The sequence below is a fragment of the Dunckerocampus dactyliophorus genome, chromosome 16, assembly GCF_027744805.1.
Source record: "Dunckerocampus dactyliophorus isolate RoL2022-P2 chromosome 16, RoL_Ddac_1.1, whole genome shotgun sequence".
NCBI lineage: Eukaryota > Metazoa > Chordata > Actinopteri > Syngnathiformes > Syngnathidae > Dunckerocampus > Dunckerocampus dactyliophorus.
Genome location: NC_072834.1, coordinates 19,874,100 through 20,018,278, shown reverse-complemented (window position 1 = coordinate 20,018,278; position 144,179 = coordinate 19,874,100). Strand labels below are relative to the sequence as shown.

The following is a 144,179-nucleotide window of genomic DNA, read 5'->3' as shown; positions in this document are numbered from 1 at the left end:
TAAAATGTTGATACTAATAACTAATAAAAACACAAAGATTTTTCTTTAAATAAATGTGGGGTTTTTTTTATTATAAATTGTTTTTTTTCTAATAACTATCAAAGGACAGTTGGACAGCCCTGACATAAATAGACAAAGACAAGACAAGACAATAAAAAACAGGTGAGCTGTATTATTATGATTATTTATTAGATTAATCACCGTTATTATATTAATTAATCACGATTAATAACCATTAGCAACTATGTCTGAAATATGCCCATTTTTACTGTATTTAATGAAGAGAAGGACAGGATTATATATATTTGTATGTATTAACAGCTCCAAATGAACGGAATATGTCAGTCAAGTTAAACGATACCACACCAGTCTAAAACTCTATTTGTCTAACACGAGTCTCCTTAATAGTAGCAGAACATTTGAATCACACTTTAAACCAGGGGTCACCAACGTTTTTCCTTGTGAGAGCTACTTTTACAAAATGAAAATGGCCAAGAGCTACTCATTTTTGTAACATTTATTTTCAGAGCTTATTTTAAACCCAAACAAAGCGAATATGCTTGTTTTACCAGAACATGAACAAAATGCTGGTGTCCACAACTCACATTTTGTACTTCAGAATGCATTTCTTTCTACTGTTCTTTCATTATTAACTGAAAACCTGAATGAAAAGCAGGCTTGCGGGCACCTCATGTGGTCGTGGGGGGCTACCTGGTGCCCGTGGGCACCACGTTGTTGGTGACCCCTGCTTTAAACCTTGGTATGAGCAATGAGGGGTTACGGTCAAAGACATCATGTAATTTAAGGTCAATTTACTTGTTTTCAGTGTATTTTCCAGCATACATAAATGTAGCAAATTGCACATCCGAATTAAGAGCTAAGAAATGAGTGATAAGAATATCCACTTCATGTTCTTCTTTATCTTCCTGTTTATTTACACACACACACACGCACACACGCATTATAAAGCCCTTTTTTGTGATGTCCAGAGTGTCCCTGAATGCATCTCGTGTTCTTGTAATGGATGTGTCATTCCCAGGTTGACCAGACAAGAGACGTGTGTGTTGGAATTGTACTGCTGTTGATGTGTTCAGGTCAGAATGAAGTTAGAAAAGCGCATCAGATTCTGTGTGACTGTGTTTCCGTCTGCTGTCGTGTCGAGGTGTGCTTGCTCTGGTGCGCATGCGTTAATTACACAAAAAAATGTAAGTAATTCATGAAATAAATTAGTGACTGCCGTTAACGGGTTATTTTTGACAGCCCTATTATTTATTATTAAATGTTGACAAAAAATGTTGACAAAAATCTCTTTATCGCCAATTTGTGGGACAAAAAACATTTCAAACCGCACCTGCATTGTTTTTTGACTGGGTTAAATAAAAAAGTTTGTTTGTCCAGTCCTATTTGTTCATTGTACTTTTCTTAAAATTCATGACATGGACCCAATGTCATGAATCATCTCGTCTGGTGACTTAGCTGTCTTGACACCCCTAGTAAGTGCTTATTTTATTGGCCCCCCTGGCAGTCAGGGGACCTTGGAATTCACCTGACTCCACCTCCCCCCGAGTCTGATATATGTTTTATACCTATATGTCTTATTTTCTCTTATTATGTCTACTAATAGGAGTAATAGGAGTTGTAAAGGTGACTCAAGGGGTGTTATTTCATGTCTACAGGGCTCAAATAATTTATTACAAAGCACATTTAGAAGGTCATAAACTGTTTTTCTATGCTCTAACTACCAAAATATTACATTTATAAGTAAGGAATCCGACTTGGCGGAAATTCACTGAACACAGTCGGGTCTGGAGCCAATTAGCTGTGAAAAACGAGGGATTATTGCGGGCTTCTAGAGCTGATTTCCATATTGAAACACAGCCGTGAAGCAGAAGCAGGCACGCGGCTGCAGCAGGATGTCGGTGGAATCGTGGAGTTTCTTGCGCGCTGTTTTGTTTGTTTTGCTTTTTTTTAATCGAACATTCGGCTTTTTCTCAGTGGTGGTCAGAAGCTAAAATGGGTCAGCTGAGTTCTGGATTTCGTGGCGGATCCCCCCACCTGCCAAGAGTAACAACATGCCGTCATCACGTCGGTCCCCGCCGGATGTGAGCTTTCTCAAATTTGGGTCAACTCCCGTCAAGTTTGCTTTATTTCCAAACCGCTTTTTGACCGGCTAGTTTCATCAGCAGGCCCGTTTATTGTTCGAAATGTAAAGCAATCAAAATCCCCACGCAGACTTAACAATCGGACCACTGTGCACTTACTTATATGTTCACCACGTTTCCACTGAGGGGCCATCACGTAATTGAATCTCTGCTACCCTGAAACCAATTCAATTATATGTGCCCCAGTGTTTGCCAACTGGGAGGGGGGGCTATTTTTGTAGCTACCTGAAACTGTGACATCATGTCTAGTCTGGAGATGTTTTGCTTTTAAAAACCTCTTTAAAATGACTTATAGCGAAGGTATGTAGAATTTATTGAAGGCATATCTGATTGGCACAGTCCCTGCTGTTGTAATTCTCCCAGGAAGCAAAATTTTTGGCCTAAAGCCGTCAAGACGGATTTTATTGTGATCCGGGCAGGCGTCCTGGGGGCCTGCACTTTCTCTTTCTCCATAAGCTCTCCCTTGAAAGGCTGCCATCCTCCTTGGGTCCTTGATTACATCAGCACATGTCAGAGTGTGTTTTGCTGCAAAGTGCTCTGGATGTCGATATAAATTTGTCAGGAAGCTTGTTATTGTGCAGGAAGTATGTTTTTGTGCGTTTGGTGGGCTCAGAATTTATAATTCTGACTGCCAAGTTGTGAGTTGGCTATGGTTTCTGTGTGTACTGTAAATCAGGGATGTTCAAAGGTTTTTCCAGCCGGGGCCACATAGTGAAAAATGAAAAGATGCAACTTTGCCACTTTGATGTTTTGTAAAGCAACACATGCAGATACGCTAAGAACTTATATATATTTCAAGAGAAAAAAACAGCATCTCAGCTTTGTGATATACCAGTAGGTGAAAAAGCCTATTATTAATATCAACTTCAGTCTTTTCTCTTTTTCCCCCATTTTTGCTGTTGTTTTTTTTTATTTCCCAAAAACTTCCCAAAATCTGTGTAAATTGTATTCTCCTAATATTATGACTCTATTCCCATAATATTGTAACTTTTTTCCCCAACCTAATGTTCCAAAAATTGCAACTTTGCTATGTTTTGTTTGTTTCTTATAACATTACAACTTTTAAAAACGTATTTAATGTATATTACAATGACATATCATATTATAATATTATAATGGCTCTTTTCCTCGTAATATTACATGTTTATTCTCGTAAAAATGTGGCTTTTTTCATGTTAAAATACAACTTTTTTCTTTTCATATTTTTTATAATATTTTCTCATAAAATTACAGCTATTTTTGTAATTTCTGCTATTGTTTTTTTTATTTCCTATTTCAGCTTTTGCAACAATTTCAACTCTTTTCTTGTAAATTTCTTCTTCTAATTGCAAATGTATTCCCATAATATTTTTACTTTATTATGACTTTTTCCCAACCTCATTTTCCAAAAATGATGACTTCTTTGTTTTGTTTGTTATTTTTTTCATTAATACTTAACTCTATGTTATTAAAATATGAATAAATAAAATAAAATGTAACTTATTATATTATAATGGCACATGTTTTTCTCATAATAGTTTGTGACTTTATTTTGAAAATAAAATACGACTTTTTCTCTTAAGATTTTGACTTTAGGCTTGTAAAATTACAGCAGTTTTTTTTCTATTTCTGCTGTTCTTACCAACTATTTCAACTTTCTTCTTGTAAATGCTCTTCTTGTAATTATGACTTTATTCGTTTAACATTATAACTTTTTCCCCAAACTAGTTTTCCAAAAATTACAATTTGATTTGTTGTTTTGTTTGTTTCTCATACTATTACAGCTCTAATATTTCAACTTTATGCTACCAAAATGTTAATTTTTTTCATAATATTACACCATTATTCTTGTAAAATTACAGCTTTTTTTTCTTAATATTTTGACTTCATTCTTGTAAAATTACTGCGGATTTTTCCATGTTTTCTGTTTTTGCTTTCTTGTTAAATGATATTTCTAGTATGTTGCATGGGCCTCGCTTTGGACCCGCCCCCCGCCCCCCGCTGTAAAAGGATTTGAGAATTGCGAATTGCTCTTGAGCAAGAAACAAGGCTTTACTTAACAGGGACAGAAATGTTTGCAATAAACTGTCACACGTTTCCTACAATGACGGGTGAGTAAAACTAGACTCTTTTTTCATTCTAAGCCAAGTCGACTCGTGCCAGCAAGGCTGAGGGGAAGCATCCTCCAGTGGCTTCCAGGCAAAGAAAGTGCGTAAAGTATTTGATCCCCTGCCAGCATCCTGAAATCTGCCTTTCTCATCTGCATCTTTTACTGCTGTGGGAACTTTTTTTAAGAGCACAGGGAGGTTCCACTTCCGTTTGTGGCCATCAAAGCCACTGCAGTCCTCTTGTAGACAAGGAAGCACGCTTTGGAGAGACAAAGGTTCTGTGCGGCCGAGCATTAGGTGGCGTGACGCTTCAGTGACAGCAGCCTTTAGTCAAGGAGGTCACATTCTGCATTAACAAGCTGAAATGTGGACACACTGATTAGCCACATTGTATGAATTATTATGGATCTACAAAACAGACCTCCCCCAAGGCTTAAACATTCCCACATTAGTGTGTCTGATTGGGATCAAAGTACATGGAGTTCCAACCAGATCTAGTTCTGGAGGGTTCTACAGGGTTCAAAGGAACCAAATACCCTCGGTAACAGAGCACCATCTGTTCAAAGAGGCTGTTCCACCTTAGATTTGTTCGATCAGTGTGCAGCAAGTTGCCATTCCGGACGACATATATCGATCTAACACCGTTTAAAAGGTACTCAATTGAATGCATCGTCTATTACAGATAATGCATTTGTGCTGAGTACGAGCATGAAATGGGTCCAGCTCATTATCTTTAATCCACAATGTAGGAAAATCCTCATTGGGTTTGTATACTGTTCTGTATACTTGTTATGAGTAAAGTTTATTTTTTTTAAATCCTCATTAGGTAACTACCATAGACATAGATAGACGCCGCATCAAGCACTGAGTCGCACGTCAACATCGCCGCCATATTGGATGTGTCAAGCCTGCGCTGTAAATGAATACAAGTAAACGTACTTACTTTCATAAAGCACCTTTCTACAAAGAAATTTAAGTTAATTCCTCTCGTTTGTACATTCCCACACACACCAATATACTCGGGAAACTGTTTCCCAACTGTTGCGTGAGCTCGATTAGGAGAGTCCGTGGGGACGTCCGTGAAAATGCAGCTTTTTCATGTGATATCGGTTGTATTTTCATTCGTATACAATTTTGTTAGGTAGATTACTTCTTCCTCTTCAGTTTCGTATCCGCTTTGTACTGACTGTTGGACCACATCGAGTTATACGAGTGCTTTGAAAGTTAAGTCCAACTTTAAGCCTTTCAGCCTCATGAATTGGAGCTTCAGGACAAGTTATAAGGTATGTAGGATATAAATTCACTTTAAATCCATCCGATGATGAAATTTCATTAAAATCTGATGGTGTGTTAAATTTGCCCTGGAATTACTGTGTACTTTGCAATTTGTAGTGTGGCGTGGAAACAAATACAGCGTTTTGTGGCCGACATGAAAATGATGACACTTTGATTTTCTTCCCTGAAATTTTGATGATGCAAAAAAATGTACATGGCTACTCTGTTGACTTTAAAACAAATGCCACGGCCTAAGTTATGATATATTTTGTAGTATGGTGGTACTTGCCAAGGTCCGTGGGTCGAACACAGCTTTTGTCTTGACTCAATGGGAGCCAAAGGCACTATTTCCGTGTATGAAATCTGCTCTAACTTCTTTAATACTTGGGGTAGAGAAGTGAATGAGGTATCAAGTTAAAGTTCAAGTCATGTTTTATCAGATAAAATTAGTCACAGACTTGATTTAATTCAATCTGTTCATTCATTGTTAATTCAGCCTGAAGCGTTGGTTGCCTTTATTCAAATAAAATGTGAATGCATTTGTCATTAATTGTTGTTTGTTTGTTTATATCCATAATTAATTTATACCCGATTCCATTTAAAAAAACAGCGTGAATCTAGGTAACTTCACCTGCAACTGTTTCCAGGTATTTATTTCACAGTCACACTGGTTGAATTTTTGGCTAAAAATTGACTGAATCGATTTAAAGTTACTGGATCGTTTCGGATCATACCGTTCTAAATGAACCAATGTCGTCCTTCAATCGTATCAGCAACCACGATTCGTGATACAAATGGAATCGTTATTAAAACGAATCGTTACACCCCTACTATAAAGTCATTTGCGGCCAGTGGCTGTTTTTTTATTGGCCCACGGCACATTCTAGAAATACAATTAAAAAAAGAAAACAACAACAAAAATGCAAAAAACAGCAGTGATATTATGAGAAGTCAAAATGTTAGGACAATAAATTCATAATATTACAAGAAAAAAATTGCCATCTTACGGGAAAGAAAGAATATTTTCATTGTTGGAACCTGTTTACAATGTTTTTTACCATTATTACAGCCCTGTAGACATGACATAACACCCCTATGATCACCTTTACACTGCTATGACCCAATATAGTAGACATAATAAGATAAAATAAGGCATATTACACATAAATAAGACATTACATAGATGCACACGTTAGCATTGGGAGAGTTCCTTGTTGTTTCAGCATACTTCCTGAGTTCAATCAATGTAATATTACTGACACCGAGTGACCAGTGTAGAATAATACTTATCATCACAATATCTTTGAATGCATCTTCTGAATGCCGTATACTGTATTTGTGTCATTTGTTCATTTAGCCATTTTTATTCTCGAAAATGCTTAATTTAGGCTTAATTTGCTTAAGATGCAGCCGTGCAAAATGTCAATTCTTGCAATTTTTCAACTGGTCTTAAAATTGTGACATTGTGACAGGTTTTTTTCTTTAATATTTCAACTTTATGTTCTTAAAATGACGTTATTGTTCTTCGTTGTATTATGGAGGGGGGAGATTGAGCAACCACCCGGTCCGACGGGACAGTGGTTGTGCCCAGGTCGGGTTGTCACTCCCTAGTTCATTCATTGAAAACAATGTCTCACCCACAAATGACATTGTTCTTGTCAAATTGTGACTTTTTCTCATTAGATTTTTTTCTCTTATTATTTTGACTTTATTCCAGATTTTTCCATTTGTGCTGTTGCTGATTTGTTTTTTAGTATTTTAGAATGTGCCACGGGCGGCAAATGGCCTCCGGGCCACACTATGGACACCCCCGTTTCGGGATCAAGCCATGTGCTTTTGCCCCAGGAGTTGTGTTTGTTTTTTCATCAGTCACTCTTTGGTGTTAACATGTTTCTACATTCTCCATGATTAATGTCAACACTCAGTGGAGGCCAGCTGCATCCACACCATCAATCTCTGCATCTCAGGAGAGAGCTCAGTGGGGGTCTTTTCGCCCTTTCAGCCCTGCACTGTTGTCTTAAAACCAGTAGGAGAATCTTCCATGTCTGTATTCCCCCCTTTCAAAATCTCTGCCACCTTTTATGAGGTCATGTTAAACGACTTTAATTGCGTGGGAACTTAAAAGAAACCTGAACCGCCAAGCCAAACTAAAAATAGAGCTTGTTGCAAAATGTGACGACAGATTTATGTCTGCAGTCTCACACAAGTTTTGAAAGGCCCACCGGGGTTGGAAAGAAGTGCCTCAGCAGCTGGAGTCACCGTCCAGGCCTCCAAGTTCAGCACAATGACGTAAGGGTCGAAACCCAAAACTGGTGAGGCGTGTGTTCACATTCAATCATGCCAGCAGAAGGTCAGACCTTTCCTGCGTACAAGCAGGACCCAGCAGCCAAGACCACCTGGAAACATCTGGAAATCCTTCACTTCAGGGCTGAACGTCGTCTGGGAGACCATGTAGACCAGGGGTGTCCACAGTGCGTCCCGTGGCACATTCTAAAAATATAATTGAACAAGAAAACTGAAAAAAACAACAGCAAAAATTTAGAAATCAGCAGCGATTTTACAAGAATAAAGTCAAAATATTAAATGAAAAAATATTACGAGAAAAGTCATAAATAAAACAACGTAATATCATGAGGGAAAAGCGGGACATTTTATAGCATAAATATTAACAAAAAAGATGTTGTTTTAAAAGTTGTAATATTATAAGAAACAAACAAAACAACAAATAAAGTTGTAATTTTTGGAGAATTCAGTTGGGGAAAGTTATAATCTTATGTTAATGAGAATAAAGTCAAAATATTACCGGAATAAAGTCATAATTACAAGAAAATTTACAAGAAGATAGTTGGACAGGTTGGAAAATGACAAAAAAACAGCAGAAATGGGAAAAAAAACAGCTGAAATTTTAGAAGAAGAAAGTCTAAATATTCAGAAAAAAGTTTTATTCTAATCTAAAAAATGTCGCAATTCTATGACAATAATCTCGTACTATGTTGAAATATTTAAGAAAAAAAGTCTTTTGGAAATGTAGTAATATTATGAGAAACAATCAAAACTAAAGAAGTTATATTATGAGAATAAAGTCAAAATATGACTTGAATAAAGTCGTAATACTCCAAAAAAAAAATATTTGAGAAGAAAGTTGAAATATTTGGAATATTAAAAAAACAGCGGAACAGGGTGGCAGGGAAGCAGTGAAGTTGATAGTAATAATGGGCTTTTTCTTGATGAGGCGGAGCTGGAGTCACACGCACCTGTTACCTATCACCGCTGATTACCTACGTGCTCTTAAGCTGTGGGAAGGCAGGACGTCAGTGCCAGATTGTTTTCTGCAACCTGCCTTCCTGTTTCTCTGCTTACGCCTTGTGCGGTCTCTCTACTCGTTGGTAGTGAGTAGTTTTGATTTTCTGATTCAGCATTATCTTCCGCTGTTAGTTCCGTAGGCTGCTATCCTTTCTCCTGCCTGTTTGTTTTGGTTCTTTTTCAGTTCTTTAGTGTAGGTTTTTTCCCCCTGCTGCACATTTTTGCTGGCAGTGATTTTTGGTTTGTATTTTTGTGGCTTTGCCCATGTTTTCTGTTTTTGGACTTTACTATTTTTGTTGTACTGTTACTTACCTTCATTGGACACCTTTTTGTTAAAGTGTTTTTTGTTACTTCCCAACAGTGTTGGTGTCACCTCTGTGCATAGTGGGCCCTAATTGCTAACCACGCTAACTCGTGACACCGTCACTGGAAAAACGTTTGGACACCCCTGGTGTAGACTGTGAAAGGACATCTGCTCTGAGGTGGGCGTCACATTCCGCAAACATAACACCCAACACTTTGACTACATTTTTTGACTACTAAATAACCTGCCATGGGGCCAAAGAAAGTTGGGAGTGCCAGCAATTTGACGGTGAGACACTAATGTACGCCACCTTGGTAGGATGGACAGGAAGTCCACGTCAATAATAACCTTCATTAATTCCTCATTTATAATTATTTTGCATTGATTTCTGCATGTAAAACTGTTTATTCTCTAAGAAAGTGTATTTTTGTTAACATTGTGGGTGTCTGAAACTGATTAATTGGATTTACATCATTTCCTAGAGGAAAAATCGGCTCAGTGAACAAAGCAAAGAACAAAAACCAAGGTTCCACTGTATTACATTTATTTTGAATTTAATTATTAAAATTTTTTAAATACACTGCTCAAAAAAATTAAAGGAACACTTTGAAAACACATCAGATCTAAACTGGGGGAAAAATGATCTTGAATATCTTTCCTGATAATAAGTGGGTGATGTATTAGTAACAGAATGATGCCACATAATTTGATAGAAATGAAGACAACCCAAAAATGAAAGTGAAAAAATGATGCAGCAGCCTGGTCCATTTAGCTAAAATGTCATTGTAGCAACTCAAAATGATTCTCAGTAGTTTGTGTGGCCCCCACGTGCTTGTACGCATGCCTGACAACGTCGGGGCATGCTCCTAATGAGACTACGGATGGTGTCTGGGGGTTCGACTTGAGATGTTGTGGACCGGTGGAGGGAATACTTCGAAGACCTCCTGAATCCCAGACATGTATTCCAATGAAGGAGCAGTGCCTGGGGACCCCATGGTGGACACTCCTATCTCCGGAGCTGAGGTGGTCAAGAAGCTCCTGTTCAGCACACCATCCCCACCATACACGGTGTTGACAGTGTACTTCAAAGTGCAGGGAAGTCCTTTTTTTAAGTATTTAATGCTGCTATGCAGCGGCAGGAATCCACAACACAGGAGTATCAACAGATAATCAATGTTCCAACATCCGACAGACGCCAAAGGCTCACTTAAAAAAATAAACACTTTTGTACGCACTATTTGCTCATAAATGCTCATGGCTATATTTCCAGTGTTAAATGTGCGCTTTTATGATTTACTTGTCTAAGATTTGTTGTTAAAGGCTGTTGTGTTCCACTGAGTGCCTACTGAAGTGAATTGAAATGTTGTTAGAGCGACACCTGCTGGTGTGACACTTACAGTGTTTTTTTTAAAAGAAAATAGACATACTGCATTAGTAAATGTGCAGTATTTATTTACCAAGAGGCTGTGGCGGTTCTGGCTTGAATTACGCCCTGGCCGGACCGAAGCTGTGGCCCCCCAGCCCGTTTGACTTAAATCCACATTTACACAAAACTCTCGGTCAAGAAAACAAACGAACAGCAGTTAGCCTATAGCCACCAGCTATAGCTCCATACGTTTCTTTGACCCGTTTCTCCTCCTCCTCTTTCCTCTTCTTTCCAAACTGTGCACCTGATGGCTTTGACGTTGTCGTTTCCATGTTTTGTTGACAAATTAACAAGACTTTTATCATCTCCCGCCGTCATTCAACTAGCAGTCAAGGCTAAACCAACTCATATCGACTCATAATTCCGTCCGTTTTATTTCACATTTTCGTAGTGAAATAACATGTTTGAGACTCTTGGTCTCCGATATAATTAATCTAATATATTAGCAATTAGTTGTAATTTACATTTTTACCTTGTAATTAACCTGAGGACTGAGGCCCAGCGGCACCCGCCCCCTCCATGCTCCTTTGGTTTGATCCACATCGCGTGGTGGGTGTTTGAGCACCTTGATATGCTAGCAGCGAGTTGATATGACATGCGGGTTGCTACTAGTTGGGGGCGCGAGTATCACGCCTGTAGAGGGCGCCCATCTACTACATGTATACGCTGACTTGAGGGTATGATGAGCGCTGAGCATTAGTAAATAGGATTTTTTTGTTCTTTCCCCCCTCGCGGCGCCTCTAGAGAATGCCGCCCTGGGCTATGTGGCCCATAGCTAGAACCACCACTGCCAAGAGGAGCTGCATCCTGGCAGTGTTAAGTAAGAATATACAGACTCCAAAAAGCCTCCATTTACACCTCATTTACATCATGTTACCTGCATATTAACCAAGCTACAGCAACATTGATATTATGATTATTATTATTAACAGTGCTACGCCAAAGAACTACTTTATGCAGTGACACCTCGCCACAACACTTCTGTCCCATAGTGAGGGCATAACAGAACATAATTGAGAACCACTGCACTAACTGTGGAACTTACTGTGGAAGTACAATTTGCAAGCCCAGAAAATACACCTACAGTACACTGAAAACATGTGAAAGTTACATGGTGTCTTTGAACACAACCCTTCATGGCTCATAATAACTGATTAAAGTGTGATTCTGCTAGTATTAAAGATACTAGAGGTAGGCGAATACATTTTCTGACACGTGTGCTATCTTTTAACTTGATTTAAATTTGCAGTTCATTTGGAGCTGTTAATACGTACAAATATATTTAATCGTGTCCTGTCATTGATCTTTCTCTTCATAAAATGCTGCAAAAACTGGCATATTTCACACAGAATGGCAAATGGTGATTAATCATAATTAATTCATTTGAAAACTGTCAATTTGATTAAAATGTTTAATCATTTGACAGCTATAGTTATTTTACAATGAGCTGTGTGTTTCCCCAGAAAGCACTGTTGTGTAATCGACGCACTTTTGACATAAACACTGTCATTCTGTACTTGTCCAATATAATAGATTTCCATATATCACACACAACAATAACATTGGCTACGTTTACATGCAGTCAAATAACCCTATCATAACCCGAATATTAACTATAACCCGGTTGGCACGGCCGGCCATGTAAACACCAATAACCTTTTTGAAAAAATTGAATATTAGCATTAATATAAATAAATATATAATAAATAAATATATTAAATATGTAATAAATCTTAAATATTAGCATTAAAAACCTGAATATTACCCGTGGGTTACTCCTTTTCTAACCCGAAAATCGTGTCATGTATACTCCTATCGGGATATCCCGATCAAAAGGAACACTCATTTGTGTTCTGCGCATGTTCTATTCGAAAGGAATCTTGTGTCTTTGGCAGGGACTACTTGTAAACATGACGACACGCAAAACCCCACACTTTTGGAGCGGGCGGGAAACAAGCCACCTCGTTAGTGTGGTGAAAGACAGGCCCATTTTATTGACGGTAGAAAGTACAACAATAGCGAAATCTATCAGAACGTGAGCAAGCAGTTACGTGAAGCAGGGTTTGTACGAACACATCTTCAAAAGTGTCCCGGGGGCTCTGGGGATATAGCGTGGACATGGATGGCACAGCTCCGGCTCCATTTCCTGTTTCTTCACGTTCTCACCTTCTATTATTGAAGGAAGTGAGACAGAATAGTGTCAAGTACTGGTGGTGGGTCAGTACCAGCACCAAAACGCAAACAAAGGCGTTCATTATCCGCCGTGCCGGTGTTGTTGTTATTTTTGGATACAGGAAGAAAAAGCAGAAATGCGCAATGACGTTTACCGTGCGTCGCAACATTGTCCGTGCGTTATTAACGGGTTATTCCGAATGTTTCAGACCTTAACCCGAATATTGACTGCATGTAAACGTAGGCATTGAGGGGTGTTGTAGGAGCGCCAACACTTGCATAGCTATGTGATGCCAAAGTATTAACATTACATTTTCACATCATGCTGGGTTAGCCTACGTGCTGAAGAAAAATGACACGTTTAAATTTACAGCTCCAGCCAGTACTGCGACGTGTAGTGAAGCCTGCCTTTTTACAAAGCGGTGGACGTATACACGGGGCGGGCTCACCTAGGTAGGGGCGTAGTGTCATGTCCATGAGGAAGGAGGTTTTTCATTCATGACGCATTTGAGTGCCTTTTTTCTCAAAAGCAGAGCAAAGAAGTCAGATGAGGGAGTTTCCCAACCTTTGATGCTCATTAAAAAGTCGCTTTTGCATAATTGGGGACTTTTTGATGACAGCGTCCACACTGACATGCTTCCTGATAAGTAAGCCAGCCGATGATGATGATGCTGACAAGCGGATGCTGGCAGTCGGATGCAGATGTGCTATAAATACAACAGCAGCTCACTGTTACATAATACACACACACACACACACACACACACACATCCGCTGAACTCTGGGACGTCGGTGTAGATTATTAAAGGACCCGAGACATTTTGTCACCGCAACTCTAGCAAGGACTGCCGGGTGGGACCATGTGGTCTCAGTGGGACATCTGGAGGTCTCTGAGGTCACTTCTTTAGCAGATCCTTGTGTGGACATCTTCTGGCCACAACATTAGGTACACATGCACAAATCAAGTACGGAATTCTGCCTTTGCAAAGATAATATGTATTCATTCATAATAGCATACTATTACTAATAGTACTATAATACTATACTATAATATTAATACTATGACTACACTAACAAGTAGTTGCAAGTGTCAATTAAAAAAAACATAAGCATGCGTTATTACAGGGGTGTCCAATGTGCGGCCCGGGTGCCATTTGTGGCCAACGTTTTTTTTTTATTATTCCATGACACATTCTAAAGCAGGGGTCACCAACAACGTGGTGCCCGCGGGCACCAGGTAGCCCCCCACGACCATGAGGTTCCCGCAAGCCTGTTTTTCATTCAGGTCTTCAGTTAATAATGAAAGAACAGTAGAAAGAAATGCATTCTGAAATACAAAATGTGAGTTGAGCATTTTGTTCATGTTCTGGTAAAACAAGCATATTCGCTTTGTTTGGGTTTAAAATAAGCTCTGAAAATAAATGTTACAAAAATGAGTAGCTCTTGGCCATTTTCATTTTGTAAAAGTAGCTCTCACAAGGAAAAACGTTGGTGACCCCTGGTTTAAAGTGATTTAGCAAGTAAACTGAAAAAAACCAACAGCAAAAATGTCAAAATCAGCAGTAATTTTACAAGAATAAAGTCATAATATTAAGAGAAAAAATTGAAATCTAACGAGAAAATGTGGTAATTTTACAAGAATAATGTTATAATATTATGAAGGAATATAACATTATTTTAGTAAGATAAAGATGAAATAATTTAAGTCATAATTTCATATTATGAGAAACAAAAAAAAAACAAAAATTCAGTTGTGGAAAAAGTTATAATGTTTTCGAGAGTAAAGTATTAGATTATTAGTATTAGTATCAGTATTAGATAGTAATATTTAGAGAATAAAATCATAATCATAATAGAAATTTTACAAGAAGAAAGTTGAAATAGTATAATATAATCAAAAATAGCATTAATTTTACAAGAGTAAAGTTGAAATATTAAGAGAAAAAAGTTGTATTCTAATGAGAAAAAAAGTTGCAATTTTATGAGAATAATCTTGTAATATTATGAGGAACAATAATGTCATTTTAGTAGCATAGAGTTTAAATATTAATAGAAAAATACCTTATTTTTAGGGTTGTGAACCAAATGTGACCAGATATCTGGTTTGACAAGCAAGAAATACGGCATCGGTAGCTGCCTCCTGCACCGGGTATCGCAAGACTAGCAAGACTAGTTGACAGTCTGTCTCTTAAACATCGCTGCCGGCGAAACAATTGTCGCGCATTCACCTTAGCTTAGCATGGCTGTGAAGACGAGAATGAATGTAAATAGCATTAACTGTGCTAGCATTAGCAGTGCACTAGCTAGTCACCGGGAAAGATTTTCAACACATCAGGAAAACATACGTACATTATAGCGATTTAATTTATCTTATTTATTATGTATTGTGTGAAACTATGACAGGAACAACATCAAATTAAAAGCACTAAATGTTCATAAATATACCGGACTTGATGGAAAATGTCCTTTGTGCCAATAGACGGTAATCACATGAGGCGTGGATGTTGAGAGTGGCGTGGGAACTTTATCTCAGCCATGGGAAGGATGTAAATTTTGGGACACATCATCAGTAGTGTACCTTTGAATCAGTGGGTGTTTCGGCCTTTCAACACTAGACACTCTCATCAAAGGCGGCCAACTACAGGGTGATCAAGCCTGAGCCTGTGACCCATGCCTAATCATGAGTAAAGTAGTTCCTGGTAAGTGGAGGGAGATGAGCTAGGCAGTAAGGTCCCGACCTCGCTTAAAAAAACTGCCCCGCCCACCGGGTCATCACTCAGCCTCACCCCTTCCCCCCGCACCCCACCCTTGGGTAAGGGCAGGAAGGAAGGGGGTGGGTTTAAAACTTCTTCAGGGTCGTCAGGTGGGTACCCTCCTTCATTGGTCTTCACAGAAAGTGTCCTTGTGCTTGATCCTTAACCACTGGCTGCTTCTTTCGGCCACTTCAGAGACTGATCTTATTGTCTGTCGTAGAGTCTGTCCATGCATGCCAAGGTCTTTCATAAGCCTGATGGTAGAGGAAGCCACAAAACCGCTGCGTCCTACTTCAGCTGGATAGACCTTGGCATTCCAACCTTGTTGTTCTGCATCTGCTGCCAGATTTGTGTAGCACATTTTCTTTCGTTCGTAGGCCTCTTCGGTGGAATCCTCCCATGGGACCGTGAGCTCTATGATGTAGACCACCTTTAATGAAGGGGACCATAGCACCAAGTCTGGGCTGAGGTTGGTGGTTGCAATCTCTGGGGGAAAGATTAGTGAGTTGCCAATTTCAACTGGCATCTTCCAATCCCGGGCCATGGCTTGCTGCCCAGTTTCTGGTTTGGTAGCTGAGTGGTTCGGCTGTTTCTGTCCCTCTCGAACGAATGTTGGCACAGAGATGGAATTGGAAGTTCTCAAGAGCAAGAAGTTGATGGTGTTCCTCTTGCTCTCAATGGCTGCTGCCGGCCTTGTGTGAGGCTGGTCCTACAACTGGTCAAGATGTGTTTGAGAGTCGCTGAATTTGGGCAGAGGGCGCAGGTTGGGTCCTCGCCATATCACTGGTGAAGGTTTTTTGGGGATCGGAGCATATCATATGTAGCTCTTATGATGACGCTTATGTTTCTCGCTTCCATTTCCCAGAGCTGCCTCCAGGTGAGCTTTCTCTTCTCCACACCTTCCCACCTCATCCATTGTCCTTGCTTGGCAAGAGAGAAAGCCTTTGCGCTTCTTTCAGCCTCCTCCTGACGGCGCACTTCCTCTACCACCATTTTCCTCCTTTGTGAGGCTGAAGCTTTGTGCCAAGTTGGTTTATTCACTGCAACGCCTAATCCTCCTCTTCCCAGCTGGACATGTCCCACAATGTCGTGCTTCAGGGCTGACGTAGCATGCTGTACTGCGTCGAATGGTGTCCTTTTCCTTCCCGTTAACAGAAGTGGTGCAGCATTGCTGACGGTCTGATCTCTGGAGTCTTTCAATGTCATCTTTAGTCTCACTTTAGAGCACTTGTATTCTTCAGCGAGGCTCATGACAGGTAGTTCAAGGACTCCTTTGCCATAGATGCTGATGTTGGTCAGATAGAGTGGGACCCTAAGCCACTTCTTCACATACTAATTTATGTTTTGATCCATCTTTTTAAGCGTTGTTAGTGTGGGGCTTTGTAGATTGTGAGTGGCCACATTACCCTATAAGTGCACACCTGAAGCGAGTGCCCTGCTGCTGTTGTGGTTGCCTCATGTGCCGTGTTCTTGCTCATAGTCATATTCATTCCTCTGTCTGAAGCCGTGTCGTCAATTGTCGAGCCATCTTGCACCCCCGCTCTCACAGGCTCTAGGGGTATGTATGTTCCTTTGTTGACTTTTCGTAGCAATTGGCGGGTATCTCCAATAAACTGAGACAGCGTTGGAGATTGCTGTCAATGAATGGAGACCCATCATCCACCAGTATGAGCCCGGACTTTGAGGTGTACCGAACAAATAAGATTCAAGAGAGTTAATTGTCATATGCATAGTAAAACAGGCAGTTATACTATGCAATGAAAATCTTATTCTGTTCATTCTCCCAAGAAAAGAAAGAAAACACAAGAAAGAATAAGAACATAAGAAACATAAACATATACACCAATAAATTAAGCAACAACAACAGAAGAGACATTAATACAAATAAATAAATAAAAGTGCTATGAGTGTGTGCGTGTGTTGCGTGCGGCGTGTGTGAGTGCTTTGTTGAGAAGCCTGATGGCCTGTGGGTAAAAGCTGTTTGCCAGCCTTGTGGTCCTGGACTTCAAACTCCTGTAGCGTCTGCCTGACGGTAGGAGTGTGAATAATGAGTGTTGTGGATGTGTGCTGTCCTTGATGAGGTTGTGTGTTCTGCGTAGGACTCTAGTTTTATAAATGTCTTGCAGTGAGGGGAGGGCTGCCCCAACAATGTTCTGTGAGGTCTTGATCACCCGCTGGAGTGCCTTCCTATCACGTGTTGTACAGTTACCGTACCAAACAGTGATGGAGGCGGTAAGGACACTTTCCATAGTGCATCTGTAGAAGCAACTGATCAAAGATGGCGCCCTCCGTGGCAGACGTCTCTGTGACACTCTCCCGTGTTTTTCTATTTTTTGCTATTTTATTGTTCATTTTGGACATTCAACACACTCACGCAGTACATTACAACAGGGAGACACTTTTGAACATCGGCAGGGTTCACCATGAACTTTCATTTAGCCTCTCAGACTTTGCCTTTCTTCTGCGCCGGGAGAACGCAGCAGCCTGCGGGCCTGGTGAGCTGAATACCCGGCGAGCAAAGCATTCGAGGCGTAAACAAGGCAAGCGAGCCGGCCTGCATGCTAGGCTAAAAGCTAGAGCGACTAGGCCACCGCTACCAAGCCTGCTGCTAGCCAACGTCCGCTCTCTTGAAAACAAGATGGACGAACTACGAGCAAGGATTACAGCTCATCGTGAGATCAGGGAATGCTGTGTCCTCACGTTCACAGAAACCTGGCTGACGGAGGATATACCGGACTCGGCGATCCAGTTGGAATCATTTGCTGCTTACCGGGGAGATCGGACTTTAGCGTCTGGTAAACACAGAGGTGGCGGCGTCTGTGTTTACGTAAACAAACGGTGGTGCACAGACGTACAGACGATGGAAAAGCACTGCTCGCAGGACATTGAGCTGCTGATGGTGAAATGCAGACCTTTTTATTTACCTCGTGAGTTTAGCGCTGTGTATTTAACTGCTGTTTACATCCCACCACGAGCTAACACTGCTAATGCACTAGGCCTCCTGCATGACATCATTGATAAACACGAGACCAAACACCCAGACGCTGTATTCATTATATCTGGCGATTTCAACCACTGTAACCTCAGGACTGTCCTCCCCAAATATTACCAGCATGTGAGCTTTCCCACAAGGGAAAATAACATCCTGGACCAAGTCTACTGCAACATGAAAGGTGCTTTGAAGGCTGTTCCAAGACCCCACTTTGGAAAGGCTGACCACATCTCTATATTCCTTTATCCAACGTACAGACAACTTCTCAAAAAAGCTCCCCCTGTAAGTATAGCAGTTAAAGTGTGGGATGAAGAAACTGATAAAGTACTTCAGGACTGCTTTGGCTGCACAAACTGGGATGTGTTTAAATCTGCAGCGGGGAGGGAAGATTGTACTGTTGATTTGGATGAATATGCTTCTGCTGTTACTGGCTACATTAGCACATGCATAGAGACTGTTAGCACCACCAAGTATTACAGAAAATACCCTAACCAAAAACAGTGGATGAACTGTGATGTAAGGGCTAAGCTACGTGCTCGTTCGACTGCATTTGTCATGGGCACCGCTGATGACTACAAAAAGGCCAGATATGACCATATATGTCCATACGGGAGGCCAAAAGACAGTACAGACAGAAGCTGGAGGGCTACTATTCCACCTCAGACCCTCGGCGCGTGTGGGCGGGGCTCCAGCACATCACAGACTATCGACAGCAGAGTAGCGTAGCCACGTCCAGCCAAACCACACTTCCAGATGAGCTGAACGAGTTCTATGCCCGCTTTGACACCCAAACTCCTGATGAGCAGAGAGGGTGGCTGAACTTGGGGAGCACACAGGACTCACCTCTCATGGTGACATCAGCTGATGTGCGCAGGGTTCTAAACAAAACAAACCCACGAAAAGCAGCAGGCCCAGACAACATCTCAGGACGTGCACTTCGGGTTTGCTCATCAGAGCTAGCTGATGTGCTTGCTGACATATTTAACCTGTCGCTTGCACAAGCATCTGTACCGACCTGCTTTAAGTCCACCACCATAGTGCCCGTACCCAAGAAGAGCAACGTGACCTGCTTGAATGACTATCGCCCTATAGCCCTCACTCCTATTGTTATGAAGTGCTTTGAAAGAATAGTCATGACCCACATCAAAAAGAGCATCCCGGCGGCAACTGTGGACCCTCTACAGTTTGCATATCGCCAGAACCGGTCCACGGATGATGCAGTCAACACTGCCATCCACACAGCCCTTTCTCACCTACAGGGCCAGGACACATACGTCAGAATGCTATTTATAGACTATAGCTCTGCTTTTAATACAGTCTGCCCCCACAAACTCACAAATAAGCTCCTCACACTTGGCCTGTCTCCCTCCCTCTGTAACTGGGTGTTTAACTTTCTCACAGGCAGACCCCAGTCAGTCAGAGTCCACAACCGCTCATCCAGCTGTGAGCACTGGGACCCCACAGGGGTGTGTGCTGAGTCCACTCCTCTACACGCTCTTCACCTACGATTGCGTGGCCTCCCAGAACAACATCAGCATCATTAAATTTGCGGATGACACTACAGTCATCGGACTGATCACTGGTGGTGTTGAAACATCATACAGAAGAGAGGTGGCGGACCTCATAGCTTGGTGTCGTGATAACAATCTCCTTCTCAATACAGATAAGACTAAAGAGATGATCATTGACCCAAGAACAAGGGAAAAGGAGCCACATAGAGCCCTGTTTATTGGTGAGACTGAGGTGGAGAGGGTGAAAACCTTCAAGTTCCTTGGCACACACATTAGCGAGGACCTCACCTGGTCTCACAACACCCAACAAATTATGAAGAAGTCCCAAAGGAGACTGTACTTCCTGAGAAGACTGAGGAAATTTGGCATGTCCACCACAATCCTGAGTTGCTTCTACAGATGCACTATGGAAAGTGTCCTTACCGCCTCCATCACTGTTTGGTACGGTAACTGTACAACACGTGATAGGAAGGCACTCCAGCGGGTGATCAAGACCTCACAGAACATTGTTGGGGCAGCCCTCCCCTCACTGCAAGACATTTATACATCTAGAGTCCTACGCAGAACACACAACCTCATCAAGGACAGCACACATCCACAACACTCATTATTCACACTCCTACCGTCAGGCAGACGCTACAGGAGTTTGAAGTCCAGGACCACAAGGCTGGCAAACAGCTTTTACCCACAGGCCATCAGGCTTCTCAATGAAGCACTCACACACGCCACACGCAACACACACTCATAGCACTTTATTTATTTATTTATTTATTTGTATTATTTACTTGTATTATTGTCTCTTCTGTTGTTGTTGCTTAATTTCTTGGTATTTATGTATATGTGTTTATGTTTCTTATGTTCTTATTCTTTCTTGTGTTTTTCTTTCTTTTCTTGGGAGAATGAACAGAATAAGATTTTCATTGCATGGTATAACTGCTGTTTTACCATGCACATGACAATAAAACTCTCTTGAATCTCTTGAATCTTGAACTCAGGATTGTGGTGGACATGCCAAATTTCCTCAGTCTTCTCAGGAAGTACAGTCTCCTTTGGGACTTCTTCATAATTTTTTGGGTGTTGTGAGACCAGGTGAGGTCCTCGCTGATGCGTGTGGCCTCCCAGAACAACACCAGCATCATTAAATTTGCAGATGACACTACAGTCATCGGACTGATCACTGGTGGTGTTGAAACATCATACAGAAGAGAGGTGGCGGACCTCATAGCTTGGTGTCATGCTAACAATCTCCTTCTCAATACAGATAAGACTAAAGAGATGATCATCGACCCAAGAACAAGGGAAAAGGAGCCGCATAAACCCCTGTTTATTGATGAGACTGAGGTGAGACAATAGCACTCAATAAGGTCATCAACGCTTACCTTTATGCATTCCCACATAGTATCAGAATTTGGGACCAAATATGAGATGAAAGAAAACGGGTAAAAATACAGTATAGCAGCCCATCTGTACAGTGCAGCGTGGGAGAACGTTAGATGGTGCGTTCAAGAATGTTTGAAAAAAATGGGACAGGTCGCCACTATTTCCAAAATTGATATCCAATTGTTATTTACAAATTATTATATTTTAAAAAATGTTTTTTTTTTTTTTTTTTTGCACTTGAACGTTTCCCACGGCCCGGTGGTTGTGGACTCCTGCCTAACAGCAGTTCTTGGAGATTTGATGTGCTCTTTTGCACATTCGAAAATATTGTAAAAATGCCACCTTTATACAATTGGCTTCTTTATTTCATAATGTAGTATTAATGTCTACAAGGGGTGTCACAGGATCTTCTGTCATAAGATCTCGTGAGTTTAAAACGTGTTACGATTTCTCGTTCAGAAAAAACGAGTCTTGTGGACACGAAGCCCAATTACTCACACAATAAATTAAAATGAACTGGATCATTTTGCCGGCCTCAATATATGGCCATGTGCATGCGTGTTTGTTTTCCTCACTTCTCGCCTCCAAACAGGCAGGAAGAAGGTTCACTCTATGCATTGGTTTCAGCACCTTGGGGCTAGGGCTGGGCGATATGGACCAAAACTCATATCCCGATATATTTAGGTTAAATATTGATATACAATATACATCCCGATATTTTTTAAGCAAAGTGAGTTTAGACAAAATCGAAGCCAAATATGCGTGTCAAGTTGTTTTATTAAAATAAATACTTAACATGAGGATGTTTTTTGAAATTTTAAAGCTTCATGGAAGATGCACATTAAAAAAATCTTATCTGAAAATCCTTCTCCTTCTCTGGCATCCTTCTGTCTCGACAGACGATGGTAGCACCCCGGGTGGTCAATAATCAGCCTTGTTGAGAGCAGCGTCTGGTGTGACTCAACAGTCAATATCGATATCAACGATATGGTTGGTTTTGATATCGTGCTTAAAGTAAATAGCGATATTTAAAAAATATAAATATATTGCCCAACCCTACTTGGCGCATTTCTTCCATAGAACAACTGCATGAGCCCTTTGGTCAGTCATACAGTCTCTTTGTCTCAGCGGGTGGAGGCGGGGCCGCTTGTATACACACAGAGTGCAGAAGAGTGTACCATAGTAGAAATTATATTAGTAAATTGCAATATAATGTCATGTATATTTTTAGAATGTTTTTCATTGTACTGTTCTTAAAAGTAAAGTTAAAATCTTGTTGTCTCGTTCTCGTAAACCCCATCTCGTGTATCATCTCGTCTTGTGACACATATATATATATACAGTGGTACCTCTACTTACGAATGTCTCTACACACGAATTTTTCAGCTTACGAAGTACCAGAACGGGAAAATATTGTCTCTAGTTACAAAGGCGTTTCAGGATACAAAGTCAAAAATACAGTACAGTACGCGCTGCTATTCGCCGCTCCCAGAGTTTCCCGAACGTAAACAAACTTGTAGCTGCTCTGCCATTGGCTATCGCCTAAAATCTACCTGGCAACCCGGTGCGTATGCGTGTATCCCAGCATGCTCTTCGTGTCCCCGTCCCGCTCTGTAAACAGTCTATGGTACCACTACGAACAGCTATCATTCACAATGGACCCCAAGAAAGACATGCAGAAAAGTGGACAAGGAGAAAAGAAGAGGAAAAGACTTTTTCTGGCCATAGAAACAAAGCAAGAGATAATAGAAAGGTATGAAAAGGGGATTGTCGGACGGATTGTCAAAAGCCGGCAAAAGCAGACATCATTGGATCAGTTTTTCAAGAAACGCGAGGCAAAAACACTGCTGGACCAGTAAACAAAGAGGCCAAAAAGTGACAGTTAAAAGGTAAATGAATATTTTTATTATTTCCTTTATTCTTTGTTTTTTTACATTATGAGCCTCTCGTTTTATGTTTATTTTGCGGTAATCTAATTTTAACATGTATTTGTTTCATGTTCTGATGCTCTTTTATGATTTATTTAAAAAAAAAATCATACTTTTGCGGGGCTTGGAACGGATTAGCGCATTTACATTCAAAAGGCGTCTCTACTTACGAAGGTTTCAGGTTACGAAGCTCCTCCCAGAACGAATTAAATTCGTAAGTAGAGGTACCACTGTATATATATATATATATATTTTTTTTTTTCATCGTCTTAATCGTATCTTAAGCCATGTATCTAGATGTGTATGGAATCGTCTACCACAAAGAGATTTACATCCCTAGTTGTTTTTTCTAACATGTTCTAAGTTCTAATATGAGAAACACACAAAACAAAACAAAGATGCAATTTTTGGTAAATGAGTTTGGTGTAAAAGTTATAATATCATGGGAATAAAGTCAAAATATTATCTGAATAAAGTCATAACATTACAAAAAGGAAATTTACAAAGGTTATTTAAGAAGAGAGTGAAATGTTTGGAAAATAAAAAAAAAAACAGCAAAAATGGGGAAAAAAGAGCAAGGTTGATCCTAATAATAGGCTTTTTCACCTATATCACAAAGCTGAGATGCAGTGAGGACTCATAATATTATTATTCAACTCTTCACATTGAAATATTAAAGAAAAAATATATTTTCTTTTTTTTAGTCATAATATTATGAGAAACAAACAAAACAACACAAAGTTTTTGTAATGTAATGTATGTACTTTATTTATCCCACAGCGGGGAAATTTACTTGTTACAGCAGCAAGCAAGCAAGACAAGTAAAGAGAACAGTGTAAAGAAAGCATAGTGTCTACAACATGGTTCAGGTGGTGCAGGTGTCATGGGGGTATGCTGGAGCCTATCACAGTTGACTTCGGGCGAGACGAGAGGCGGGACACACCCTTCCAGATCTTCTGACTGTGTGGCCAACATGCTCACCGTGTGGTGTTGTCATTTTTTAAAATTAGGTTGGGGGAAAAAGCCCAAATATTATGGGAATAAAGTCATAATATTATGAGAAGAAAATATAGTGATGATTTAATTTTTAAAAAGTTGAAAATTCAAAGCAACAACAGGAAGAATGGAGGAAAAAAGAGCAAAAGAGTCAAGTTGATATTAATAATACCACCTATATTATAATACCACCTATATCACAAAGCTGAGGTGCAGTTTTGTTAAAATATATATAACTTCTGAGGATATGTACATGTGTTGCTTTACAAAACATCAACGTGGCAAACTTGCATCCTTTCATTTGTCACTATGTGGCCTTATTGCCTCCGTGAAGGGTGGTGTACCTAATCTTGTGTTCGCTTAGTGAGTCGAGTTCTCATGGAGACTCGTCGCGTCACCGTGACGTCACACAGTGCTGCAGCCGGATAGGCTGGGCTTCGTGGTGACACGGCATGCAGGTTGTGTGTGCGCGCGTGTGTCTGTGACGTCAACGCGACAGCGATGACGCAAAAGGCAGCGAGAAGCAGCATTTGACGTTTCATGTTCATATACAGTATGTATTTTTTTTTATCACTGTCATTGTTATGATGATGGCTGTTTACTGAGCATTATTCATGACAATTCATTTCTATTGGAACCTGTCCCCGTGATCCTCTTCCTCCTCCTCCTCTTCCTCTCGGCTGGGTCCTGTGCAGCCAGTCGGCGGCTTGTGGTTCTAGAATGACATAGAGGGTGGGTGGGGGCGATGTGAGCTGCAGGGACAGAAGAAAAAGAAAAAGAAGAAGAAGGAGGGCGAGCAGGCATCGACGACGCGCTTCCGGACCTGCATTTTTTTTTACCCCCGCCACTTGGACGTCCACAGCGCGCCAACGATGCTCATCAAGGAATTGTAAGTATGTTGGTGGTGGTGGTGGGATTGATTGATTTCTGTCGTATCCCCGCATGCACACGCGCCGTCATCCCGCATGTAGCGCGGGAGATGAGGGCTGTTGCATCATCATCCTCATCCTCCTCACTCGCAGCAGCCGGCGGTGCCCTTCATCGCTTTAGCATCCCGCACGGACACAATGTATGCTAGCATGTAGTCATACACGTATGGATGCTTGACGGCCGTGCGTGTGCGCGCGTACACACCGCTCGTCCCCATGGTCTTCTTGATGCTCTTGATGGTGCTGGTGAAGGTGAAAGCGCTGACACAAGGCGACTCTGGAGGAATGCGCCCCTCATTAAAAAGAAAAGCAGAACGCCCACCCCTGTGTGGATATGTGCTGCTAAGATGCTGAAAAGAAGGTTTAGCACCTGAGCTTTCGCAGGAGAGCGATGAGAGCGAGGCCTGCTTAGCACCAGGCAGCTGGTGCTCCCAGCAAGGGCAAGGCCGTCACATCATGCGGCACGTCAGCGCGCTTTAATGCTCTTAATGTCTGGAAGCTCGACAAATATCTCCATCCACGGCCTTAGTTGTGGAGTTCATCAATAAATTACCACCACACACACACACACACACCACACAGACACACACAGGATCAGGAGGGATGGCACAGAGTGATTAGGGAGAGTCTGGCCTGCTAATGAATGAAAATGCTGGCACCAGATGGAGGTGAAGAAGAGCGATCATATCTTTGCTCACTTCTGAGTGTTTAGCAGAGGTCAGCGTTTTGCAAGTCTCAAGTCTTTCACCTCAAGTCTCGAGTCAAGACCAATTCAAGTCTCAAGTCGAGACTAGACTATAGGCATGAGTATGACATTCTGACCGTATGATAACCTTGGGCGAAAATATCACAGCTTTACGGTATTATAATAACAGCTCTCAGATGTCTTATTTTGAAAAACAATAATAATCGGAGGTTTTTTAAATAAAATCGTAAATTAGCGAGAAAAAAGTTGTAATATTACCTTCGCCCAAGTCAAAGGTCACATAGGTCCCACCTTTTCATAGCTGTCTCAGCCAATGCCTGTTACGACGGAGTGTTAAAATAATCCGAGATTAAAATCGTGTACTGTATTTACGACAATAAAGTCATAAATTTACGAGAAAAACTTGCGTTGCCTGAGACAGATATGAAAAGGGGGCGAAGGAAGGCGGAAGCGAGAAGGGCTAGCCATGCTAATTTGTTTGTGCTCACCTGCTCTGTTTTGCTGCCACGTTATAAATAAAAGCTTGCCTGAAGCAGGAGGAAAGTTCCCTTCCTTCCTGAAGAGTAAAATGCAAAAATGCAATCAACTGGCGCAGTAAGGTCACAACATTAATCATTTCATTTGAATGTTTTTGAAAACATGCCTTTTTCATAGCGTGATGTGCTGTGCCTTGAAACCGTGCCTCGGCGAGACAGGAGGCCCAAGTCACAGGCTTGAAATTTCCTCACAATTCCTAAGCACTGATTAGTGCAGGGGTGTCCAAAGCCCAGTGTTTTTGTTGGCCCACAGCACATTCTAGAAATATAATGTGACAAGAGAAAAAACAAAACATCAACAATGGAAAAATCAACAGGGGTTTTACAAGAATAAAGTCAAAATATAAAGCTGTAATCAAACAAGAAAAGTTGTAATTTGATGAGAAGTACTCTTATTAAAATAAGGTCATTTTAGTAGCATAAAGTTGAAATATTAAAGAAAAAAGTTGTGTTAATAAAGAAAACAAAATAAAGTTCTATTTGTGGGAAAATTAGGTTGGAAAAAAGTTATAATATCACGGGAATGAAGTCATAATGTCACGAGAAGAACATTGATTAAAATTATTCAATTAGTCAGTTGACATATTTTGAAAATAAATGTAGATTTTTTTTATAATAAGCTTTTTTTTCCATACATGAATTTGTGGAATTGAATATGGTTATGAAAGTATTATAGCTCTTCAAAGCATGAAAAATAATACAACCAAAGTATTGCTGAATTTACCTTTTTATTACACAGCATGACCAGCAATATTTTTTGGCTTTTGTGACAAACCTCTGTGAGTCAGGTCCCTCATCCAATAAAATCCAATAAAAGATCAATTTGGAAAAAATGTGCGTGCAAAATACTTTTAGAGTAGGACTAATCATTTGACATGGTTAATTTGTCAATTTGTGGTGTGATTTAGAATGTATGACATTTAACAAACCCTCTTCAATGTAATAGTAATTTATTGTATAAACAAGAGCTGCACTTCCCATGCGAGCTCCCCGTACCATGACGCAGCATCCGGTTACAGTGAGGGGGAACTACCGCTGTCGCTACGTGAAACCAACGTGAAACCAAACAGGACAGTAACAGACCCTAAAGGACCATCAAATCTGCAGAAAAAATAATTGGACCCAACCTTCCCTCCATATGTGACCTGTATCGGTCCAGGGCCAGGAAGCGGGCAGTGAACATCAGTGCAGACACCTCACACCCCAGACACAAACGCCCCCCCGAGGTAGGCGCTACAGAGCACTGTACGCCAAAACAACCAGGCACAGAGACAGAAATTTGGACCAGTGGTGTCCAAAAGTTTTTCCAGCGAGGGCCACAGAGTGAAAAATGGAAGGATGCAACTTTGCCACTTTTATATTTCGTAAAGCAACACATGTAGATATGCTAAAATGTTATATATTTTTAAAAAAAGTGTATCTCAGCTGTGTCATACAAGAGAAAAATCATATTATTAAATATCAACTTAACTCTTTGCACTTTTTTTTCCCCCATTTTGTTGTTTTTTTCTTCCTAAGTACGGTAATCTTTGTACATTTTCTTTTACAAGTTACAACTTGATTTTGGTATGTTTATCGTAATATTGCAACTTTAAAAAAGCATATATATATTTTTCATATTTCAACTCAACGCTGCTAAAATGTATTTATTTTTTCCATAACATTACAAATTTATTCTCGTAAAATTGATAATTTTTTCTCATTAGAATACAACTTTTTTCCTTGTATTTTCACTTTGTTCCTCAAAAATTACACCAGTTTTTTTTCCATTTCTGCTATTGTTTGTGTTCATTTTCCAAGTACTGCATTTTCTTCTCGTAATTATGACGTTATTACCATAATATTTTGATATTATAACTTTTTCCCCAAACAAATTTTTCCAAAATTGCAACTTTCTTGTTTTGTTGTTTTATTGACTTTTTTTTTTTTTTTTTTAAAAACAAAACAAAACAAGGAAAATAAACAAAAAGTGCCAACGTAGGAGCAAATCAGTTGTTCCATTTCCTGCTCAGTTCCAGTGTTCGTTGTATGTTTTATCGCTGATTGGACGTAAATGTTGTCCATTTGTCCTCAAACTGGGTCTCCTGTAGCCGTAGGCCTTCCCATCACGTAGATTTCCTCTAATATCGCAGTGCAATGTTCCTGTGTGGGGGCGTCCTCCTTTCCCCATTTCCTCGTTTATAGCCTTTTTGCCCGCGACCAAAAGAATGTTTACCAAATATCTGCCCTTCCTCCGCACATTCTCTTCATCTCCCAAATATATAATCGTGCAAGACAACGGGATCGGATGTGCAGGCACTTCCATTAGTACACCAGTCAACATTTTCCAAAATTGCATCATCTTATCACACTTCCTAAAAGATGTGTGAATGAACAGTGGATACTCTTCCACTTCCCCCCCAACACGGCATTATTTTATGTAGTTGCTTACCGTTGACCATTTTTATGAGTGTTATTCACATCTCTGATGCTCCTCCGAGCAGCAGCTGGCCTCCCGTCCGTCCATTGTCTGTTTGGGATTGGGCCACAGATTACGCGAGCGTGTGGCGAGCGGGACGCGGGATTATGTGAAACTGGGCATAGAGCACCGCGTTACGAAAACAAAGCTGCATATTTCTCAGAGTGTTGTGTGGCGCTCATCGGTTCGGGACCTTTTCAACGGTTACGGTGTGGATGGTCCTTTCTTTGGACTACAGATTTGTGTTGTTTTGGACAACCACGGCCACCGTGTGTCCAGCAGTGAGCTATTTGGGCCGCTTAGAATTTGAAAAATGTACTTTTTCATAATTGGGCCGCTTAAAATTCGAAAAAATTAAAATTTTCATAATGTGTCCCTACTGCGTGATCACAATCGATCATCTCACTTGTTTGCTCTTCATGTGAGAGAAGAGGCGCTCGTTTTTAAGTTCTGGGTTCCGAGTAGGCTTTGCTACACATCTTAAAACAAAACCTTGTGTAACACCGTGTATGTAATGGTGACGCACACCATTTTGTATTTAAAAAAGCAGGCTTCACTACACATTTTTAAGTAAAGCCCCGCCAACTATCAACCAGTCAGCTACAGACGTAGGAAATGTGATTTTAATCATTTTATTTTTCTTCAGCAAAGATGCTAGCCTAGCATGATGTTGCTGTTAAAATGTGAGTGTCACGTTAGCGCTTTAGCATCACATACTGTAGCTACGCTAGTGTCGCTAGCATTTGACTTCATTCGTGATGGGGATTTGAAGTTTGGATAGATTTTCGAGGTGTAGATTTCCCGAAATGTTGTCAGAATTCCAGATTGTACGACCTCAGCGGTATTGGATGTTAGCGGTCCCAACTGTGTTTATTTACTGGCTAGCAACATTTTGTAACATTTCTCTCGCCGAACTGAGGACTTCTTACTTATGTGGAAGTTTTGCGTGACGTAGTCTGTGAGCGTGATTTGAATGCTGACATTTTGTGCAATTTTAGAGGCTTATTTAAGAATGATGTATAAAATGATGTGAAGCAGGCTTCGCTACACGTCTTCAAATCAAGGCCGGCGCTCTGCCAACTATCCGTCAGTCAGCTACAGACATGGGAGCTGTAAGTTTTGCAGCAAAGACGCTAACCCAGCATGATGTTAAAATGTAATGTTAGCACTTTAGCATCACATAGCTATGCTACAGTCGTGTCCTCCTGTCATGTGATATATGGCATCTATTACATTGGCAACGTGCAGAGTCAAACGTGTTCACAAAAGTGGATCAAATGCACAATAGCGCTTCTTGGAGACAAACTAAACAGCTGATTAGCATTAAAGCTACACACACACACACACACACACACACAATAAGACTTACTGAAAGCACTTTAACTCTGTCAAAATAATATGTGAGCTTGACAGTAATGATAATTGTACCTCTACCATAGTAACCCCAAATCACCTATTTGGACCAGCCAGGACACATCTCTTGTCTTGTGTTAGCATTAGCGCCATTGCATTGTTGACTTCTTCAGCCAGGGGTGTCTAAAGTGTAGCCCGGGTGCCATTTGTGGCCCACGACTGTTTTTTTTTTATTGGCCCGCAGCACATTCTAAAAATATAATTTAACGAAAACTAAAAAAAAAAAAAAAAAAAACGTAAAAAAAATCAGTCGTAATTTTACAAGAATAGCGTTGTAATATTATGAGATAAAATAACATCATTTTATGAGCATAAAATGGAAATATTAAAGACAACCGTAATATTATGAGAAACAACAACGCGTAAAGTTGTAATTTTTGTAATATTTGTTTAGTTAATTTATAGTTAATTAATTAATTTTAATGTTATAAAATTACATGAATAAAGTAAAAATATCATGGGAATAATGTCATAATTGTGCGAGAAGACAATTTACAGGCAGAAAAAGGAAAAACAACAGCAGACATGAAAAAAAAACAGCTGTAATTTTACAAGAAGTCAAAATATTGAGAAAAAAAAATCAAACATTTTAACAAGAAAAAAAGTCACAATTTTAAGAAAATAAACTTCTACTATTTTGAGGAAAAATAATGTCATTTTAGTATCACAGAGTTGAAATATACAATATTGAAATATCCCAATATACGTATTGTTTTGTTTTGTCACGATATCATGAGACACAAACAAAACAAAATAAAATTGTCCTTTTAAAAAAATTGTCTGGGGGGGGAAAAAGTTATAATATTACAGGAGTAAAATGAAAATAGTAAGGGAATAAAGTCCTAATATTACGATAAGAAAATGTACAACAAAAGGCACTACTTTCCGTTGCGGATGGATAATATGAAGCGCTACCTGATATCAACCTGAGTATTTTTCTCATCAAGGTGAAATAAGATGTTAATTAAGAGTTCAAAGTGACATTTGCTTGTGGACTTTTTTGTCCTTTTCCTCTCCCAATCTGAGCGCTCTGGTCGTCGGTCGCTCGTTTGTGTGATTTAGTGTGCATATGTGTTCCTTAGCATTTATGCTGGCTAGCTACCTCGGTGAGTAACACTTCATGCTACGGTGTGACAGGCCCGGTTTCAAATCCCGGTACTTTATAAACGTGAGTAGCAATTTTAAGGCAGCACGTGAACTTAGATTTGCTAGTTGAATGGACGAAAAATGTTTTACAGTGTACTTGTAGAATAAACTGCATTGTTGATTTTAACGATATTAACGTCTTTGCCTTTCTTTTCTGCCCTTTTTGTCTTCCAGTCGTGTGATTCTTCCTATCTCAGTGGAGGAGGTAAGTTTGATTTTGTCTCTGAGAAGATAAAGCAACATTTGGAGATGCTTGCTTTCCATGGATGTCTCCATTAGCATTAGCATTAGCGTTTTTTGTTTTTTTTTTACACGTAAACCACGAGTGAAGATATTTGAAAGACAAAGCTGTGTTACATTTTTGGCATTGAAGCAACACTTAAAGAGCATTTCCCCCGTCAAACAAGGACGGTATATCTCTCGATGACGAGGCGCAGAGCCTCTGCAGACGATGAGACGTTTGACGTCCCAGCCTGGAGGCGTCTGAGCCACATCTCTTCCTCTGACCTTGAATCTTCTTCCCATCCAGTCATGGAGCGCTCCAAACGCATCACTTTCACAACGGAGGCCACGACTTTGGACGTCTCTCGCCACAATTTGGTTGGTGCCGCCGGCACCGAGAAGCTGTGGTTCATTGCGTAGAAAGATGAATTCCAACGTGTACTGTGACACCGTGAAGCGGCGCATCCCTCCTTCCTGTGGGAAAATGGACTGCATTGACATTTTGTATGACAGTCATCTTGTCAAGAGACAACATTTAGAAGTAAACTTGGATATTGCCAGTTTCACAGTACATGTTAGGATCCATCTTTCCACGCAATGAACCACAGCAGCACTCGTGCACAATACCCCCATGCTAGATTGTAGGCAAGACACAGTTATCTTGCTACTCACTTGTGTTGCCAGATACAGTACAGTGGTGTGAAAAAGTGTTCCCCTTCCCCTTCCTGATTTTGTATTTTTTTTTGTGTGTGTGTTTGTCACACTTCAATGTTTCAGATCGTCAAACTAATTGAAATATTAGTGAATGACAACACAACTGAACACAAAATGCAGTTTTTAAATGAAACTTTTATTATTAAGGGACAAAAAAATCCAAACATACGTGGCCCTGTGTGAAAAAGCGATCGTGGTCTGACGAGACAAAAGTAGACGTTTTTGGAAGGTGTGTGTCCCGTCACATCTGGCGTAAAAGTAACGCCACATATCAGAAAAAGAACATGATACCAACAGTAAAATATGGTGGTGGTAGTGTGATGGTCTGGGGCTGTTTTGCTGCTTCAGGACCTGGAAGACTTGTAGTGATAAACGGAACCTTGAATTCTGCAGTCTACCAAAAAATCCTGAAGGAGAATGTCCGTCCATCTGTTGGTGACCTCAAGCTGAAACCAACTTGGGTTCTGCAGCAGGACAATGATCCAAAACACACCAGCAAGTCCACCTCTGAATGGCTGAAGAAAAACAAAATGAAGACTTTGGAGTGGCCTAGTCCAAGTCCTGACCTGAATCCTATTGAGATGCTGTGGCATGACCTTAAAAAGGCGCTTCATGCTGGAAAACCCTCCAATGTGGCTGAATGACAACAATTCTGCAAAGATGAGTGGGCCAAAATTCCTCCACAGCGCTGTAAGAGACTCATTGCAAGTTATCACAAACGCTTGATTGCAGTTGTTGCTGCTAAGGGGGGCCCAACCAGTTATTAGGTTTAGGGGGCAATAATTTTTCACACAGGGACGTGTAGCTTTGGATTTTTTTCTCCCTTAATGAAAAGTGTCATTTAAAAACTGCATTTTGTGTTCAGTTGTGTTGTCATTGAGTAATATTTACATTTGTTTCATGACAAACATGCAAAAAAAAGAAATCAGGAAGGGAAAGAACACTTTTTCACACCACTGTATTTAAACAATAACGTCTGTGTGTTGACTCATTTTTAGTAGAAAGTAAAGTGTACTGCTACACGAGCTGTACACTGACTACTCTAAAGTACATCCAACCTTACTTTCTATAGTATTGCCCCTCGACAAAATCTAATAAAAGTACAGTGTGTTTGAGCCTTCTTTGTTCGTCAATATAAAAAGAAAACACCTACCAGCAAGGCTCCAGGAGGTGTCAGTGAACGCACCTCCACTCTACTAATAGTATTGTCCCTGAAGGCCTTGCCGCCTTGTGAAAGAACAAAAGGTGTTGTCGTGACGTGGCGATGTCCATCCAGGGGTTGTGAAAGCGTGCACGCGGCTTTGTGCGGGAGGTTAGACGGTGGATTAGATGCGATTAAGAACAGCCCACGTTGTTCCACGTGCACTCAAGGATCACAAAGCTTGAGAAGGAATGCAGATCATCTAAGACAGGGGTATCCAAAGTGCGGCCCGGATCCTGTTTACAGCCCACGGCTGGTTTGTTTTATTGGCCTGTGGTACATTCTAAAAATAGAATTTAACAAGAAAAGTAAAAATGAACAACAACAGCAAAAAATCAGCAGTAATTTTACAAGAGTAAAGTCAAAATATTGCCAAGAAAGTTGTACTTTAACGAGAAAAAGTTGTAATTTTAAAAGAATAATGTCATAATATGATGAGGAAAATTATTCCATTTTAGGAGCATAAAGGTGAAATAGTAAAGAAAAAATACTTTATTTTTTGAAAGCCATAATATTATGAAAAACAAACAAAACACAATAAAATTGTATTTTTTGTCAAATTAGCTGGGGAAAAGTAATAGTTTAATGGGAATGGAGTCAAATTATTATGGCAATAAAGTCAATATTATGACAAGGAAATTACAAGAAAAATGTTTGACGTAGTGGAAAAATTAATAAAAACAGCACAGAAGTAAAAAAAAAAAAAAAAGGCTGTAATTTTAGAAGAATAAAGTCAAAATGTGAGAAGAAAGTCGTATTCGAACGATAAAAAATTTGCAATTTTATGAGAAGAAACTTGTCATATTATGAGAAAAACTCATTTTAGTAGCATAAGACTGAAGTATTAAAGAAAAAAAAGACATCATATTATGGGAAACAAACAAAACAAAATAAAGTTGTAATTTTCCTCAGATTAGGTTGGGGAAGAAGTTATGTTATTTTAATAAAGTCAAAATATTATGTTACAGTTTTTGAAACAGAAAATAACATTTTAATAATAATAAATAGTTTGGCCACACAGTCTTACAGTGCCATAGATCAATTGCAAAAGCTCTTATCTCTCCCAAAACACGTCACTCGTGTCAAAACTACTTTTCTTTGCCATATAAATAATAGTCCAAAATGCTCCCAAAATGCAGTCCCTTTGGCATTTCGTAAGCACTGCAAGTCAAAAAGTTTGGATGTTTTGTCACCATGGCAGACGACCATTGAAATATCCCTCATGTCCAACTCTCAGTCTTAGCCCAGCCCTTCATTGACAATGGCTATCCTAATCTTTTTTTGTCTCACTAATATAAGACAATTGTGTACAAAACTGAAAAAAACAAGTAACAATAGCATCTAAGGTTCGACATCACACGTTGCACTCATAGTGCCAAAGAAATTGTAACACTTTTCATTTCCAAACATAAAATAACGTCCATACACTGGTAGTAATAAGAAAATGTGTTTAGTACGACATAGCGAAATATAAACACATCAACAAAAAAACAGGAAAGCGATGTCGCCTGCAGTATAAAGCTGGAGTTTTAACAACTGACACTTCTTCCTTGGTGGCTGTCCTGGGCGTCCTCATACTCCTGTATCCTCACAGATGCAGGAGAATCCTCACAGATTCTCATCCACGTCACGGTGCAAGTACTAGTTTGACCCCACGGTCAAATAAACAATTTATCCAGTGTTTCAAGAGACTCATATATGGTATCCGTGCTATTGCAGACTAAGTTGGACATTTGAACACTAGACTATTGTGCATGTGATGGTTTATACAATGAAATGTTCTGGAGAGAGCAACCATTAGACCTAAGAATCAACACTTCAGTTCATATCAACAACATCTATTCAGTTGGAAATTGTGCTAAATGTAGCGTTACTGTAGCTACTTGTGCTTAATCGTTTGCAAAGGTGTACCTAGACTTTGAGACATGTGCTGAGACATTTGCAATTTGATGAAATGAATGAGAAATTCTATTCTGCTGTGAGCAATTGCCGGGTTGTCTGGAGGTTTGTCCGTGTTATTTTGAGAATGTCATTTGCTGTTTCAAGAAATGAGCCAAACCAACAGAGAAAAACTGTGATGACGTCAAAGTAGTTTGGGAATAAAGTCGTAATGTTGCGAGAAGAAAATCACAAGGAAGTTGAAATAGTTGGAAAATAAACAAAAACAAAAACAGAAGCAGAATTGACAAAAATAGCTGTAATTTTACAGAATATATACAAAGATGAGGAGAAAAAAGTTGTATTCTAACAAGAAAAAAAGTCCCAATTGCACGAGAATAAACTTGGAATATTATGAGAAAAAATAATGCAATTTTAGTAGTATACATAGAGTTGAAATATTAATTCATAATAGTATGAGAAACAAACAAAACACACTGAAATGGTCATTTTTGGAAAATTCGAAATATGTTGTTTTACAAAATGCCAAAGTGGCAAAGTTGCATCCTTTCTTTTTCGCTATGTGGCCCTCACTGGAAAAACCTTTGGACACCCCTGGTCTAAGAAGAGGGTTGCTTAAGAAACGCTCACATGAATAAAACATTGTCTTTATCATTTGTTGCTCTCTTCTGGCAGTACCAAGTGGGCCAGCTGTATTCCGTGGCCGAGGCCAGCAAGAACGAGACGGGCGGCGGCGAAGGCGTGGAGGTGCTAAAAAATGAGCCCTACGAGAAAGATGGCGAGAAGGGGCAGTACACGCACAAAATCTACCACTTGCAGAGGTAAGAACTCGCACTCTTTACTGAGCCATACGCACAAACGACAGTCAGGACCCTTCAGGGAAGTGACCCTCTCGTTCACCGGGGATGACTCCAACACAGAGGCTATTAATAAGCCCAGCCTCAGGCAACTCCAGAGTAGAAGAAGGAAAAAATAAGCGCTAATTATTTTAATATAAAGTCAAAATATTAAAAGGAAAAATCAAACGTTGCAATATTATGAGGGAAAATAAAGTCATTTTAGTATCATAAAATTGAAAAATGAAAGAAAAAATATTTTGGTTTTTTTTTTCAATCGTAATATTTTAAAAAGCAAAACAAAAAACATTACAAACATTACATTTTTGGAAAATTAGGTTGTGGAAAAAATTATAATGTTATAATGTGAATAATGTGTAGAAATGTATAATTATAACGAGAATAAAGTCAAAATATTGTGGGAATAAAGTCATAAATTACAAGAAGATAATTGAAATAGGTGGAAATGTAAAAAAGAAAAAAAAACAACAGCAGAAATTAGTAATTTTATGAGAATAAGGTTGAAATATTAAGAGAAAAAAGTCGTATACTAATGAGAAAAAAGTCACAAAGAAGAAGAAGTTGTAAAGAAATTATTCAGTCGTAATATGAGAAACAAACGAAGGAATAAAGTTGTTATTTTTGGAAAATTAGGTTGGGGGAAAAGTTGTATCATGAGAATAAAGTCAAAATATTATGGGAATAAAGTCATAAACTACAAGACGATAATTGAAATAGTTGGAAATGTAAAAAAAAAAAAAAAAAAAAACAGCGGAAATGAAAAAATTACTTTTTGGAGCAATTTTATGAGAATAAGGTTAAAATAAAAAAATACAAAAAAATAAATAAAAAAAAATAAAAAATAATGAGAAAAAAGGCGCAAAGAAGAAGAAGTCGTGAAGAAAAATACGTCGTTTTTTTTAAAGTCGTAATATGAGAAACAAACAAAAAAATAAAGTTGTCACTTTGGGATAATTAGGTTGGGGGGGGAAGTTGTATTACGAGACTCAAGTCAAAATATTATGGGAATAAAGTAGGGATGCTCCGATCGATCGGCTGATTTCCATGAAAAGCATGTGATCGGCACATGCCGTTAAATGCCTTCCAACGCCGATCACCTCTGGCTCGTACTGTTGCAGCATGCAGCCTGCAGCGAGCGTCCCCCGCCCACTTTCCTTCCCACAACGCAGGCGTGCCAAAGCCAAAACAAACATGCAAAAGTCACCGGGGTAGCACGTTAAAAAGATCACGACGTGATCGTCAGTCAAACGGCAGCTAATGTAGCCAACGCTACAGCACCCACCTGTATGTTCGTGACAGTCTGAAGTCTAAACCAAATAACCCGAAAAATAATTGAATTCATCGGACGAGATGTCCAGCCTCTCTCAGCGGTGGAAGACACCGGGTTTGCCGACTGCTCTCCCATTTGGAGCCCGACTGCCTGATACCTGGAAGTCCTGCTAGAACGCCATCAAACTATCTACTCTCACATCCCAAGTCACTATCCTACACTATGTTCTCTTGAAAAAGTAAGTCATGTTTTTGATAAAAGTGATTTTATGGTTCCCTTTTTCATATCATACAGCCAATAGTAGGGGTGCAACCAGGAATTCTGGGCCCCATGAAAAAAAAACCACTTCGGGCTGTACCCTTTTTGTTTTTTAATAATTACCTATTGTTTTGGGCCTCGTGGATGATAGGTATCGGAATCGGCAGCATAAAATAAAGTCATAATATTACAAAAAGAAAATTTACCAAGATTATGTAAGAAGAAAGTTGAAATATTTGGACAATTTCAAATAAACAACAGCAAAAATGGGGGGAAAAAAGAGCAAAAGGTGAAGTTGTTATTAATAATAGTCTTTTTCACCTGTATGACAAAGCTGAGATGCACTTTGTCTTGAAATATATATAACTACATGTGATTTAGTAGCATAAAGTTGAAATCTTAAAGAAAAAAAACATTTTAAGCCATAATATTATGAGAAACAAACAAAACAAAATAAAATTTGAATTTTTGTCAAATTAGCTGGGGAAAAATGAATAGTGTTACAAGAATGATATTATGGCAACAAAGTCAATGTTACAAGAAGGAAATTGCAAGAAAAAAGTTGAAGTAGTTGGAAAATAAATTAAAAAAATAGCAGAAAAGTAAAAAAAAAAAAAAAAAAAAACAAGATATAATTTTAAAAGAGTAAAGTCAAAATATGAGGAGAAAAAAGGCCCATTCGAACGATAAAAAGTTGCACTTTTATGAGAATAAACTCGTAATATTATGAGGGAAATAGTAGTTTTTAGTTTTAGTAGCAGTGTTGAAATATTAAAAAATAAAACATTATTTTTTTAATTCCTGACATCATGAGAAACAAAAGAAAGTGGTAATTTTTGTAAAATTAAGTTGAGGGAGAAGTTATGTTATTATTGGAATAAAGTCATAATATTGCAAGAACAAAATTACAAGGAGAAAGTTGAAATAGTTGGAAAAAACAAACAAAACAGCAGCAGCAATGCAAAAAAACCAGATATAATTTTACAGAATAAAATCAAAATATGAGGAGAAAAACGTCGTATTCTGATGAGAAAAAAGCCGCAATTTCACAATAATAAACTTGTAATTTTAGGAGATTAATGACCTTTCAGAATTATTATTTTAGTGGCGCTCGTTGGATTGTGGGGGTGTTCCTGCTGTTGTGGCCAGTGAGTGCGTGTGTGTGTCAGTAAATGTGCAAAATGAAATGAAAAACATTTTAAACGCTGTGGCTCTCGTCCTGCAGTAAAGTTCCGTCATTCGTCAGAATGTTAGCGCCCGCTTCGGCCCTCAACATCCACGAGAAAGCCTGGAATGCATACCCATACTGTCGCACAGGTAACACACACGCACACACATACACACACACACACACACACTCTCGCGCGCTACAAAGCAGCCAGCATCATGTTTCCCGGGTATATTTTTGTCAGCAAATGTAGCAAACACATGCATACACGGCAAAGAAGCCTAACACTAATGATGACGTCATTCTACAACTTCAAATGTGGAGGCCATGTTGGGTCTGTTTGCTCTCTGTGGCGCATTCATGGAAGACTGAATTATTTACTGCATGTCCAGCCACAGGGTGGGGGGTGTGGGTTGGTGGGGGGGGTGATCACTTGATCCTCCCTCTCAAGCGGAGATCACACACACACAAAAATACACACACTTGTGTCCCTCAAAATGTTTCTCATTCGTGTTTTTCTTTATTTTTCCGCTTGCCCCTCTGGATTCTTTCACCCGGAAATAAAGTTATCACTGTAAGTAAAACGCTTTCTTCAACAACTTGACACACTTTTGACTGAAGCTGAGGTAGAAATTTGAACTCCTGTAGTCGGACACCGTGACCGTGCGTGTGTGTGTGTGTGTGTGTGTGTGTGTGTGTGTGCGTGTGTGTGTGTGTGTTTCTGACTTGCTTGTACCTCAAACCACCAAGTAAACCCTCCAGGTGACCACAGTAGAGTGTAGACTGTAGAAGTGTGCCTGTCCTCAAATCAACACACTCTCCTGTGTAGCCCCACCCCATTTAGGTACCCTAAATGGTGCCCTCTAAAAATATAATTTTAAAAGAAAACTGAAAAAGACAGAAAACAGCAGAAATGGAAAAATCTGAAGTCATTTTACAAGAATCAAGTCAAAATATTAAGAAAAAAGTTGCAATTTTACGAACGTCTTAATATTATGAGGCAAAATTTTAGTAGCATAAAGTTGAAATATTAAAGAAAAAATAAGTTATTAAGTTGTTAATAAGTTAATAAGTTTTAAGTTGTTATTATGAGAAACAAAACAAAACAACAAATAGAGTTGTAATTTTTTGGAAATTGGGTTGCTGCAAAAGTTATAATCTTATGAGAATAAAGTCAAAATATGGGAATAAAGTCATAATTACGTGAAAAACATTTACAAGAAGAAAGTTGAAATAGTTGTTAAATTTAAAAAACAACAGCAAAAATAAAAAAAAACTAACATAACATAACAAAAAAATATTAACAGAAAAAGTTGTATTGTAACGAGAAAAAGGGGTCGCAATTTTATGTACTGTAGTATGACTTCGTAACATATCATTTTAGTCGCATTGATTTGATATATAAAAGGAAAAACATGTTCTTTTTTAAAAGTCGTCATTTTATAAATTGTAATTTTTGGAAAATTAGGATGGGGGGAAAAGTTCTAATATTATGGAGATAAAATCCAAATATCATGGGAATAAAGTCAGAATATTACAAGTTGTAAGAAGAACATTGACATACAGGATGTGGAAAATGAAAAAAAAAAAACAACAGCAGCAAAAATGACAAAACTGAGATGCAGTTTATTTTTTTTAATTAACTTCTTAGCATATCTACGTGTGTTGCTTTACAAAATATCCAAGTGGCAAAGTTGCATCCATGTGGCCTTTGGCGGAAAAAGCTTGGACCCCCCTGCTCTACACATTGGATCCATCGCACATTCAGCATTATTAAATGAAAAATGATTTTTTAGACAAATGTGTTTTCTCTTCTACAGAAACCACATCTCATTCACTATAAAGCTGTGATCATTTCATTCATTCAATGTATCCATCTTGCATTAGCATTCATTAGTGGTGAGTAGCTATACATTTTATACTTTAAACGAGTTGAATAAGTGTGTGAGGCATATTTAGGGCTTAAACCAGGATAGTGTGGCAAGGGAACAATGGCAATTGAAGAGAGACGAATCTAGTCTAATCATTACAACAGTCACTTTTATTACAAATGTCGATCCGAACATCCACTCCAAGCTAGCAGGAGGGTTTGGAGCAACAATATACTTTTTTATGGGCAAATTATTCACAGATTTTCGCCATTCGCTGGTGGTGCCAGAACGTAACACTGTAAAAAAAAAGTGATCTCCTTTTCCACCCCAATAAAACGGTACCAAAAGTGTTGTATTTTGGTGTAAACTAAACAGTTTTTTGTTGTTTGTGCAGAATGAATACATGAAGGACAACTTCCTGATCAAGATCGAGACATGGCACAAACCTGACATGGGACACCTGGAAAACGTAATTTGACCTCTTCTTCGTTGCTTGTTTGCAGAAATGATGTTATATGTTGAGTTGGAATGATAAGGCAGTTTTTTATTTATTATATCGGCTTAGAATTCAAGCCAGAGCGTTTATTTAAATTGGAATCAGGTGATTATGGGAGAGAGAAATGTGAAAAATCATCATGTACAGTACCGGTCAAAGGTTTGGAGACACTTTTGCAGAGTGTCTCCAAACTTTTGACTGGTACTACACATGACATGAGACATCATGACAGATGATGGCATAAAATGACACAGTGCCAGTTTGACTCCAAAATCCAACTCTTCCCTTTCCGCTTTCTCATGCACTCCAAACCGTTAGTAAAGTTTCAAACTGAACTTGTTAAACAGCGCCTGTCAAAGGTTTAGAGAAACCTTTTTATCCGACTGAATGAGGAAGTGTCTCTAAACTTTTGACTCCAAAATCCAAATCATTCTCCTTCGTGAATCACCACCTTATTGTGTTGGACAGGTTTGTGTGCCCGAGTGATCCTAGGAGCTATGTTGTCTGGGGCTGTATGCCCCTGGTAGGGTGTCCCAAGGCAAACAGGACCTAGGTGACAGGGGGGCTGAGGGGCTGAGCTGTCAGCTGGTCACCACCTGGTGATGAGTTGGATTAGATGACGGGGGAGGATGCCGGACAGACCTGGGAGACCCAAACGTGTAGTGAAGGTGTGCTGGGGACGTTTGGCAGAGTCTCCCGTTCGTTGAGTCTTCAACTCTCACCTCCGGCACAGCTTCCCCTGCATCCCGAGAGGATGAGAATATTGAGTCCGGATGGGCTCTATTCCGTGCCTCCATTTCTGAGGCAGCCGGTTGGAGCTGCGGCCGCAAGGTGGTCGGTGCCAGTCGTGGCGGCAATCCCCGAACCCGATGGTGGACACCAGAGTTCAGGGCTGCCGTCAAGCTGAAGAAGGAGTCCTATCGGGCATGGATGTCTTGTGGGACTCCTGAACAGCTGATAGATACCGGCAGGCCAAGCGGCACGTGGCTTCGACACGCGGTTTGTGGATGTTGAAGGACTGTCTTGGCTGACACGTCTCTTCAACATTGCATGGAAGTTGGGAACAGTACCTCTGGATTGGCAGACCGGGGTGGTGGTCCTCCATTTTAAGAAGGGTGACCGAAGGGTGTGTTCCAACTATAAAGGGATCACACTCCTCAGCCTCCCTGGGAAAGTCTATTCCAGGGTGCTGGAGAGAAGGATACGACAGTTAGTCGAACCTCGGCTACAGGAGGTGCAATGTGGTTTTCGACCTGATCACGGAACGCTGGACCAGCTCTACACTCTTGCAAGGGTACTGGAGGATACATGGGAGTTTGTCCAACCGGTCTAATTTTAAAACAACAGTAGGACAAGTGTAACGTGCGTGACTTTCACACCAACAGCAACATTTTAAAGCGCATGCCAATGCAAAGGAGCAAATACAGGAACTAGACGATCCCTTCTCCTGGTTCTCGTCAGGGCTCGTGACACTGCTGTGGGTTCTGTTCCAGGTTCACGGTTTGGATGCAGAAACCTGGAAGAAGGTGGACGTGGTCTATATTGACATTGCGGACAGAAGCCAAGTGGAGCCCAAGGTGAGGAGCACAGAGGGCATCACACGCAGACCATTGAGATGATGCGCCTTTCTTGTCACTGTGACAGGACTACAAGTCTGAGGAGGATCCCTGCAGGTTTAAGTCCATGAAGACAGGACGAGGCCCTCTAGGACCAGACTGGAGGGTACGGTCCCTCCCTTAGACAACTCCTCACGTTTCTTTGTGGATTATATCTCATTATATACAGTATCGTCGTACAAGCTGCCAATCCTCATTCGTATGTCCATGTTCCTGCAGAAGGAGCTCCCCAACAAGAAGGACTGCCCACACATGTGTGCCTACAAGCTGGTCACGGTCAAGTTCAAGTGGTGGGGCCTGCAGAATAAAGTGGAGAACTTCATACAAAAGGTTTGTGGACTGCACACCCCCCCGGTGGATAAATGCAGTAACGCACCTCGTGACTTTTCTTTCTGTCCGCAGCAAGAGAAGCGTTTGTTCACCAACTTCCACCGTCAGCTCTTCTGCTGGATCGACAAGTGGATCGACTTGAACATGGAGGACATCCGTCGCATGGAGGAGGAGACGCGCAAGGAGCTGGACGAGGTAAAGGAAGGAGGCTTGTTAAGGTGGAGTTTGTCAACTCGTTGCAGTACCGTCGTGTGCGTTGTGTCTTGTGCACGTAGATGAGAGTGAAGGACCCGGTCAAAGGCATGGTGGCGCTGGAGGACTGAGGTCGGCTCCAGACTGTGAATGCTGCTGCTCATCAGGTGAGAGACCAAGCGGGTCACCAGTCTCCTCACAGGACAAAAACCAGACACCAACAAGAAGCATTCTGAACCTTCTTTCAGGAATTGACGACAGCAAGAAAGTTTCTAAGTGCTTTTAGTGACAAGGCGCTTTATGTGTGTGTGAGTGTGTGTGTGTGTAAATAGATGCCATATATCACATTCAACGTCATAACATTAAGGACTGGGACAGGAGGGCACAAATGTTAGCAACACCAGCATAGCTATGTGATGCTAAAGTGCTAACATTACACCTATCATGCAAGGTTAGCACGTTCACTGAAGGAAATCAAAATGATCAAACTTACAGATCCCACGTCTGTAGCTGACTGACGGATGGTTGGCAGGGTTCTGAGCTTGATTTTAAGATGTGTAGCGAAGCCTTGTTCACGTCATTGTATACATACAAAGCATCTGACTTTGACTTTATTCGTGATGAGGATTGGTAGTTGTGATATCATAACTTCCAGTCCCCATCACGAATGAAGTCAAACGGTTAGCAACTCTAGCATGTGATGCTAAAGTGCTAACATGACATTTTAACAACAGAATCTTCCTAGGTTAGCCTATTGGCTGAAGAAAAACGAAATGATCAAACTTACAGCTCCCACATTTATAGCTGACTGTTGCATAGCTGGCAGAGCTGTATTTTAAGATGTGTAGTGAAGCCTGCTTTACATCATTGTACACATTATTGTTAAATAAGCCTCTCAAGCTGTGCAAAACATCTGAGTTCAAACCACCGTCACAAAATACGTCACGCAAAACCTCAACGTGCGTCACAAGTTTTTGGAGAAGCAAAAAGTTGCTAGCTTGTAAACACACACCGTTGGAACCTCGAACGCCAAATACCGCTGAAATCACACAATTTGGAATTCCGACAAAATTGTCGGAAATGTACACCTAAAGCCTATGGTACCTTCCAGTCCCCATCACGAATGAACACTACCATGTGATTCTTTTCTATGTTGCTATGTGAAATCAATGTGCTCAGGAAGGAAGGTCTGCTAATGTTTAAAAGGAGCAAAATATTGCAAAATACTGTAAGTATTACTTGTTATACGGAATCTATCTACCTGTTACTACATGGTTACAAAACCATAAAAGCTTGTGGGAGGATTTTGGAGGTGTTTTAATAGCGGGCTTTGTAGGCAGCATAGCTGTGTCCCATTACTTGCAGTCATGAGCTGTCTCTTTTTATCTCTTTTTATATCTTTAGAATGCCCAGAAAAGAATGTGTTCATGTCTCATATAAGGATTATGGATGATGGGCAAAATTCCCCCAAAAAGTGCAGTTTTCGTTTAAGATGTGTAGCGAAGCCTCTTTTTTTTCTTTTTTTTACAAAGCTGACTTCACCCTTGAAAAGAAGGTATACTTTTTAGTGAGTTTGTGTGTTGACGAAAGGCTTGAATACACGTAAAAGTGTATGATCTTTACGTTGTAATCTGACATGGCACGTGTTTCGTATAAACCGTTGAAGTTTTGTGTTGACGCTACAAACATGGCGGACATGCCATGCTGATTAGATTGATCAAAAATGTAGTGTTTAAAATGGAACTGTTTCCGTTCTGTCATAATCTCACCTGGCATTATGCAGCTTTCCCTGTTGCCATGGCAACAGTAAGATGCCTTCAGGCTTTATTTTAGCTAAGACTGCTTTTTTTTCCTTTTATACTAGGGGCGGGTCAGAGGCGATACCATACAAACACATATTAGTGTCCTTAGCATAATCAGGGAGCATTTTCAGTGTCCTAGGACGGCGCTTGTAATGTTTCCTTCACTGATGTCTTTCAGACGGTACACGGAGACACCAGCGGATTCACATCCTCCTCTCATTCCAACTTGACGCAACTACCGGCCAGCCGGTTCAAACACGCCGACCCTTACCCACCCCCTCCCTCGGTACTGTCTGATTTTCAGGGACGTGGACGCTAAACTCCTAGTCTCTCGTCTCCATTGGACGCACTGAGGCGTCCGGTAGAACCCTGCATAGGTCCATTCATTCATTCATTCATTCATTCATTCATTCATTGAGTCAGCACCACAGAGAGCAGTGTTATTCATCTCTGTCAGCGATGTAGGATTTAAAGAATATTACAAGAATATTACAGTCTTGTACATACAGAAACACAGTAAGTCAGGGGGTGAAGTCATTGTATTCAATAATGCAGTATTTATATACTGTACATATAAATAAATATATAGATATATATATATATATAGTATATTAACAGGGTTTTTAAGATGATTTTGTCAGTGAGTTTATCTGTGGACTTTTTATCCTCCCCAACCCGCCTTTTTTTTTAAAATTTCAAAACGTGGTAGCTTTATTTCCTTTTGTGTCGCACCGTGTTTCCTACAAACACACTTCTCTGCATTTTGATCCCTTGTCATCACATCCGAGGGCAGGCATTGGTTCTTATTCTGCTGCTTTGGCATGTGTGTGTGTGTGTGTGTGCGTGTGTGTGTGTGTGTGTGTGTGTGTCCACACTAGGTCATTAAAAATTGATGACTGAAATGCAAACAAGAAAACAACAACATTCCAAGCGACTTCAAATCTTCAGCCTGGTTTCCACTGAGAAGTTTGTACATTTGTTTCCGTTGTTAAAAGTGATGAAGGGTACCAGGAAAAAAGCACCTTTTGGCGCCCTACTCACGTTAGGCCAAGGGTGTCCAAAGTGCGGCCCGGAGGTCATTTGCGGCTCAAAGCTGTATTTTTATTGGTCTGCGGCAAATTGCAAAAATATAATTTAACAAGGAACAGAAAAAAAAACAACAGCAAAAGTTTAAAAATCAATAATTCAATCATTTTAGAAGAATAAAATCATGATATTAAGAGAAAACATTTTTTATCTTAACAAGAAAAAGACATCATTTTAAGAGAATAATGTCATCATACTATGAGCATATGTTATTTTTGGAACATCATGTGGGGGAATAAAGTTACAAGAATAAAGTAAAAATATAGTGGGAGTAAAGTCATAATTCAGAGAGTAAAAAATGGCAGAAATGCAAAAAACAGGTTTTTACGAGCAAGTCTAAATATGACGGGAAAAAAGTTGTATTCTATCGAGAAAAAAAGTCGCTATTTTAGGAGAATAAAACTGGAATATTATGAGGAAAAAACGTCATTTTAGTTGCATAAAGTTGAAATATTAAGGAAAAAAAGATGTTATTTTTTTAAAAGTCGTAATTTTATAAGAAACAAACCAAACAAAATCATGCGGGATAGTTATGTTGTGATATCATGTGAAAGTCAAATAATATGGCAATAAAGTCATAATATTCCGAAAAGAAGATATATGACAATGATTTACAAAGAAAGTTTAAAATTTGAAAACTAAGCAACAGCAATAATGGGGGGAAAAAGAGCGAAGAGTGAAGCTGATACTACTCACAGGCTTTTTCACCTACATGACAAAGCTGAGATGAAATATATATCATTTAGCATATCTGCATGTGTTGCTTTACAAAATATCAAAGTGGCAAAGTTGCAGTTTCAGTACATGGTCCTCCCTGAAAAACCTTTGGACACCCCTTCTTTAGGCTGCCTGAAGGGGGTGGAGCTAAACACCGGGCAGTGTGTTGATCAATGGACAGAGAATGTAGTGGGACAGGGGTGTCCAAAGTGCGGACTGGAGGCCATTTGTGGCCCCCAGCTGATTTTTTTAATGGTGCTCGGCACATTTTAAAAATATGATTAAATGAGAAAACTAACAAAAACAGCAAAAGTGGAAAAAAGAGCAGTGATTTTACAAAATATTAGAATAAAGTCAGAAAACAGTAGTGCTTTACGAGCAAAAAGGCGTAAAAATATGAGCGATAAGTTACATTTTTGAAGCATAAAGTTGAAATATTGAACTACTTTTGAAGTGGTAATTTTAGAAATAAAAAAAAAATGAATACAGTTCCAATTTTTAGAAAATTAAGTTGGGGAATAAATTGTATTACACTTTGCGGTTCGAATTTTGCGGCTTCTCGGTTTTTCAAACATATATTTATTCAAAAATAAAGCTGTTTCGTGGCTGAATACATCCCAGTATTAGTCAAGACATATGAAGCAAATTGTACATATTTTTTGCTTTAATGAACCACTTTCAAGCAAATGGCTAAATGAAGTAAAACACAAATATAAGGCATTCAGAAGACGCATTCAAAGATGTTGTGATGATATGTAGTATTCTACACTGCTCACTAGGTGCCAGTATTGTTACTGTAATGTTGGGTGAAACACACAAGCACCAGACCTGATCACCGGAACAACAGGCTTTTATTGCAGCTTTGAATGATCTCACAACGGGCGCAATAATAATAACATAATAATAATAATCACAATAATAACACGGGCTGCTGTTGCGGCCATAACCCACGGCAAGCTAAAACTTAACTCTGAACCCCCAACGTCACTTCCGGTCATCTAGCATTGGAACACATTTACAGCAGCACACATGAGCATGAGTCTTATTTATGTCTTATTTTCTCTTATTTTGTCTACTAAATTGGGTAATAGGGTGAATATAGTGGTGTTATTTCATGTCTGGAGGGCTCTAATTAAGTTTAAAGAGCATATTTAGAAGGTGGTAAACAGGTTTTCTATGCCCCAAAATATTCCATTTAGAAATAAGGAATCCTACTTTGCGGAAGTTGACTTATCATGGTCGGGTCTGGAACCAATTAACCGCCATAAACGAGAGATGACTATGGTACCATTTCATTTTTGTTTCATTGTGTTTGGCCTTTTCTATTTTTTTTTTTTGAGTTGTTGAATTGTAATTTTAGAATATGCCGTGGGCTAATGAAAAACAAGCCATAAATGGCCCCCGGCGGTGCATTTTGGACACCCGTACAGTATCAGTGTCCCAAACTGGACCTCTGGGTGGAAACGCGGCATCTCTCCAGTGGATAAAAGCTCTTATCCAGCGATAGCAATAACTTCCATGACCCGTTCCAGAACTCACATGTTGCTTGTCTTGATGCTGCTGATGTTTGTCATGATTGTTTGTGTTGTGCAAGAGCGTATACTGTACGTGCATGCGTGGCGTTTAATGGCGTGACGTGTTGATGACTTGCGGCGGGGGATGTGATCTCTGTCCTCAGTTTTATTGTCTTATGTTTTATTGTTTCTTTTTTTCCCTTCATTCCCTGCATCGTCACAGTAGATGTCAAACATTTACATGAAAACCAAAAAGGTCACTTCAAGGACTCATCTACATGGATAATTTAATGCTGACTTGATATTATATACGGTATGTATACTTATATTCAATACATGACATGTAGGTGGCCACACACACACACGCACATATATACTGTGTTTGTGTATATATATATATATATATATATATATATATATATATATATATATATATATATATATATATATACAGTATATATTTGTATGTATGTAGCTATGTTTATTCATATATATATATATATATATATATATCAACGACGGAGTATTAGAGCGACATTGAGAGAAAAAAATAATCTGAGATTTCGAGTATAAAGGCGTAGATTTAGGAGAATAAAGTCATAAATGTATTTATTTATTCCCGTAATATTCCGCCTTTTTTCTCATAAACGTATGGCTTTATTCTCGTAAATTTACAACTTTATTCTGGTAGTCTTACAATTTTTTTCTTCTAAATTTGCGACTTTATTCTCGTAATATTACGACTCTAGTCTCGTAAATTTACGACTTTATTCTCATAAATTGCGCGTTTCTTTGGTACATTTACGTCTTTATTCTCGTAAGATTACGACTTTATTCTCGTACATTTACTTTATTCTCATAAATTTACGAGAACAGAGTCGGAAATTTAGGAGAATAACGTCAGAAATGTATTTATTTTTTTTGTAAATTTACGACTTAATTCCCGTAATATTGCAACTATTTTCTCATAAATTTACGACTTTATTCTTGTAATTTTACGACTTTATTCTGGTAGCATCATGACTTTATTCTCGTAAATTTACGACTTTATTCTCGTAAATTACAACTTTTTTCTCGTAAATTTAAGAGTTTTTTCTCCTAATATTACAACTTTTTTCTCAAAAAAAAATTTTTCTCGATGTGGCCCTGATACTCAGTCGTAGAAGTCAATATCCTGCCGCTCATGAAAAAATGATTATGCTTTTAGGGATGTTTTTCCATTTGTCACCACAAGAGGCGCTGCGGTGCGCCCGTGGCAGGACACCACATTTTGAAGCAGTCAATATTTTTGTTGTAAGTGTTGTGTTAGCGATGTTTTCCGTCTGAACTAAGAAGGGAACGTCTAATTGATCACGTGGAAGATAACAAAACGTTCAAGGCCACAATGACACCAAACAACAAAGCAAATAAAAGCTGCTTTTTAGCGCCATCTTGGACTTTTTCCTCTCTCACTTTCATTAGCGTGCCCCCCCCGATTTTGTTCTTATATTGTGGATTTGTGCCTTTTTTTGTCATCTTAATCTTCCAATAACACAAACTGTACATTGGAAACATGAATAAAAAACAATTAAGCAAAGCAAATGTATTTTATTTTGTATTTTATTCTTCGGAATTGGAGCAAATAATTTGAAGCCGTTTGTGTGACTCAGCACACACACACACGGTTGCGCAGTAATGGCAGAATTAATCAAGCTTTGGTTGGCAAAGCTTACGTTTAAATCCTGATTACGAGGCCCGTTACACATTCTGTGGGACGTTAATGACTTCAAAGAGGCTAAAAATGTTTTTTTTAGGCACCTACGACAAAAATACTAGTCAAAGATCCTTTGGGTTGACAACCTTTAGCATCCAAAGAGCCATTTTGCCTCCTCTTCCAGTAAAAAAAAATTGTCTGGGGCCACAAAACATTACATAACTTATGAGCTTGTGAAAATTGTAATCTTTTTAAAATGTTACTTGTTACAACAACAAAATTCAACAAACTAGTGCAGTGTTCATGCTCTGAAATCATTTAAACACTGAATTCTGTAAGCCTTTTTGAGTGGTTCCCATATTTGTTTAAAATGAAAACAAAATGTAGCCAACTTTAACAAAAAAAAGCTCATCAGAGTTCACTAATCTGCATATCAGTGTTTGCTCAATAGTGTTTTTGAATTGTCATCAGTAAGCATTCTATTGGTCCCGTCCTTGACTGTTTTTGCAGAAAGAGGCATTTTTCAATTTCTCAATCATTCCATTTTCCTCCGCTGATCTGGGTCGCGGGAGCAGCAGTCTCAGTAGGGAAGTCCAGACTTCCCGGTCCCCGGCCACCACTTCCAATTCCACCGGGAGGACACCAAGACATTCCCAGGCCAGTTGTGAGACATAATCCCTCCAGCGTGTCCTACTGTAGGTCTGCCTCGGGGGCCTTTTCCCGGCTGTGCATGCCCGGAACACCTCACCAGGGAGGCATCTGGACTAGATGCCCAACTGGCTCCTTTCGATGTGAAGGAGCAGCGGCTCTACTCTGAGCTCCTTCCGGATGACCAAGCTCCTCACCCTATCTCTTAAGGTGAGTCCAGTCCAGGATTGCCAGAGATCCTCTGTATGACAGGAGCACTCTGCTGATTTTAAGCACCTACTACGAAAACAAGAGTCAGAGATCCTCAATATGACAGACTCGCAAATGCTAGTCAAAGATCCTCGATATGACAGGAGTGCTCTGTTTTTAAACCTTACAACAAAAACACTAGTCAGAAGTCCTCTATATCAGTGGTACCGGGCCGTGGGTCATTTGGTACCGGGACGCACAGAAAGAAAAAAATATTTCCATTATTTCATTTTTTTTATGTTTTATTTTGAAAAGTGGCCGGATCATTTCTGTTACATCCGTCTCACTTGACGCATGTCCATTGTGCGTGTGCTAATTTTATCTCCGCACAGATAGACTACTACTGTATTTTTACTATTTTTCTTTCACCTCATATTTGGTGTCAAATGCTGATACTATGTGGGAATGCATAAAGGTAAGTTTTGATGACTTATTGAGTGCTAATGTGCACATTTGTCTCAAGTTAATTCATGCTAGCGCACTGCCTTTTAGCACACACGTCAAACAGTGATGTAATAATCTCTCTGGAGAAACTTGGCTGGAACTTGAACTGGTGGATGGTGGGTCGGCATGCATTTTGTGTTTTTAATTTGATGTTATTCATGTCTTAGTTTTACACAATACATAATAAATAAGATAAATCAGATCGCTATAATGTACGTACCCCCCCATATGACAGGAGTGCTCTGTTTTTAAAATGCTAAAATGCTAGTCAAAGATCCTCTATCTGACAAGATTGGTCATGCTGGTCAAAGATCCTCTATGTCTGACAGGAACGCTCTGCTGTTTTTAAGTATCTACTACAAAAACATGAGTCAGAGATCCTCTATTTAAGACAGGACCGCTCCACTACAGAAACACTATACAAAGATCCTCTATGTGACAGCATTGTTTTACTGTTTTTTTAAGTACCCACTGCAAAAACCACTAAGCAAAAGTCCTTTATCTGGCAAGAGCGATCATGCTAGTCAAAGATCCTCTATATTTGACTGTAGCGGTTTGTTTTATGAAGCACCTACTAGAAAAACACTAATAAAAAAACATCTAGGGACAGAAGTACAAACACTAGTCAAGAATCCTCTATGACAGGACCGCTCTATATTTTTAAGGACATACTGCAGAAACACGATACAAAGATCTTCTTTATGACAGCTTCGTTTTGCTGTTTTTTTAAGTATCTACTGCAAAAAACACTAGCCAAAAATCCTGACAGAAGCGCTCTGCTGTATTTAAGGACCTAATGCGAAAATGCTAGTAAAAGATCCTCTAAATATGATAGAAGTGCTCTGCTGTTTTTAAGGACCTAATGTGAAAATGCTAGCCAAAGATCCTCTAAATATGATAGAAGTGCTCTGCTGTTTTTAAGGACCTAATGTGAAAATGCTAGTCAAAGATCCTCTAAATATGATAGAAGTGCTCTGCTGTTTTTAAGGACCTAATGCGAAAATGCTAGTCAAAGATCCTCTATCTGACAAGATTGGTCATGCTAGCCAAAGATCCTTGATATGTATGACAGAAGCGCTAAGCACAAACACTAGTCAACGATCCTGTATGATGGGAATGCTCTGCTGTTTTTACGCACCTACTGCAAAAAACACTAGTCAAAGATCCTCGATATATGACAGGAGCGCTCTGCTGTTTTTAAAAGGACCCACTGCTAAAACCGAAGTCAAAGATCCTCTATCTGACAAGACTGGTCATGCTAGTCAAAGATCCTCGATTTATGACAGGAGGGCTCTGCTGTTTTTAATGACCTACTACAAAAACACCAGTCAAAGATCCTGCATTCGCTCATGCAAGTCAAAGATCCTCTATATGGGACAGGTTCATTTTGCTGTTTTTAAGAACCTGCTGGAACAAACAAGAGCGCTCATGCTAGTTCAAGATAGTCTATGTATGACAGGAGCGCTCTGCTGTTTTTGAAGTGAACCAGCCAGTTGAGTGTGCTTGCCATGATGATGTTGACTTGTTTTTTGGAGGTGGAAAGGGTTCATTCAAAGACGGAGACAACAATGGAGTCCTGCCGTTGTGGACTTGGCGGCTTGCGTCATGTAGACACGCGCTCACGCAGACTCCATGGATGACGTCATCGCTCTCCACTTAGCATAAGAGCCGGATCCCATGTGACAGCCAGCAGCTTGTGGCTGCGCGCAGGACCAGCAGCGAGGACAGGAACAAAAAAAAAAGTCAAAGCAACGACGGGGCTCGCAGCGGGAAAGCAGATCCAGACTCTGGACTCCCCTTTGGAGATCTTCATCATCTGTGCACAAGGAGTCTGCAGCTTCTTCCGGACGCCGGCAGACACCACTGACACAGGTACCCCTGGTCCTGCCGGTCCTGGTCCTATTTTGGGACACGTTCTTCTGGTCGTGGTTCTAGACTGAGACATGTACACACTGCTGGTCCTGGTCTTTCTGATCAGCTCGTTAGAAAAAAAGCAATCAATACCGTAAGCTTGTAGAGAAGTAGCTTCTACTGCATTACCAGTATGACGTGATGTTAAGAACTGACACCAACGATTGGAGTGCTTGATTTGGAGTTTGAAAAATCTTTCACAGGAAAACAGGCTCTCCTGAGAATCATCATCATTTCATGTTGGTTGTGTGATATGAAATACAACATTGTTTAAAGGTCTGCGGGCCGCAAAAGGGGGTGGCGGGGTTGAAATAAAACACAGGATTTGCTTAATAACCCGTAGACAAAAATGAATAAACAATAGACACATAGTTTCTACCCCCTACCTACTAAAAGACTGTCAAACTTTTCAAAAAATACCCCCGAAATGAGTTTTTTCCCCCTGAAACGTCGCATTGAAATGATTCCAAATGAGTGAAACAAGAGTCGGACACGGGTGTCCAAAGTGCAGCCCGGGGGCCGTTTCAGGCCCGCAGCTTGTTATGCATTGGCCCTCGGCATGTGGAATTATTAATGAAACGAGATGATGATGATGACCCCCGCCCCCAACAAAAAGAAAAAGTGAAAACGAACACGCGCTAATTTAGCTGCGAGTCATGTTTTTATTTTTCGATTATTGTTTTCGTTCCAAATCCAAAACAGGAAGAAAAATGATTCTTCTTTTTCTTCTTCTTCATTTCCAAACGTGTGCGAGTCACATGACCTTCAGGCTTTGAACAGATGACGCTCTCGTCATTAAAATACATTTCACTGATGACCACGATGATGATGATGATGAAGTCTGTCCAGCTTGGACGGTTTCCACGGTGCTTAAACACGGCATTAACGTGTGTGTGTGTGCGTGTGTGTGTGTGTGTGTGTGTGTGTGCATGGGTGTGTGTAGGGGACAACATGAGTGCTGCAAGGTTCCCAAGTGGAGACAGAGACAAGTGCAGGTGAGCACTTGTGAGCACTCCTCTTCTTCCTCTTCTTTGTCTGCTTCTTCTTTTTTCTCCTTCATCTCCTTATGAGCTTCTTTGTGTTCTTCTCCTTGATTTTCTTCACCTTCTTGACGTTCTTCTTCATCTTCTCTATCTTCTTCTTCAACTCCTTTGTGTCCTTCGCCTTCTTCTGCTTCCATCTCCTTCTTAAATCTTCTTCTTCTGGAACTTTTTGATCTTCTTCATCTTCTTCTGCTTCGATCTCCTTAAATCTTGTTCTTCTTGACTTTGATTTTCTTCTTGATCCTCTACATCTTCTTCTGCTTCCATCTCCTTCTTAAATCTTCTTCGTCTGGAACTTTTTGATCTTCTTGATCTTCTTCTGCTTTGATCTCCTTAAATATTCCTCCTCTTGAACTTGATTTTGATTTTCTTCTTGATCTTCTTCTTGATCTTCTTCTGCTTCAACCTCCTTCTTAAATCTACTTCTTCTTGAACTGTTGGATCTTCTTCTTGATCTTCTTTATCTTCTTGATCTCCTTCTTCATCTTCTTCTGCTTCAACCTCCTTCTTAAATCTACTTCTTCTTGAACTGTTTGATCTTCTTCTTGATCTTCTTCTTCTTGATCATCTTCTTCATCTTCTGCTTCAATCTCCTTTAAATCTTCTTCTTCTTGAACTTTTTGATCTTCTTCTTCTTCTTGATCTTCATCTCCTTCTGCTTCAACCTCCTTAAATCTACTTCTTGAACTTTTTGATCTTCTTTTTCATCTTCTTCTTGTTGATCGTCTTCTTCATCTTCTGCTTCAATCTCCTTAAATCTTCTTCTTCTTGAACTTTTTGATCTTCTTTTTCTTGATCTTCTTCTTGATCTTCATCTTCTTCTGCTTCAATCTCCTTCTTAAATGTTCTTTTTGAATTTTTTTCATCTTCTTATTCATCCCCTTCTTCTTGATCTTCTTTTTCTTGATCTTCTTCTTGATTTTCATCTTCTTCTGCTTCAATCTCCTTCTTAAATGTTCTTTTTGAATTTTTTTCATCTTCTTATTCATCCCCTTCTTCTTGATCTTCTTGATCTTCTTTTTCCACGTCTTCTGCTTCTGCTTCAATCTTCTTCATCTTCTTCTCCATCTTTTTCATCTTCTCTATCGTCTTCTTCATCTTCTCGATCTTCTTCATCTTCTTCTGCTTTGATCTCCTTCTTCGATCTTCTTCTTCTTCTTCTTCTCCATCATCTTGATCCTCCTCTTCAATTCTTCTTGATCTTCTGCTTCTCGATTGTGTTCTCAGTCTTGTTCCCCAGAGAGAACACAAGCGTCAAGAATAAGAAGCTTTACTCGCGCAATAAAACTTTGCATTCTTCACCGGGCTTGATCCACTTAGTAACACTTAAGTGGTCATGTGACGCCCTTGCGGCACACATTTGACACCCTTGCCCTTATATGGCATCCTTTGCTTCCTTCTGCTTCATGGCTGACTTTAGCCCACTCAAATGTCACATTGAAGGCAAACATGATGCATTTATGAACATCACAGTCACTAACATGTGCACACTCGCACTGCTTTAGCCATCTCTTTGTTATTGTGCTCATTATTGATGTTGAGCGCACTGAATAATAATAATACGCATGGGAATAATATTAGTACGTATATGATCATATATCACTGATATAAATTGGAATCATGGATGGAAAAAAACAAATTTTACTGCTATAATGTAAGAAAATATTATTTTTTTGAAATCATAATTTAGTTAATGCGTTAATAACGGAATTGTCACGGCGTACCTCGACTTGCCAGTGAGAAGCGAGAAGGTACCGAATCGCTGCCGATACAGTGGTACCTTGGCATACGAGCGTCCCAGCTAACGAGTGTTTATTTTTTTGAACTGCGAGCTAAAATTTGGGTGCGAGCTGCTGGTTAACGGCAGGCATAGCTGAGGACAGCTATTTGGGGGCTTATGTCAGTGTGACCGTGGGTGAAGCGCTAGCAGTGCTAGCATTAACAGCGCACTAGCTAGTCATCAACACATCAATAAAACATACGTACATTATAACAATATAATTTATCCTATTTATTATGTATTGTGTAAAACTATGACAGGAACAACATCAAATTAAAAGCACTAAATGAATACAGAGCCACCATCCACCAGTACCAGCCTGGACTTGGTTTTCAGAGAGGTTGTGTACCACAAATATGCACATTAGCACTCAATAAGCTCATCAAATCTTGCCTTTATGCATTAACACATAGGATCAGCATTTGGGAGCAAATATGAGGTGAAAGAAAAAGGGGAACAATACAGTATAGTAGTCTATCTGTGCAGCATGGGACAAACTTAGAAGGTGCGTTCAAGGGCCGTCAAACAAAGTGGGACAAAACGCCGCTCGCATTAAACATGCAAAAACGGGGGGATTTCTAAATGTGTATTATTTTTTGAATAAAATAATGGCCAGTATTTCCAAAATTGATATCCCTTTACATAAAATATGATGCAGTGATCGTAGTTTCGTATCAAATCGTTTACCACAAAGAGATTTACATCCCTACTTATTACAGATAAAAATGTATTTCTAGCTGCGATTAAGTGTGATTAAGCATGAGTTAACTATGGTCAAAAAATGTGATTAATCGTAATTAAATTTTTTTTCATTGCTTGACAGCCCTAAATTAAATATAATCTAAAATCTTCTGATATATCACTACCTTCAATAATCACAATAATTTTTTTAAATAAAAATTTTACAATAATAAATGAAAGAAAATTTGGTTATTTTAAACTATATCATGTAAATTCTTCTGATATATTATTACAATAAATCATAAACTAAAAACAAAAATAAAACGTTAATTTAATTGTCTTATTCTGATGCATACCAAATATCATCATAGTAATTTTTTTAACTTTAAAAGTGACTAAAATTAAACGAAATTAAAGTATTATTTAATAAATAATGCATAATAATATTAAATATTAATTTTTTAAATAATGGAATGCATCAAATAAGCAATTACAGTAAATATAATTAAAATATAATAAAAAAAATGAAATAAAATGACTGAAATAAATAAGTAAAGACATAAAATACATAAAACCATCAATGACCAACAAATCTAATGATGAAATATAATCATTCTTCAAAAAATAAAATCTGTTTTTAGCATAAGCATATACATTAAAAAAATGGGTAAAAAATGAAATGTAATTAAGATTTCTCCAACAGAAAAAGCAAAAAGAGGGAAATAAAATGAGAAAAAAAGCGTAAGTATGACGTGTTTAGTGAGACCTGTCCTTACGCATTAAAGTAAACTCAATGGAAATCCTTGCTAGCACCTGCTTGGGTTTTATTTGGTTTTGAAGTTTTTTGAAAGCGCAAAGCCGGTGCTTGCTAGCTAACCATGTAGCGCAAGTACTTTGCACTTTGTCTTTGCACCGAATGTTGGCATGCGTGATGACCCTTCACCCACATAAGGGGAAAATGGGCCGCGTCCAAAAGAAGCTAATGCCATTGTCCCCTCATTACGGGACGGCCCGTGATTACGGGGGCTCAGCTGGAATGTGGCCCTCCCCGTTAAACCTCTTAGGGCTCTGAAGGCTTTCTCGGGTGTTGCAACAACGCTCCTCCTCGCCGCCGGGACCCGACCTCCGCATTCCTGACTTACCCGAAAGCAAATCTGCTTGATGCAAGCCCTCGTTCTCCCAGTGGACCGCCGCTTTTATTAGTGGACGCTTCATGGACGTGAGGACACGCGTCCCGGGACTCGTGGTGAAGTAAAGAAGAGCAAGCAAAGAAGACTTCTTGACTTTCAAGGACATCCAGAAGAAGACCACTTGAGATGGACTTCCTGATCGGCAGCCCTCGCCTGCGCTCGGACAGCGTGAGCAGCAACACGTCCTCTCGAGGCTCCCACTCCAAAATGCTCCTCCGCCAGCGCCTGACCCAGCTGCTGACCCGCATCGACGACATGAGCTCGGACGACGAGGCCAGCGAGGAAGTGTCTCGCACTCTGGACGAGGCCTTCCAGCTCTGCGGACGCTTCAGTCCCACTGATGCCTTCAGGTTGACATGCCATTGAGATTCTTTGTGGAGAGATGTGGAGAAAGACATTACTTTATCCAGATCTGCACCAAAACTGAATATGGAAACCCCCCCCACACCTCTGCAAAGTTCTTTTTTTGCGTAATCCTGCCAGCTAACACGACTCACGCTTACGTTTAAGACATTAACTCAAGAATGCGTCAGACTGGGAGCTGTCCCTCATTTTTTGGCGACCTTATTTTGCGTCACGAGGGTGCCAAAATATTACAAACAGCCCGAGCAGGGAAGTACGACCCCGATAAAAACCCAGAGTGTGGAAAACAGGCAGGATGGATCGTGCGGGTGTGCAGACATGGATCAGCTTGTCTGTAGCATTAATTTAATACTAATAGCAGTACAGTAGTGTACTCCCCCACAGGGGCGTTCTTAGTCATTTGGGGGCCCAAGGCAAACCCAGCCATCGGGGCCCTGCACATCCTTCTTTTTTTTTTTACTTTTACAAAATGCCAGTATGTCATTTAGGCCGCTTCTTTCCTGCTTTTCTACAGTTGCTAGTGACATAGCCGTGTTTATAACAACCCCCCCAAACACGATTTGAAATATGAATGTTTTATCATCTACTAACAAGTGCGAATATGAGAAAATTCTCCAATTTCCTGAGCTAGATAAAGTCCTTAAAATCCTCCTAGGGGATTTTTATAACCTAACGAGTGAATCATCTCAGCACTTTGACTGTAATTGATAAGAACATTAAGCGACATTCAATATAGTTTACCGCTTTAATACTCACATCTTTGTGATGAAAAGCGGCCCTCTCAGCTTCATCTCTGAAACGGCATTGTCCGGTTTTCTTCAAACCGCGCCAACAAATTTGTTTCGCACATGTGCAGTAACACGGAACAGTCCATTGCATGAGAAAGGAGGGGATTCCGCATTTTGGTGTACTTTTAAGCACGTGTATTAAGATTAAAACAGTAATATGTACTTTACATCGAAGGGAAAGAAAATCAGTTTTTATGAGACGTTTGGGGACCCCTGGAAATCTCAGGGCCCCAGGCAGTTGCCTGTGTTTGCCTAATGGTAAGGCCCTGCTCTCTCATTTATGGTGGTTAATTCATTCCAAACTCGGCCGTGATAAGTGAATTTCCACAAAGTAGGATTTCTTACTTATAAATGGAATGTTTTGGTAGTTAGAGCATAGAAAACATGTTTACGACCTTCTAAATAAGTTTTTTTTAACATTGTTAGAAGCCTCTAGACATGAAATAACACCCCTATAGTCACCTTTACACTTCTATAGCACAGTGGACTTAATAAGAGAAAATAAGACATTTAAGACATAAATAAGACTCGAGTTTGTGTGTGTTTTAGCTTGGCATGGATTACTATTAAACCAGAATTTAACAAGAATAGATAGAGTGAAGCCGCGAAATTGGAAGCAGGAAGTGGTGGAGGATTACTGAAGTACAGTAAACAGGAATAACGGAAAGTGACCGCGTGTCTTTTTAGGCTGCACATGGTGACGTGGAACGTGGCCACGGCGGAACCCCCCGATGACGTCTCCTCGCTACTCCAACTGGACGTCCAACCCCCCAACGACCTCTATGTGATCGGGTGAGAAATGATATGAAGCTGGCGTGAAACGTGATGTAAACAGACATGTGTGTGAGTCAAGTGTGCGTGTGTGTGTTTGTATGTGTCAGGCTGCAGGAAGTGTGCGCCACGCCCGTGCGGTTCATCTCAGACCTGATCGTGGAGGACTCGTGGAGTCACGTCTTCATGGACACCCTGGCGCCCCGAGGATTCGTCAAGGTGATGGCTGTAGGCAACCTCTGGATGTAGTTTTCTATGACCTTCACAAGATGGCAGTAGCTGCATTTGAAGTATGATGAGCGTTTATCATCCATGCAGCTTGATCTAGCTCTGCATGCGCTTTAAAATCGGTGTGAAGGTCATGCGTCATTATCACATTATCGCACTGTTGCTGTCATTTCCCCGTGCGTCCCTATAGGTGGCGTCAGTGAGGATGCAGGGCTTGCTGCTGCTGGTGTTTGCCAAACAAGCCCACCTTCCTTACATCCGAGACATCCAGACCACCTACACCCGCACCGGAATCTTCGGCTACTGGGTATGACGTTCCAAACCCGAGCGTCATGTGGCCGAAACAGGGAACGTGTGCCATGAAAGCTTTCTTTTCTTTCTGCCTATTTTATGGGTTTCAGGGTAACAAAGGGGCGGTGTCGGTGCGCTTCTCTTTCTACGGCCACAAAGTGTGCTTCCTCAACTGCCACCTGGCGGCGCACATGAACTACGCCCTGCAGCGCGTCGATGAGTTCGAGCACATCCTGGAGACGCAAGACTTCGACGTCGCCGACGCCCGGCGAGTGCTGGACCACAAGTTAGTGGAATTTTGTCATGACTATTCGTCTATTATTCACTGGGACTCAACAAGGAGTTGAGGCAGTAAAACCATGTGACTTCTCCCAGCCAATCAGCAGAGAAAGATTATGATGGTAAGGAAAAAGGTTTTCACTAAATATAGACTGAAAGAAAACTGTATTTCTGATAGCTCACTACTATAAATAGTATATATAATAGTGAATATAATAATAATTTTTACATTTTTAAATTTTCTGTGTATTACTACTATAAATAAAAATGTATTTAAAAATGAAAATGTTATCACTATAATCAATTGAATTGTTTTAAATATCGAATATAAATTCTTCTGACATCACTACTAGATTATAAATAATAAAAATCAATTTAAAAATTTTACTATTATAAAGACAATGTAATTTTTTTAACTGTATAATTTACATTTTTCTGACTTACTATTACTAGTAGAATTAATAATTTAAAAAATGATTTTTTTTTTACGATAATGAAACAATGTAATTATTTTAAATATAGAACATAAATTCTTCTGATATATCACAACTAGATTATAAATAATATTAATGAATCACTCAAATGAAAATGTTACAATTATAAAGACAATTTAATTATTTTAAATATTATAAATATATTAAAAATAATGTATTATATTACAAAAAATATATAATTATAATTTGCCTACATATTATAATCAATAATTTAAAAAGGTTAAATTTTATGACTTTAATGAAAGCAAATGAAAATGTTAAATATATACATTTTGGTGATATATTATTATTACATTATAAATAATAATAATGAATTTTTAAAATGAAAATTTTCCAACTATAATGACAAAAATTTTATGATTTTAATTATATAGGCTAAAAATTTAATGTACTAAAAATATATAATTTACTACAAAATGTACTACAAAAACATCATATAAATATGCTGTTTTTTCAGTTACTAAAGTAGCAAAGGTGTTATGATTTGAGAGGTTGGATCCCAATGCAGAGAGGACAGTGTTCAGCGTTAAAAATTGATTTAATAACAAAGGGTATCCTCCGTTGGAGGGAAAAATACAAATAATGACAAAATACAAAAAAGGTCCACAGGTGAAGAAGAAACAAAAATACTGAACGCGATATCACTGCCAGGGAAAAGGCTGGCAGGGGAAAAAACCATCTTAATACAAAGCGCTGCTAGAAAAAGCCAGACAGGACAACGGAGACACAAGGCAAAAAAACACAAGGCGCTGCTGGAATACCGAGCAGGAATCGGCAACCTTAGCATGAAACCAGAGCCAGAACACAGAATGCACACTACCCCACGAGGCCGGGCAGAGCGGATAGCGGGTGGGATGCTGTGGGAATGCTTCAGCCATGCTTAAGAAGCCAGTGGTAATTGACTGTAGGTGTGCTGGTGGCTCCGCCCCTGGCGGCCAGCGGTGCACTGCAACACAAGGCAGATAGGTGGCAGCAAAGCAATACCACAGTACATGACGAAAGGTATTCTAATGTACTGTATATACTGTACAATAATTGATCAAAGTGTATTGTATGATTATAAAATATTATTACTATAAATAATAATGCAAATGAAAATGTACTAAAATAAAAAATTTAAATAAAGAAATAACTTATAATTTAGGCTCCTCCCCCCTCACAGGTTGGTTTTTTGGTTTGGAGACCTGAACTTTCGTATCGCAGATCACGGTTTGCACTTCCTGCGCTCATCCATCAATGGCGGACGTCTCAACCTGCTGTGGGACAAAGACCAGGTGACACACACACGCACACACGCACATGCAGGTGCATAATGTGTGTGTGTGTTCCTGCAGCTCATCAGCATGAAGAAGAAGGAGGCGTTCCTGCAGGAGTTTGAGGAGGGTCTGCTGAATTTCAAGCCCACCTACAAGTTTGGTCGTAACTCTGACGCCTACGACACCAGGTAACACACACGCATACGCACGCACACGCACACATCTTCATTGACAGCATTTGTCTTTCACACAGCGCTCCAAAATCATGGTGGGCTTTTAAGTAAGACGTTTCATGTTTTCTTTGTGCTGCACGCATGCATCACATTCCCTACACTTTTACACCTGTCACAAAACCTGTCAACCCCGACATACTGAGCCCACAGATTGTGTGTGTGTGTGTGTGTCCATTAGAGTGAGCACTGTGGCGCTGCCCCTAACCATGTATAGGCCCAGACCCTTGCAGCGCTGCAGCACCACCCTTCTCTTCCTCCTCACCTCCCTCACCTGGGCGCTTCTCTCTGTCTGGCTGGGGGGCTGGCACAGGGAGCTTGACCCGCCCAGGTGCGTGTCTACATAGCCACGCCCCTCATATACCAACACAGTATATACCCATACAGCAAGGGTGTCCAAAGTGCGGCCTTATTGACATCTCATGAAACATCAAATATTTTACATGTAATGTGATGCTGACTGAAGATGAAAAGATGATAATTGTTAGTATTATTTGTTTCTCTGCTCTGACGCTTCAAGCAATGTGGTCCAAACTGCAGCCTGGGGGCCTTTTGCGGCCCACGGCTGATTTTTTTTTTTTGGCCCGCAGCACATTCTACAAATATAATTTAACAAGAAAACAAAAAAAAAACATCAGCAAAAATGAAAATGTCAGCAAAGTCAAAATATTACGAGAAAAAAGTGTTAATCTCACGAGAGTCATAATTTTGCAAAACTAACATTTTAATATTAAGAGAAAACATAATGTCATTTTAGTAGCATGGAGTTGAAATATTAAATAAAATTGTTATTTTTTGTAAGTCGTAATATTTCTAAAATAGACAAAAGAAGGAATAAAGTTGTTTTTTGAATTAGGTTGTTGAAAAATGTTATAATGTTATGTGAATAAAGTAAAAATATTATATGACACATTAAGGCAATGAACATTTACAAGAATAAAGCTGAAAACTCTTGAATCTTGAATCTTGAAATAGTTGGAAAAAACAGCTGTAATTTTTGGAGAAGTAAGTCAAAATATGAAGGGGAAAAAGTTGTATTCTAACAAGAAAAAAAGTTGCAATTTTACGGGAACAAACTAGTAATATGAGGAGGAAATATAAGATAAGAAAAAAGTTGAAATAGTTGGGAAATGAAAAAAAACCAGCTATAATGTTACGAAAATAAGGTCAAAATATGAAGAGAAAAAAGGGTGTATTATTCTAAGGAGAGAAATTTTACGAGACTAAACTCGTAATTGTATGAGGACAAATTACGTTGTTTTAGTAGCATAGAGTTGAAATAGCAAAGACTAACTGTATACTTTTTAAAAGTCGTAACATTATGAGACACAAACAAAACAAAATCAAAGTTGCAATTTTTGGAAAATGAAGTTGGGGAAAAAGTTATAATATTATGGCAATAAAGTCAGAATATTACGAGAAGAGTAGAAATTTGAAACTGTGGGAAAATTTAAAAAAAAACAACAACAGTAGAAATGGAAAAACATCTGCAATGTTATGAGAAAAAAGTCACAATGTTAAGAGAAAAAAGTTACATCAAAATCCACATCATTTTAGTAGCATAAAGTTAAGATATTAAAGCAGAAATATGTATCTTTTTTGAAGTGGTAATATTATGAGAAACAAAACAAAATAAACAATTTTTGAAAAATGAAGTTGCAGAAAGAAATTATAATATTATGGGAACAAAGTCACAATATTACAGAATAAAATCAGAATATTACAAGAAGAAAACTTACAAAGATTTTTTACAAAGAAACTTGAAACATTTGGAAAATGTAAAAAACCAACAACAGCAAAAATGGGGAAAAAAGAGCAGAGAGGGAAGTTGATACTACTCAGGGGCTTTTTCATCTGTATGACAAAGCTGAGATGCGGTGTTTTCTTGAAATCTATATAACATCTTAGCATATTTTAATGTGTTGCTTTACACAATATCAAAGTGGCAAAGTTGCATCCTTTCATTTTTTACTATGTGGCCCTCGCTGGAAAAGGTTTTGGACACCCCTGGTATAAAGTATATATTTTATACACTATATGCTGTATGTACCAACAAGTACGAGTGTTTCGTTGTGTTCACTAACTTCTCAACATGTGTGTGACCCTTGACCTCGGCCTTCTTTGGTGATACATGAAACATGAGCTTTGACTTCCAATCCATCGACCATCACGTACGTCATATCATTCAAATGCAATAGGGCTCTTGCTCTGACTTGAGTTGAGGAGGAAGGTGACAAAAAAATAAGATTTGACCATTGACCTCAGATGCCTCTGCCATCTTTGATAATATATGCGTTAAAATCAACAGGGTTATTGCTTAAACCTGACCAAACAGTCGCTGCAAGCTTGAAGATGATGTGTTGTGGAAGGAAAAGGTCGGTGAGGAGAAATGCGATATTTAACCTCGGGTACCTCTGCCATCTTTAGAATGTAAATCTGTCAAAATCAATACGGTTCCTTGCTCTGACATCAAGAAGTAAAAAAAAAAATCACTCAAAATCAATAACCTTCAATCATTTAATTAAGCAAGACCAAAAATCAATCAAAATCAATGATGTTCAAAACTTTAATTAAGTAAGACCAAAAATCAATCAAAACGAGATGAAAATGTGAGTTCTGCTTTGAAGAAAAGCTGTCTCACAAGAGCAGACCAGTCAGATAAGACACGTAATATGGAAGTGCAAGTGTGCGAGACAGGATTGGAACCACCCATTGTGATTTACGCACACTATAGACCTTGCAATCCAACCCAGCTCGGTATTCACAGCGTCAGAGAGTGACGTGTGGCTGTTTTTTCCGTCTGAGTTGAACAGCTGTGGCGCCTTTTTAATGTCCCAGCAGAAGCTGTAGTAATTCTACATTTGATCAAACTTACTTAAGAATTGTCAGATCAAAACACGGAGATGTTCAGACTTCTCTGCACCTTCAATGACAGAAGAGTTCTATGTACGCTCATTTACGCCGCCGTTACAAGCTCCATAACACACCTCATACTTACGCCGGTTTGAAAGCTGCATAAACCACTCCGCAATGCAGCCTAACCCTTGCAGCGACAGAGCCAAGAAGGAAGAGCTTGCCTTCCTGTTGAAACCAAGACAGTCTGGCTTGCCAAACACACCTGGGTGTCCAACGTCTGGCCCAGGGGCCATTGCGGAAGGTGGCTCATTGCAGAAATACACTAAACAAAAACCCAGCGAAAGTGTAAAAATAGAGCAAAAAGGCATAATGTAACTAGATGACGCAATGTCAGGAGACATTGTGTGCGAATGCTGAAGAGCTGGAGCAAAACTGAAATGCTTTGAAAAAGTATGAAAGTGGAAATGTAGAATGAGAATGCGGGAGTAGTTTGGAAGCTGAAGCTAAACCGAAATGCTGTTAAAATGTAAAAATGTTGAAAGGGTTAGGGTTGGGTAGAATCTACAGTATACTGTATAAGAAAATAAATCAGCAGAATGTTAAATGTAATCTTGTTTTATTAAACATGAGGAACAATTAGACCGGGCTTGAATTCTCAACATTCCAAGTGGGACACAACCACTCTACCAATTGAGCTATGATAAAGTGGAAAGTTATAGTAATATATGTTATAGAAAGCAGACTAAAAACAGCCGAAATTGAAATGATAGAAAGTAAGAATGCAGACTGAATGTTGAAATGTATAAACCAATGGGGCGTGGCTCCCCGGCTCAAACTCAATCAACCGGAATTTACTCTCTCCTCAGTCTACAGGTGCGAGTAGGGGACAGTGACTTCTGTCTGATGTAGTATCATTTTATACAAATATATGAACGCCTACACAGGAAGTGAACAAGCAACCTCTGTGTGGGAAACCTAGCACTCTCCCACCTAAACTGTCACCTCTGTATAATCAGAATGATTTGGAAACTATAAAATGATTTTTCACCAGTAGGGGGCACCAAATGAATTGCCCATTCCTTTTCAATGGCAGAATTTTCATAGAAAATGTGAAATGACACCAAATGTGGGAATATTTTGAAATTTCAGGATAGCCACCTTGTCCTGAATGACTGAACACTTTGATGTTTATTGTTCGGGAAATGAAGGAGGAGTTAGAGGACAAAAGTGAGGCGGAATAAGAAGCAAAATAAATAGATTAAAAAAGGGGCTCAATTTTATACTCGTAAAAGCGAATATGTTGATACACATAACGGATAAAAACACAAAAATTTGTCTTAAATATACAGTGGTGTGAAAAAGTGTTTGCCCCCTCCCTGATTTCAGTTTTTAAATGAAACTTTTTGTCATTAACGGAGGAAAAAAATCCAAACCTACATGGCCCTGCGTGAAAAAGTGAGCCTCCATGTTAAAACATAACTTAACTGAGATTAATTGAGATCTATCAGTGTGGAAAAGGTTATAAAGTCATTTCTAAAGCTTTGGCACTCCAGCGAACCACAGTGAGAGCCATTATCCACAAATGGCGAAAACATGGAACAGTGGTGAACCTTCCCAGGATTGGTCGGCCAACCAAAATGACCCCAAGAGCGCAGCGACGTCTCATTGAAAAGGTCACAAAAGACCCCACAACAACATCCAAAGAACTGCAGGCCTCACTTGCCTCAGTTAAGGTCAGTGTTCATGACTCCACCATAAGAAAGACACTGGGCAAAAACAGCCTGCATGGCAGAGTTCCAAAACCACTGCTGAACAAAAAGAACATTAATGCTTGTCTCAATTTTGCCAGAAAACATCTTGATGATCCCCAAGACCTTTAGGAAAATACTCTGTGTTCTGACGAGACAAAAGTTGAACTTTTTGGAAGGTGTGTGTCCCATTACATCTGACGTAAAATTAACGCCGCGTTTCCGAAAAAGAACATAATTCCAACAGTAAAATGTGGTGGTGGTAGTGTGATGCTCTGGGGCTGTTTTGCTGCTTCAGGACCTGGAAGACTTGCTGTGATAAATGGAACCATGAATTCTGCTGTCTACCAAAAAATCCTGAAGGAGAATGTCCATCCATCTGTTGGTGACCTCAAGCTGAAACCAACTTGGGTTCTGCAGCAGGACAATAATCCAAAACACACCAGCAAGTCCACCTCTGAATGGCTGAACAAAACCAAAATGAAGACTTTGGAGTGGCCTAGTCAAAGTCCTGACCTGAATCCTATTGAGATGCTGTGACATGACCTTAAAAAGGCTCTTCATGCTGGAAAAGCCTCCAATGTGGCTGAATGACAACAATTCTGCAAAGATGAGTAGGCCAAAATTCCCCCACAGCGCTGTAAGAGACTCATTGCAAGTTATCACAAACACTTGATTGCAGTTGTTGCTGCTAAGGGGGACCCAACCAGTTATTAGGTTTAGGGGGCAATCACTTTTTCACAGAGGGACATGTCGCTTTGGATTTTTTTTCTACCTTAATATTAAAAAGTTTCATTTAAAAACTGCATTTTGTGTTTGGTTGTGTTGTCATTGTATGACAAGTGTGACAACCATGCAAAAAATAAGAAATCAGGAAGGGGCAAACACTTTTTCACACCACTGTATGTATAACGTTTTTTTTTATTATAAATTAAGCTTTTAAAATTAGAAATATCAAAGGGCAGCTGGACATTCATCCATCCATCCATTTTCTATGCCGCTTCTCCTCTTTAGGGTCGCGGGAGTATGCTGGAGCCTATCCCAGCTCTCGTCCCGTCTCATTCTCGGTGACCCAATCTCATGCATCGTCTCGTCTCGTGAATTGGGTGTCTCGTGACATCCTTAATCGAAACCAAAAGCATTCCATTCTTTAAGAAAGACCAAAAATCAATCAAAACCAACAGCGTTCAACTCATTTAGAAAAAACAAAAATCAGTCAAAGTCAATAATGTTCAATCCTTTAATTAAGGAAGCAAAATCAATAATGTTCAATGCTTTCATTAAGAAATACCAAAAATAAAGCAAAATCAATCATGTTTTTGTTTGACGTCTAGAAATAAACCCACATGAAGAAGGGATGGCTTCATTGTGGCCTGGTGGGATCCTCTTCGGACTTGGTGGACTAGGTCCATTGTGGTCTAGGTGTGTTTTGGGGGACAAGGTTGTTGGAGATGTCCCATCAGTCCTTTCTTTTGCTTCACCCAGCGGTAAGAAGAGGAAGCCGGCCTGGACCGACCGCATCCTGTGGCGCATCAAACCCAAGAACATGCCGTCGGACGACGATGACGATGACAAGGCGTCCACCTCCAGTGACGGCGGCCTGGACGAGTACCCCCTTGTGGTCAGCCAGGACAAATACACCAGCGACATGAGCTACGGCGTCAGCGACCACAAGCCCGTCATGGCCAGCTTCAGCCTGGAGGTCCGAGATAGTCCCTCATCTTCTTCTTCGTTTCTGGAACTCCTGCTTTGTTCTCTCCACAGCTGAGGAAACACTTTGACACTGCGCTGGTCCACGTGTCTCCTGAGGGCGTCTGGAGTGCCGACCACGATGCTCTTCTCAACTACACGGTTCAGGAGGACTTCATGTCCTCAACGTGGGACTGGATCGGCCTCTACAAGGTGCATCCAATGAGAAAAAACTGTCAAAACTAGCCTCAAACCTTCTAAACGTGAGGTTCAACTCCAGATGCAGGCCATCTACTGCATCTGCGTGGTCACTGCAGTACGAGTAGACGAACAGCCAAAAGTGAATTACCACGGTTAGTTGGTTCCAGACCCGACAGTCAATTTGAAGTAGGATTCAATATTAATAAATGGAATCTTTTTGTAGTTATGGCATAGAAAACTTGTTGACAATCTTCTAAATACACATTTTAACATTATTAGAGCCCTCTCGACATGAAATAACACCCCTACAGTCACCTTTACACTCCTATTACCCGATATCGTCGATATAATCAAAGAAAATAAGATATATTAGACATGTAGAAGATAACATCGACTCACATGTTAACAGTTCCTTGGTTTTTTTTTTGGCAACGCCCTTCCTGCGGTGGTTATTGTCTCATCAATGTATTGGCGGCTTTAAATGGCTTTCCAATCGTATTAGACAATATAGTAGACAAAATAAGAGTAAATAAGCTGTTTAAGTCGTAAATGTGAAATTAGTGGAGGCCGGACAGATGTGTGGAGGACAGGAAGTAGCCTGCATTATTATTATGATTACTATGTTATTATTATTGTGCCTGTTGTGAGGTAATTTAAACCTGCAATAGATGTCTGTTCTGGCGATCATGTCTAGTGATGTAGCGAGGTACGGCTGTATACAGTTATCCCACTTACTGCAGTTAATTGGTTCCAGACCCGATCGAGATTCCTTATTGATAAATTGAATATTTTGCTAGTTAAAGCATAGAAAACCTGTTTAATATTAATATAAATACAGTCAAACCTGTCTTAGCGGCCACCTTTATAGAACAGCCACCTCCCCATAGCAGCCACTGAAAAATCCCCCCCAGCAAATTTACATGTTATAGACCCTGTGTATAGCAGTCACCTGTCCAACGCGGCCAGCGGCCACCCATTTTGTCTCCCTTGGTCAATATCTGCCTGCATATAGCGGCCAAATTACCAACTCAAGTAGAAGCTTCATGCACGAAAAAGTTTTGTTTTTCAATCAATGAAGCCGTCGTGTGTAGACTTTAATTACTGAGACTTTAATCATTCACAAGATCCACACAAACTGTCAGTTGTTCCACATAAAAAAGCCGTCTTCTTTTGAGCTTGCTATTTCCTGGTCAAACATGTAACTTTAAGAGCATTTGCACCAAAACATTACCGCAAATTAGGCTACGAACAGGACGTGCTCCCAGCGACGCTACAATAAAAAAAAAAACATACGCAAGCATGCATGCGGCAGTGGGAGCAAAACCGAGTTCAGTTGTACTTAATTGAAGAATGTACTCATGTTATTTTTCATCAATCCTCATCCACAAATCCATCAAAGTCCTCATCTTCTGTATTCGACACAAACAAAGCCGTCTTCTTTTCCGTTCGCTCCTAGTCTGTTAACTTGTCAGTGTTATTCAGCTCCGAAGCAAAGAAGGAAACTTCTGTTGCTTCTGCCAACTTTATTTCTTGAACGCAGCCACCAGACAGCAGCTCAGAACACACACACATCTCTCAGCATCGTCTCTCCTTCCCGCTTGCCCACAAGGCAAAGGTTAAACAAGCCCCACTACATAGCTGTCCAGCCAATGCCTGTAAGAAATGACACCGTTTATTTCCAGGTGTGCACTCGTCAACACTGTAATGCCGCTTGTTGTGGGGAAGGAGAGACTCACGATGCACTTTAATGGCTTTATTAACAGCGGAGAACACTGCAGGACTTTACATCCACGCCAACATAAACACACTTCCCAACTCTCTCGAAACTCACAGCTAGCACTGAGCCTAGCTCTCCTGCTCGGGATGCCCACCGTCACTTCCCGTCACTTCCTGATGAACTAAAGCTGTAATGACAACTCTACCGTATAAAAAGTAAAATATAAAATACAAGCGTAAGACATAACTAGCACAGCTTTGTTCTGTGGGTGGTGGATATATTCTATCAGTTATTATTAAGCCTCTAGCTTCCTTTTAGTAAGTAAAAACCTTGGCTATGATTGCACTACATTGTCATGTAGACCTACAAAGTACACTTGGAAGAACAAGAGGTGAATAAATGTATTGTAACTGATGTGAAACTGATGAGGGGGAGGATTAAATAAGCTTTGCTTCTTCCTACTCCTTTTGGGACATGCAAAATTGTGGATTGTACTATGTGATGTGCTACTGTTTGACTCATGCATGTTCAGGATTAAAACCATGAACCATGATAATAACAAGCCTAGTAGTGCTGTACAACTTTTATCCGCAGTCCGCAGTGCCCTCTACTAATCAACATTATTATTATTATTATTCCCCCCCCCCCCCCCCTTTTTTTTTTTTTTCCTCTACTGGTCAACATTCAAACTGGACGCCAACCTGTCTATAGAGGCCACCTGTCTATAGCGGCCACTTTTACAGACTCCCTCTAGTGGCCGCTATAGACAAGTTTGACTGTATGCTTTTGAACTTTATTAGAGCCCTCTGCACATACAGTAACACCCCTATAGTCACCTTTACACTCGTGTTTCTCAATATAGTATGTTAGCACTGGGGGAGTTTTTTGTTGTTCCTTTTTTACTTCCTGTTCTGTACAGTACTTCCTGCGGTGGCTATTGTCTGATTAGTGTAACATTACTGACACCTAGTGACCAGTGTAGAATACTACATATCATCGCAACAGCTTTGAATGTGTCTTCTGAATGCCTTATATTTGTATTGTATTTTCCATTTTTATGCTTGAAAATGGTTCATTTCGGAAGTGACCGCTGTAAATTATAGTAAAAAAAATACATGTTTTTATAAAGCATACAGACTTGCGGTGTGGTTGTGCTGCAGGTGGGGTTCAAGAGTGCGACTGACTACGAGACCTTTGTTTGGGTTCGTGAGGACGAGCTGCCGGAGACGAACGAAGTCATACAGGTTTGCACATAGGAAGCATGTTTCTAAGCTAATATGCTTATATCTTCAGCCACTGTAGCTGCATGCAAAGCTAATATGCCCCCTAGTGGCTGTAAGCAGCATAGCGTGACATCAGCACAGTGCTGTGATCCTTTATCTGAGGGATTACTGGACTATTAGACACAAAGGACTTGGAGTAAGCACAAAAGCTCCACGTTGATGCGTCCTAAAAATCTGTTTGTGTGTTTTACTGTCAGATATCGGTGGATAAAGACGACATTCCTCTCCTGGGTGGACAGTTTGTGTTAGGCTACTACAGCACAAACATGCAGAGCATCATCGGCCTCAGCGCTGACTTCCAGGTCAACGCGGCTCCTTGTCATGTTTATTATTATTGCGTTGTTTTTGCTCACATTTAACATTTTACTTTCTTTCTTTTTGCAGATCTTGGAGTCAAAACGTGCCGTCATGGAGGGCCTCGTTCCAGAGAACGTCAACGGACTCACCAAATGAGCGTCAACGCGCGCCAGTGTCTTATTTCATGAAATTGTGAAAAATGAAATAAAAATGCCAAACTACAAAGTAGCTTTAAAATAAAAAGACAATTCAGTGTAGTGCTAAAGACAGGGGTGTCCAAAGTGCGGCCCGGGGGCCATATGTGGCCCGCGGCTGTTTTTTTAATTGGCTCGGGGCACATTCTACAAATATAATTTAACAAGAAAACTAAAACAAATAAACCAAAATCAGCAAACATTTTACAGTCAGCAGTAATTTTGTAAGAATAAAGTCAAAATATTAAGAGAAAGAATCAATGAGGAAAAGTCATAATAATATGAGGAAAATTTATGTCATTTTAGAAGCATAAAGTTGAAATACTACAGAAATTTGTTTTTTAAAAGCCATCATATTATGAAAAACAAAACAACATATAAACTTTTTTTTAAGTTATAATATTACAAGAATAAACTATTATGGGATTAAAGTCAAAAGAAAATTTACAAGTCGAAAGTTGAAATTGTTGTTAAATTGAAAAAAAAAAACTAAAGCAGAAGTAGGGAAAAAAATACCTGTACTTTTAGGAGAATAAAGTTGTATTCTAATGAGAAAAAAAAGTCCTCATTTTACATAAATAAACTAGCCATGACGAAAAATAATCATTTGACTAGCAAGGAGTTGAAACATTAAAGAAAAAATAAGTAATTTTTTTGAAGTTGTAATATTATGAGAAACAAACAAAACAAAAATAAAGTTGTATTTTTTGGAAAATGTGTTTGGGGAAAAAGTTGTAATACTATTGGAATAAAGTCAAAATATTACTGTAATAAAATCACAATATTACAAGAAGAACATTTATGAAGATTATTTAAGAAGAAAGTTGATGCTGTATATTTTTTAAATAATATACAACTGTAATTTTAGGAGCATAAAGTCAAAATATTAAGAGACAAAATTTTAACATGAGAATAAAGTTGTAATTTTTGGAAAATTACGTTGGGGAAAAAGTAATAATATTATTAGGGTAAAGTAAAAATAGTATGGGAATAAAATCAAAATTTACGAGAAGAAAATTTACAAAGATTATTTAAGAAGATACTTGATATATTTGGAAAATAAAAAAAAAAAGAAGAAGAGCAAAGTTGGTATTAAAACAGTACATGAAAAAGCTGAGATGCCGTTTTTTCTTGAAATATATATAACTTCTTAGCCTATCTACATGTGTTTTACTTTACAAAATATCAAAGTGGCAAAGTTGCATCCTTTCATTTTTCACTATGTGGCCCTTGCTGGAAAATGTTTGGACACCCCTGTCCTAGGACTACAATGATTAAGCTCTGACTAATGACAATTCAAAAGAGATTTTACATGAATTGTTCACCTTGTAACAGTGGAAAGAATCATGAATGAATTATCTTCGGCTTTTTACTGTAATTTCAACATTAATGAAGTGAATTTTGCCTTTCAGTATGCATGTATTAGTCAAATTGTGTGGCTGATAATCAATGTTGTGATTCTGCCGTTGTGTCTATTCACTGTCAGAATGCTGGAAAGCGTGTAACTAATATATCTGTGGTGCATGATTAAAATGGGAAATGGCTGTGAAAGGCATTAAATGTATTCTGTACTGTATGTGTTGCATATTTGAAATCAGTATGAAGAAATATTAGGGTCATAACAGAAAATCCGAAATATTATCTTTACCTATAGCTACTATTTACACTCTGGAAGTTCAAATGCACTAAAGTCTCAATTTTTCACACTTCAATGTGAAGTGTAGATTTACGTACAAGGTCGCCAAAACGCTGTGTGCCTCCAATTCGATAGGGGGCGATTGCGCTCATTTTCAGCTTGTTTAGTTCTGTGGCTAGAGGAATGTTACACGCTTAGAACTCTTACTAGAAGTCACTTGGTCAAATGGATAACATTGCCTCTTGCGGTTTCTTTGTATGGGTGTTTTAATGTCTACCTTTTAGAATGGCTTCAAGTGGTGAAAGGCTAACAGGAGAAAGAGTAGAAAAAAGTCAACACGTTCCTTTTAATCAAGCAGTGATAAGCCATTAAATTACAGAGATGCTATAACTTTAAGAAATGAGCGACTTAACGGGCGCTCTTTTCCGCAATCCACTTCCCCATGATTCCTTGCGCTGGTGGCCTCTGTCTATGGGCGTCAGCGAAGCGTGGGGCATCTTCGTCCGACAGCATCTCTGTACACGTACACACGTGGGCACAGTTAATGCACGTTTTCCTCGTCTAAGGTAATGTGTTAACATTTTTGTAGCGATAATTGATTGTCGTTAAATGTAGAACGACAGACGTGTGTGAGTAATGGGTGATCATTTTGTTGCCGCTATTGGTGCCGCAAAACAAAACAAACTACGAGCTACCTGAGCTAGCTTGACAGGCGGGCACAAGCTAGCTAGCTTGTGATGCTAGCAATGACTTTTGTTGCCAAGTTTGAAGACTTGTTGGTGTGTTCTCTCAACGTATATGAGTCTATTTAAAGTGTAGTAGTGAGTTTGTTGAACGTCTTTTGTGTACTTCGATCTCCGTATTTAATAATAAAATCTCCGTATCTCAGGTATTTGAAGATGAGTGAGGACGTGGAGCGGCTGTTGATTCAGTTCCAGGACGAGAATGGAGAGATTCTGGGCTCTCCATTCGATGTGCCTCTTGACATCACTCCTGACAAACTACAGCTGGTCTGCAATGCACTGCTTCAGAAGGTAAAATACGACAGGAGGCTGCACACACTAAGTCTAAAAAGTAACCCAAGCATTTCCCCGTTTTGCACGATTTTTTTTATCTTCGAAGTCCCAACTGTATTATTCTTACCGTTTATTCGGTGTAGGAGGACCCGGTGCCTTTGGCGTTTTTTGCTCGGGGCGAGGCGGAGATTGTGTCCAGTCTGGGCTCCTGTGTGAAGGAGCTAGGGGTGGAAACAGAGCAGGTTCTGCCGGTGGTGTACCAGCCCCAAGCTGTGTTCCGGGTCCGAGCCGTGTCCCGCTGCACCAGCACCTTACAGGGACACACCGAGGCGGTCATCTCCACTTCTTTCAGTCCCACTGGCAAGTAAGTGTCACATGCAAAGGGCTCTGTTGCTTTACAAATCATTGTTAACTGATCTTTCTTTATGTGCATTTTGTGGGGTAAAGTATCAGAGATTGTCCTGACTCTTTTTTTTTTTTAAATTGGTCTTCTAGGATTCATTCTATAATTGACAAAATGGAGGTCAACAGGAACACATTTTTTTTAATGCAACACCCTCCAGCCGCCACAAAAAGATACATAGCATTGTCTTATTGTGTATAATGTTGCCATTTTTAGATATTTGGCCAGCGGTTCAGGTGACACTACGGTGCGTTTTTGGGACTTGACAACAGAGACGCCGCATCACACCGCCAAAGGTACACTATGAAATTGGTACACCAATATATACAGTACATGCAAATATTAGTTTTGGAGATGAATTGTGACAAATGATTGCAGGGCACACACATTGGGTGCTGAGCATCGCCTGGTCGCCTGATGGCAAGAAGCTGGCATCGGGGTGTAAGAACAGTCAGGTGACTTCCCAGCACGCACACCATCTCATATGCTTCGTTTTATATCAAGTGTTTGTTGTGTTATCTTATAATTTTTTTTAGATATGTCTATGGGATCCAGTGACTGGCACACAAGTCGGGAAGACCTTGACTGGACACACCAAGTGGATCACTTGGCTTTGCTGGGAGCCTCTCCACCTGTGCGCATGTTACCTCTTTTATATGAACTAACCACAGCTTTTCTAGTCCCTTGAGCGGTCTGATCATTTGCTAAATATATAAATAGCAAAGTCGCTAAGCTGGCAACACTTATCCCTCCTGCTACATCTTCTTATTCTCTGGCAGACCAGGTGCGTAGGGGGTGTGTTCACAAGCAGAGATACAGGCAGCCCCATTTTGTGTTTTTGTGTGTTTGGATGAGTCTGGTGTGGAAGAGCATGCTCTCTGGCCTTACAAACGGACAACATTCCTACAGATACATATCCAAAATCTTGTTCAAAGTCTTCCCAGAAGCATGTAAGCTCTTGTAGCTGCAAATGTGGGGGAACAACGCCACATTTTCTGTGCATTTCATGTCCTGTGGCTGTCCCAATACTTTTGTCCATATGTGTACGTAAATGTAGTGTTTCTTTCCTTCCCTCCGTTCAGCAACGCAGAGTGTCGCCACTTGGCCAGCAGCTCCAAGGACGGCTCGGTGCGTATCTGGGACACGGTGTTGGGACGCTGTGACAAGATCCTGACGGGACACACTCAGTCGGTCACATGCGTCAAGTGGGGCGGGGACGGGCTTCTCTACACGTCGTCACAGGACAGGACGGTCAAAGTGTGGCGAGCCAAAGATGTAATTCTTCCACAAGCCGCGAAAGATAAAGTCAGCCGAATATGTGCTGTACTGTACGTGTTTTTGTCTTTTTCAGGGCGTCCAGTGCAGGACGCTGCAAGGCCACGCCCACTGGGTCAACACGCTGGCTCTCAGCACCGACTACGTGCTGCGGACTGGAGCGTTTGAACCGGCAACTGCCACCATCAATCCCCAGGACCTGACTGGATCATGTAAGAACGCTTGCAGGTGAAATCACATGCACCATACACTCAGCGGTGTCATGAATGGGCAGAACACTTCTTGTATCGTTCTGGAAACTTTCCAAGAGAAATTAAAACACTCAAGTTTCTATACTAAATAGTGGGAATTTATTTTTAAACATAGGCTAGTGTTTCACTACCTTTGAGCCAAGACTTGTCTTACATTTAGAAAAATCCCACGACACCCCATCGAACTAAAATGTTCTATGAATGTTTTCTGGCCTGCCGCAAACAGATTTGGCACTACCTGCTCATAAACGCATCATAACATACCCGGCCTGCCAGTAAATAAAACTACGGCGCAGTAGGGATTGGACTTTGATGCTATATTTAGCAAGTAATCAGACCCTTCTCAATTAGACATGGGCCGGTATGAGATTCTAGTGGTATGGGAACCTTGGGCAAAAAAAAAAAACACTTTCACAGTACCATAATTACAGCTTGAAAATGTGTTATTTGTTAGAGAAAAAAATTAAGTGAAAGCAGTAATTTCATAAACACTATAAGAGAAGATGATGGAAGTGGAATATTTGTATTTAAAATGAATAACAAAAATAACAAATTCTTTCTAAATAAATAAGAGGCAGTTAATGCAGTCGTCTTCTGTGGCTAATCCTGCAACTCAAGTCACTGCGCAATAAATATTTTCTTAGAAAAAAAAGCTAAATGCAGTGAAATGGCTCAAGATGGTCACAACAAATAATAATAAAAAAAAAAAATCATAATATTATGTTACTATTTCATAGTGGTGAATGTGCAGGTCGCACTTTTTCCCCAAACTACTGTGTCCTGGTCATGTGGTTGTTGTTAGGATCTGTTGCCAAGTGTTTGTTGCTTGCCCAGTGGAGAGTAAACGTCTTATACGTACATGTCGACCAACAATGATGACAACAGCGCCAACGTGGCAGCTAACGCTGGTGTTAGCGGACTGTGAGGAAGAACACAGGATGCGACAAAGTATTTCCACGTTGTGGCCGTACGGTACAGTTTAACGGACAACGAAGATGACAACGAAGCGACAGAAGAAGAAAGTTCATTTGGAGCTCTAAACCTGTTTTGTTGTACTCTTCACTTTTTTTATTAATTTTTTTAAAACTCGAATTATATTAAATTATAACCCCCGTGCTTACAAATACACTGTAGATTGCAGTCCTGTGGGAAAAAGATGGAAACTAGGCATGGGCCGGTGACTGGTTTCAACATGTGACACGGTATGAAAAAGTCACGGTTTTAAAACCACTAAAATTTTCCTTCACACTGTTCCTGCGGTGTGAGAGAAAGTGGAGGTTCAGAATCGCCACTACGTGGAAATACTTCATCACATTCTGTGTTATTCCTCACAGTCGAAACTGGGCTTCCATGTGTTGAAACCACAAGCGGGGGCTGTGTTGCCAAAAGTCGGGCAACTTAACCATCGAGGCATAGAAAACGCCAATGTTGGCTGCCTTGTTAGCATGGAGCGGCGCTGCTACAACTGTGCTGTCGTCGTCGTCGTCGTCGTCGGTCGATGTATTACTTGCGACGAGGGTCACCAAATGTGGAGATGTGATTTGATTCAGAACAACACAGGAGCAGATCAGTGCTATAAGCCCTTTACTTTCCACTGAACTTAATAATAATGTAACATTATGAAATTCCCTGTTGACGTTTTATTTTTAGATGAATTTAAAAACACAAACAAAAACCACAGTGGGACCTCGGTTAGCGTGTTTTTTTTTTTTTTTGTGAAAGTCTAAATTTACACAAAAATTTGCCGCGGTTTGCATACATTTTCAGGTTATCGAACAATATGCCGCTTGTCTTGTCATGTTATTAATACTCCGTGTGAGTCCAACTGTGTTCTAAATGTATTTTTATCACAAAACGTCCTTGTTGGCGTCCTATTACAGTAGCTTGTTAATACGTGTAGTTCTAGCTGACAGTTACGCCACAGGTCTCACAAATGTGAACACAAAACATGTTTTTATAGTTTTACAGTGATAGTTTTCTGTATGTAAAACTACTTTAAATGCCTATAGATGATTAATAAAAGGGATAAATGAACATTTAAAGTTACTTTTACCTTCATTGAAGCTGTGATGATGTGATTCAAAGACACTGTGGCAGTGAGATAAACAGACACCTTGGCGTTGAATTCAATAGTGTTTCTCACCTTTTATCGAAATGTAACTTTCTTTGGCTCCATTTTTGATTTATAGATATGATGTCATAAATTCTTATATTATCGGTCCAGTGTTTTGTGTAAACTTTTGTGGTTTCTGGAACGGATGAATTGGCTTTACAGTATTTCTTGTGGGGAAAACAAATTTGGTTCGAGTCGGACCTTCTGTAACAGATTGACACTAACCAAGGTACCACCGTAATACAAATATAATACATTAAACTACATAATAGACTAACCCGAAGGTCAACAAATGTCCTGTTTTCCTGTGAGTTTTCACTTTTTTTCATGAATTTTGCAACCAGAGTTTGTTTTTGTGTTCTAACAAAGCGTCTCCCTCTAGTGGAGGAACTGAAAGACAAAGCCTTGCAGAGATACAATAAAGTCCGGGTATGTATGTACATTATGTATTTTGAGTTAGTCTGTATCCTCTGGGAAACTTCGTAAACTGTTGTGGTTCCACAGGGTTCCGCCCCCGAGCGCTTGGTGTCCGGCTCAGATGACTTCACCTTGTTCCTGTGGAATCCAGCAGAGGAGAAGAAGCCCTTGGCCAGGATGACGGGCCACAGCGCCCTGGTCAATGAAGTGCTCTTCTCCCCGGACACACGGCTCCTGGCATCTGCTTCCTTCGATAAGTCCATCAAAATCTGGGACAGCCGCACGGGAAAGTAAGCCCAAGCAGCACTATTGTGTAATACCACGCTCATCCACTCGGTGATGCTCTCACACCTGCATCTGTCTATCAGTGAACCCGCCTTGTTCTCTGACAGGTACTTGATGTCCCTCCGCGGCCACGTAGGCTCGGTGTATCAGGTGGCGTGGTCGGCCGACAGCCGCTTGCTGGTGAGCGGCAGCAGCGACAGCACCCTTAAAGTCTGGGACATCAAGACTGGGAAGTTGAGCATGGACCTTCCTGGCCATGCAGATGAGGTGAGGGGCCAACGGAGCACCTGTCAAAGACACTTTACGGGGTTTGAAGTTCTTGCGTAGTCTTGAATATGGATGGGTCCCTAAGCTCTGTACCATCATTGTAATTAACCAGACTGAAAAACGTAAGTGGCTATCGGTGCCTCTTTTGGGTGCTAAATGAATGCGGATTGACCACCTGCAACAAGCTCTTGAAGGTGATATTGTGCAAGTAAGGTCTTGTATGTCTCGACAGAGGAACACACAGTCGGATGCTCTTTTTCTTCATTTATACCTTAATATGCGAACAGTTGTGCTCAATTCCAGTACCACACATACATTTTGCCGTACAGGTACGTAGCGCAGCACCGAGTGGATGAGTGGTATTAGAACATAGTCCTGCTTGGGCTTACTTTCCCATGCGGCCGTCCCAGTGCTGTCCACGACACAACCAATCATGGTCACGGCGAACAAGGTGCATTCAAGAACAGAGGAACACAGACAGGTTTTTTTTAATCCTTTATTTTAACCTCGTATTGGATTTCAAATTTGTATTGGTACTTGTATTAATTTGGTAATTGTAATCGTATTGGTAATTGTATATTTCTTAGCTACCTTTGAGTGTTAAGTTGCTGTGTGATGATTTTAGCTTTCTGTCTCAGATGACACTGAGTCAGACTGTTATATTGAGCAATGACCTCTTGCCATTTGGGTGGGTTGATAAGCTCGTTGTGAGTTTTCTCATAGCTCATGATTGGCTCCTGTCAAAGAGCTGCCTGATCCCCACGGATTTGTGTGCTCCACAATATGTCTTTTCATGACGTGGACATCTGCACGTTGTAGTCCTGTGTGGCTTTGCATGTCACAAACTTCTGTAACAATAAAAAGCCATTGTTTTTGGCTGAAACTTATGTTTTCCTTTTTAAAAGTACTGGTTCAGGCACTGCGTAGGCACTTGTACCTGATCACATAAAACGATTCCCAAGCCTAGTCTTGAATATCTGTTCCCGGTTGGGAAAGTGCTTTGTTTTGACCTGGCTCAAGTGCCACAACAAAAGCAAACGGTACTTAATTAAAACAAACTAAACCAAATTGTGCTAAATTAAACCAAATCCCAAGATTAACTAAATAATAGAATGTGTAAACAACGGCCAACAAAAACTACCGAACCAAACCAACATTCCAGGACCTGCAGCATGCTTCCAGTCTGGAGAGGAAGAACGTCAGCCAATGATTAGCTGGCAGCTGCATCTTAAATAGGGTTGGGCATCGATGGGAACCGAGACCAACATTGCAATTCTCCCGGGATCTTTGAAATGTTTTTATTCCGATTGCCCACTTCACAGATTGGAAGAAATAGCTGTGAACACCAACAAAGAAGAAGCCAGCAAGCACCAGTGAAGAAGAGGCGGCTAAAGAGTTTGGCTTAACTTTATAAAAAAAAAAAAAGAGTGGTTGGCTGCGTGCAATATTTGCAACACAATGATATCATCCAAAGGACGGTGCACGATCAACATGATTAATGTTCACACGTTCATGTGTAGAAATAACACAGTACCCAGTCTTTGTTGCGCTACGTCAGACTTCCTCTAAGCAATCAGAATTGAGGAAGTCAAACATTAAATGACGTGTCTCATGCTAACGTAATCGAGGATTTCAGGAAGCTAGCTGATGTGGAAGTTCGGTGTAAAAGGATGGGAGCTACAGCTAGGCAAGTTTATTCATTTGCACAGTCTCTCTTTTGGCAACAGTTTTATATATATATATTTCATGCCATTGAAACTAAATAAAAATTATTTTTCCTCATATTACGAGTTTATTCTCATAAAATTGCAACTTTTTCTTGTTAGAGTACAACTTTTTTCTCAATATTTTGACACTATTCTGGTAAAATTACAGCTGTATTTTTTTTCTTCTTGTAAATTTTCTTCTCCCCATAAAATTTTGACCTTATGTCTATATTAACACTTTTCCTCAACCTAATAAAAAAAAATGTTTTTTGTTTTCTCATATTGCGACTTTTAGAAATTAAGGTTTTTTCCTTTATTATTTCAACTTTATGCTATTGAAATGACGTTATTTTCCCTCATATTACGGCATTATTCTCAAAATCATGACAATTCTCTTTTTTTTTTTTTTTAATGCAGTTTTCATGTTAAGTTATATTTTTAGAATGTGCTGTGAGCGACAAACAGTAATCAGGCTGCACTTCGGACAACCCTGCTGTACCTTTTTGAAGGTACAAAGCTTTTATGATTGCAACAGTTCTGTTCCCTGGAACAGATTATTTCCAATGGGATAGCTAGTTTGGACATCTGAACAAATGTGATGAAATAGGAAAAAAAAAAAAAAGATCTGTCATTTGCTTGAATGTTTCGGGTTAGCCTGCTGACATGTTTAGGAACCTTTCATGTGTTCTAATGTACAGGTGTTTGCTGTGGACTGGAGTCCCGACGGTCAACGAGTGGCCAGCGGCGGTAAAGACAAATGTCTCAGGATGTACGTGAACTACTAAAACCTTTTCTGTCTTGGTCCAAGCTTTAAAAAAAAACAAACTATTCTCCCCTTTTTATGTGGTGTTTGTCTGCAGCTGGAGAAGATAGCCACATCCTCTCCTCATGTTCTTAACTTCTGGATGTTCACGTCCCCCACCACCGTCGCACGCCAAGAAACCTGACATCTGGAGTAGAGGTGGTTAATACAGTCTGTCACCTTTTTCTGTGTACGTCAAAGGGTTAATTAGGGTTAACACATGGAAATATTTGCAAGTTACTCAGTCAATGTATTTGACTGTTGGAAAGCCCGTCATGGTGACAGTCAGAATGTGAGGAATTAGCTAGCATGTGTGTTTCTCAACAATGTGAAGGTGACAGGTGAGATGCTAATTCCCGCCCCCACTCGCTTCACACTTTCCCTTGCAGTGCCAATGAGACTTTAATCTCCTCCTTCCTGCACTCAGGAAAGCAGGAAAGCCTGAACCTGCTGATTTTGTCCTTTTTTTTTTTTTTTTTTTTTTTTTTGGACAGCCAAGAAGCCAATTGACACCCGCTGTGACTATCTTTCATAAATAAACATTTCCGCCACACATCGTTTTAGTAATTACACCATTGTTTTATTTCAACGTACCACACGATGAAGTCTCCATATTAGTTTTTGTTTACCTGATTTTTTTTTTTTTTTTAACAGTCGTAACTATCGCACAGGTCCATCTTGCGCCAACACACACAGACACACACGCACGCGCGCACCAAGTAACATTTTGAAAACTGTGGTGCTGCTCAGGATGCAAAATGGGATCAGGTTTGCAATTTGGCAAAAAGGGGACTTGAAGGCTTGTGTGCAAGGCAGAGCGGTTTTCACTCGGCTCCAAACTTCTAAAATGTTTGATCATTGAGCCTCTCAGGTTCCCTTGTCACCATGAGCACGTGTAAACATGAAATCAGACATGAATGAGACAAGAGCGTCACCATATCGTCCGTTAGTGTACAAAAAGCTTATGAGGACATTAAGGATTTGTAAAAACACACTACACTAGTAACAACTGAATAAATGTAGCTTCCACCGTGTTTGCATTGCATCGCTCACAGCCGATTCTCGCCCAAAGCGGAACGAGTCGGCTTACATGAAGATTTAGCAGAGACTCTTGGCAAGACAGCAGCAAAGTGTGCAATACTTAAAGCTAACGTGCCAGCTACATGTGACAAAATGATAGATAACAAAAAAACCTCATACACTATATGGACTAAAGTGGGACGAGCTGAGCTCGAGGCCTGAATCTTTAATTGATTGTTTTTCATCCACAGTTGTCCCTTGCCACGTCGCACTTAGAGTTTCGCAGCTTTACTCGGTCACATTAAAAAAAAAAAAGACAAATGTCAATCATCTCTCGTTTATCGTGGTTAATTGGTTCCAGGCCCGACCACCTTAAATGAAATAACACCATATGGTCAGTTATACTCATACTACTTAATATACAAGCGATAATAAGACATATCTAACATGTTGGCATTGGGAAAGTTCCTTCTTGTAGCATCTCGAATATAATGTGGGTCGATCAGATGGCAGCGACGTCAGTCTATCATCCATCCTTTGTTTACACCAGATTGTGCAACTCTTGCGCACAGGCTACAGGATCACTGCACTGACACGAGACTGCCACTGCTTCATTCATAGCAGGCTACCGAGCTAACTAGTTAGTCTCCAATTTTTTGGTTTTAATTTAACGGGTTTTAAACAGAATGGGTAAGAATGACAAAGTAAGAAGCCAGAAACGTACCACTTCCGCACACTTTTTTTTTTTTTACTCCTCATCCATGGCTGACTCCATGCAGTGCACGTTAGGGTAACGTTATGTTTAGTCAGTGTAACATTACTGAAGCCTAGTGATCATAATATTACATGTGACTTGCCGTTCAACATTTTTTGACTAATAGGTCATAGTCAACCACGAATCCCCAATCATTTATTAACTCTTGAAAAACCGTGAGTGAGGGAACGATGTTGGGAACGATGTTGGAACCGCGATGTAGGAAGTGACAACTGTATATAATGAATAATTTCTGTTTTGTGGTTGAGTATGGCCCATTTGCCAAAACATACGTATTTACGGCCTCAATTAAGCATATTCAAGCATAAAAATGGCTAAAAGAACTACATTACAAATATAAGGCATTCATTCTACAGTGGTCACTACGTGTCAGTAATGTTACATCAATGAGACAATAGCCACCGCAGGAAGTACTTACACTACAGAAACCGGCAGTAAAATTGGAACAAGGGACTCTCCAAATGCTAACGTGTGAGTCTATTTTTTTCTCTTATTTTTGACTACTTATGCCGACTGTTATGGGTAATAGGAGTGTAAAGGTGACTGTAGGGGTGTTATTTCACATCTAGAGGACTATAATAATGTTAAACCATATTTAGAAGGTTGTAAATAGGTTTCCTATGCTCTAACTGTTTTAAATATTTTATTCATAAATAAGGAATCCTACTTTGCATAAATTCACTTATCACGTTTGGCTCTGGAACCAATTAACTTCTATAAACGAGGGATGACTAATCACATTTTCTATGCATCAACTTTGTGGGAACACTCTGCAGGCCATAAAGATGTGCTTGGATAAGTTTGTGGATGACATGTCATGTCCCACTGATTTTGTCCATATAGTGTACTGTGTGTCAAGTTTCTGTCCAGCAACTCTTGTTCAAAACTTTGGTTGATGATTCTAGCTTCTAACAATGTTTGGTCTTCTCTCTTGTCTTGTCTTCATTGCTTAAAAAAAAAAAGGAAAGAAAAGAAAAGAAAAGAAAAGAAAAAGCCACTCCAAAAAGTGTCCTCCACACCTTCTCAGTGTGCTTGGTCCGTGAAATGTCTTTTGACACAAAGGTGGAAATGGTCAACATGAAGGTGTGTGCTTCCACTAGGCTTCACTGGTTTTGTGCTTCCCTTTTTGGGGCCTCTCCACACCCTCTAGTGCGCCTCATGAGTCTGCCACACGTTGTTGAGGAGTTTGACCACCTCCTCATAGATGACAAAGACGATGGCCACGTCTAAGCACACGCGTCCTAGCCGGGGAACAGTCCCTTTGTAGAACCTTGAAACAGGAAAATAGAATGTTAGAACCACAGCAAGGAGCGCCGGGAGAAGTATCTAAGGTCACTCACGCTTGTGGTCCTTCTTGTTTGAGGATCTGGAAGGCACAGTCCAGAGTGTTCCTGTAGCGGTGGGCGTCCAGACCCTGGAGAAACAAAACATTAGTCCATAGATATGGACAACCCTTGCAGCTACAATAACAAAAGCGTCTCACTGACCTGCATCCTGGTCTTCACCACGTCGAGTGGCGTGTTTCCCAAAACGCTGGCGGCTCCAGCTGTGGCTCCAAACATGGCTGTGACGATCGGGTGCATTTCCTTTCTTGGATCATCCCCTTTCAGGAGAAATCCAAACGCGGGATAAACATTGCGAACGAACATTTCATGAGTCCCTGCTTGGACGTCATCTAATCCTCCCGTTCCAGACCTGCCAACATGTACACATTTTTCGTACATTGCACACATTTTGACCCTTCCATACACTTGCACGCTTTGGTGCTCTCAGGTATATATCCATTTTAAGGCTAAAATATGAAACCGCGTCAAGCCAGCTGTCTCATCCCTATCTAAACTCTCTGGCGGAACTTGACATGCACTTATTTAAATAAAAAAAAAAAAAACTCGAACTGCAGAGACGCTGATCGGTAAAGCTTATGTATTATGTTATGTAGTTAACTTGTAGTTATTTCCTGTGTGTCGATGACTCGATCAGAACACCTACAGTACTGCCTGTTGTCACACTTCGATTAGTTCCACTACTCCAGTGGTGACCAACCTTTTTGAACCCAAGTCCCTTGGTCTCAGTCATGAACACAGGCAGGATGCATTTAATTTTGTTTCGGCAAATGACAAATGAGCCACGGACTGCAGATGGACCATGGGGCACACTTTGGGCACCCCTGGATTTATGGCTCTTCGTTGGGGTTACCACAACTCTATTTGCATGATGGCGAACGATGGTGATTGAGAGGAAAGCGAGAGTGTTGTGACCAGATGGCTGACCGATGCGTTGCAACAGTCAGCCTTCACAATCGTGACGCCACAACTTTTTTTTGGGAGGTGCAGGTCATGCGACGTCTGTTGCTTGCATGACGAGCGTGTGGCATGTGCTGGCACCTCCGGCTTTCGGGGACTGGGCTGGCGGTGTCCGTGTCTGGAGAGCGGCAAGGCGTATGGGCATGTTAAGAGTTCAGGCAGGGAGGGCATTGATGTGATGATGCATTTATTTTTCCTAATATTTTCAGGTTCTACCAGCAAAATCCCAAAGATTTGACTGGTCGATTGAGATCAACTGATTGGCAAACCCTGCACTGCTCTTAACTTTCTTCAAGGTCGGCAGGCCTGCAGTTCAGTACTTTACTTCTGTCAAAGCCCTTGTTAGTTATAGCAAATCAGTTCCCTTCCTTCCCTTGTGTTCTCCAGTCTCCAGTCTTTGAGAAATTGGTTGAATCCATAGCAGCTTCTTTGTTCAAGTGTTATTTGCTCCATCATCTCATTTCCAGTTGATTCCCTCAGTCTATATATGAACGGTCGTGTATCCACACAGTATTCAACAAAAGTCTTAGATCTGATTAGATAAACAGTATGCTTGAAATGGTTCCATCGTGATTCAAATGGTCAAGGTAATCATATCCTTGGTCTATGCACTACCTTACTACAAGGTTTTGCTGAAATCAGTTGTGCACTTTTTGTGTAATCGTGCTAACTGTATCTGCCCCCAAGACTTTTTTTTTTCCAAGTAAAAGTAGCTTGTTTCCATCTTACCTTTGTACCAGTTGCGTAGTGCGTTCATCACGTAGAATCGGATGGCCTGATTGGTTCCTTGCTTGAGCACTGTCGCAGTCAGACCTTGATATGTCCCCCGGACGCCTGCGTTGGAAAACCAGACCCGTGTTTGATCGATGAACATGTCGTCCAGGCCTTTCCTAAAGTCCTACCTTGCTCTCTGATGATCTCGCTGACGCCGTGAAAGAAGCCTCTGTAGCGAGGCCTGAGGGAGCACTGGTCATGGATCATCTTCACCTGCAGGACAACGCAATGGTCACATGACCCAACATTTGTGCCCTCGCCTGTTACTCCACCAACCTTGAGTGTTTCCATGGGGCACACGATGAAGATGGCTTCCGCGATGCCCGCTCCCAAACCGCATACGAGGCTCTGAGTGTTGTCGAGGCGGCCCGTGGCGTCCCGCATGGGGTTGCTGAGGATCTCGAAGGTGCCAAATCTGCAAGGGGGGTGTGAGCGGGACAAGGAGACATGAGGACGCTCGCTTATGGTTGAGGTGCTCTTATTTTTATTTTGTTTTTAAGTTGCCAGCAGATAAAACAAATTCAAACCCTTTCTCAATCAAATCAACAAGATGGTGTCACTTTGGTTTACTACACATACGTGAAACGATTTGCTTAATCCACGCAATGTGAACACAAAAAGTGCTCCAGGTTCACATGGTCTAGATCAGGGGTGTCAAACTCGTGCCATTGAGGGCCGAGAGACTGCAGGTTTTCTTTCCAGCCAGTCACTAAAGCAGGTGATTTTAATGATCAACACCTTCAGTTTGAGGGAAGGAGCTCATCAATTAAATCACCTGCTGAAGAAACTGGTTGGAGAGAAAACCTGCAGCGTCTCGACCCTCCAGGGCACGAGTTTGACACATGTGGTCTAGATTGACTGTGAACCTGAATAAGAACGGGGTCCTCCTCACACCGTTCTTTCACTTTATCTGATCCAGATCTGTCGACTGGTTCCTGAACTTGGTTACTATGTCTAACCTTTCCAAACAAACCGCAGTAATAGGTGATAAAGAACTACAAAATCCCCAAAGAGGGCTGTTAGTTTCTGAAAACAGTGAAAACACCCTGAAACAAACCTAAATGAGACCACCCCTGAAACTCTTTTGTGTTCACAAATAACAGGCTTAGTTTAGATTAGATTGTACTTTATTTATCCCACAAGGGGGAAATTTAAATGTTACAGCAACATAAATACACAAAAACCACAACATACCAAACACCTCTACAGAAAAGATAATCTACTATGAAAAATCTACTAGTAACATAATATACAAATAAACCTATACCATAAAACCTAGCCAAGTATGAGATCACCGAGTACGTAACAAAACACAATAAATGTAGACACTGAAGGTATTTAACAGTAAAGTGATGTGAATTCATAAATAATATAGCACATGTTGACAGGTGCCCATTATACAAAAACTGTTTTGGCAGTCAAAGTAGTGCAAGTGGAGAAACTGAGAATACCACATGTTCAGGTTGTGCAAGTGTTGTACAGCATGATGGCTTTTTGGGATGAAAGACCTGCGGTAGCGCTGCTACCTACATTGTGGGTGTAACAGTCTGCCACTGAAAGAGCTGCACAGAGACCCCAGTGTCATGCAGGGGCTGAGAGGTGTTGTCCACGATGGATGTTAGCTGGGCTAGCGTCCTCCTCTGTGGAGTCCAATGGACAGTCCAGGACAGAGCTTCCTCTCCTACTCACCTTGTTGAGTCTCTTCCTGTCCCTGTTCTGTCCTCCCTAGTGAACCGTGAACCAACCTGAGATTATCTCTGGGGGTGGCCTCAGTTTGATTCGCTTTGAGGAAGACTCGTTTGGAGTGTTCACGTATACCCCAAAAATATACAATTCGGTTCTGATCCATATTGGAGTTTTTGGGCCTTTTGAGGAAATCTGTTAATGCTGTCTTAGTTCAAAATGTGTTGTCACCTCACTGCGGATTTAGGGATGGATCCATACAGCAGCGAGCTCAGACCTCGATACAAGCCTCTGAGACCGTGATCCTGAACGGTCAGCTTCACGCAGTCACCTGCCAACACGCACAAACACACACACACACACACACACACACACACATTAGGGCGTGCGGCATTCCCAGACAGGAAGTCCTCCGTGAGCGTCTCAGTGACCCACCGATGCCCCGGTACCGTGGAGGATTGGCTCGCTCATCAAGCTGCAGCTGCGTCTTCACGTACTCTGTGGGGAAGGTGATGCAAATTTCGATGCCACCTGCTATGCCGCCTAAGGTAATGATGATGAAGAGAAGGAGGGAAATTGGAGGAATGATAAACTCCAACAAGATGAGACTTCCAAGTGACTGCCATCAAATCCAGTAAGACTAATAATGCATTACTTAGCAGTACACACACACACATGCTACATGAGCATCACTTCTGGCTGCCTTAGTGACCCACTTCTGCTGGGATCTCCTTAGCAACAGATTGTGATCGCGCTGCACAAAGCAGCTCTGCCGTAAATGCAATCGGATCAAGAAAGCCCGAACCTGCTAGGATGGCCTTCCCGGGATGAGTGATCTTCCTGCCCCCGATCGCCGCGGCAGCCAGGCTCCTAGCCGCGTCAGGATGCCTCAAGGCGGGTGGAGGACACAGCGATGCGCCCGGGCATGCTCGCCGGACACCGACTCTCGCATCCACGGGGAAGAGCTTGTCGAGCGGCGTGGACATCTCGGAGAGAAAGCTCGGTAGCCGCAGCGGCCGCAGCGTCTCTCCACGATAACAACACAGGCCGGGAGGTCGCGCCAACAATGTGGAGCGCCTGAGAGAGCAGAGTGGGGGTGGCGTCAACAATATGCAAGGCAGTGGGTCAGCTGATCACACCACACCATTGGTTGGAATGGCGTGGCTCGGTCATGTGACCTGTCGATGCAGCGGTGGACCAATGAGAAAGAGGATGCTGATTTTAATCACGATCTGGAATAATACTTTATTGCTGTTAGTCTCTTACAATACAACATATTTGTATACAATAATATTCCACACATATTGCAACCCAATGTATGTTGTAGCTACTGTACATTTAGTGTATTCAACATTATACTATGTCATGAATCATGACACAAGAAATTGCATTAAATCGACAGAATGCCAATGTGTACGTGTAGTACATTTTTTGAGGTATTCTTCCCCCAACACACGTGCCCGGTGAAATTAGGTCAGTACCACCCCACGTAACCCCCATAGCCCAAAGAGCGTCGTGCACGGTGTCTACTAGACATGACTTCCCACACCACGGGCATTAAAACACAAACAAATAAGCACAGCAAAGAAACATGTTTATTAGCACCAGTAACGACGAGAAGCTCCACAGACAGTCACATCTCATCTCATGAGTCGTTTTATTTGCTTCAGTTTCTGAATCCATCAAAAAGAAGACATTTTGTCTGCAGGGAAAGACACAAAATCAAACATAAATGTGTACATGCTTGACGCACACTGCCTACAATATTATATGCACGGGCCATTCCACCCAATTGGTGCCATTTTCTCAAAATAAACGTATATTTCTGTCTTTCACCTCCAAATCTGATGATCTTGGACTACACTCAATGTGTGTACTGGCCCATCTCAGCCAAACTTATTTAATTTTTGGAGACATTTCCTAAAGCTAAGATGGCTCTTTTATACAACAGGACTGAAAGTAACAGAAGTGATTATTTGGCATAGAATTTCCAAATAGTGAAATGTGGCCACGTGGAATTTATGCTATTAGCAAGTTGACACTATGCACATTACAGAGTTTCAACAACAGATTTTATTTTAAGAAAGTGCTTTTCAAGGTACCCAAAGTGCTTCCTAATGAAGTGAACCCATTATTCATTCACTCCTCAGTCACACACCGGTGGTGGTAATCTACATCTGTATCCACAGCTGCCCTGGGGTAGTCTGATGGAAACGTGGCTGCCAGTTCACATCTACGCTCTCTCCGACCACCGCCGTGGGTGGGTAGCACTGGAGGCAAGGTGGGCGAAGTGTCTTGCCCAGGGGCACAACAACAGTGGCTGAGTGGAGGGAGCGAGGATCGAACCGCCAACTTTCCAGTTTCTGGATCCTGAGCCACTGTCTACACAAATCATTTCCGTCCTTTTTCTTCGCAGAATTATGACTTAAATATATTTATGACTTTATTCCCATCATATTTTGACTTTATTCCCATAATGAAACCTTTTCCTGACATAATTTTTCTGGTGGATGGTGGGTCTGTATTCATTTAGTGCTTTTAATTTGATGTTTTTCCTTTCTTAGTTTTACACAATACAAATGACTTCATTTTTCCTAATAATGTTAAGCTGTTCCATCCATCCATCTTCTATGCCACTTATCCTCACTAGGCTCGTGGGTTATGCTGGCGCCCATCCCCGCTAACTTTGGCCGAGAGGCGGGGTATCGCCAGCCAATCACAGGCACATATAGACAAACAACCATTCATATCTATGGACAATTTGGAGTCGCCAATTAACCTAACAAGCATGTTTTTAGAATGTGGGAGGAAACCGGAGTACCCGGAGAAAACCCACGCACGCACGGGGAGACCATGCAAACTCCACACAGAGATACGAACCCAGATCTTCCAGATCTCCTGACTGTGTGGCCAACATGCTAACCACTAGGCCACCGTGCAGCCGTGTTAAGATGTTATTCTCATAAAATTATATTTTTCTTGAAATATTTTGAATTTGTTCTTCTGCTGTTTTGCTTTGTTTTGTTTATTGTGTCCTTGTTAAATTATATTTTTAGTATTTGCCACGGGCCGTGCTCCGGACACCCCGATTTAGACGATTATATTTCAAGTCTAATTTTAGGAATCAGGCACAGGCAATTAATGCTATTTTTTTGGTGTTCAAGGTAATTAAAATGTCTTTTAAATTGTATTTATTGAATATGCAATCAGAACAATGTGGAGGACACTTTGCTTAATTAACAAAAAAAAATAATTAAGTAAAATTATTGTTAATTTACTTTTATTATTTATCTGATGGTGCAATCATACATTTTATTTTTTCGGTACGTAAATGGCACCGATCCGATGCAATGGCCCGTGTGTTGGATCCTCTTAGGTTGTGCAAGTGTACCTAATAAAGTGTTTCACCTCATGCCAGCTCAGGGTGTCAGAAGGCAGGCCCAGGTGGCAGTGGGGGCAGGTGTGCGTCTGCTCGGCTATATTCGGGCTTCTTTGACCCCAACTGGGGCCCTCGCTGCCCCACAGAGGGCGACACGTCGAGTGGGAGGACCAGGCTACGCCGAAGTGGGGGCGAGGGTCCGTCTGGTAGCTCACCTTTTGGCCGCCAGGGGGCAGTGACGACAAAGGATCCGAGTCCTGCAGAACAGAAGTGCACAAAGTAGCTATACTTTGGCAAACTAATATCTCACTGGAATGATTCGTTTTTCAGACAACCTGTTGAGCATGGGGAAGATAGTCCTGGTCTAGAGTCCTCAGGCAGTACCAGCATGGTTCTGATGGACCATCTGCAAGAACACAGATACAGCACACACCCCAGATAAGGTACTGAAAGCAACAATTATTGAAGAGTTGCTCATAGTACATCCTCTTTACAACCCTTCCCTAAGGTAAAAGACTTTTAGGCTTGCAAAAGACTATATAATATTTATAGTACAGTCATTTCTGTCTTTTACAAATGTAACAAAAATGCATAGTGGGTGCAGTGATTGAGGCCTCAGTAGGCTCCAGTAGTCTGGATGCATAGTGCAGAGTAGCAAGTGAACCCACAAGAATATCCAAATTCACTTAATGGCCAATCCTAATTCTACCCCTTAGCTCTTCATCTTACCCCGTACCTCTTACGACCGAGGGCCAAGGAGAAGAGCTGAAAACGAGGGGTGTTACCAGACATGACATTGGGTCTACGAGACAAGACTTTAACATTAGTTTTAAGAAAAGTTTTGAAATTAATTAATCATGATTAATCATCTCTGTGTGGGGTTTCTCCGGGTACTCTATAGTTTCCTCCCACATTCAAAAAATCATGCGATTAAGGTTAATTGACAACTCTAAATTGTCCATAGGTATGAATGTGAGTATGACTGTGCCCTGTGATTGGCCGGCGACCAGTTTCAAGTGTACCCCGCCTCTCGCCCGTAGTCAGCACGGATAGGCTCCAGCATACCCCCGACCCTAGTAATGATAAGCATAGAAGATGGATGGATGGATGTATACTGCTCAAAAAAATAAAGAGAACACTAAAATATCACATCCTAAATCAAAATTAATGAAATATTCTTATTAAATATTTTGGTCTTTACATCGTTTAATGTGCTGGCAACAAATTCACACAAAAATGATCAACTGAAATCAAATGTATTAACCCATGCAGGTCTGGATTTGGAGTCACACTCACAATTAAAGTGGAAAAAGACACCACCTGCTGTCTATTCCGTTTGCTCAACAGCATGTGAAATTGATTGTCAATCTGTGTTGCTGCCAACGTGGACAGATTGAATAACGGCGCAGCAGTTTTGAGTGGGAATTGAGTGTTCCCTTTATTTTTTTGAGCAGTGTACTAACGGATCCAAATGAACTGAAAAATGAAATCTAGTTAAAAGATAGCACGCGTCTGAGAATGTATTTGACTAGCACAGGGGTCGGCAACCTTTAATATCAAAAGAGCCATTTTGGCCCCTCTTATACTGGAGAAAAATAGTCTGGAGCCGCAAGCGTAATACAAGTTTGAGTCTTTTCAAATTTTACCTGTTACAACAACAGAATACAACAAACTGAAGTGCAGTTTGTGAGGTCTTTTGAAGTCCTTCCCGGATAAAAATAAAATGTAACCCACTTCAATATAATCCCAAAAAAATTTGTTGCAGCCAAAAAAGTAAGCAGAAAATTAGGACTGTTTCTTGACGGGTCTAAAATAAATGTTTTTATTTATTTTTCTATTTTTTATTTACCCCTGGACTGGCACTAGTCTCTTTAATAGTAGCAGAACATTTGAATCACACACTACCGTGTTATTAAGAGCCGTGATGGGTTGCGTTCAAAGACACCACGTCACTTAAGTTGAGTTTTGAGTGTACATTTTCTGGGATTTCCCAGCTGCAAATGGTACTTCCGCAGTAAGACTTACGTTAGTGAGTGATACGAATATCATTTTTTGCCCTACGTTTCTTCTTGTAAGTTTTCTTTTTTGTAATTGTGACTTCATTCCTGGCCTAGTGGTTAGCATGTTGGCCACACAGTCAGAAGATCGGGAAGATCTGGGTTCAAATCTCCGTTGGGCATCTGGCATGTGGAGTTTGCATGTTCTCCCCGTGTGTGCGTGGGTTTTCTCCGGGTACTCCGGTTTCCTCCCACATTCCAAAAACCATGTTAGGTTAATTGGCGACCCTAAATTGTCCATAGGTATGAATGTGAGTGTGAATGGTGCCCTGCGATTGGCTGGCAACCAGTCCAGGGTGTACCCCGCCTGTCGCCCAAAGTCAGCTGGGATAGGCTCCAGCATACCGCCGCGATGCTAGTGAGGATAAGCGGCATAGAAGATGGATGGATGGACTTCATTCCCGTAATATTTTGACTTTATTCTTCTAACGTTATAACCTTTTCTGCAACCTAATTTTCCCAAAATTGCAACTTCATTTGTTGTTTGTTTATTTTCATAAATATTGCAACATAATTCTCGTAAAATTACTAATTTTTCTTGTTAAATTACAAATTTATTCTGGTAAAATTACTGCTGATTTTTCCATTTTGCTGTTTTTTTGTTTTTTTTTTAGTTTCATGTTAAATGAATTTTTAGAATGTGGCGTGTGCCACTAAAAGAACAGCCACGGGCCGCACTTCGGTCACCCCCAGTTTAGTCTGTTGTAATCTTGTCTCTTCTAGTCTCATACCACACAACTTGCAAACATATATGTGTGCGTGTGTGTGTTTGCGTGTGTGCGTGTGCATGTGTGTGTTACCAGGCGTGTTGGAGGGATGCAGTGACAGTACAGGGGGGGTTGTCTCTGCCTCTGTTGGTGGGGGGTCATCACTGTGTGTCTGTGTCCCTTCCAGAGTCTTCTCTTGTAAAGTTTCTGGGTCACTGACCTTCTTTGAGGATATAAAAGACATGACTGAAATGATGTGAAGTGTGTCTTTAAGCTTATTTTACAGCCCAAGCCTGACCTGCATTGCTCTCATCTCTCCATCACAGGCCGTGTTGTCATCCAGGTCTCCTTGTCTTTCAGCCTCATTGCGTTCCTCCGGTTCTTGGAGCTTTTCTGCACGGTCTTCACCACAGTTCTGCCTGGTTATGTGAGCCTCGCCAGGAGTGGTCCCACTGAGGTTAGAGAGACGCATGTGCCTACTTTTCCTTTTTAAAATAAAAGAAATGTCCCACTAGAAGGTTGTAGTTTCACCTTTGGGTGCCATCCCCCTCTTCCTCCTTGCGTCCCTGCATGCCGTCTCCTCACTGCTCTCTCTTGCTGCCTAAGAACTTGTTTACCCTCCAAGCTCCGCCCCTTCCCTCCACCTGCTTGTGTGAAACGGAAACTGTGTCCCTTGAATATTTGATGCGTCTGAATGACTCACAAGCAGCGTAATGTAAAGACTGACAGGGCGAAGGATCACATGTCCTCCTGCTTCGGACGTAAACAATCACCTGACACGATTCCTCCGTGTTCACAGGGAAAAAACGCATACTGTATATTAGAGCGTGCGTGTGGAATACTTCCACTGGAACTGGGATCACAACTTTGTGCTTCGGTTATGCAAGACAAAGGTCATTATAATTTTAAACATACATTAGTGTGACGTGTTTGCCCCCTTCCTGATTTCTTTTTTTTTTGTTTGTCACACTTAAATGTTTCAAATCATCAAACAAATGTAAATATTAGTCAATGACAACACAACAGAACAGAAAATGCAGTTTTTAAACAAAGCTTTTTATTATTAAGGGAGAAAAAAAATCCAAACCTACGTGGTCCTGTGTGAAACAGTGATAGCCTCCATGTTAAAACACAACCTAACTGAGGTTAATTGAGATCTATCAGTGTGGAAAAGGTTATAAAGCCATTTCTAAAGTTTTGGGACTCCAGCGAACCACAGTGAGAGTCATTATCCACAAATGGCGAAAACATGGAATAGTGGTGAACCTTCCCAGGAGTGGCCGACCAACCAAAATGACCCCAAGAGCCCAGCGACGACTTATCCGAGAGGTCACAAAAGACCCCACAGCAACATCCAAGAACTGCAGGCCTCACTTGCCTCAGTTAAGGTCAGTGTTCATGACTCCACCATAAGAAAGACACTGGGCAAAAACGGCCAGGACGAAAACCACTGCTGAACAAAAAGAACATTAAGGCTCGTCTCAATTTTGCCAAAATACAGTGGATGAGAAAAACTTTTGTCAGCCCATTGGAAATCACAGGAGGTCATTATATATAACAGTAGAACAACATAACAGTGACTCACGGTGTCATCTTACAAATAACACTAAACTCATCACACAGCAACTTAACACTCAAAATGTGTACCTGAAAAATATACAAACATGTACCAATACGAGTTTGTGGGGCTGCAATGACGTCAGCCTCCCTCTGGGCTCCTATGGCTCCCTCTGGTGGACAGAGGCAGCATTGCGCCATCCATCCATTTTCTATGCTGCTTGTCCTCCAATGAAATGCTTTGGTCCAATGAAATGCATTATGGGAAAACTTGAAAAGTTTGTATGGTACATGTTTGTACATTTATTAGGTATACCTTTTTAGTGTTAAGTTGCTATATGATGAATTTAGTGTTCTTTTTATGATGACACCATGGATCAACAAGGATCTGTTCTATGTATGAGGTGTGTTATGAAATGGAGCCGGTGATACTGGGTGCTTGAAAGTTGGCACTCAACCAAATGCAATCAGCGTCAATAAAAGCCCTCTGTGATTAAAGTGCAGACAAGTCTGAACATCAACGTGAGTTGATCTGACAAATCTTTAAGTAAAGTTGATCAAATGTACAACCACTCGCTGACTAACACCGAGGTAGGTTAGATTGCAGGGTTTAAAGTGTGCCAAAAGCAATGCCACAGCTCACAGTCTGATTGGCTTCTGGCTGCCCTGCTGTCGCGATACAGCTTTTCTCCAAACGATGTCATCACGTTTTAACCAGACATCCTTACGATAGGCTGATATTATGTTTGAGATACTACAACAACAAGGAACTTTCCCAATGCTAACGTGTGAGTTATTATGTCTCATTATCGCTTATCATGTCTACTATATATTAGGTCATCCGAGTATGAAGGTGACTATAGGGGTGTTATTTAATGTTTACAGGACTCTAATAATGTTTAAAAAAAATTGAAGATCATAAACAGGTTTTCTATACGAAGAAAATATTCCATTTGTTAATATGGAATCCTATTTTGCAGAAATTCACTTATCGCGGTCGGGCCTGGAACCAATTAACTGCAATAAATTAGGGACGACTCTATTGTGAATTTATTGTCATAATATTTTGACTTTATTTTTGTAGTATTGTAAGATTTTCTGCAATTTCTGTAATTTTCCCCAACATTATAATTTTGTTAGTTGTTTTGTTAGTTTCTCATAACATTACGACTTAAGAAAAAATAAACATTTTCTTTCATATTTTCATATCAACTTTATGCTACTAAAATGTTACATAACATAACCTAACATTACGTTATTATTCTCGTGAAATCACAAGTTTTTCTCATCAGATTCCAACTTTTTTTCTGTTAATATTCTGACTTTATTCTTGTAAAATCACTGCTGATATTTTTTTTTTTGTAGTTTTCTTGTTACATTATCTTTTTAGAATGTGCCGCAGACTTCGGACACCAGGATTTAAACACTCGTTAATGCCACTTGTGCCAGTGAAAGAAGCATCTAATGAGGCGACTCCTCGCAACCCCCCCATGTTCAGCGTGCACGTGACAACAGGGCGGCCATCTTGTCTCACGCTGCGCTGCGACTGTCTGCTTCCTCCAGCAGATGGAGGGAGAGCCTTGTCGTCATCGCCCAAGAATCCCAACATGGGTGTCAAAACCAAAATCCGTCCGAGTGACCCCCCCCTCCTCAAATACCCCCCCATTCCGCCTGTGTTTCAGCAGGGAGTGAGCTGCAGTGAACGGCCACAGTCAATGAAAGCCATTTCCGAAGCACAATCAACTAAATTACACAGGGACCACGCTTATGCTTTCAGGGTCATTGTGCTGAGCTGTGGAATGTGTGTGTGTGTGTGTGTGTGTGTGTGTGTGTGTGTGTGTGTGTGTGTGTGTGTGTGTGTGTGTCTAAGTGCACGGCAGGTAGGTTGTAATTACACTGATTCTCCCCACCCCCATCTCTTTTCATGTGTGTGTGTTTTTTTGGTGGGAGGAGGGCGACAGGAACATAAGTGGCTATGAGTCACCAGTCTATTGTGACAGCGGTGCAGCGAGAGTGCTTTTCCCCCCCATTTGCCTTCCCCGCATCTCGCGCATAACACAAGAAAAGCAGACAGGATGAAAGGGGAGGAGAGACAAAAACTGGGTGTTATGGAGCAGTAAGGAAGCCTGGTGGATAATTAAAGGAGAGACAAGGAAGAAGATGGCAGGGAAACAAAGACTGGAAAGGCCCTCGCTGCCCTGCTCGTGACGTCTTAATGGCTGCTGAGAGCTCGCTTCAATGAGGCATAATATCGCTTTTTGTCGCTAAAAGAACACACAAGCAAAACACTGCTTGTTCCTGAAAAGCTGTTTGATGGGAGATGTCTGATGTGATCAATCAACAGCCTAAAACTCGCTGGACACGACATTAGGTACACCTGCACATTACAAAGACCTCTTCGCGTTGCGCTTTGAATTATTCGTCCAAACCTACGCATATTTAAGCAAATGTTACATTATTTTTTGACGAAATTAAGCATTTTTAAGCACAAAAATGATTACATGAAGTAAAATGCAAATGTAAGGTATTCAGAAGACACATTCAAAGATGTTGTGATGATATGTAGTATTGTACACTGGTCACTAGGTGTCAGTAATGTTACTGTAATGTTGGATGACACACAAGCATCAGACTTGATCGCCAGAACAGCAGGCACATACTGTAAATCCCTAACATGGGCTACTGTTGTGGCCGTTACCCACGCCAAGCTCGAAACGCAATGCTGAACCCCCGACGTTACTTCCTGTCCGCCGTTCCCTCAGCTCCCCTAGCTAGGGAACAAGAACACATTTACAGCGACACACACGAGCACAAGCCTTATTCATGTCTTAAATATTTATTGTTATTACATCTGTGTCTGCGTTATTTCATGTCTATGAATAATGGCCTCCAATAATGTTAAAAACCATGTTTAGACGCAACACATTCATGGGGCGCTGCAATGATGTCAGCCTCTGGGCTCCTCTGGCTCCCTCTGGTGGACAGAGGCAGCACTGCAGCACCATCTATCCATTTTCTATGCTGCTTGTCCTCCAATAAAACGCTTTCCTCATACGAAATTCCTTATGGGAAAACTTTAAAATGTTGTTTTTTTCATTTTAAACTCGTATTGATATACATTTGTATATTTATTAGGTATACATTTTGAGGGCTCCAATAATGTTAAAAAATATATTTAGAAGGTCGTTATCTATGATCAAAGTACCAAAATATTAAATTTTCAATGAATCGTACTTCGCGGAAATTCATTTTCCAAACCGACACCGGATACACCGCGATAAACAAGAGATTATTGTACAGTGGAACCTTGGCTAGTGTACGTCCCACGTGTTTTTTGGTTAACATTGAAAATGTACACAAAAACGTTGCCTCAGTTTGTGCACATTTTCTGGTTAGCGTACAAAATGTCTTATCATGTTAAAACACTGCGTGAGTCCAACTGTGTCCCTGTTAGCATCCTATTAGCCTGCTAATACAAGGAAACAGGAAGCGGAAGTCATCGTTTATGTCATCAACGATTGACTCTGTAGTTGTTTGCTAACACAGTTTCGCAACAAGTCCCAAAAATGTGAACACAAAGCGTGTTTTTATAGTTTTACAATGATAGTTTTACATGCAGGAAACCGTTCTAAATGCATATAAGTGCTGAATGAAAGGGATAAATGAACATTTAATGGTTCTTTTACCTTCTCTGAAGACGTGATAGTGGGAGACAAAGACACAACGTGGCGGCGAGATCAACACGGACACCACCTTCCTGTTTTGTTGTGAGTTATTTCTTGAATTCAATAGTGTTTCTTTCCTTCTTTGTCAAAATGCTGCCACTTGCAACTTCTTTGGCTCCATTTTGCCTTATTTTGCAGCCGTGATCAAAAGAAAAGCAGAGAGCAGAGAGCTTGAGGTGCCAGATTGTGGATACCCCTGGGTTATGACAAATGAGATACCATTTTTGGCCCATGTTGACGTCTCAAGTTCAATTCATTTTTTAGGTCTGTTTCTGAAGTCGAAAAGCGACCATCCAGGCTGTCCAAAAGAAGGCTGCAGCGTGTCATTGTCAGCGTGAGACCTCAATAAAGGTAGCACACACACACACACACACGATGCTCACACCATGTCTGTATGGGTGTTTAGGCTTTTTCTATTGAGACAATGCTCACACACGCTAGGAGACAATATGTGGCAGATTTTCAAGAGCTTATGACGGGTGCACCCAAAGGCCGGCCAACACAAAGCTGACTTAAAAATGCAGTGGAACCTTGGTTAGCTATTTAATCCGTTCCAGAAGGTCTGACTGTAACTGAAACTCTTAACCAAATCCATTTTTCCCATTGGAAATCATGAAAATCCAATTAATCCGTTCCAGACACCCCAAAATATTAATACAAAACACCATTTTCTAGTTTTTCAAACAGAAAACAATTGTAAATGCATATAAATAAATATAAATGACCAATGAAGGGGATAAATGAACATTTAATGTCACTTTTACTTTGATAGAAGACTAGATTGTTGACAAACACGGCGATGACGAACAGCAACGGAGGAGAAGAAGAGAGATCAACACGGACACCACCTTTGTTTGATTTCTTCTTTCTAATTGCGATTCTCACTTTCTTTTTTTGGCCCCATGGTAGGTTATTTTTCATCCGTGATCGAGAAGAAAAGCAGAGACTTGTGGCATGACTGTGTTAGTTAGCAACAAACTACAGAATCGACCTGCTGATGACAACGTAGACGAGGTGACGGCGCTGATTTCCACTTTCTGTTTCCACGTATTAGCAAGGTACTAGGATGCTAACCAGGACGTTTTCTGATAAAAAACAAATTAACAACACAGGTGGACTTAAGGGCGTCTTGTTGTACACTAACTGCAAAATGTACACTACCCAAGGTTCCACTGTACTTAACTACATACAGTAGTACAAAACTCACGAGATGGCATCGTCATGGTGTGATTTTAGCGCTACGTCGGGAACCATAAAATCCCCCTTGATGTGGTTTCATTTCCCGGAATATTCCAAGTAACTGCAAACTCCTCCTCCAGCTGACGTAACGCCAGAGTGCTGCCAGGAGCGTTGAAAACAAAACAATACAAAACATCACAACAAGCTCGAAAATAGACACACTTCCAGGAAAGCAGGCCATAGCAACATGCCAACATTACTAGGCATTAACCATGCAAGCTAATAAGCTAAATGGACTGGCAGGAAGTGCTACCATAACCACTGTCCATCATCACAAGCAGTTAGCACACGGTGTTCAAAGGTTTTCCCAGCGAGGGCCACATAGTGAAAAATTAAAGGATGCAACTTTGTCACTTTGATATTTTGTCAAAGAAAACATGCAGATATGCTAATATGTTACATATAAACTGCATCTCAGCCTTGTCATATCAGTGAAAAAGCCTATTATCAACTTCACTCTTTGCTCTTTTTTCACATTTTTGCTGGTCTTTTATTTTCCAAATATTTTGACTTTTTTCTTAAATAATCTTTTTAAATTTTTTCATAACATTATGACTTTATTCCCATAATATTTTGACTTTATTCCCATTATATTATAACTTTTTTCTCCAACCTAATTTTCCAAAAAAAGGAAACTTTATTTTTATTTTGTTTTGTTTCTCATAATATCACAACTTTTAAAACATACGCATTTTTCTTTAATATTTTGACTCTATGATAGTAAAATGACATTATTTTTTTCCTCATAATATTACAAGTTTATTCTCTTAAATCTCTGTTTCTCTTAATATTTTGACTTTATTCTCGTAAAATGACAGCTGCTTTTTCCCATTTCAGCTGCAGTTTTTTTCCAACTATTTCTACTGTCTTTTTGTAAATTTTGCTCATAATTATGACTTTATTCCCAAAATATTTTGACGTTATTCTTGTAAAATTATAACTTTTTCACAACCTAATTTTGCTTTGTTGTTGTTTTTTTCCATAATATTACGACTTTTAAAAAGGAATGCCTTTATTTTTTATATTTCAACTTTATGGTACAACAATTGCAACATTTTTCCTCATAACATTACGTTATTCTCGTAAAATAGTGACTTTTTCCTCATTAGAATTTTTTTTTTCTCTTAATATGTTGACTTTATTCTTATAAAGAATGACAGCTGATTTTTCCATTTTTGCTGTTGTTTTTCATAGTTTTAGTTACAGTATGTACACATTCCTCATTTAAATCTTAAGACCAGTTGAAAAATTTGCTAAAAAAATAACAAAAAACTCCAAACCAGAACAAAAATGTTCTCAGTAGGACTCAGTAATGAGTAGTTAAACCGTTCTTGTTAATCACTTCAAAAATGTGTTTGGCCATGCTTGATGGGAGTGTTTCCAGGAGGCTAGTGGGAACATTGCTCCAAGTGGTGAAGATGGCTTCACCAAGGGCATCAACTGTCTGGAACTGATGGCCATTTTTATAAACTTCCCTTGATCCATCCCTAAATGTTCTCTATGGGATTTAAATGAGGGGAACATGCAGGATGGTCCAAAAGAGTGATGTTATTCTCCCTGAAGAAGTCCTTGGTCAAGCGATCATTGTGAACTGCAGCGTTGTCCTGTTGAAGAACCCAGCTGTTACCACACAGACGAGGGCCCTCATCATGAGGGATGCCCGCTGCAACATCTGCACGTAAGCAGCCACCGTTTGACGACCCTGCACACCTGAAGCTCCAGTGTTCCACTGAATGAAAAAGCACCCCAGATCATGATAGACCCCCTCCACTGTAGAAAACATCTCAGGTGGGATCTCCTTGTCCTGCCAGTAACGTTGGAAGCCATCTGGACCGTCAAGGTTAAATTTTTTCTAATCAGAGAATAAAACTTTTTTCCACCTTTCAATGTCCCATGTTTGATGCTCCCTGGCAAAGTCTAAACAGGCACTTTTGTGGCGTTGAAGGAGACGAGGTCTTTGAGATGCCGTGTGATGGTTATTGCGCTGCAGTCGGCACCAGTAAGGGCCTTAATGTGGGTGGAAGACCGCCCTGTGTCTTGATGGACAGCCAACCGGATCCTCCGGCTCAGCGCAGGTGTGATTTTTTTGGGTCTACCACTTGACTTTTTTGTTCCATAATGCTCAGGATCTTTCAAAACATTAAGAATGACTGATTTACTGCTCCCAACCTCAGCAGCAATGGCACGCTACGAGAGGCCTTGCTTATGCAGCTCCACAATCCCACCACATTGAAAAAGAGAAAGCTTCTTTAGCCATCAGGAGGGCATGACAGAGTGAATGCCTGACAGAAAATGAACATTTTGAGCAGATTTTGGCTTTTATAGCTTGTGGTCAGCTGATAAACAACCTATTTCAGTTTTGTTTTTTGTTTTTTTTTGTTTGAATTACAAGTTCCAAATGTTTTTTGTCTCACTCCCCCTTCTTGTTTTTGCATATTGTAGCTCTCCTTAAAACCTCATTAAGATCCAAATGTGCAAAATGCAAATTCTAGCAATTTTTCAACTGGTCTTAAGATTTTGATCAGGAGTGTATTAGGGCTGTCAAAGCTAACGCGATAATAACGAGTTAACAGAAATTCCCTTTAACGCCACTATTTTTTTTTTTTGGGACGCGCTTAAAGTGCGCACGCCCTGTTTGACCCTTGGCCCACGCCGTAGTTTGAGAAAACACAGCAGTGTTGCAGTTAATGTTGAGCCACAAACGGGAACGCTTGTCAACGTAGTACGTCGTACGACCTGCTACTGTAGTTACTGGCAGGCATAGCCGAGGACAGCTATTTGGAGGGCTTGCATCACCTAGTGTGTGGGGACAAAGGTGAATGAGATGGCAGTAGAGGCTCGCCAGGGACTTTATTAGCATTTGTGCTTGCATGTTGTGTCATACATTCACGCTGCTGAAGTCGCCAGACCACGAAAGGTGTAATAAACGTGTGTGTAAAAGGAAGCGTTTGGAAGTATAAGGTCCAGCATAGCCTGACTGCACTACTCAGGCACGCACTCCTAGTTCTGGAAACTACTGACTGTTCTTCAGCGCTTTCTTCTGTGTCAGTTGTCAATATTTATTTCTCTAACACCATGTTTTCCTTTCACTTTGTCGGTTGGTTGTTTTTGCAAACCTTCATTTGTAACGTTGGTCACAATCATTTTTCGTGAGATGATTTGCTTGAAGAGAATTATATTTCAGTGATGGTCGGTTGACCTTACCAATGTCTACTTGTTGTACATTGTTTGCTTTTTTTTTTTTTTTTTACATTGAGCTCCATTTTGTGTTGAGCTGTTAAAAAAAAACAGAAGGTCTAATAAACAAAGATTTGCATGAAGCAAACATATGATCCAGTCTTATGTTGATAGGTCTATTAAAAACTTTAAAATGATCTTTCAAAGGTACACGTATTTTAGATAAAAACGTCTTTCTAGCCGTGATTAATTACGAGCTAACTATGGACAAAATGCGATTAATCACAACTGAATATTTTAATCCATTGACAGCCCCAATATATATTGTATATTTCTTGCCCGTGGGCCAATAAAAAAACAGCTGCGACCTGCAAATGGCCCCCTGGCTGTGATTTGGACACCTCTGTACAGTGTTGAAAGGCCAAAAATGTCAATATGAGGAAATATTTATTGAGCAGGATCTTTGACTTGCTTGTGCAGTGTTTGTGCACATGAGGAAGACATGTGCATAGTGTGTGTGTGTGTGTGTGTGTGTGTGTGTGTTGCCTCAGTCCTGAAAATGGTTAATTTTAACGTGGTGACTTGTGACGGTGAGGTTATGAACGCAAGTCAGTGCAATGTCCTCCAAAGTAATAGAAACGTGTGGGTGTGTGTGTGCGTGTGTGTGGTCCTGCAGTGAAATGTACAGATGGATGACTCATGCACCAATCATGTGACTCATCAATCACTGCAGCTACCGCTTCCCTCAGTCTGCCTTTTTACAGGTTTTTTTCCCCACACTCTCTCGTCTCTTGTTCTTTGTCTGTTCCATGCGTTTTCCTAACGACTGAGACATCAGCTCTTTCGTGGTATATTAATAATATTAACATTAACCCGCCTCTTGACTGTCTTCCTGTCCTGACTGACGCCCTCCTGTACAACATAGCACTGCAGAAAGCCATTAAAAAAACTGAGCTTTAATAAAATAATTGCTTTTATTTTGATAGTATAGCAAAACTAGTAATCATCATGCTGTTATTTACACATTGCACGGGCATGTTTATTTCACACTGTACATCTTACTATCTAAAGGTGACATCAACGACAAACACTCTCCTCGTGACAAAGACAGATGGCGTCGTCTCATTGTGATGGTTTTTTTTTGTTATTTCATTTTTTTTCATGTTGACAGCTTAATCAGAGAAAACAGCCATCTTGAATTCTCCACACGGTTTTATTTTTCTCTTTTTTTTTGGTTCTTTTTTTTGTTCATTTTTTAAGATGCAAGTAAAAAGACGTGCATTTAATGTGTGTTTTTTTTGTTTGTTTGTTTTTTTTAAACACAATCCCTGACTCCCGGGCCGCAAACTCTTCGATGAATTCAAGAAATGAACAAAAAAATGCAGTGGCGGCAGACTTCAAGTAGTTTTTTTAAGTAAAAAAAAAAAAAAAAAAAAATCAAAAATACAATACAGTACAGCAAAATGATGGTCAAACACATAAAGTTGCGTTATTATTTTTTTGTATGAAGCAGATATGTGTCCAGTCTGATGCATTGCCATAGCATAATGACTGTGAACCCTCGGCCCACCAGGTCGGAAGTGTTTACTGTTTAGGTTTGTGCTTTGGGGGGTCCGCAGGGTTTGCTGATGAGCGAATACAGTCGTCCCTCGCCACTTCACGCTTCAAATTTCACGGCTTCACTCTTATCACGTTTTTTTTCTCAAATCTGCGCTGTTTTGTTTAAAAAAATTATAATAATAATTATCATAATGGATTTGATTTTTACAGCGCTTTTCAAGGTACCCAAAGCGCTTCACAACGAAGTGAAACCATTATTCATTCACTGAGTCACACACTGGTGGTGGTCATCTACATCTGTAAAACGAACTGTGCTGGGGTAGTCTAACGTGGCTGCCAATTCGCGCCTACGGCCTCTCCGACCACCGCCAAACATTCATTCACTCATTCATACATCAGTGTGGGCAGCACTGCAGGCAAGGCGGGTGAAGTGTCTTGCCCAGGGACACACCAACAGTGACCGGGTGGAGGGAGCGAGTATATGCATATTAATATAATAATGTATAACAGAATTATATTGATGTTATTAATATCAATAGACTATGCATATTTAAGCAAATTTTAGGTATTTCTGGCCTAAATCAAGCATTCTCAAGCATAAAAATGGCTGAATGAACTAAAATAGAAATATAAGATATTCAGAAGACGCATTGTATATACACGTCTTTGGTATGCAGTACTCTACACTAGTCGCTAGGTGTCAGTGATGTTACACCGATGAGACAATAGCCACTTCAGGAAGTACTCGGTGTGACTCTCCCAATGCAAAGTCTTCATTATGACTTATTTAGGTTTTAAATGGCTTATTTTATGTCTACTATATTGGCTAAAAGGAGTGTAAAAGTTACTATAGGGGTGTTATTTCATGTCTATAGGGCTCTAATAACGTAAAAAAAAAAACGTATTTAGAAGGTGTTCTGTGCTCCAACTACCAGAATATTCCATATATAAATAAGAAATCCTACTCCGTGGAAATTCATTTATCAAGGCCCGGTCTGGAACCAGTGGATCGCCATAAACGAGGGATGACTGTAGTGCGTAAGGCAAAATTCAGGAAAAATCAGAAAAAAAGATGTGTGTTTGTGGCACCTTTTCTTGTTCTTTGCTGTTTCCTCCAATCCCAAGTGAGAAAGGCACCAGCACAAATCCGATATAACAAAAGGCTTGTTGTCATTTTTTATACTCCTCATAAATCAGGTTTGCAATGTGACGTACAAAGAGATGTTGTAAACATGATTGTGTGTGTGTGTGTGTGTGTGTGTGTGTGTGTGTGCGTGTACGCATCAGTTTGACCTGAATGAATGCGGACGTACGCCGCCGTATGTTCTGGTTCCAAATGTAAACATGGCGCTGGCAGGGTCACCTGACCCTGACCGAACCTAATAACAACAAAATCAAAAACACACAGAGTGAATTAAACTAACCACAATCTCGCATCTGGACCATCATAACTCGCCTTAAACGCCAACTTGTTCCTAGTTTTATCCCCTCACTTGCTAGCCAGCCCCTCCCACATCTGTCCGCCCCCTCCGATGGGTCAAACGTCCCACGTAAAAGAAAGTGGTCCCTCAGTACATTCTGCGCTTCATGTAGATTCTCTCGATAAAGTTCTCTAGCTCTTCCTCACTGTCCAGCTGAGGCACCAGGCCGTCTTCCTCGTAGTCGTCTCCCGGTGTGTCGTGTGGATAGTAGTACGGGGGCCGCCGACCTCTCCGGGGCGGGGCCAGCGGCTTCGGGGGCGGCAGGGGCTGGTAGGTCCGTGGGTGAGGGAGGATATAGTTAGAGATGTAAGGGGCGGCGACGGGCATTCGAGGCGCCGGTCGCTGTCTCCAACCCTGACCCCGGTTCTTGCCCCCATCTCGGTGCCTGCGCCTCGGGCCCTGGAGGTCGAGCTCCTGGGGGCTGAAGAGCTGGTCTCTGGCGGGAGGGGGCTTGCCATAGTACTGCGATTTGGGGTAAGGGAAATAAACAGGGTAGTACGCCCGGTATGGCTTCTGGTAGTACGGGTAGGAAGGGAAGGCGAGAAACTGTTTCTGGGGTTTGTACCAGTAGTCCATCTGCTTCTGAGGTTGGTACCAGTAGTCCTGCTTGTGCGACTTGACTTTGTCCTTCTGCCACTTCTTCATGGACTTGTACTTGTAAGGGGCTTTCTTGGGGTTTTTGGAGGCCGTGTAGTGGTAAATGGGCGGTGCCACCAGAGGGGGAGGAACGAGAGGCCTGAAGCGCGGCATGACAGGCTTGGCAACGATGGCCGGCTGCTGCTGCTGCAGTTCTTTCCTCTTCTTCTTCTTCTCCTCCACGTCGCTGATGATCTCGATGACATCATCGGCCGGCAGGTGCAGCTTGCTGCTGATCTCGATTAGCCTATCGATCATCTGCTGGTCCAGATCATCCTCGTCCGGGAGGACCTCCTCAGATCGCTTGTCCTCGGCCGTGTTGCTGCTCTTCTGCCGCGGCTTCATGAAGGCCTGCTGCTTGCGGTCCATGTACTGCAGCAGCATGTCGGAGGCGATGTCCGCCAAACGCTGCTCCTCCTCGCGGGCCCGCTCCGCCTCCTCCTGCTGCCGGAGCACTTCCTGCTTCTCAGCCCGTGCCCTGGCCTCCTCCTCCATGCGGGTAAGGCTCTCGTCCTCCTCCTCCACCTCCTCCTCCAGCACCCCGCCCTCGTCCTCAAAGTCATCCATGAAGTTGCCCCCCTTGGTGGGCCCGTTGGTGGCGCCGTTCTCCTGCCAGTGGAGCTTCTTGCCGGCCCGGGCCAGCTGTGTGTTGTATGCTTTGTAGCCCTTCAGGGGAGGCAGGATCTCATTGTCTTGGAGGCCCAAGTCAATGTTCTGGAAGTAGCCTCGTATTTTGCGCTGCAGGGAAAGATCATCCCCCTGGGAGGAGGAGTCGGATGTGGCCACATCTAGGAAGATTTCCGCCTCATTTTTCTCCGCCTTTTCCTCCTCTTCCCCTTGCTCCTCGATAACGTCGCCGCCCAGGTGGCCTCTGTCCTGGTCCTCCTCAAAGTCATTACCCTGAGCAGCCGTCAAGCGGCCTGCGATGAGCTCCTTGATAGCATTATCAGTTTCTGGCCCCGCCTCCGATTGCCCGCTCCTTATCTCATCGCCCTTTAAGCCTTCGCTAGCGGGCGACTCCTCCCGGCTCTGAGTGTCCTCCTCCCCCGGGCCACCTGTCCTCTCTTGTCCCTTCCCCGGTTGATCTAGAGCCCGCAGGAGGATAGAGAGCACCCGCGCTGGGTCTGTCTCTTGGTCCGACCTCTGCTGGTCCTGCGACGTGTTGCCAGCATGGCCCTGGGCAAGGAGAAAGGGGGCGAGGCGGTCCTCTTTGCTGTCTGCATGGATGTGCCCCTCCGCCCCGCCCTCCCCTCCTTCAGCCCACGCGGGGGCGGTGCCGACCAGCCGTGGAGTGACACTGAGCAGGACCAATAGCAAGAGTCGGGCTGAAGGAGGGGCGTGATGACAGGTCATGACCGTGCAGAACTGGCAGGAGGGAGGTGAAGCACCTGCAGGACAGAAGACACGGGCCAGCAGCACAGTTAGACGCCATGTCATTAATGACAATATTTTAAAAAGTAAAAGAACTGCAAGGCACAGTCTTCATTTCCACAACAGTGGGATGATTGTAAAGAAACGTTTCACTGTGAAATGATTGACAGCATTTTCCCTAAATCAGTGCGGCATGTCTAAATGGGGAAGCAATGTTTGAATTACATTTTTTAATATTGAACTTCCCTTCATGTAGGCGTACTTTAATTTCCCCTTCAGTGCTTTGGCTACTTGAAAATGTGTCTTTACTTTGTGGATGGACATCTCCGCCTTGCTCACAAGCAGCTTGGCATTATTGGACAAACATTTCCATGTGCGCGATCGCAGGAGAAATTATTTTTGCGCAAGGAATTGGCGCAAAGGAGCCAATTTTGTGTGCGTGTGTTTTCCCCTCGTCTCCGCTCGATCGCCAACAACACATTGATTATTTAAGCAGCTCAATTCATCGTCGCGTGCAGACTAAATTGTATCTTTTGGACCGCGTTTGTAAAATAAGTCTCACCTCCTCCCCTGAGCCCGCAAAGCCCGGGCGCGCGCACCGGCCATCTCTTGGTGTTTGTCAAACGGCACAATAGAAAAAGACACGCACAAAAAAAAGAAATCCGTGGTCGCACATGTGCGTCAAAGCGATGGCAACACGCAGAACACGCACACACGCGTGGAAGTCATGCGTAAAAGCTGCAAGCCACGCTTGAGTTATTTTAACCCCCCTCCTCCTCCTCCTCCTCCTCATCATCATCATCCTCATCCTCCTGCTGCTGCGGCCACTGAGCGCTCCAACAATAAAGCAAATTAGCTGCATGGTCAATTTTAACCCCCACCCCACCCTTATTTCTCGCCCCCGTGCAGGAGGAGAGCGGGTGCTGTCAGTAAAAAAAAAAAAAAATACTGCTACTGTCTTTTTTTTTTTCGTTGCGCGGCCACGTTTTTTCCCGCCCGCCTGGCTGCTCTGGAGGAATGCAGACTAAATTTGTCCGCACAGCAGCACAATTTTCCCGAATTTCCATGTTGATAATGTGCGCCAGTATTTTGTGCAACGAAACAAATCCACGCCGCGACCCGTTCGAGCCGCTTTACGACTCGCTAATTGCATTCAAAAGCTGCAAATTGATGCGCGGTCATAGGCCGATTTTGCTTCCGTTCCAAATAGACACGACTGATTTGAAAAATGTTGTCTTTCGCACGAGCGGAAAACGAATTTTGCGTGTGCACGTCTTATTTCTCCCCAATCAAATCGGTGCATTCGAGTGGCTTCAAGCTTTGACACCTGGCTTCAAAACGGTAAATAACAAAACATTTCGTCTACAATTATTAATACAACATTATTATATTTAATATATATTACAAATTTTTAATTGCTGTTTTTTCTAGATAAATACCACACTGAAATAACACACTGAATGAATTATTTGAAAGATATTGAATTGCAAAGGCGGTAAGAAATCAAGCACAATAATGGTCACATGTGCGCGTTACTTGACAACGAGAGTGAGGCTTTAATAATCACACACTTGATGAATGAATGAATGAATGAATGCATGAATGAGGTGACAAGAACACCTACCTGGAGGTTCCACTAGTGGGGTGGGCAAGTGGTCAAAAACTCAAAGTAAAACCAAGATTATAATCTCATCAAGACTTGGAGAGAATTTAACTCTCTTATTCTTCTTCTTGTCTTTTCTTCTCAGCCTGTGCGCGACATTTAAGAATATAAAAAAAACTATTGGTGATGAATTGTGTTCATGTAGGCATCTAATGTAGCATTTAGTGAATGTTTTCAGCACCACGGCCAGCGCAACTTTATTGTATATACCCCTCAGTGGCACCACGTGACCGCAACTCCCCCTACTCCCCCCCCCCACTCCACCCCACCCGTCAGCTGCAGGCAGTGCTGACGTCACGTCCATTGATAAGAAGGTTGGTGTGGAGATGGCACCGTGAGTCGAGGCTGCAACACCCCCTTACTGCCCCCCAACACACCCACCCACCCACACCCATGCCCCCCCTCCCCCCACCGCTCCAACTGATGAATGAACGGAAATGGCATGAATGAAATAGTACTTTTCCTCAATGAAGGGAGAAATTGTGGAGATGGCGCAGCCATTTTGCTTCTTTTTTCGTGTGCACACATTCATTTGTGCAGCTTCTTCCTTCCTCTGCTCCAGGAAAGAAAGGGGGGCAAAACCAAAATGTCTTCTGCGGTGTCGACTAGCTTATTTTTATATTTGACTATTTTTGCCATGTTAGATTTCAAGCAAAGCTTCTGAAATATACCTTTAAGGATCGTTCATCACATATTCCAAGACATCACTCAAACAAAATGTTGTCTGCTGGGTTGAAATGTGCAGCTTATTTTTATGTTCTGCTATTTTTACCATGTTGGATTTCACAAAGAGCTTCTAGAATATACTTTTTAAAGCGCTTTTGTGACATATGATGTAAGTCAAATACACTCCTGATTAAAATTTTAAGACCAGTTGAAAAAAAGTTGATTTTGCACTGTTGGATCTTAAGAAGAGCAAAAAGAATTGCAAAAAGAAGAAATGGGAGTGAGACAAAAACACATTTTAGTAAGCAATTTACTGCAAACAAGCATTAATGTGAAATAGGCTATTCATCAGCTACTTCAAAAACCCAGAACCTCCCTAATGTAGTAATGAGTAGCTGTGCCACTGCTGTTAATCAGCTGAAAAATGGGTTTGGGCATGCTTGATGCCAGTGTTCCCAGGAGGCCAGTGGGAATGTTGCCCCAGGTGGTGAAGATGGTCTCACATCCATGGCATCCACTGTCTGGAACTGATGGCCAGTTTTGTAAACCTCCCTTGCCATCCATCCCCAAATGTTCTCCATTGGATTTAAATCAGGAGAACACGCAGGATGAGAGTGACCAGAAGAGTGAGCTTCTTCCTCCGGAAGAAGTCCTTTGTCAGCTGCCGTTTGACGCCCCTGCACAACCTGAAGCTCCATTGTTCCATTGAATGGTCATGATGGTGCCTTCTCCGCTGTGTCGTGTGGAAAACATCTGAGGTGGGATCTCCTTGTCACGCCAGGAAGCCATCAGGAGAATAAAACTTTCTTCCACCTTTCAGCGTCCCATGTTTGGTGCTCTCCAATTTTATGGCCTTGAAGGAGTCGAGGCCTTTGAAGACCTTTTTTCCTCATAAAAGCCTTTTCTGGCAGAGGGTGTCTGATGGTTATTGGACTGTACGCTGCACCAGTAACAACTTTCATTTGACGGACAGCCAATGGGATCCTCTGGCTCATTGCTGGTGGCATTTTTTTTGGGTCTCCCACTTGACTTTTTTGTTCCATAACCCTCACAACGTTTGAAGATGTTTCAAGTGACCGTCTTACTGCGTCCAACCTCAGCAGCAATGGCCTTGCTTCCTCAACAATCCCACCACGTTCACAGAGAGGAAGCTTTTTTGCCTTTGCCATCAAGAGATCATGACAGTGTGAATCCCTGACACTCAATCACATTCAACCCATTTTTTGCCAAGATTTTGCCTTTTTAAGGCTGTGCTCCTAAACTATTGATCCGCTGATGAACAGCCTATTTCACTTTAATGCTTGTTTGCAATAAATGACTTACTCTAAATGTTTTTTTTTGAAACTCTACTGAGAACTTCCTTAAGATCCAACAGTGCAAAATGTACAGTACATTCATGCAATTTTTCAACTGGTCTTAAAATTTTGATCAGGGGTTTATTTCAAGTCATAATGTTGTTTGAATACGTTGTTTATTTTATTATTCTGCAGTTTTTATCAGCTTGGACTATTTTACTATTTTACCGTGTTAGATTTCACCAAAAGCTTCTAAAATCTACTTTTAAAGATCTTTCCTGACATTTTACAGGACCTAACTCAAATCAAACCAAATTGTTGTTTGAATACGTTGTTTATTTTTAGAGTCTGGAATTTTTACCAGATTGAACTTCACCAAAAGCTTGTAAAATGTACTTCTGAAGAGTAGAGCGACAGCACTCGCATTTTCTCTTACAAATTTGTCACTTGTGTCATTTTAACGGCGGTCCGTGCCTTTGTAGCCTTAACCTGTGACCTCCAGCGAAGCGAAACCACACCTCGCACGCAGCGGGGTTGAGATGATGGCGTTCACATTTGACCAACGGGACCACTATCAGAGCAAACGCACCAGAGTTCCTTTTAAGCGAAGCAAACATGTTAAGTGTGAATGCACCTTCATCATTAGCAGGGGTGTCACCTCTTACCTGTTTGTTTAAATCCAGCTGGGATAGGCTCCAGCTCACCCGTGACCCTCATGACAATGATGGATTCATAATGTAGATGATTTTATGCATGATATCATCAATGTCGCCGTCATATGCTCCTTTCAAACCATCACACTGACGTGTATCCATTAATGCATTTAAAGACGGCGCCACTTTGCTGTCATGCTTTTGTCCTCCGTAAAGAGTCGTCCAACAGTCAGGTCACATCCACCGTCAAGCACATAAAAGTGAGTCCTGCAGGATATTGCTGCTCGCTCTTGTGATTCACGGACATTCTTCTTCTTCTAGTAGCCACCATGAGGGTAAAAACAGCAGAAAGTTGCGTTTCTTTCGCGTGCTTGACAAAAACACATGGCGAAGATGTCCTCCTGCAATAAAACCCAATGAGTCCATCTCATTGGGTTGAGTGATCTCCTTTGAGATGAGTCCATCTCATCTCAAAGGAGATCACTGACATTGTTAACCATTTTAAGGCAAAAACATCAACTGATTGTCATGGAATCGAAATGGAAACAATTAAAAGGGTCATCAATGAGATCGCAGACCCGTTAACATATATTAGTAACTTATCATTTCAGACTGGAATATTTCCAAGCAAAATGAAAACAGCCAAGGTGGTTCCAATTTTCAAAAAAGGAGACAAACACCAATTTACAAATTATCGACCAGTTTCCTTGTTACCACAATTCTCGAAAATTGTGGAGAAGCTATTTAATAATAGGTTGGACAAATTTATTAATAAGAATGAATTATTGGCAAGTAGTCAATATGGTTACAGAGCCAACATTTCAACTTCTATGGCACTGATGGAAATCACGGAGGAAATCACTACTGCCATAGACAACAGAAGATGCGCAGCCGCAGTATTCATGGATCTGACAAAAGCTTTCGATACAATTAATCACACTATTTTAATTTCAAAATTAGAAAGGTACGGAATTAGAGGTTTAGTCTTAAATTGGGTTAAAAGCTACCTAGCAAAGAGGAAACAATTTGTAAAGCTAGGAGAATATACATCTGGGAGTCTACACAATACGTGTGGAGTACCACAGGGGTCCATACTGGGACCAAAACTGTTTAACTTGTACATTAACGACATTTGCAAAGTAACTAACAACTTAAAATTGGTCTTATTCGCCGATGATACCACCGCTTTCTGTTCTGGTGAAAGCACACAAGAACTCATTAAAAAGGTCAAGGATGAAATGGTCATTTTAAAGTCATGGTTTGACAAGAATAGATTATCTCTGAATTTAAGTAAAACTAAAATAATGCTATTTGGTAATAGTAGAAAGGACACGTACGACCAAATACAAATTAATGGAACGGATATTGAAAAAGTGGAAGAATATAAATTCCTTGGGGTTATAATAGATGAAAAAATGAGTTGGAAATCTCATATTAAATATATACAGCAAAAGGTGGCGAGAAATATCTCTATATTGAATAAAGCAAAATATGTTCTTGATCAAAAATCACTCCACACTCTGTACTGTTCCTTAGTATTAGCATATCTAACGTATTGTGTGGAGATATGGGGAAATAATTACAAAAGCAATCTTCACTCACTCACTGTACTGCAAAAAAGATCTTTGAGGATAATTCATAATGCCAAGTATAGAGAACATACAAACCCTTTATTTTTAAAATCACAGATATTAAAATTCGCAGATTTAGTACACTTTCAAACCGCTAGAATAATGTATAAAGTTAATAATAACTCGTTACCCAAAAATCTAATTAAGTATTTCTCAATCAGAGAGGAGAAATATGATCTTAGAGGAAAATTAAACCTAAAACATTTATATGCGAGAACAACGCTGAAAACCCACAGCATTTCCGTGTGTGGAATTAAATTATGGAACGGATTGAGTAAGGAACTCAAACAATGTAAAAACAATACAAGCAGTTGATGTTTGCTAAATACAAGGTAGAAGAGTCCTGATTGTTCTGTCAGGTTTGTTATTTTATTTTATTTTATTTTTTTAAATTTAATTAAATTTTATTTTTTATTTTTATTTTTTTTTATAATTTTCTTTGTTGTGTATAAAAAAAATAAATAAATAAAAAGCTTTGTTCTTATTTATTTATTTATTTAGTATTGTCATCATTATTATCATTATTATGAATGTTCTCTCTTTTTTTGGGGGGAGGGCTATCTCACCGTTATCTATTATGTGTTATCCTGACTATCACTGAAAACATGACATGGAATCCAGGAAGTGAACTACATGTACTGTACTAGATGTAGAATGGATGGGGGGTAGGATTAAATAAGATTTGCTTCTTCCTACTCCTTTTGGACATGTGGAACTGTCAAAGAATGATTCATGAGATGTATTCCATTGTAACCTTCATGTTCAAATAAACTAAACCAAACCAAACCAAACCATCTGAATCTACCAATTCGAATGCTGTCTTTTTGACTATGGACATAGTACAAGACAACATAACAGGAGAAAAAGCATCATGAGATTAGAACAGGGGTGTCCAAACGTTTTTCCGGCGAGGGCCACATAGTGAAAAAAGAACCACTTGGATATTTTGTAAAGCACCTCATGTACTGTAGCTTTGCTAAGACGTTATGTATATTTCAAGAAAAAAATGCATCCCAGCTTTGTCATATAAGTGAAAAAGACTATTATTAATATCAATGTCACTCTTTTGCCCATTTTTGCCCATTTAGTTTTCCAAATGTTTCAACTCGGTCCTTAAATAATCTTCTTGTAATATCGTGATTTTATTCCCATAATATTTTGACTTTATTCCCATAATATTATAACTTCCCTCCAACCAAAATAAAAAACAAATACAGTTTTGTTTGTCATAATAGTACAACTTTTAAAAAATAACATTTCTTTTTCATTTCATCTCAATGCTACCAAAATAACGTTATTTTTTCCTCATAATGTTATGAGTTATTCCCATTAAATTGTGACTTTTTTTCTTGTTAGACTACAACATTTTTTCTCTTAATATTTTGACTCTATTCTTGTAAAATTATTTTATGAATTTTTTCCATTTCTGCTATTTTTGTTCTTGTAAATTTTGTTCTCATAATCATGGCTTTATTCCCATAATATTTAGACTTTATTCTCGTAACATTATAACTTTTTCCACAACGCAATTAAAAAAAAAATGAAAACCTTATTGTTTTGTTTCTTTTAATATTACAACAACAAAAAAAGATGAATAGGGCTGTCAAAAATGGCGCGTTAGAGCAGTGAAATTCCCACACCATGTATATGTATCTCCAACTCACAAACACGTCTCTAGTCTGTTCTTCATCGGAACGACACGTCCTCATTGTCCCTAGGCAACCTCGAGGTGCATTCACAGACACTCCGAACATCAGAATGACTTTATTACGCATGTCTGTATGGTCTAAATAACCAGAAAGACACAGTAACGCTCACTAACGTAACTCTTACTGTCAAAGTGTATTGCTGCATTTAAGTATGCTCGGAAATTGCAGAAAATACACTCAAAACGTGTGTTTTCATTCATCTTAAATTGCGTGGTGTCTTTGAACGCAACTCCTCGTTACTCATAGTAATACGGTTAAAGTGTGATTCAAATGCTCTACATTTTCAGACGTGTGGTATTTTCTTGAGCTTGATTTTAAATTTTCAGTTGATTTGGATCTGTTGATACATAGAAAAATGGTAACATGGTAGAAATGTGCATATTTCAGACATAGTTGCAAATAGTGATTAATCAGGAGTAATTAATTTTAAAACGTTGATGAATCTGATCAAAAATGTTAATCATTTGACGTTTGACGTTTGAATTTCTTGAATATTTCAACTTTACGCTACTAAAATTCTCGTATTCTCGTAAAATTACAACTTCTTTGCGTTAGATGACAACATGTTTCTCTTATTATTGTGACTTTATTGTAAATGATTTGTTCTGTTGTTTTTTTTTAGTTTCCTTGTTAAATTATGTTTTTAGGATGTGCCGTGGGCCAATAAAAAACAGCCGCTGGCCGCAAATGGCCCCCGGGCCGCACTTTGGACACCCCTGCATTAGAGTTACAACATAAGACTCATCCAGCTGACATACAATCATGGAAAAAATGATTAGACCGCCCTTTTTTCTTCACTTTCTTGTTCATTTTAATGCCTGATACAACTAAAGGTACATTTGTTTGGACAAATATAACAATGACAACAAAAATAGCTCATAAGAGTTACATTTTTTGGCAGTACAATGCTAGAGCTATTCATGTAAGAACTTAAGTGATTTTGGTTGTTATCAAGAAAACCATGGAAGTTGCTAGATATCAGCTCTTAAATTCAACTCTTTATGATCTATATTTGTTATCATCATTATATTTGTCCAAACAAATGTACCTTTAGTTGTACCAGGCATTAAAATGGATCAATAAACTGAAGAAACAAGGGAGGTCTAATCCTTTTTTCCATGGCTGTATTAGCTGTCAGTCACTCTGACGCATGCAGCAGCCATCTTGTTTGTTTGTTTCTTTGGTACTTGCGTCCTGTTCTGTTGTCCCACAGCAGAGGCTGATTGGCGTTCGCCTCGTCAAAAGTCAGCTTTGTTTGCTCGAGTGCAGTAATCTGCTAAACGCCGGAGTGAGTCATTAATCGACCGGTCATTAGGCGCCAACTAGCGGAGCCCCTTCTGCCGAGGACTTTATACATTTAAAAAAAAAAAAGCAACACACTGACATATTTTTCGGGCAGTGTTGTGTTTTTTACTGTAATCGGCAGCAGTGGCTGGTTTGGCATAATCGTCAAATTTGCATAATTGGCCGTGACGCATTAGCAAAAAGTAAATACAAAAATGCATAAGGAGCAAAACAAATACGTTTAGAACTACCAATGAGCTCTCTTCTGTTGTTTTTTTTTAAATGTCAGCTTTTAGATGGGGGAGGGGCCCAGAGCGGTACGTGCTTTCCTGTCAGACTCGCCAAAAATCTCTTCACTAGATTTGTCGCTAGTTGTATCTAGAAAGGTCTGAATACTCGTTAAACATAGCGACAACGTTGTCAGCACTTATCCCTCCTGCAATATCTGCTTATTCTCTGGCAGACCGGGTGCATTATAATGTGTTCATGAGCGAAGGCGAACAGGCTGTGCCCGAATGTATTTGTGGCGTTCCAAATAAATAAATGAATCTATGGGGGGAAACTGTGTTGGGTGTACTCTTTTAGAAGATCTCGTAACATCTCAGTACCATCCGCCACATTTACATGTAAATCTGTGGTCTGATACAACTGGACTCACTGCAGTCGTTCAGGACCAAACAACCATTCACACTCACATTCATACCGATGGACAATTTAGAGTCGCCAGGTAACCTAACCTGCATGTTTTTGGAATGTGGGAGGAAAACAGATAACGCACACAGGCACAGGAAGAATATTTTAAAAAATATGCATATTTAATCACTAGGGATGCTCCGATAGATCGGGCACCGATTAGTATCGGCCGATTTCCATAAAAAATATACCAATAGATGTCTTTCAATGCTGATCACCTGTGGCTAGCACGATTGCAGGCCGCAGCAATTTGGGACTCCAGCGAACCACAGTGAGAGCCATTATCCACAAATGGCAAAAATATGGAACAGTGTTGAAACTTCCCAGGAGTGGTCGGCCAACCAAAATGACCCCAAGAGCACAGCGACTCGTCCAAGTGGTCACGAAAGACCCCACAACAACATCTGAAGAACTGCGGGCTTCACTTGCCTCAGTTAAGGTCAGCGTTCATGACTCCACCATAAGAAAGACACTGGGCAAAAACAGCCACAATGACAACCAACAAAAAGAACATTAAGACTTGTCTCAATTTTGCCAGAAAACATCTTAATGATCCCCAAGACCTTTGGGAAAATACTCTGTGGTCTGACGAGACAGAAGTTGAACTTTTTGGAAGGTGTGTGTCCCATTACATCTGGCGTAAAAGTAACGCTGCATTTCAGGGGTGCTGATAGTGTGATGCTCTGGGGCTGTTTTGCTGCTTCAGGACCTGGAAGACTTGCTGTGATAAATGGAACCATGAATTCTGCTGTCTACCAAAAACTCCTGAAGGAGAATGTCCGTCCATCTGTTGGTGACCTCAAGCTGAAACAAACAAATGATCCAAAGCAAGTCCACTTCTGAATGGTTGAAGAAAAACAAAATGAGAACTTTTGAGTGGTCCTATCTGAATCCTATTGAGATGCTGTGGCTGACCTTAAAAAGGCTCTTCATGCTGGAAAACCCTCCAATGTGGCTGAATGACAACAATTCTGCAAAGATTCCCCTACAGTGCTGTAAGAGACTCATTGCAAGTTATCACAAACGCTTGATTGCAGTTGTTGCTGCTAAGGGTGGTCCAACCGGTTATTAGGTTTAGGGGGCAATCACTTTTTAACACAGGACCATGTAGCTTTGGATTTTTTTTCTCCCTTAATAATAAAAAGTTTCAATTAAAAACTGCATCTTGTGTTCAGTTGTGTTGTCATTGACGAATATTTACATTTGTTTGTACATGGGTTCCTTATTCCAGTACTTCTTGTTGAGCAGGTCCTTACTACATGGCAATGATGTCAAATGTTATTGAATGTAATCCTTCCAACTGCATGTGAGTTGTATCCTCTACTTTCCTTGTTGTACTGGTAATATTAATTAATTAATATTTATCCAGATCATTGATATTGTTGACAAAAAGCACTCTTGCCTCTGCTGGTCCTCCATTTAGCTTGATGTAGTTTTTGCCGTTGGTGCTCCAAGTGCTTTGTATCTTTCCCTGCTTGCTCAAGTCTCGTGATTGCTTGGCGATGTCAGCATTGCGTTTTGTCAGATGCTCATTCATGACGTTTGTATCTTTCAGCTTCTTTCCGTTTCAGCAGTGCGGTTTTGAAATCTCGATTAGTGAACTTACCGATGATGACGGGTGTGGTGTTGTTTGTGCCATGCAGTGGGAAGTATCGATGGTGTCGATATCTACTGTACTGCTTTGATTGTAGGAAATCGGCAATTTGTCGCTTTTGTTGAAGCAACATTCATTTCATCTGGTTCTCTGGTTCGGACTTCCTTGGCTTTTATCCCAGGTGTAATTCAGAGCCCTGTGAGGATCACATCGTTCATTCGTGCATTCTGGTCCAATTCATCAATTATATTTTTCATTTGATCAATGATATTTTCCTTTGCTTCTTTCTCTTCCTCAAGAGTGGCGCGCAAGGCAGCATTATCATCCAGTAGTACCTTTATATCATCCCGTAAAACCTTGATATCATTGCAGAGTGCTCTATTTTCCTCAAACCTGGGAATAATTCACAGCCGTGCGCATACTGAGCTAGCTAGCATTTCGCTGTGCACGGCACAATGCCATCCCTCTTGGCTGAAAAACCAATACAGATACGAACCGGTGTTTCATTTTTATGCCAATGTCAGCCGATGATATCGGACATCCCCAGTTTAAACACACATTGCATTTTTGTCTGCAATGCGTACTCCTCAGCTCTCTGCTGTTGAGCCCACCTCCAACCTCTGCAGAAATATAGTGTGTGTACACGCACACAAAAGTGTGGGATGACTCACTTGAAGCATGTTGTGGCATGCTCACAATGACTGCTTGGAGTATCTTGCGCCGTTCGCTTGTCAGGCAAATATCTTTTCAGTATTTGTTTTTAAATGCGCGTACGCCTCGTGAAACAAACTCGCAATTTGCCACTGTGGCCGCAGGCGCCACATAACCTCTGTTTGATTAGATTGTACGCGGGGGGGTGGGGGGTGCATCATTGTGTGTGTGTGTGTGTCTGCATGCTGAAATGCTTGATGATGGTAGCGACAAGCTCAGGGAGGTGCGCGCTGAGCCGCAGGGCAGATGTTGGCTGATATAACGGCCCTGGCATTATCAACTGCCACTCCGCATTAGCCGTCCCCCTCTGCAAACCCCCAACCTGCCACTGACTCACACTCGGACGCTCGCCGAGATGCGGTGTGGAACACAAAGCACGACACGAACACACACACACACACACACACACACCTCACCGTCACCGTCCATCGGCTCTCCTGTCACGTGTGCATGTGTCTTTGTGGAGGCAAATGTGTCGCTGGCTTCCTTCGTCACATCACATGACAAACATATGCTTGCTTGCACCATCCAAGCGCTTGCTGGCACAATGTTTTTAGCTCTTAGCACACAAAAATGGCGGTTTATCTCCGACAATGGTGATTTGTGACCTGAAAATGCACAGTCTGACAGGTCACAGGGTTTAAGGGTGCGTTTACTCCACAATTACCTCGTAAAAATGGGCAAGTATCGCCAGGGCGCATCATTCTCTCCTCTGTGTAAAAAAGGAGAGAGTTAATTAAATGGAACAAAAGGCAGGTCACATGGAGCCTCTTGGGGTCTTACAGGGTACAGTTACATCACTTAGTCCATGGGTAGTCAAGGTGTGGCCCAGGGGCCATTTGCAGCCCACAGCTAGATAGATAGATAGATAGATAGATAGATAGATAGATAGATAGATAGATAGATAGATAGATAGATACTTTATTGACACACTGTTTTGTTATTGGCCCGCGGCACATTCCAAACATATAATTTAACAAGAAAACATCAAAGAAAAAAACCACAGCAAAAACAGAAAAATGTGCATTGATATTCCAAGGATAAAGTCAAAATATTAAGACAAAAAAAGTTGTAGTCGAACGAGAAATAGTCGTAATTGTACGAGAATAAACAAAGGAACAAATAAAGTTGTAATTTTTTGGAAAATTAGGTTGAGAGAAAGTCTGAATATTACGAGAATAATATTCCCAAATATTATGCTAATAAAGTCATAATTATGACAAGAATATTTACAAGGAAAAAAAAACAAAGAACAGCAGGAATGCAAAAAAACATTTCCTGAGAATAAAGTCAAAATATTAAGAGAGAAAAGTCACATTTTTACGAGAATAAACTTCTACATTTATGAGGAAAAATAATGTAATTTTAATAGCATAGTTGAAATATTAAAGAAAGATTGTATTTTTTTTTTACATTTGTAATATTATGAGAAACAGAAAAGCAAAAACGGCAAAGAAAAAAAAGAGCAAAGAGTGAAGTTGGTATTAATAATAGGTAAAGATGCTGCAAATGATCGGCCACCGATCAGTTAGATCGGCCGACTTACGTAAAAAACCCGTGATCGGCATATGCCAATAAATGTCTTTCAAAGCCGATCACAAAAGTTTTGCTGCGAGAATCAACACTAGTCTATAAAACCTAAATGGCTTGACGCAGGTTACACCCACCCATGCCAAGCGTGTTTGCCCATATTTTCGACTTTTCATGCATTTTGCGTCACTGGCGGCAGCTAGCTAGCTAGAGTTATCTTCCATCTTCGGACTCCAAATGTGACTTTTTACCACAGTAACATTTTGTTTTTGAAACAAGCAAGCGACGTGGTTAGTTTGGAGCTCGTTTTTGTCCCACGGGGAAGTGGATATCACGTTCACGGGGTACGTAGTAACTTTTTCAAGTGTCATTGAACAATTTTGCTCATGATACTAATTATGTCTTGTCGGTCAAACACTGTTTTTGTGTGGTTGTTTAATGAACATAAACACATCGTGTGTCATCGTGTGTTAAATGAAGTCGTGTACAAGTGAAATGTTGCCAGTCGCAAATAAAACACAAATAGATGACAGCTCTAATAGTGACGGACACATTTCTATTTAAGAATGATATTTATGTGTATTATGGTATTCTGTTCATTTTGTTCCATTCAGTTCAATTCCATTTATTTATAAATCACAATCAAATCACAAAGGGCACTTTACACATGAAGGTCACGTTCTTTTGTACTTTTTTGCCAGTATGGTTGTGCAATGAGTCTTACAGTGTTGTCATTATGATCTTTAAAAAGTTTTAAATTGGACTTTTTGACGCCTGCGGAGACCTCGGTGAGTGCTTTTCGACGCCTTTAACAGCAGAACCAGCCGCTCGTTGAGCAGGGCGGTAAATGTGTTCGCTTTACGGCGTCTTCACTGGCTTCATCACTCGTGGCATTTTTGAAAAACAGAATCGAGACGGGTGTGAAGACTTGCAAATATAGCGACAAAGTTGGCAAGACCGACCCCTCCTGCTACGTCTTGTTATTCTCTGGCAGACCGGGCGGGTGTCAGGTGCGTTAAGAAGCTTTTCAAAGGAAATTCTTTCAGGTTTTCACGAGATGACTTTTAGATGAAAGGCCTTTCCCAGCGGTGGAACACACTGGGTTTGCCGAGTGCTCTCTCTCTGGACTGGAAGTCCTGCTAGAGCTCCACCAATGCACTCGCACATCCAAAGTCTCCTTAAAGAAGGCGTCTCATCCTCTGTAAGTTTCACCAGTGATATGTGTTCTCTTCATAAGGTAAGTCAAACACGTCGCAATTAAGGTGATTGTTTTGGTTCCTTTTTTCATATCACACAGCCAGTACCGGCGCCGCACGGTGGTCTAGTGGTTAGCATGTTGGCCACAGAGCCACAGTCAGGAGATCAGCAAGACCTGGGTTCGAATCTCCGTTGTGGCATTTCTGTGTGGAGTGTGCATGTTCTCCCGTGGGTTTTCTCCGGGTACTCCGGTTTCCTCCCACATTCCAAAAACATGCATGTTAGCTTCATTGGGGACTCTAAATTGTCCATAGGTATGAATGTGAGTGTGAATGCTTGTTTGTCTATATGTGCCCTGCCATTGGCTGGCGACCAGTCCAGGGTGTACCCTGCCTGTCGCCCGAAGTCAGCTGGGATAGGCTCCAGCATACCCCCGCAACCCTAACGAAGAGAAGCGGCATAGAAAGTGGATGGATAGCCAGTAGCAGGGGTGCAGCTAAGTTTTAATGTGGTGCCTTGATTAGCGTCATGAATCCGTTCTAGAACGTCCGACCAAAACGGGGGGGGGTGTAATGTGCGTTAAGAAGCTGAGAAGGTTTTCAATGGAAAAACGTTCAGGTTTTTACGAGATGACTGTTGTGTTAAGGCACCATAAGAGGCTATATGTGAATGGCCTTTTGTTGAATTTAATTAACTCCCTCTTCTTTTTGGTCACAGAGGAGGAGGAAGGAGGTGGGGGAGGGGGCTCCAGGAGGCGAAGATGCTTTGAGAATGATGAACCCCGTATGGTTCCTTTTTTTTTTTTCGCACTAATGCGGCTGCCTTCCCGCACACAGCACCTCCAAGTGATAAAGTGGAGCTCGTCATTAGCAGAAGCTTTTCCACCCACGCCGCCGCCCTCCGCCAAAAGGACAAGTAAGTGCATCGTAAAGTTCCCACAACACAATGAACGTCGGGGACTCGATGATGCGTGCAGGACCTTGGTGCCTACGCTGTAATCTACTGCCATCTTGCCCTCTTTTGTTGTTGTTGTTGTTGTTGTTGTTGCTAACATACCTTTTTTCTATTTCTAAAACATAGAAGCTTGCTGCCGCAAGCTAACTGCGATGGCCCAATCACAGTGAGCATAAACGATGTATACCGGGGGTGTCCAAAGGTTTTTCTAGCGAGGGCCACGTAGGATGCAAGTTTGCCACTTTGATATTTTGTATAGCAACACCACCATGGTTTGATCCTTGCTAACGTTAGCAAAGATGTGCTTTGCCCCAAGGTGGTACTTCAGGCTCGTCGTGCTTTGATGAAAAGACAACTGCAGTATGTACACACAACTTTGGTTTTATCCAGACTTCCATTAGGTAGCTTTTTAAATTGAAATTGCTCGTGAAGCAGATTCATGTGCCTTGCCTTTCACCTTTCAACTCGAGGAACACAGAAACATCCGCACAGGAGGACTTTGTTGTGGTGAAGCTTAGTGATATAATTAAATTGCCACCTTATTTTATTAATGCATTAAGATTTTCAGATTAATCACGAGCGTTAAAGCACTATTTTTGACAGCCCCGCTTTTGTTTGGGTCTTATAATATTGCAACTTTTAAAAAACAACATATTTTTTAATGCTACTAAAATGACATTTTTCTTTTTTAGATTATTGTGAGTTTATTCTTGTAAAATTGCCACTTTTTTGTTGAGTACAGCTTTTTTCTTTTAATATTTTGACTTTATTCATTTCCCATTACATCAGTTTTTACATATCTGCTGTTCTTGGTTTTTTTAATTTTCCATCAACTTCACCTCTCTTCTTGTAATATTGCAATATTATGAAGTTATTCCAGTATAACTTTTTCCTCAACCTAATTTTCCAAAAATTACAGCTTTATTTGTTGTTTTGTTTGTTTCTCACAATATTACGACTTTTTTCTTTAATATTTCATCATTTCGCTACTAAAATGACATTGTTTTTCTTCATAATATCATGACGTTATTCTCATAAGATTATGAGTAAGATTACAACTTTTTTCTCTTATAATTTTGACTTCATTCTTGAAAAATTACTGCTGGTTTTTTTTGTTGTTGTTGTTGTCTTGTTAAATTATAGTTAGTCTTGGAACTCTGCCGTGCAGGACATTTTTGCCCAGTGTCTTTCTGATGGTGGAGTCATGAACACTGACCTTAACTGAGGCAAGCAAGGCCTGCAGTTCTTTGGTTGTTGTTGTGGGGGCTATTTGTGGATAATGGCTCTCACTGTGAATCACCTCGATAAATTACCACCTTCTAGCTATGTTGTCTGGGGCTATAAGCCCCTGGTAGGCTCTCCCAAGGCAAACAGGTTCTAGGTGATGGGCCAGACCAAGAGCGATTCAGAAGACCCTATGAAGAAACACAAGAGGAGGGACTACACCTCGCCCAGACGTGGAATACTGGGGACTCATCTTGGAGCCAGACCCGGTGGAGGGGTTTGCAGTCGAGCACCTGTTGGTCGGGCCTTCATCCGTGGGGCCCGGCCGGGCCCAGCCCAGAGAAGCCACATGGGATCTCTCTCTCGTAGACCCACCACCTGCGGGGTAAAGCGTAAGACCCCGCAGCGTAAAACTCCTTGAGACCGGCTGGACCTTATTCTACTCTGGAGTTGCTGCAGGGGAGAGGCGGTGAGCTGTTGTGGGCTTATTAATAGGCCCCCCGGCTCTGTGCCTCTGTGTTGGAGTCATACCCGGTGAACGAGAGGGTCATTTCCCTACGCCTCGGGGTTGGGGACTGTTGTTTGCGCCTATGCGCCAAACGGCAGCTCAGAGTACCCAGCCTTCTTGGAGTCTCTCAGAGGGGTGCTGGAGAGCACCCCAGCTGGCGACTCCGTAGTTCTACTGGGAGATTTCAATGCCCATGTGAGCAATGACAGTGTGACCTGGAGGGGCGTGATTGGGAGGAACGGCCTCCCCGATCTGAACCTGTGCGGTGTGAAGTTATTGGACTTTTGTGCGAACCACAGTTTGTCCATAACAAACACCATGTTCAAACATAAAGAGGTGCACAAGTGCACTTGGCACCAGGACACCCTTTTCAGTTTTATTCATTTACAGTAATCTTATTTATTACCTTATTTTATATTGGAATGTTACTCTACTATGTTTATGCTAACGTTTTCTTATATTTTCCCACCATATTTGGTGGACTTTGAATATTTTGAAGCGTTAAAGGGGTGAGTTTGGGAAGATCTCGGAACGGATTAGGCTATTTACATGTATTTTACGCTTCGTATCGGAACGGATTATTTACGATGTAGGGGCGTCTACTGTATTTGTATTTTACTTAGTTTAGCCATTTTTGTGCTTGAAAATGCTTCATTTAGGCAAAAGACGCATAACAATTTTTTAAAACTGATAATAGGCCATATTCAACCATGAAACAGCATGATTTATTCATATATTTTTGAGAAAATGTGACGAAGCGGCGAGGGAGGACTGTATGTCACCGGTGGTGTTCGTCTCTCGGCGTTGTGGATGACGAGTGACGACAGACACAGGGTTGCTGCGGTTGCACTTTGTTTTACTGATGGAAGTAACACACAAATGATGCAGTCACAATGTGGCCGAATAACGTGCCCCTCTCACATGGAGATCACGAACAAAAAAGGAAGCACAAAGGCGTGGCCCAAACTTATAATGAAAGGTGTCACACTAATTAGAGCAGTAGGAGGTACACAGCGACAGACGTTACTGGCGTTCCACATGAATAACATGACAATATAAACATAAAGTCCGACATCGCACGTGCATCAGAGACCAGAGTTTCCAAATGACCACAAAAATTTCTGTTAGGAGTACGCCCCAAACCTGTACAGATTTCTTGCAGCTCATCTTAGTAGTTTTTGCGTTATTTAGAAGTTGTTGTGGTAACAAGCATCAAAATGAACACGGAGGTTGTGCTGTAAAAATACTTCAGGTCAAGACGGCCTCTGTCATGTTGGAGGTTCTGATAATGCGTCACATGATGCCTCACTTTCTTAATTTCCCGCATCTCTTTTTGGACATTCTCAACAGATTTTGGCTGGTGGTGGGAACTAGAGTGCTCGTCTTTTGTGTTTTAACATTCGCTAATGTGCTCAGGCCAGGATGTGCTTAAAGGTCCACAAAAAGAGCGAGCGTGCAGTGTGTTGTTTGTGTGGCGTGTTTCACAGACAAATTGAGGAGTCGGAAGAAAAAAGGGAAGAATTTAGCAGGTGATGGATGCAAACACTGGCAAACGATGTCGGTGTGTTTGTGCTCCACTGTGAATAGCCCTTGATGAAAAATCCATCGTGCTTTAAGAGCACCAACATGATAAATAGAAGCTCAGCAGTATCTGAATCTATAAGGCAATAAAAATGATAAAAGAATATGCTGTTTTTGGGCGCTGATCTGCCCTCTCATTGTCTCCCGGTGAACCCACCCCCCAAAACCTTGAAAATTTGCTGCAGAAGGCATACGGCAACCTCCGGAGTGGGGTGGGAGAGCGCTGGGGGTTGGGGTGGCGGTTGCCCGGAGCAGGCAGCGAATTTGAGGTTGATGAGGCGACTCATATCGGCAGCGTGTGACATCAGCACTCGCCATCAATTTCTCAGCCCGCACGCATCAGCGAGCACGCTGTTGCACGTCAAGCCCTGCCCTCTGCCTGAACAGCCACGTTGAGGCCGCAGTGTGCTCACCCCCTCTGACCCGCTGACCTGACGCAATACCTGAACAGGACTTCAAAAATCTGTTCATTGCTTATTTATGTGCGTCTTCCTGGTTTGTTTGTGCATTACGTCCTAGTTTGTGTGTATGCAACTTCCTTTACTTGTTACTTCTTGATTTGTTTGCGTGCAACGGCCTGATTTATTTACAGGTACGTACAATGTCCTTGTTTGTTTGTGTGCTACTTCGTGGTTTGTTTGCTTGCAACTTCCTGCTTTGTTTACGTGCAACTTCCTGCTTTGTTTGTGTGCAACTTCCTGGTTTGTTTGCATGCAACTTCCTGCTTTGGCTTGGATGTAACTTCCTGCTTTGTTTGTGTGCAATTTTCTGCTTTATTTGTGTGCAACTTCCTGCTTTTTTGCATGCAACTTCCTGGTTTGTTTATGTGCAACTTTTTGCTTTGGTTTGCATGTAACTTCCTGCTTTGTTTGCAATTTCCTGTCTTTTTTGTGTGCAACTTCCTACTTTGGTTTGCGTGCAATTTTCTGGTTTGTTTGTGTGCAATGTCCATGTTTGTTTGCGTGCAACGTCCTGGTTTGTTTGTGTGCAATTTTCTGGTTTGTGTGCAACTTCCTGCCTTGTTTGCATGCAACATCCTGGTTGGTTTGAGTGCAACTTCCTGCTTTGTGTGCAACTTCCTGCCTTGTTTGCATTTTTTAGCAGATTTAAGCTGTTCACTGCCATTTATTTTTCTGGTAATTTCCAATCTGCCCTCCAGGGCCAGGTGTTGCATTTGATGTATCACAACTCATGCATTTGCGAATTTGCATTTGTTGATTGCTAAATGAATAGCTGTATAAAATTAATACATAACAGAAGCTGATTTGATTATTTTAGTGCCAGGCAGGCAACATATTTTTTTCCTGCTCAGTGGAATAATAATAATAATAATAAAAGATATAAAAAAAGAAGTCTGGAGGCAAAAATTCTGTGCTTGTTACAGATGGTGTTGTTTATTTTAAATGCATGAATTTGTGACGCAGAGCTTGTTATTTTCAGCCAGAGGTAGGGAGGAGGCGAGGGGAGGGGTGCACTAAAGTAGATTGAACAGTTTTTAACAATCTGCAGAAATATGGAACCTTTTTTCTGTACACAGTGAAACAGATACAGAATCTCTTAACTATTTCAAAATAAGTGATCAATCAATCCATGAATGATGATTTGAACAATGTGTGTATTATTGTTGTGCTCGTGTGTTTGCAGTGATAATTGCGCTGCTTTTAAGTGTGCAGAAAAAAGCAGGAGATTTGGTTATTTTGGATTCATAGTAGCATCAACTTGAACGCTTGTCTCCCAGCGTTCACGCCATTTAGGCTCTATCGAGGTTCAGCCAACAGGATTAGCCTCCAAGTTATCGTTTTCCTGATTCTCAAAATGGTTTCTGACACCTTTTTCAGTCCGGCTGTAATACTGGAGGATTTTCTCATTTAAAGATAAGTGATTAGAGCGGTGGTTATCCTCAGTAATCAGCTTTTTTGAGATGAAAAATATTACCTGCAGGTTATTCCATTAACTCTGCGCTGCTGTGGTTGGGTGTTTGTGGTGCACGTGGTGTGAAGGTGTTTTAGAGCCTCAGAGGAACATGTTTACCAGTCCAGGTAGACACACACATATAGAGTGTTGTCTATAGCTTCTAGGGCCTGAGGCGGGGGAGCCGAGGGAGGGACGAGTCCTCCTCAGCTCCTTGTTAAAATGAAAACCGTTATCGGTTATCAGCGCTGCAGCCCGACTGCAAGGGAAGTCATTTGAAACGGCGTAATTTGCCCGTGTGACTCATCGCCAACACCTACGGCGCCAAAACCTCTGATCCTCCAAAGCTATAGCCACTCCTCTGTGTGTGTGTGTGTGTGCGTGTGTGTGTGTGTGTGTGTGTGTGTGTGTGTTACAAAGGCATACATCATCAGAGGATATGTTTAGTTTCAGTCATATCTTACATACTGTATGAAGATGCATTTCAATTATTGTCAACTTTCTTCAGACTGCCTGCTTTTGATATCTCGACACGCACAAGCTGTTTATATGATTTGTCTTTTCCTTCACAGGGTGGTAACAGAAATAGTCTTTTCCGCGGTCGAACTGTGGCCACCATAAAAGCTTTCTTAACTGTACAGGCAACGTCTTAGGTCAGGGGTGACCAAACCACATAGTGAGCAATGACAGGATGACATAATGGCATAAAATGACATGATTATTTCCTTATAATAAAGAGAGTTTATTGTCAGGTTAAGAGTTTTATTGTCATAAAATTGCAATTTTACTTGTTTCTCTTCTTATGATGGACTTGATTTTTGTAAATTGACAGCTGTTTTTTTTAATATATTTAATATAACTTTCTTCTTGTAAATTTTCTTCTCGTAAGTATGACTTTATTCCCATAATATTTTGACGTTATTCTCGTAGCATTATAGCTTTTTCCACAAAGTAATTTTCCACAAATTCCAACATTTGTGCAGAAATTTTTTGGTTATGCAAACCGATTGTTTCAGCAGCTGTCCGAGTGGCTGGTCTCAGACGCTCTTGGAGGTGAACATGCTGGATGTGCAGCTCCTGGGCTGGTGTGGTTACACGTGGTCTGAGGTTGTGGGGCTGGTTGGATGTACTGCCAAATTCTCTGAAACGCCTTTGGAGACGGCTTATGGTAGCGAAATGAACATTCAATACACGAGCAACAGCTCCGGTTGACATTCCTGCTGCCAGCATGCCAATTGCACGCTCCCTCAAATCTTGCGACATCAGTGGCATTGTGCTGTGTGATAAAACTGCACATTTCAGAGTGGCCTTTTATTGTGGGCAGTCTAAGGCACACCTGTGCACTAATCATGGTGTCTAATCAGCATCTCGATATGTCACACCTGTGAGGTGGGATGGATTATCTCAGCAAAGGAGAAGTGCTTCACTATCACAGATTTAGACAGATTTGTCAACAATATTTGAGAGAAATGGTGATGGAAAAAGTTTTACATCTTTGAGTTCATCTCATAAAAAATGGGAGCAAAAACAAAAGTGTTGCGTTTATATTTTTGTTAAGTGTAATATTACAAGGTATAAAAAAATAAGATCTTTCTTTAATATTTCAACTTTATGCTACTGAAATGACGTTATTGTTCCTCATAATATTACCATGTTATGCTCATAAAATTACAACTTTTTCTTGTTAGGTGACAACCTTTTTCTTTCTATATTTTGACTTTGTTCTTGTAAAATCACTGCAGATTTTTACAATTTTGCAATTTATTTATTTTTTGGTTTTCTTGTTCAGTTATATTTTTTGAATGAGAGCTTCGCCACACCACGCTCCAGCTGTGTGCGTTCCTTAGCCTCGTACTGTTTCCAGTCTCTTGCTAGCGCTCAGCAGACTCTGCCTTCAACCGGCAACCGTATGAGCGCATTCAGGTTCCTGATCAGTTGACGCGGTGTGGATGAAATAAGTGATTTCATTGGACGATGCACAGCTGCACCCCTGCGAGGTAGCCGATCTTGTAAATTGTAAAAGGAGTCATGCAGCTAAAAAAGAAAAGAAAAAAAAAACAATTGGAGCTTATAAGCAGTCAGCATCCTTTCAGACAGATAGCACAGGCAGTGAATTTTCTCATTTCCTTTATCAGTCACTCGGGCACCAGGCGGTGTTTCCTATATGTAAGTGCACGTCCTAAACACGCCTCTTGTCTCTTCTATCACTTCCACGCAACACCTCCGCTATTATGGCTGCATGCATTCATTCCCATTTGTGTTTCAACCCTCCTTACTCCCGTATCTTCCCTGCTCCTCCTCCTCCTCGTCCCTATCACGCCGCTGTACCTGTATATTCCATTTCTAGTGGCTCTTATCTCAGCATGTCTGCTAGGAAGAACACCAAGCAGCCTAAGGAAATATATACACAGTATACTATATGGAAACACGGAATAACATCATTTCACTAGGTTTTTTTGTACTGAAAACTACAGTAATCCCTCGGTTTTGGCAGTTAATTGGTTCCAAACCCGACCGTGATAAGTGAATTTCCGTCAAGTAGGATTCCTTATTTCAAATTGCATAGAAACCTGTTTACCACCTTCTAAATATGCATTTTAACATTATTAGAGCCTTCTAGACATGAAATAACAGCCCTATAGCCACCTTTACACTCCTAGTACCCAATACAGTAGACATAACCATAGAAAATAAGACATTTAAAACAACAAGACTGGTGCTCGTGTCTGTTGCAATAAATGTTTTTACGGACGTGTGGAGGACAGGAAGTGATGTCGAGGGTTGAGAGTTTAATTTTAGCTTGGAGTTGATTACAGTCGCAACAGTAGCCCGTGTTATCATTATCCATCCATCCATCCATCCATTTTCTATACCGCTTCTCCTCTTTAGGGTCACGGGGGCATGCTGGAGCCTATCCCAGCTGACTTCGGGCGACAGGCGGCGCACACACTGGACTGGTCGCCAGTCAATGGCAGGGCACATATAGACAAACAACCATTCCCACTCACATTCATACCTATGGACAATTTAGAGTTGCCAATTAACCTAACATTGCATGTTTTTGGAATGTGGGAGGAAGCCGGAGTACCCGGAGTAAACCCACACACGCACGAGGAGAACATGCAAACTCCACACAGAAATGCCCAAGGGAGAATCGAACCCAACCACTAGACCACCGTGCGACCCGTGTTATCATTATGATTATTAATATTATCATGATTATTATGTTATGATTATTGTGCCTGTTGTGAGATCATTGAAAGCTGCAACAAACGCCTGTTGTTCCAGTGATCGAGTCTGACGCTTGTGTGTCTCACCCAACATTACAGTAACATTACTGACACCTAGTGACCAAAGTAGACTACAACATATCACGTTGTCTTTGAATGTGTCTTCTGAATGCCTCATATTTGTATTTTACTTCATGTAGCCATTTTTAAGCTTAAATGCGTAATTAAGGCAAAAAATGCGTCAAATGTGCATATATTTTTTTCATGATAACAGGCCGTATTCAACCACGAAACAGCGTGATCTATCAATTGATATATTTATGAAAAAGCATGATAGAGTGAAATTCGAACTGCAATGTAGAAAGGGACAGTTGTGTTACTATTTATTAGGGCTGTTAAAATTGACAAAATAATGCGGATTAACACAAAAGAGAAAGGCAATGGACCGTACCGAGACAAGGGTGCAAGACCTCCGAATTTTCCGTCTTAAAGAGAAGACCGTCGCCATTTCAGAGGTGTGTAAATGTGACGGGAGTGGCTCCGTCATCAGCTGCGGTGCATAATACTTCGGTTCCCGTGTAACAGTCTACCCGGCGGCACATCGAGGGTGACACTCTATGTTTCTGCCTGTCTCCTTTTACATCCATAACACTCGTTTTTGGTTCCAACAACAACTCATAAGCATTCAAACGTACTGTAGCATGTTCATGGCGTCCCGAGTCAAGCATAGCACACGTCACCAGACACCTTACTCTCTGGCGCACTTCCACGACGTCACTGCCAGCAGCGGTTGGGTTTTTTTCAATTTTTTTATTAAACTCCAAGGTACATGTTTGTTGGCTCTTCATCGGCATCCGTCAGTCTCGGAAGACTATGGATCCGCACCTTGAGCTGGGATAGCGGGATTACGACAACTTTGTTTGTGGCTGTATAGTCCGATACGCGAGTGGCAGTCACGGTTGCAGCGGTTGCAGATGTAGGTGCTTGGTTTTGGTGTCTTTTCCGATGCATTTTTTCGAGCCAGTCGTTTTTCATCGGCTGATTGACGGAGGCGCTCCTCTCCCCTTCTGAGTCCGTTTTTCAGTTCATGACTCCAGCGGTTTCGGTCGTCTGCAGTTTCCGCCCAGTTGCTCACGTTCAAACCCAGAGCTTTCATGTCTCTTTTACACAGATCTTTGAAGCGGATGTGGGGCCGGCCTCGAGCTCGTTTTCCGGATGCAAGCTCTCCGTAAAATATATCTTTTGGTATTCTTCCATCCGCCATCCGATGGACGCGTTGGCTCTAGAACAAGTTTGATATATTTTTTACATTTTTGCAAATTGCCTCAGAATAATGTTTATTTTTGGTTATTTTGTTAATTGATGGTTTCGTGAGGGTTTTTTTCCCCACAAAACTAGGTAAAAGTGATGTTAAATGGTTGGTTGTCCATTCATTTGTCATTTCTAATTACTTTTGCATCATTTTCTGCATGTAAAACCATAATTATTGTCTGTAAAATGTGTTTTGTGTTAACATTTTTGGGTGTCTGGAACGGATGAATTGGATTTTGATTATTTTCTATGGGGAAATTTGCTTTGGTTAGAGTCCATTTTGGTTTGAGTCGGACCTTCTGGAACGGATTCATGACGTTAACCAAGGCACCACTGTATATTTCAAGATAAAACTGCATCTCAGCGTTGTGATGTAGGTGAAAGAGTCTGTTATTAATGTCAACTTCACTTTTTGCTCTTTTTTTCCCCATTTTTGCTGGGGGGGGTTTTCCGCTGTGGAACACATACGTAAACAAGATGGCCGCGGCGCTCCGCGAGTGTGTTCATCACATACACATGAATGCACAGGCGGGAGACAAATATAACGCAGAGTGTTTTGTGAGATCATATTTTCTTGAGAAGGCATTTTGTGATTGCAAATGTATTACTCTTTTGAATGCATATTGTTTTGAGAAGCCACACTTATTTAAATGCCCCCAGCAACGTAGCGGAACTACGTTCTTCATCACCAAAATCCGACCAGAAGTGGACTTAGGAGACTAAGTGGGGGGGTAAGTCGCTGTTGCTGGACTACACTGCTGATTGGGATGTCATCCAACTTCATGTCAAAAGATCAGAACTATCCCTTTAGTATTTTGATTTTATTCTTGTAAAATATTGCTGACTTTTTCGTTTTTGTTCAATTTTATTATTGTTTCTTGTTAAGTTATATTTTTGGAATGTGCCGCCGGCCAATAAGAAAACATCCGCGGCCCACCAATGGTCACCGGCCTGCATTTTGGACACCCCTGATTGAAGTATACATTTATTGTGCAATATTTTGACCCTCTTACGTATCCCTCAAACCGATCTTTAATCCACGTTTTCAAGCTTATTGTCACAACACGAGCTCTATTGTTTTTTTAAATGATATCTGAGCCAAGATGCTTGAGGTAGCTCGGCTCAAACGTCAAAAATAATGAAACTCTGGCTTTCATGTTGTGTTTGTTTGTGTTCTCTTGGTGGAAGACAAAAACATGGAGTAAATCCAGCAGCTGCGTGGAACTTGTTCCAATTCTTTGCAATTATTCACCGTGTGTCAGGCGTAACATTCCTATTTTCGACAAAGGACGGCACATGGGTCATTTATTGAACTGTTTATTTTAGCAAAGTAGGTCGTCCTCATAAAGCTCATAATGCCACGTGCAAACAGACATTTGCATGCTCTAAAAGAGGCGGGCCTTATCAGGGGCGTCCAGGATGCGCACGTGATGAATGTGCGTGTGTGGGATACAAGATAACAGATAACACGGCTCACATTAGCCAGCCCGGCCTTGTCGCGGCTAATGAACGTTCAGCTCGCAGCGTCTGTGACAGGAACAGGAAGGCTTTGAAGGACTCGCGGGACGACGGCGTCCGTCCTTCCGCTTGCCATTACCATACAACGTATTACAGCTCTTGCACCCAAAACCTCATATTTCATCAGGCGGCTGGCAGGGATGAAACACTCGCATAGCGTTCAGTGTGACTAATTGGATCATCCAATAGACTTTCATCCTTTTCCTACACAGCTGATCCTGTGCAGGCTCCCAGGGGGGCGGAGCCTATTCCAGCAGATGTAGATTTATAGTCTTTAGCCAATCCAACATGCATTTTTTTATAGACGCTGACGATACTGCTACTACCTAATGACGCTGACATACATTTTGATTACAATCCAAGGCAATTTATAGACGTTTACGGTGCTAACGTGCATGTTTTTATAGACACTGACAATACTGCTCTCACGTATTGACGCTAGCAGACGTTTTGGTAAAAATCAAAGACAATTTATGGACTCCAACGGTGCTAACGTATGTGTTTTTATAGACACTGATGATACTGCTACTACTTAATGAAGCTAGCAGATGTTTTGGTAAAAATCCAAGACAATTTATAGACTTCAGCATCGCTAACGTACGTGTTTACAGGGACACTTACAATACTGCTACCCCTAATGATGCTAGCAGACGTTTTGATAAAAGTTCAAGACAATTTATTGACTTCAACGGTGCTAACGTACGTGTTTTTATAGACACTGGCGATAATGCTGCTACTTAATGACAATAGCAGACGTTTTGGTAAAAACTGTTTGACCCTCGGCCGACGCAGTAGTTTGAGGAAGTATCGATCACGTGACTGCGGAGCCACAAGAGGGAACAAACGCTGAGCAGAAATGGAGAAAGAAAAGGGTATTTTGATTGGAAGATGTATGCTGGGAGTACTTCCAGCTTCCCAGCATGCATTGTTTTGTAAAAAGTTACTAAAGTTACGTGTTTAGCGTTAACGTAGTTGTTTATTATTCCCCATAGTATTTATAGGAGCCCTATGTGTGTTTACTTACTGTACCTGTTACACGCTGTGCTATCATTTTTGTGTTCGCACGGTGACTGTAGTTTACGTAAACGCGCGTTTTTGGACAGGCACGAGGCGGCACTCGAACAGCGAACCGCTCCTCCACTGTGCTGCCCCTCCCTGATGCAGCAGTGGGTGTGAGTCTCTCTGCAGGGCGTTGGCGGTGCTTGTGAGTCATACACGTGGAGTGCGCCCCCTTGCTGCTCGTATGATGATGGCAGATGTTTAAAAGTTCCACTCTCATCCTCACTTTGCGCTGACTCCTCCTTTCACTCCCACTTTGCTTGTTTTTCTCGTGTGTGTGTGTGTGTGTGTGTGTGTGCGTGTGCGTGTGTGCGTGTAGATAAGATGTCTGCATGAGTCACATAATGATGATGCAGGACGCCAGGTGGCCAATCGTGCTCGCGCTCTCTTTCTCTCTCAAGATTCCAGTCACTTTTGTGCCGCCGCCGCTCCTCCTCGCTTCCCACTCGTGTCCCCTCGCGGGGCCAACTTAACCACCCCGACGCCGCCCGTCGAGGGTGGGGGCGCGGGGAGGTTAAAAGTGGGAGATAAAGGCGTTAAAGGTGTCGGCAGATGTGCGGGGAGATAAAGTGACGTATCGGGAAGGGCGGGAGGGGGTCTACATGGGAATGTGTGCTGAGACGCCGTTCGAAGGATGGAGAGGGGGAGGGGGGCGGAGGCAGGAGGCGGGGTGCTGATGCTAGCGGCCTGATGACTCATGGCGGTGCTGCGGTTTGTGCGTCACTGGCGCTGGCTGGAGGAGGAGATAGTGGAGAGGTCTACGCATTTAATTACAGCTTTCCAATTTGGACACACTGTACACACACACACACACAAACACACACACACACACACACACACACACACACACTCACACACTCAATCATATCACAAATGACGCTCTTACATGTGACTGAAGCGAGCGGCTTCCAGATGTTTCCTTCATTGTGAAGCTCAAAGCTTCTTTCTCATCATCTCAGGTGTTTGTTTGGCTTGCTCCTGCCTAGAAGACGTCTGGAAGATGTTTGGAAATAACGCCACCATGTGAAACACGCACACGCACACGCGCACACAAGCCAGCTGTGATTGGTCAGAATGTTCAGTGCAACGGTCGTGACGTGCAGTGCTGAGAAAAGGTCATCCGTGTTTTTGCAGTTTGTACCGTTTATTTATGGCGGGGGTGTCCAAAGGTTTCTCCAGCGAGGGCTACATTGTGAGAAATCAACGGATGCAACTTAGCCTCTGTGATATTTTGTATAGATATGCTTAGAAGTTATTCATATTTCAAGAAGAAAGAGCGTCTCGGCATTGTGATATAGCTGGAAAAGCCTTTATTATTACCTTTGCTAGCAACTTTTTTTCCCATTTTTGCTGTTTATTTTTTTTACATTTCCCCAATATTGTAAATTTTCTTCCTGTAATATTATGACTTTATTCCCATAATATTACAAAGTACTAAAATTACATTACTACTAAAATTACATTATTTTTCATCAAAATATTATGAGTTTATGATTGAGTTTATTCTAAAAAAGGGCACTTTTTTTCTCCCTTGAATATGACTTTTTTCTCTTAATATTTTTTTTTTTTTTTTTTTTAATTTTTCGACTATTTCAATGTTTGTCTTGTAAATGTACTTCTTGTAATATTATGCCTTTGTGCCCATTATATTTTGATACTTTAATACTTTATTAATTATAACACTTTTCCCAATCGAATTTTCCAAAAATGACAACTTTATTTTGTTTGTTTTTCATAATATTCCGACTTTTTTAAAAGTATTTTTTCTTTAATTTTTAAACTCTATGCTACTAAAATGACATTATTTTCCTCATAATTTTACAAGTTTATTCTCATAAAATTACAACATTTTTCTAGTTAGAATACGGCTTTTTTCTCAGAATATTTTGAAACTATTCTCCTAAAATTACAGCTGTTTTTCTCCATTTCTGCTGTTTTTTTTAATTTATTTCTATTTCTATTCTATTTTAACTAAATGTTCTACTCGTGACTATGACTTTATTACCATAACTATAACTTTATTCTTCTAACATAACTTTTTATGCAACCCAATTTGACCAAAATGACAACTTTTTCTTTTGTTACAATTTAAATAAATTAATGCTACTAAAATGATATTATTTTTCCTCATATTAAAATGTTCTCGTAAAATTATTATGATTATTTATTATTATTACAATTATTTATGATTAATTATTATAATTAAGATTACACATGTTATTCTCGTAAGATTTTGACTTTATTCTTGTAAAATTACTGGAGATTTTTTCCATTTTGGGTGGTTTATTTTGATTTTTCTTTAGAATGTGCTGTGCGCCAATAAAACAACAGCAGTGGGCTGCGAATGGCCCCCGGGCCACACTTTGGACACCCTCGGCCTTGAAGATGCATGCACGACGCCCCCATGTGAAACACACGCACACACCAGCCATCTGGGATGGTCAGAATGCGCAGTGCGATGGCCGTGACGTGCGGCGTGGATAAAAGGTCATCAGTGTTTGTCCAGCTTGTACCGTTTATTGACGAGGCCACGTTTGTTGTTTACGGCGTCCACTTTGTTGTTTATGGCGTGTCGTTGGCGGCTTAGGGCGGTGGAGGCACTAAGTGGCGTCCCTACGTGGCTTTCTTGCGCTCCACGATGAAACGAGACGAGAAAAAGAGATGAAATTGAGCCGAGAGAGGAACATGGACGCATGAAATAAATAAACACGTACAGTATTCAGCTCTTCATCAAAATAAAAACAACATTCTCGTATCAGCAAGGGCTTCCAACTCATGCCGCTTGCGTCAAGACCAAAAAGAGTGTCTGAACAGGATTTAAAGCTACACTGAGTCGTTATTCTAGCTTAAAACTCATTAGGATGCTAATAAGGAAGTGTCGCTGTGGCGACGCTGCATCGTCCACTGTCAGTGCGCAATCCGTCCCGGAAACGTACGCATGTGCAGAAGGCGTCTACATCCGGTCGGCCTATTTTTCGCCAGTTGGCCTGTCACGATCAATCGATTACTCGAACGATAGAAACAGGTCGATAATTATGACGCCCTCGATAAATTGACATGTGCATGTATGCGTGTGTGTTTCATCTGCTCGTCTCTCTGTGCCACACAGGCTGGATGACAGGAGGGTTCGCGCTGCATCTGTCTGTGCGCTCTGGTTCTTTCGTGGGATGAAAGAATGGATAGAAGAATGGTGAGTGGATACAGAGGCTTTAGCAGTTTTCTCAACTGGGAAAAAAAAACGACCAATGTAGGTGCCTCGGGAAGCGGAGCCTTCATCCCGACAGTAACGCTTACTGACGCGTTTGGTCGGCAAATATAAAGAAAACATTGCAAAATGGTGCGCTCTCACAACCGGTGTCGCTGGCTACATTGCAAACACATACCTACAGGTAACTTCTGTGTCAGACTAATGTCTCAAACACGACACACCGTACACTATACTTGACAGCCACCTAGTGGTTCAAATGCAAAGTGCACCTCTCATGGCAATTATTGAAAAAATGGTCTAAAAAATTTTTTCCCGATGAAATCGATTATCGGCGATAATTTGTAGCACAAAGCAATATACGTCACCCCCACTACACATAACCAAAAACGTTATTAAGATGTGCAAAATTACAACATATTCGATCTTTTATTTCTTACATTATATCCATGGTGCAAGTGGATCATTTATAATCCCCCCTTTTTTGGTTCCATAGTAAGTTATTTTTCGCCACTTAAAAAATACAGACAAAAGCGTTTGCTCGGAAGATCCTGGATGTTTGGATGGATGGTATTTCTCCATTTAGAAAAAACTCCAGCTGAATCCTCTACATGAATCCATCATTGCACTCTGCTTGTGGTTGTTTACATTCAAATATTATATCATGTTTTATTCTGTTTATGTACGTTTGTTTCACATATGACGTTTACGTCGGCGCTTCGTGCATTGCGCAACTTTTTAACATAGCTCGTCTTGGTGGACGGTGGTCATAAGACGACAGAAACATCCGCATGCTAACTAACTCTTAATAATAATCGCTAATAAAACAACCCCCCCAAGTGTGAAGTATGGTTATTCACCATTGATGTTCATATATTTAAAAAAAGAATAACTACCACACCACGTGACGTCGCAGAAGCGCTGTCGTCAAAATTTGCTAAAGGCGGAAGGGACGCAGGTCTCGCACCCACGTAGAACCGATTGCGTTTCCGGGATGGATTGCGCAATGACCCAAACCTCTAGTGTTGTGTTAGCATGCTAGCATCTGCGCTATGGCACTGTACTGTACAGTATGCAGCGGCTTCAAAGTGAATTATGCCTGTTGGGGGAGCCTCAATCACCCAGCTGTTCCTTACTGTTGCTTTAATGTCACAGAAATGAAATGTACAGTACAGTATTTATTTATTTATTCTATATACATAATGCATTTATATCATTATATTTGTGTATAAGAGCAACATATTTTATTCTCTCATAGAAACTAAACTAAAAATATTGTCAAAACAGTATTTAAAGCTACAGTGAGTCGTATTTCTGGCTAAAAACTCATTAGGATGCTAATAAGATTGCTGGTTGTTGCCATGGCGACACTGCATCGTCCACTTTTGGGGGTCTTGGTGGACCAGCGTGGACACCTCTTACGTTGTGTTCGTAAGCTACAATAAGTCATATTTGTAGCTTAAAACTCAACAGGATGCTAATAAGGAGGCTGCAGCTTCCACTGACACTGTTAATGTTGTGTTAGCGTGCTCGCATCTGAGCTACCAGCTTAGCTTAGGTTCAAGAGAGGCCATGTGACCTAATAAATGCGTGTGTGTTTTCAGTTGTGAATCATTTGTGCCTGGTGGGGAAGCGTCGTAGCTAAATCACCCAATTGTTCCTGACCGTTGCTTTAATGTCACGTAAAGTAAATGTACAATAAGAACAGTATTTATGTATTTATTCTATATTCCACTGATTATAGCAGACATGTTGACTTAGCAAGACAAAGTGCGGCCTAGGGGCTGCATATTGCTTGTGATTGAGATATATTTGCTAGAGCACAAAGCTAAAATGTTTTCGTTTAGCATCTTTTGAGCTGCACTGGATTGCTTTTAGCATCTGTCATGTACAAAATGTATCAATGTATATTCATGTATGCGGTCCCAGCTGGAGGAAATTTGCAGTAAAGAGACAGACGGTAAAGGTGATGACGGTAGCGTTGGAGGCCCGGTTCAGGCGTGACGCTCACGTGTTGAAATTCCAAACAAGCGTTGCTCTTTTTCTTTGCGTGTGTCTGCAGCTTTTCTGCCACATTCACCCTCCTCGTGTGCCAATTATGCCCTCAGAGCTTGCAAGCTTCACTTTAAACAATAGCAGCAATCAGTCGGCCCCCTCCTCTTCCTCCTCTTCCTTCTTCTTCTCTGCCAGTCCCCCTCCCCCCTTCTTCCCCCTCCACCTCCACCTTAAACACCCCCTGCACTCCCCTTTTCACGCTGCAGGATCCCCCCCCCCCCCCCCCCCCCCCCCGCCCTCCAAACAGCGGCAGGAAAATGGCAGAGCGTTATTTTTAAAGAGCGAGACTGCTGATTGGCGAGGTCACGCTGGTTGAAAGAGGCCCCACACACACACACACACACAAACATACACACGCGCACACACAC

The 144,179-nt window shown here is 40.9% G+C and overlaps 6 protein-coding genes across 10 annotated transcripts; 4 read left to right on the top strand and 2 right to left on the bottom strand.

Moving 5' to 3' along the window:
• Positions 1–24,798: 24,798 nt before the first annotated feature.
• Positions 24,799–39,384, top strand: LOC129168660 (phosphatidylinositol transfer protein alpha isoform-like). The gene is made up of 4 exons (XM_054754159.1): positions 24,799–25,178; positions 31,652–31,682; positions 36,189–36,334; positions 39,124–39,384. The coding sequence occupies exons 1-4, from the start codon at positions 25,162–25,164 to the stop codon at positions 39,317–39,319; spliced, it is 390 nt and encodes a 129-aa protein (XP_054610134.1). The 5' UTR covers positions 24,799–25,161; the 3' UTR covers positions 39,320–39,384.
• A 107-nt stretch (positions 39,385–39,491) lies between these two features.
• On the top strand, positions 39,492–53,400 carry LOC129168659 (phosphatidylinositol transfer protein alpha isoform-like). Its single transcript, XM_054754158.1, has 8 exons — positions 39,492–41,406; positions 42,927–43,010; positions 43,078–43,155; positions 43,269–43,379; positions 43,452–43,574; positions 43,655–43,738; positions 45,552–51,695; positions 53,260–53,400. Exons 1-6 carry the CDS (start codon positions 41,341–41,343, stop codon positions 43,700–43,702), a joined length of 510 nt encoding a protein of 169 aa, XP_054610133.1. The 5' UTR covers positions 39,492–41,340; the 3' UTR covers positions 43,703–43,738; positions 45,552–51,695; positions 53,260–53,400.
• Positions 53,401–53,427: 27 nt separating this feature from the next.
• inpp5kb (inositol polyphosphate-5-phosphatase Kb) lies at positions 53,428–74,592 on the top strand. 3 transcript variants are annotated; one of them, XM_054754156.1, is made up of 14 exons: positions 53,428–53,596; positions 54,579–54,630; positions 60,168–60,272; positions 60,362–60,470; positions 60,670–60,786; positions 60,881–61,056; positions 62,706–62,817; positions 62,878–62,987; positions 63,053–63,079; positions 69,119–69,335; positions 69,398–69,535; positions 72,401–72,484; positions 72,721–72,825; positions 72,908–74,592. In XM_054754156.1, the coding sequence occupies exons 2-14, from the start codon at positions 54,587–54,589 to the stop codon at positions 72,974–72,976; spliced, it is 1,413 nt and encodes a 470-aa protein (XP_054610131.1). In that variant the 5' UTR covers positions 53,428–53,596; positions 54,579–54,586; the 3' UTR covers positions 72,977–74,592. The 3 variants fall into 3 exon arrangements, with proteins under 3 accessions (XP_054610131.1, XP_054610129.1, XP_054610130.1); XM_054754154.1 differs by lacking the exons at positions 53,428–53,596; positions 54,579–54,630 and adding an exon at positions 57,820–58,679; XM_054754155.1 differs by lacking the exons at positions 53,428–53,596; positions 54,579–54,630; positions 63,053–63,079 and adding an exon at positions 58,190–58,679.
• Positions 74,593–74,885: 293 nt separating this feature from the next.
• nle1 (notchless homolog 1 (Drosophila)) lies at positions 74,886–83,738 on the top strand. 2 transcript variants are annotated; one of them, XM_054754150.1, is made up of 13 exons: positions 74,886–75,216; positions 75,540–75,684; positions 75,810–76,030; positions 76,286–76,365; positions 76,448–76,524; positions 76,606–76,703; positions 77,152–77,344; positions 77,421–77,556; positions 80,091–80,137; positions 80,213–80,415; positions 80,518–80,677; positions 83,082–83,152; positions 83,244–83,738. In XM_054754150.1, the coding sequence occupies exons 1-13, from the start codon at positions 75,050–75,052 to the stop codon at positions 83,254–83,256; spliced, it is 1,611 nt and encodes a 536-aa protein (XP_054610125.1). In that variant the 5' UTR covers positions 74,886–75,049; the 3' UTR covers positions 83,257–83,738. The 2 variants fall into 2 exon arrangements, with proteins under 2 accessions (XP_054610125.1, XP_054610126.1); XM_054754151.1 differs by lacking the exon at positions 74,886–75,216 and adding an exon at positions 75,284–75,429.
• Positions 83,739–85,022: 1,284 nt separating this feature from the next.
• slc25a1a (solute carrier family 25 member 1a) lies at positions 85,023–90,848 on the bottom strand. The gene is made up of 9 exons (XM_054754157.1): positions 90,546–90,848; positions 90,176–90,283; positions 89,972–90,071; positions 88,334–88,472; positions 88,186–88,270; positions 88,013–88,117; positions 86,468–86,583; positions 86,321–86,394; positions 85,023–86,250 (listed from the first exon to the last, which is right to left on the bottom strand). The coding sequence occupies exons 1-9, from the start codon at positions 90,724–90,726 to the stop codon at positions 86,127–86,129; spliced, it is 1,032 nt and encodes a 343-aa protein (XP_054610132.1). The 5' UTR covers positions 90,727–90,848; the 3' UTR covers positions 85,023–86,126.
• A 16,149-nt stretch (positions 90,849–106,997) lies between these two features.
• si:dkey-175g6.2 (uncharacterized) lies at positions 106,998–112,475 on the bottom strand. Of its 2 annotated transcripts, none has more exons than XM_054754943.1 (2): positions 112,254–112,475; positions 106,998–110,646 (listed from the first exon to the last, which is right to left on the bottom strand). In XM_054754943.1, exon 2 carries the CDS (start codon positions 110,609–110,611, stop codon positions 108,710–108,712), a length of 1,902 nt encoding a protein of 633 aa, XP_054610918.1. In that variant the 5' UTR covers positions 110,612–110,646; positions 112,254–112,475; the 3' UTR covers positions 106,998–108,709. The 2 variants fall into 2 exon arrangements, with proteins under 2 accessions (XP_054610918.1, XP_054610919.1); XM_054754944.1 differs by lacking the exon at positions 112,254–112,475 and adding an exon at positions 111,192–111,425.
• Between the last annotated feature and the right edge of the window lie 31,704 nt (positions 112,476–144,179).

What these genes read in the sequence shown, in the direction of transcription:
- LOC129168660 (XM_054754159.1), top strand. An exon ending in TTCCTATCTCAGTGGAGGAG is followed by an intron (nt 31,683 to 36,188) that starts GTAAGTTTGATT and finishes CTCTTCTGGCAG; the next exon opens with TACCAAGTGGGCCAGCTGTA. An exon ending in AAAATCTACCACTTGCAGAG is followed by an intron (nt 36,335 to 39,123) that starts GTAAGAACTCGC and finishes CTCGTCCTGCAG; the next exon opens with TAAAGTTCCGTCATTCGTCA.
- LOC129168659 (XM_054754158.1), top strand. Translation starts at nt 41,341, where the DNA reads ATGAAGGACAACTTCCTGATCAAGATCGAGACATGGCACAAACCTGAC. An exon ending in ACATGGGACACCTGGAAAAC is followed by an intron (nt 41,407 to 42,926) that starts GTAATTTGACCT and finishes GTTCTGTTCCAG; the next exon opens with GTTCACGGTTTGGATGCAGA. An exon ending in TGGAGAACTTCATACAAAAG is followed by an intron (nt 43,380 to 43,451) that starts GTTTGTGGACTG and finishes TTCTGTCCGCAG; the next exon opens with CAAGAGAAGCGTTTGTTCAC.
- inpp5kb (XM_054754154.1), top strand. Translation starts at nt 58,456, where the DNA reads ATGGACTTCCTGATCGGCAGCCCTCGCCTGCGCTCGGACAGCGTGAGC. An exon ending in CCGGAATCTTCGGCTACTGG is followed by an intron (nt 60,787 to 60,880) that starts GTATGACGTTCC and finishes TATGGGTTTCAG; the next exon opens with GGTAACAAAGGGGCGGTGTC. An exon ending in CGGCGAGTGCTGGACCACAA is followed by an intron (nt 61,057 to 62,705) that starts GTTAGTGGAATT and finishes CCCCCCTCACAG; the next exon opens with GTTGGTTTTTTGGTTTGGAG.
- nle1 (XM_054754150.1), top strand. Translation starts at nt 75,050, where the DNA reads ATGAGCGACTTAACGGGCGCTCTTTTCCGCAATCCACTTCCCCATGAT. An exon ending in GCCGCATCACACCGCCAAAG is followed by an intron (nt 76,366 to 76,447) that starts GTACACTATGAA and finishes AAATGATTGCAG; the next exon opens with GGCACACACATTGGGTGCTG. An exon ending in AGAGATACAATAAAGTCCGG is followed by an intron (nt 80,138 to 80,212) that starts GTATGTATGTAC and finishes GTGGTTCCACAG; the next exon opens with GGTTCCGCCCCCGAGCGCTT.
- slc25a1a (XM_054754157.1), bottom strand. Translation starts at nt 90,726, where the DNA reads ATGTCCACGCCGCTCGACAAGCTCTTCCCCGTGGATGCGAGAGTCGGT. An exon ending in ATCCCTAAATCCGCAGTGAG is followed by an intron (nt 88,473 to 89,971) that starts GTGACAACACAT and finishes CCCCCCTTGCAG; the next exon opens with ATTTGGCACCTTCGAGATCC. An exon ending in ACTACGCAACTGGTACAAAG is followed by an intron (nt 86,584 to 88,012) that starts GTAAGATGGAAA and finishes TTCTCCTGAAAG; the next exon opens with GGGATGATCCAAGAAAGGAA.
- si:dkey-175g6.2 (XM_054754943.1), bottom strand. Translation starts at nt 110,611, where the DNA reads ATGACCTGTCATCACGCCCCTCCTTCAGCCCGACTCTTGCTATTGGTC.